Source organism: Hippocampus bargibanti, linkage group LG03 (genome assembly GCF_051943395.1).
Source record: "Hippocampus bargibanti isolate YZ-2025 linkage group LG03, ASM5194339v1, whole genome shotgun sequence".
NCBI classification, from domain to species: domain Eukaryota; kingdom Metazoa; phylum Chordata; class Actinopteri; order Syngnathiformes; family Syngnathidae; genus Hippocampus; species Hippocampus bargibanti.
In genome coordinates, this window is record NC_142736.1 from 101727 (window position 1) to 223578 (window position 121852).

At 44.7% G+C, this 121852-nt stretch overlaps 1 protein-coding gene and 1 long non-coding RNA gene across 14 annotated transcripts; one reads left to right on the top strand and one right to left on the bottom strand.

Moving 5' to 3' along the window:
• Positions 1-54688: 54688 nt before the first annotated feature.
• LOC148899885 (uncharacterized) lies at positions 54689-55356 on the bottom strand. The gene is made up of 3 exons (XR_016114374.1): positions 55134-55356; positions 54951-55034; positions 54689-54830 (listed from the first exon to the last, which is right to left on the bottom strand). It is a non-coding gene; the product is annotated as an uncharacterized LOC148899885 (long non-coding RNA).
• A 10142-nt stretch (positions 55357-65498) lies between these two features.
• On the top strand, positions 65499-119366 carry cbfa2t3 (CBFA2/RUNX1 partner transcriptional co-repressor 3). Of its 13 annotated transcripts, XM_088991370.1 has the most exons (13): positions 65499-66213; positions 97753-97908; positions 100911-101152; positions 101778-101867; positions 103021-103202; positions 105830-106104; positions 106709-106794; positions 108173-108308; positions 108384-108452; positions 109761-109829; positions 111042-111095; positions 113373-113563; positions 116319-119366. In XM_088991370.1, exons 1-13 carry the CDS (start codon positions 66045-66047, stop codon positions 116649-116651), a joined length of 2052 nt encoding a protein of 683 aa, XP_088847496.1. In that variant the 5' UTR covers positions 65499-66044; the 3' UTR covers positions 116652-119366. The 13 variants fall into 13 exon arrangements, with proteins under 13 accessions (XP_088847496.1, XP_088847490.1, XP_088847491.1 ...); XM_088991364.1 differs by having other exon boundaries at positions 108173-108452; XM_088991365.1 differs by having other exon boundaries at positions 106712-106794; positions 108173-108452.
• The last annotated feature ends 2486 nt before the right edge of the window (positions 119367-121852 follow it).

Genomic DNA, 121852 nt, shown 5'->3' on the forward strand with positions numbered 1-121852 from the left:
CGTTGGCCGACTACTTTGCATTTGAGGCCGAGATTTTGGTTACGCCGCTAAATCGCAGGATGGATTGTTAGACACGCGCGTTATGATGATTTATTTTATTTTATGTTATTTTTCCAGGGTCCTCGCGGCGTCTGTATGAATAATCCTCACGCTGCTGACTGGGCCGCAGCTTTATCGACTTTCTTTAAAATATGAAGAAGCTTTGCTGGAAGCGCCCGAGGTCATTAGCTGAAGAGTGGGCACAAATGCTTCGCCATGTTAAATGCGCTCTTAAAATATGCATCATCATACTCTTGCCTGCAACACTCCTACACCTAACACTCACACATTTTTTGCAGACAATGCTCCGGGGACAGAAGGAGATCAATATTAATATTTATTCCTGTCATGGTGTGCCCTTAATTAGCTGCGGTTCTTTTTAAGCCATGAAGTTTGCGGGAAGATTAACAGTATTTTAATTTAATGTTGTTTTTTTTCATTTGTTTGTTTTTTTTTTTCATTGCAAGTTTATTTTTATTGCTGTTTTTAGTTGTACTTTTTTGTTTTACTCTTTTTCTTTATTTTTGTTTTTGGTTTTAGTTTTATTGCTGTTTTTAGTTTTGTTTTATTTTTATTGCTGTTTTTAGTTTTTCTTTTAATTTTTTGTCTGCATTTGCATTTTTACTTTGACTTTTAATTTAATTAAAATTTTATTTTTAATTGTTTGTCTGTTATTTTTATATTATTTTTATTGATTTATTTTGATTTGTATTTTTTTCTTGCAACACCATAATATTTACTTCCGCTTCATCCCAGTAAATATAGATGAATTATGTGTGAATGGATCTTGAAAAAGGCAAATGTTGTTGTTTTTTTAATTAATAATTCATATTTTTTTTTTATTTTACCCTCCCTTTTGTACTTTCGTCATTTGTTCAGAGGATTAGCTATTATTATTACATCTGTCAATCGGCAGTACATTTGCACCTAAAAGCTAGCAACCACTCATTTGACGACAATGAGGTTAAAATCTTAGCGAAAGAACATAGATGGTTTGAAAGGGGGGTGAAAGAGGCGATTCTTATAAAACAACAAAATCCTTCATTAAACCGGTCTGGTGGTGTGAGGTTCAATTTGGATCGTTCATACAATAGCCTGCTCAGGCAAAACAGGTTAGGCAACTTTCGCAATGCTGATGAGGGTCGTTATGCTGATGAGGTGATACCGGGGGGAGTGGGTGTAATAGGCCAATCGTTAGTCAGGAATGTAGGAACAATCAGTGGGGCCACAGGGGGGGGGTCCCGCGCCCCCCCCCCCCAACCTGAGAGTAGGGACCTATCATAGCTGTGTCCGGCGCCACCAGGTCTGGACATTAGGGATATATAAATGGGGCCGATACGACCAGTCAGACTTTAGTTCGCTGACGAAGCCTCTTGGATAGGAGGCGAAACGTCCGAAACCTTCACTTTTGTACAGATGACGGCTGAAGAAACCTTCTCATCGATATTATTATTACAATAGGCATTTGTCCATTTGCACAAATATGATTTTCAATTCTTTCAATCAGCATTAAGTTCCTGATTTGATGATTCTGCGGTTTTTTACTGTATATTTGCGTGCTAAAATAAATATGTTCAACAATTGCATCCTTCAGCACAGTATATGTCAATTTAATAAGCGCACCTGTTGAATATACACATTCATCAATCACTTGTCACTTTTTTATTCAATAGCACGAGAAAATACACTTGCTTAGTTTTGGAAACGAGAAGAGGCTATGCTGTAACATACTCAAATGTCAATGCACTTTTACACCAAAGGAACTTAAAGGACAACCGACGCCTCAGAAAAATTTGTGTCAACTAGTATCAAATAGTAGTCTTGGTGCAAGACACGATTCACCATCGCGTTATTTTTGTGTTTTCCTTCTAATTTTGCCATCAACACGAAGTTTTCAGACCAAACAAATTACCGCAAAAGGCATTGCGTGTCCTTTCTCGGTTCAGGGGCGTTCCCTCCGTGACGTCACTTAGGGCATCGTCATCAACTGGAAAACAAGACTTCCTGAATATTCAGCGCGAGTCTCAAAACGTAAAATGGAGCTCTATGAGCTGGATTCTTTGTCAAACGCGCCGAGTAGAAGTCATTTGAAGCCATTTTACAAATGCTGGACGCAACTTTTCCGGAGGCGTCGGTTGTCCATGAAAGGATTTTGATTGACGATGAGTATTTTGAACGAAGGGGGCTATCGATCCACGCGTCGGTCTTTACAGGCTACGCTGCGGTTATCCAAGCCAGTAGGGAAAAACAAAACAAAATGTCTTCCTCGGAGCCCACCGTTAGCAATCCATTAAGCGTGCTTTGTTGAAACTGCGGTCACCCCCTTCCCCAACACGTCACGTAGCCATCGTCTACGGCCGCCAAGTGAATTATTCACGATGCAATTCAGTTATGAGCGGAATGTCAAACACCCGGATGGAGACGGATGTTTCGGTGGCTTTTTTTCCCGGCCGACCGCAGTGCATTACATCCATACATTACATTGAAAACGGGAGCCATGACAGCGAGCTCGGCGTGGTAATTACATGCTGTTTAAAAACATTAGGGGCGCAAAAGAACAGCGCGGATCTGAGTGTGTGTCTGGGAAAGAGACTGCTGTTTGGCCTGTTACACCCCCCACCCCATCACAGCCCCTCCTCGTCTCCTTTCTTCCTGTGGACTGTGAAATCGGAAATTAAACGCTTTGCAATTGTTGAAGCAAGTCGGCCCCGACACATCTTCCTCTCTTGTAATTGTTTGTTTATCTGAGGAATATGGAGGAATGGGGGCCTCCGGGCCATGTCAGGAAGGTCGAATGCTAATTTGGCCAGAAGGGGAAAGATGAGAAGAAATGTGTATGTGGAACTGTCGCGGCTTGGAATTGAAGCGGATTGACGTACGTGGGACAGGAGATGTGAGGCAATCTCTTTTCGTCAACGGATGCTACAGCTGCGTGTTTGCTTTCAACATTTAGCTTGTAGCAGACGTGCACGTTCCACCATGACAGCCCTGATCCACTAGTGAAAAGGAGGCTTTGATTCTCTCCTCTTTCATCCCGAACTTCTTCATACAAGATTTTTTTTTGTTGTTGTTTGGACTTCAAGATGGTGCCGCGAGAGTGGCTGATTTACATCAGGTCCTGTATTTTGTTTTTCTACTTCTTCCTTTCCTAACTGCTATCTCTCTCTCTATATATATATCCATCCATCCACTAGCTCGCTACCAATCTAGCTATGTATGTTGCTATCTATCTAGCTAGCTATCGAGTTATGTATCTAGCTATCTAGCTATCGAGCTATCTACAGTAAAGTCTCGTTATATCGATATTCAAGGGAGTCCGAAAAAATATCGATATAACCGGGACTATCGATATATCCGACCCTGTTTGCATGTAATTTTCTCCGTGCGTGCATAGAAATAGTATCGATATAACCGGGACTATCGATATATCCGATATCGATATAACGAGACTTTACTTTATTTTGTATTTTATTTTTGTACCATAGCTCATGATCGCAACCGAATGTATTTTCCGTGTAAAAGGGTCTCGCGCTGCCTACGGTGGGTGCATCACCACATGGATGTGCTGCATGGAATGCAATTTTAAGCCTCTCATCAATACATCCAGATAGCCAGATAGCCAGGTGACAGCTGCAGTGTTTGAGAGCAGGTGATGTGGGAGGGTATGGAGGAGACTAATTTAGCCATACACTTGTAGTGCTAACGAGACCTCTCCTCCACCGCACGCACACACAAGCGTGTGAATCATCTGTTGTGAACCCTGAGCACGTCCCTCCCTTTCCAGTGTGTGTCTTTTGTTGTATTATGTGTAGCCGCGCGACGGGTGTGCCATGCGGACTCACCTCGACACCTGTCAATTAACGGGGAGACAAGAATGACGTTGACGTCTGATGAATAATGCAACTTGAGTCGCAACTTGGGCCCAACTTTCCTTTGGAGGCCACAGAGTGTGATGTTCTTTTCTTCAGGGGGGATGATAGAGATGAGACAGAATAACAAGTTATCATATTTCAGAGTTTCATGCTGTTCGATGCTTCGTCAACACGTGTGACTGGAATACGCAATTGAAGGTTTTTGGCGGATGGACACCAAACCGTACAGTCGAACAGCGCCACGGTGGCTGGCGGACTAGTTTTCCACACCCCCTTCCTTTGAATGCAGACGTGGTTTGTTATCGAATGGAGTATTTTTGCTATTATGGCACCGAAAAAGACTCCACCACAGGCTAGTGTTCAGCCAAAGAGGACTGGAGGAGGAAAATTACGGTCGAAGAAGGAAATCATCGGGGTCAATCTGAGGTCAACAGACGCAGCACGTTAAACTCTCATCTTCATCGAGGAGATCTGGCCTTGGACAGAATTGAGGACTTGGGAAACTCCTTTAGTCAAACTTTTGTTCGAATCTGTTGGCTTTTATATATATATATATATATATATATATATATATATATATATATATATATATATATATATATATATATATATATATATATATATATATATATATATATATACATATATATATATATATATACGTATATGCAGGTAAATGTATTGCAATTGAGATATAATCTTTTTTTTTATTTTAATTACATCGTTTAGCATTACGTAGCTAGCTAGCTATTAGCCGGCTGGGTGTAGGCTGTATAGCTGGCGGCAATCTGCCTATCTATTAGCTATCCATTAGCTAGCTGCTGACTATCTGGCTATCTATTAGCTATTTGTTAGATAGCAATTAGCTGGCTATCTGGTTGGCTAGCTAGCTAGTTTTCTATCTATTTGAGTTACTTGCGGGTTGAGAGAACGCTGGCTGCTGGCTGTCGCTCTTATCCTGTGACTGTAGTGACCTTGAGAGATGTATTATTATTATTATTATTATTATTATTATTATTATTGGGCGGCCCGGTAGTCGAGTGGTTAGCACACCGGCTTCACAGTGCAGAGGTCGCCGGTTCGCGTCCCGGTCCGGCCTCCCTGTGTGGAGTTTGCATGTTCTCCCCGGACCCGCGTTGGTTTTCTCCGGGTCCTCCGGTTTCCTCCCACACTCCAAAAACATGCATGGCAGGCAGATTGACCACTCCAAATTGTCCCTAGGTGTGAGTGTGAGAGTGACTGTTGTATGTCTTCGTGTGCCCTGCGATTGGCTGGCAACCAATTCAGGGTGTCCCCCGCCTCGTGCCCGAAGACAGCTGAGATAGGCTCCAGCAATGCGGCGGCGGCAGCCAATGAGTGTCGGCGGAAAGGGCGAGGTAAGCGAGGACGACGCTTGTGCCATCTCCTGTGAGGAGTTTGCCTTGGTGAGCAGATGTCAGACCTCCCCCAGCCACCACCTGTTGGATCAAGGCCATCTGGTGGGCGGGCCCTTTCTGCCCGATTTTCACCCACAACTCCGAACCCATGAGAAATAATACGGAGCAGCCGTCGTGCCAACGTTGGGGTGATCCATGATCGATGTTTCTTCAGCCGTCATCTGGACTTCTTTCAAAGGTGTCGGACGTTTCGCTTCTTATCCAAGAAGCTTCGTCAGCAAACTAAAATCCCACTGGTAGTTTCGGCCCTATATATATCCCCACTGTCTAGACGTGGCGGTGCCGGACTCTGCTATGATTGGTTCCTGCTCTCAGGTTGGGGGGAGCAGAGGACTACTCCCTGCGGCTACATTGATTACTTCTATTGTCCTGACTGACGACTGGCCTGATTGCCCAATTTGCCCTGGTATCATCTCATCAGCATAACTAAGCCTGTGTTGCCTAAGCAGTCTATTGTACGAACGATCCAATCATAGCAGAGTCCGGCACCGCCACGTCTGGACAATAGGGATATATATATATATATATATATATATATATATATATATATATATATATATATATATATATATATATATATATATATATATATATATATATATATATATATATATATATATATATATGAGAAAACCTTTATTCGTCCCACAATGGGGAAATTTGCATATATATATATATATATATGTAGGCCCGAAACTACCAGGAAGATTTTAGTGTGTGGAAGTGTGTGTACTGTGTAAATATATCATTTTAGATATCGAGCTAGCAAAAAAAAAAGACTTAACATTTAGTACATACTACAGTACATACATACATCGAAGTAGCTAGCTTGCTAGCAAAAAAGAAAAGAATCCATTAATATTTAGCTGGCTATTGAACTAGCTATCTAGCTAGCTCAATGTCGCTGTGTGGTTTGGTTCGTCCGCCGAAAACTAGTTTGTGAGCGCAAGCGTTTGTAAGCCGAGGTATCAGTGTATGTGTGCGTGTGCATGTATACAGTCCATTCGTACGTGCACTGATGTCAAATCTTCAACAGTGCGTCTATTTTTACTGCTCTATTTTGGGGTCTCATTTGATCGATGCGGCCATTTGAGTGATGCGGCAAGAGCAAATTGACAGTTTGTCACAAAACGGGTCACGGGGCAGTGACGGCGGAGGCGGCCCTCCGTGCTCGCGTAACTGGCGATAATGAGGTGTTCATTAGCATATCACTCAATTACCAACAAGCATTCTGGCTCCTTTCTCTCAGGAATCTGCCCTTCTGGACACCAGCTTTGACCGAGGATGCACTTTTTTTTCCCCCGGCTGCAAGGAAGGAATTACGTTGGCCGGCCTCCTCCCGCCTGCTCCTTATTATGACTGCTAGTGCTAAAACAATAGCTTGGGTTTTGTGTTGTGTTGCCGCGGGCACCATCTGCGGTCACGTGGGGGGAGGCACAACACGACTCGTCCATATGGTGAAGGGCATCAGCGGCCAGCGAGATCCGCTCATCAAGTCCTGTCATTGTCATACGCGAGTCCGTGTTCATCTGTCACACGGGCGGATGCACCAAAAAAAAAAAAACGGGGGGACTGACACAGCAAGAACTAGTGAGCGATGAGCAGCTGTTTCGCCAGACAAAATGTTCATCTGAAATCGCGGGAATGCACACATATGGGTGTAAAAGAGACTTTTTGCATCTTGTGCATCTTTTGCTTGATTAGCCGTCATTTTTTTGCTTACAGGAAGACGTTGGAATGGTTATTTCAAGGACAAGCGACACCGCCGGACAAGTTGCGTCCATCATTTGTCAAATGACATCGACTGAGCGTATTTGATCAAGATTCCACCGCATAGAGCTAGATTGGACTTTTTAATGGTCCTTATAATTCTTCCGGCTGAAAGGAAGAGTCACGGTTGCGTTCTGGGTGGCGGGCTGAAGAAAGGCAGTTGGAAAGAACAACCTTTAAAGTTTCTATCTTGCAGCGGAAGAAGGTTGAAGGAGGCGGCGCGCTATACCGTCAGATAGCAAGAATGAGCATGTTAAATTGAAAGACGAGGCGGGGGCGAAGAACGCGGGAGAAACACATTACTTGCCAGAGATCTCAAATGATAGAAAGGCCGAGGTAGAGCGCGAGGAACGAGGGTAAAAGAAGGACAAAGCAGAAAGGCGCGCGGAAGCCCAGATAACTGCTTATCCGCCGTCATCTCAGCCCGTGTTTATCGCAGTGGCTTGACGTCCAATCGCCACCACCATCTCGCCGGCTCAACCGAATAATAGAAACCTTGAAACAAAGCTCGGCGTGGCTCCACGGGACTTTTAATTAGTCTCCCCAAGATATCATTAACATTGCCTTCGCACGCAGCTAGCATGCTCTACCAAATGTTATTTAGCATATCAAATTAGCGCATGGTAGGAGATGACAGTCGTTCCTCATTGGTAACGTCCGTCCATCCATTGCCTGATCCGTTTATCCTCAGAAGGGTGCAGGGGGTGTTGGAGCCCATCTCAGCTGGCTTCGGGCAGTAGGTAGGGGACACCCTGAACCGGTTGTCAGCCAATCGCAGGGCGCATCGAGACAGACTGGCATCCGCACTCATGGAGGGATGTAGAAATGACAGTTGCCCCTGGCGACGACGAGACTGACCCGAGGATGGAGTGTGTGAAACGATGGGCAGGCCGCATCAATCCATCCAATCACATCCACCCACCCACCCATCCTTCCAATCAGATCCAAATACCTCGCCCATCCACCCATCCATCATCCACTCATCCATACATCCAAATACCCCATCCATCAATTCATCCAGCCATCCAATCACATCCAAATACCCCACTCACCCATCCATCCACCCATATATCCACTCATCCACCCACCCATCAATCCATTCATCCATCCATCCATCCAATCACACAAAAATACCCCATCCATCCATCCACATCTAAATAAATCCATCCATACATCCATACATCCACTCATTCATCCATCCATCCAAATAAATCCATCCATACATCCACCCGTCCATTTTCCATCCATCTATCCATCCATCCAATCACATCAAAATACCCCATTCATCCATCCACTCATCTATTTATCCGTCCATCCAATCACATCCAAATACCCCATCCCTCCATCCATCCATCCATCCATCCATCCATGGGGGAGAGTAAGAGAGATCAAGAGAGAGAGAGAGAGCAATATGTAATGTGATATTTGGCATGCTAGCGATTTTTTCAAACCATTTCATATGACAGCGGAGGGCCCACGAAATATGATAAAGGCAGCGTTTCCGTCTTAAAACGTGCGCCGGTGAACTTTTCTTGGAGTCCAGCTGCGTTTTGAATGGAATTGTCTCACACATTATTTCCTTTTTTTATATATCACATTTCCTGAAAGGTATAATTATGTCGGCCCCCTTGAAATATGGTACCGGCGTGTTTGCTCGTGTTCATGCGGTGCTCAGCACATATAATTTAATTTGAATTCATTACTCCCCCCCCCCCCCCCCCCCTCCTGTCAGTTAATATATTCATGACTTCCAATTCCCTCAGAGCTGTCCCACCACCTGGAGTGTCCTCCCTCATCTGTGTCACTCCTCCCCCCTATACGTCCTCCTCCTCACCCGTCCTGGCCCTGCGGGATCCCTCGGGACCCATGAAGGGGTGTTAGGGCCAGGGTCATTGAGGCTGGGGGGGCGGGAGGGGTGGCCCCCGCTGTCATTAGGGTGCATGCAGTGGAATGTGTTAGCAGAGACCAGCTGGGACCGGCCCTCTTTTCGACTGGTGCTGCTGGTGCTCCGCGCACGTGTGTGTGTGTGTGTGTGTGTGTGTGTGTGTGTGTGTGTGTGTGTGTGTGTGTGTGTGTGTGTGTGTGTGTGTGTGTGTGTGTGTGCATATGAAGGTTACCAAGGTTATCCTTCTTAAAGGACAACCGACACCATTTTTTTGTTTCCTAACTGACATCGGAAAAACGTTTGAGAGCATCTAAAATAGCCAAAACACGCAGGCTGATATTTTAGTCCAATGCAAAACACCAAAAAAACACACAAGTGTCCAAAAACGACTTCAAAATGAAAGCGGAAATGGCCATTTCCAGAAGGCCCCGCCCCCATTTAGTGACGTCACGTCAGGAAACTCCTTCGCAAACTGCCCTGCTCCAGAATCAAAACAATGGCTTCAAGGAGTTCAGATTGGGAAAAAGATTCTTTCTTGTGACTCATGCAGTTATGAATATGATTCAAATAGTTTTGAAGAGGAAAGCATCCATGTTTGCAATCGATTCAAGAAGTCCTTCCGGATCAATTTGAGCCGTGTAAGCAAAGCGATGAAACTGGTGAAGGACACGTCATATGAAGCATATATGAAGCTCCGTGAATAAGCACTATAGCGTCAACTTCCGTGATGTGTGGCGTATAAGGACATGAATAACAAAGAATAAGCTACAAGATGTCAACATCAATGTCGATTGTTTCCTGGTTGTGCATGCAAAACGTTGTTTCAACTTTCAAGATGAAGAGTTACGAACTTACGTATGAATGACAGCGGTTATCCATCGCTAGCTCCCGTTAGCTCCTGGTTCCAGCAGCTGAATGTTTGTCCGCTAGGTTTGCTCCACTATTCTGACGATGGCTCTCTTTCACCGCTGGAAGCAACTTTTTAGCCATTGTCAGGCTGAGCGGTTACCCAAGCGGGGATTTGCGCATTCTGGGGAGCTCCTGGGCTGGCGCTGTAGCGCTCTGGTCCGTTGGAAATGCCGCATTGTTTTTCCGCTGGGAATTGTGTAATCGTACACCTTCTTTATGCATGGTACCGCAATTGGCTGCCGCACACAACTATCACGGGTTGCGGAGGCGGTTGTGGATCCCAAAGAAGCAGGCAGGTTGTGTTTGACAAAGTGTATTCAAATCAAGTCAGCAGGAACAAAATGTAAAACATCAAAATCATCTGAACAGAAAAATACAAAGTTATCAAGGAAAACCAAGAGTAAAAAATGGGCCAAGACGAAACGGCAAACACCAACACGCTACAGTGACCCGACACCAAATGGTTGTGCCGGGAGTCCTTTGAACCGCCACTGATGAAGACGACCAGCACCTGTGCAACTGAGGGCTGGGCCGACAGCACTACCTGTTGGTGGCCAACCTGAACGTGACAGTCTGCCGCTGATCGGAACGACCAGCACCTGAGCAGGTGCGGGCGGGGCCGACAGCGCCACCCGTTGGTCGCCAACCAGATCGTGACAACAACGATTCACCGTGGCGTTATTGATGTCGTTTTCCTTCTCATTTCGGTGTTTTCAGATGAAAAAAAGGACCCAAAATGCATTGTGTGTGGCTTTGTCGGTCAGGGGGGTTCCCTCCGTGACGTCACGAAGGGCATCGTCATCAACTGGAAAACAAGACTTCATGAATATTCAGCGCCGGTTTAAAAAGGTCCGATTTCTCATCGAGGACTGGCAACTTGGCTTCAAAATGTTCCTCTCCTCCTTTCATATTCTCTCCAACTTTCACGGAGTCGCACGCTCTCTCCATCCACAATGGCTCAACGCGTCCCTCGCGTGTGTTCAATATTTCATGGTGGGGAGCGGCTCAGAGTTTGATCTTTGCGGGGTGCCACTGTTGGAGTTCAAAGGAGATGCCGGTTGGCCTCTGACAGCCAGCGAGAAGGAGGAGGAGACGGGAAGAAAACACAAGAGGGAAGAGGCACCCGCTCATTTGAATTCAGCACCAGCAATCTCCGGACAGCTCCCTTGGTTTTCAACGAAACAGGAAGTTGATCATTCAAATCCATTTTTTTCAGCCCATGTAAAAATAAAATCGTCGCAATAAGACGACAATGGAGATAGACAAATTCCTCATGCGGGCCATGAGTTCTTGATGTGTGCAATGTGCCTCTCTACTCGTCTTTTTAGTGTAATTGTTCATGCACGCAGCGATTTGCATATTTCTGCCCGTGTGTTAGAGAAGGAAGAGGGAGGCTTCATTATTAATCAGTGCCCGAGCTTAATGACTGAAAATGAGCCGTAATTATGGGCTGTCACTCTAGCCCCGTGGCTCCCCTCTGCTCTTCATTCTCAGGGGTCGCCCTCCCTCCCCTCCCCAGCTTCACAACACCCAAGACCATCTATCTATCTATCTATCTATCTATCTATCTATCTATCTATCTATCTATCTATCTATCTATCTATCTATCTATCTATCTATCTATCTATCTATCTATCTATCTATCTATCTATCTATCTATCTATCTTTGCTACGCTAGTTTGAATCTAACCGCCAATATCTGAAGGTAAGCAGCTATCTAGCAACGTTTGTTTCTGTCAATCTTGTTCATTTTTCATTGCAGTGTCCTTGGGGGCTTTGAAAGGCACTTGTAAATCAAATGTATTATTATTATTATTATTATTATTATTATTATTATTATTATTATTATTATTATTATTATTGTTGTTGTTAATCAGTTACCTTACTTGGCTATCTATCTATCTATCTATCTATCTATCTATCTATCTATCTATCTATCTATCTATCTATCTATCTATCTATCTATCTATCTATCTATCTATCTATCTATCTATTTATCAAGCAAGCTAGCTAACTAGCTATATACAGACACTCCACAGTTTACGAACATTCGAGTTACGACAAAATGGCACATACGAACATTTTTTGCGGGGACGTATGCGCGCCCTTTCCGGCCGAGCTTGCTTGCAATTGGCTGCGTACTGTGTTTCACGCACGCACGCACGCACGCACGCACGCTCGCACGCACGCTCGCACGCACGCGCGCGCGCGCGCGCACATTGGAGGTTTTCGAAGGCTGCATGTTTACCAGACGGACAACAATGCCGACCAATCAGCGGGCGGCTTTGCAGAAGTGTCACCAACGAGTTCCGGCCCCGATCCGCTGAGCTCGCTTACGATTGGCTGCGAAGAGTATGTGGGCGGTACGGAAATCCTTCTTGCTCGTTGACGCTCCAGGAGCGCTCGATGCGTCACAGAAAGTCATGGCCGCACGTATGATTGAATGACGCGCCAGCAGCTTCAGTAATGGCTTACCGAAGACCCGAGGATATATGTCGTCGTACGACAGTAGGTGCGAATTTGTTGTACAACTGGTAGAGCGTGTTTTATACTTTTGACTTAAACATACATTTCAAATCAAAATATAGCACTGAACCAACTTACGAACAAATATTGGCAGTTAGATTCAAATTAGCTTAGCACAGATAGATACAGACGCTCCCACCTTACGAACGAGATTTCCTAGCGCTTGTTCGTAAGGTGTGGAGCGTCTGTATCTATGCAAAACTAATTTAAATCTAACTGCCAATATCTAGCTAAGTAACTCGCTAGCAACGTATGTTTCTGCCAATTTGATACCTAGCTGTCTTGGCTATCTATTGATCTACCTAGCGAGCTAGCTTACTATCTGTCATGGTTGTTGTTGAATAATTATGAATGTTGTCCCCTGAATTATTGAGTTGAATGTTAATTTTGATTGATCATAACAACTTCATGGAGTCACAATAATGATCACTATGGTATTAGATTCAAAATATTACAAGCTAATATTAGCGTTGACAGTTACATTTAATCTTTTAACAATTTTGAACGGAATTAAATATTTAGCTTATTGCGCAACGTTTTAACCTTACAATTGGCGTGTTTGCTGTGAGAGAGATGACCAAAAAGCAGGCAAGTTACTCACAGATGATTTATTCCAAACAATTTGATCTAATACAGAATTGTGGGTCTCAGCTCAGTAAGAGAGACCAAAGACGACGACTGAGACTGAAAGCCCAGATTCAAAGGACAACCGACACCATTTTTTTGTTTCCTAACTGACATCAGAAAAACGTTTTATAGCATCTAAAATACCACAAACGTGCAGAATGATATTCTTAGTCAAATGCAAAACATCAATAAAAATGACTACTTGAAAATGACCTCGGAGATGCTGAGCTGAAGAAGGTCCCGCCCCCTTGTTCGTGACGTCACGTCATGACGTCTTGCCTTGCTCCAGAATCAAAACAATGGCTTCAGATTGGGAGAAGATGCTTACTTGTTACTCATCCAGTTATGAATATGATTCAAATAGTTCTGAAGAGGAAAGCATACATGTTTGCAATCGATTAAAGAAGTCCTTCCGTATCATTTTGAGCCGTCTGGACTCCGACGTAGCGCCCAGAAGAAGCACAAGATGGCGCCCAAGCTGGGCTGATTTGTCTGCTGGGAATTTGTGTCAACTTACACCTCCTTTATGCGTGTTACCGCAATTGTAAGCGTGTTACCGCAAATAGTAGTCTTGGTGCAACACACAACGATTCACCATGGCGTTATTGATGTCGTTTTCCTTCTAATTTCGCCGTCAACACGGATCAACACGATGTTTTCAGACCAAACAAAGTACCCAAAATGCATTGTGTGTCGCTTTCTCGGTCAGGGGCGTTCCCTCCGTGACGTCACTTAGGGCATCGTCATCAACTGGAAAACAAGACTTCCGGAATATTCAGCGTGAGTCTTAAAAGGTAAAATCTAGCTCTATGCGCTGGAATCTTTGTCAAATGCGCTCAGTAGAAGTCATTTGAAGTCATTTGACAAATGATGGACGCAACTTGTCTTGTCCGGAGGCGTTGGTTGTCCTTTAAATGTGTGCCACATGCATAATCAAATTTGGCCCCCACAAAGAAATCAAGTTCCCCATTTGGTCCTTCTTGGGATCTGGTTTCACGTCGCTGTTCCCAAGTTGCGTCCTGCCGAGTCAGTGTTTGGTCACTTCCTTTCATCTGCGTTGTCCAGCGTTTGGCTACGTTGCCGTTTCACACTTCCTTTGTGTCTGCAACCAACAATTCCTCTTTGTTCTGTTATCTATCTAATTACAAACAAAGCAATACGTATTTGTCCCGATTAAACTTTTTATCTTGAGCAATGTTTATTATGGCTAAATAAATCTATTTATTGGCTTCAATGGTCACGATGGTAAAGCGGCACGCTGTCAGGAGCGTTCCGGAGATCCAGCGAACGTATCGCGACAACGTCGGCAAGAATGGAGGCCGTCCGTCTACGCAGACGCCGGCGTTATTGTACAGCGCTGGCATCCATCTTCAAAGACGCGGTAGACATTTTTTGTCGCTCTCACTGGATGTGAATGTTGATTTCACCTTTTGTTTTTGTCCCCATGGTTTCCTTGTCTCTTGCTTCCCCCTCACCCGCCCTTCCTGCTGCGCTGTGCACTTAAGCTCATCGTTATGCGGCGTGCGGGATTGTCAGCGCTGATGATGAATTTGTTTATGAGTGGAGAGAGCTGATTTCCCCTGAGTGGTCTTCATCTCTCTCTCTCTCTGTCTGTCTCTGTCTCTGTCTCTGTCTCTGTCTCTGTCTCTGTCTCTCTCTCTTTTTTTTTTGTATGCCCGGGGTTGACCTCTAAGCATGATTCTTTTTCTGTACTATGGCACGATAACTACAGTGATACCTGGGTTTTAGCTAACAAACGTTTCGCCTCACGAACATTAAATTCGCGGGAATATAATCTCGGCATACGAACTAGTTGACGGACGGGTTTTCGGCAGAAGAACACCAAACCGCACGGCTGAACAGCGCCACCGTGGCTGCCGGACTACTTTTCCACGCCCTTCTCTGAGTGCATACGAGTGCTTTTTTGGGACCTTTCTCAATGATGTCCATCTTTTCATGAAAAGTGTATGTCAGTGATATGGCAGTCAGACACTGTGGACGAAGTCTCGATCCCAGAAAGATTGTCCCTACTGCTGGCAGGAGACGCAGCCATTCATGACAGACGTCTGAATTCTGCAGCCCTCTGCCGAGCTATTTATTGAGAGTATATGCAAATTTAAGTGATACATTAGTAAAACATAGTTTTCTTGATTAGAATACCACGCCCCTGGAACATTCTGAGCCCCAACAGCTGCAAGCGATAAAACATTGTCTTTTCCATGAACTGATACATTTGTAAGCTGGCTAATGAGCTCTTCCTGTGCAGGATGTTCAAGTCGTAAACGACTTTGGTGATAAATATTATCATAATATTGCTGTGTCTGTTGACCTGATTGACCCCAGGTTGTCTGTGCTTCAATTGTCTATTCAGTCTCACATGTTGGCTAAGCGTATAACAGCATGAAGCTTTTAAATATGATCACTTCTTCTTCTGTCTAATCTATAAGTGTCATCTTGAAAATGGCTTTCACTGTAAATCCTCACGTAAATCCGTGTTTTTCTCCTCCTTCAGCCATTGTGGTTTGACAAAACTGCCATTAAATCAACACGATATATTTGCTTATGCAGCTCTCTACCGATACAGTGTGCTAGCTCTGGCCAGTGTGCGCTTATCACACTTACTGTGAAATGTAAATTTCTCCACTGTGAGACTAATAAAGGCATATCCAATCAATCACTCGCGGCTAGTGATGCTATGGTTGGCTAGTGACTAGTTAGCCTTAGGTTGCCAACTCGTAATCTAATTGATTAAAGCAACAGTTTCATCGCCATTGATTTGTATGCTCCAGGGCCCGCAGAACTGATTGTGAAGGCGCCCACGTCGATTTCTGACCCTGGTAACAAATGATGGCTGAAATGTGATTGGTTAAATGCTTAAATATGAAAACACACGTCTGGAAGCGGCGCAAAAGGGAAAAAAACTATGAAAGCAAGCTAAAAGACAATTTAAAATTACTCAATAAAAATTTATGGACAAAATATCATGAATCAGTCTGTGATTCAGATGTTTTTAGGCCAGCAGAGAAGGCCCGCCAGTGATCAAATATATCCTAGACTATGTTTAGCATTCTGTATGCATCGAACATGCCCCCCCCCCCCACCCCCGGCCCCTATATCCCGTTATCCTCTTGCCATCAAATCAGTAAGTCAGATGGCGTATTGTTGTGCTTTCACAGCAGAAGCAAGTAAATTCAAAGCAGCGGCTGCCAGCGAACCATATGTTGGCGCGCTCTGTGCGAGAGAAGAAGAAAAAAAATAACAACACTGCAAAGATTGATTGATTATCGCCGCCACTTCCACCACCACCGACAGGGATATTAGTGGGTGTTGGCATTTGTGCTGCTGTGCTTGCCTCTCGTGTCTGTAAAATGCGGGTGTGGGTGTGCGTGCAGAGTGCCGTCAGCCTTCAAAACAGCATGTTCATATTGAAAGGCCCGAGAGGGGGGGGGGACCTGTCAGACATGATGCTTTGTATTGTCTGCTGCGTCAAAATAGAACAGCAATAACACTTTCAAAACTGTTCAAAACATGCTCAAGACTTAAACAGGAAAGCTACGACTCATTGGCAAGCGCATTCAGACCACCGCCGCTGGATTCCATTGTTACCTGTGTGCCTGTTTTCTTCGGTCCTTTTGTCTACAGACCCAGGCTGCTCGGCTGCAGGAAACTGATTCAGATGACAAAATCGTTGGGACAGTGATACCTCAGCTTACGAACTTAATAGGTTCCCCAAAACTGTGTGTAAGGCCAAAAGTGTGTCTTCCAAACATTAATTTCCCATAGAAAACCAATAAAAATGAGAATAATGCGTTCCCAGGTCCCCATAAAACATACTTTTCTACTAAGTAATAAGCCGTAAAACTACACAAAATATATCTAGTTTACTGAATAATAATGTCGTTTTACTTAACGTTGTGATGGTCGTTGATGGCTTGATGGAATGGAATGGAGTGGGAGGAGGAGGGAGGGAATTGCTGTTTGGAAGGAGAGTCACCTTCCATAAGATAGCTAGCAAATTAACGTAATATATAGATATATATATATATAATATACAACTAATCTGACAGTAGTTTTGTCGTCATTTCGATAATTATTATAATAGCTATCTAGCTGTCTAATATCTAGATAGCTAGCTATTAGATAGCTAGCTAGATAGTTAGATAGATAGCTAGGTAGTTATTATAACAATCCAACAATAGCAATGCTTTTATTCATTGCGGTGTGTCAAATTCATCTTCGATCATAATCCGACCATCTAGCTAGCTATTAGCTGGCTTTCTATCGATTTGAGTTGCTTCCGGGTTGAGTGAACGCTGGCGCATGTGGCTGCCGCTGCTCACCCACAGAAAACCCCTATCCAGTGACTGTAAAGTGAACTCGGGTTTGGCTGTACTCAATGACTGTATGTATTTTCATGAAATTTGATGGAGCTAATTCCTAAAAGACAAAAATCGACATTACGCATGGAGGACATATTTTTCCAATGTTTTTTTGAATAGACGGCGGCTGCTGATTGAACGCCATTGAGGCGTTCATTTGGACTTCCGAAGGGTCACGCTGCCTCTGGCGCTTCTTTGCATGCCTGTCGATTGAGGCAGCATTGAAAGGACTGTAATTGGTTTTCCTTTCAAGTGAGCAACTTGCATGCGAGTGTCACGGTCAGCTCTTGTTTCATAGCAACACACAACTCGGGAGCTTTGCTAGCCGTGGCAAGAATGCAAATATGAAAAACCGCTTGGGTCTTGTGAAAATTTAGTCGGCCACAGTAATATGGGTGAGTGGACTTTTTAGCGCAAGTGTGTGCAGTCTAAATTGAATCGACTGGACGTTTTTTTGTGTACAGTGCAATTTGGGCGCCTTGTAACAATAACAACAACGATAACGACAACGATAACGACAACGACAACAATAAGAACAATAATAATAACTACAATAACATCAATAACAACAATAATAATAATAATTTTCATTTCTAAGCGCCATTCAAAACTCACAGAAATACGTTTTTCTGTGTGTGAGCAGCGGCAGCCACACGCACCAGCGTTCACTCAACCCAGAATAACTCAAATAAATAAAAAGCTAGCTAGCTAGCTATAAGATAGCTTATAGACAGCCAGCTAGCTATAATATAGCTTATAGATAGCCAGATAGCTAGATAGCTAATAGACAGCATATAGATAGCCAGCTAATAGGTAGCCAGCTAGCTGGATAGATAGCCAATAGATAGCCAGCCAGCCAGCTAGATAGCTAATAGACAGCCAGCTAGCTATAAGATCGCTTATAGATAGCCAGATAGCTAGCTAATAGACAGCCAATAGATAGCCAGCCAGCCAGCTAGATAGCTAATAGACAGCCAGCTAGCTATAAGATCGCTTATAGATAGCCAGATAGCTAGCTAATAGACAGCTTATAGATAGCCAGCTAACAAGCCAGCCAGCTAATAGGTAGCCAGCTAACTGGATGGATAGCCAATAGATAGCCAGCCAGCTAGATAGCTAATAGATAGCCAGCTAGCTGTAAGATCGCTTATAGATAGCCAGATAGCTCGCTCACAGACAGCTTATAGATAGCCAGCTAACCAGCCAGCCAGCTAATAGCTAGCTAATAGACAGCTTATAGATAGCTAGCCAGCTAACTGGATAGATAGCCAATAGATAGCCAGCCAGCCAGCTAGATGTCTAATAGATAGCCAGCCAACAAACTAGCCAATCGATATCTAATCGATAGCAAGCCAGCTGGATAGATAGCTAATAGATAGCCAGCTATCTAGCTAGATATCTAATAGATAGCAAATAGGTAGCCAGAGAGCTAATGTAAGCTGAAACTGCAGAAACAAAATATTTCATGATATAAATCTTAGTTTTATTGTGGTTTTTTTTTTTGAGGGGGGGGTCAAAAAAACTTAGTTGCGGTATGAGCGGTGATGTGGGTGTGAACACAACTTCCTGGCCAATGGTGGCGACTCCTCTTATTCCTTTCAAAATCAAATGTCAACGTCCATCATGCAAAATATTCAGTTTGTCAATCTAGTCCCGTCGTCCCCTAAGCGTTCAGACTTCGAGGGCAAGCACTGGCGACAACAACGCTGGTGACTGAGCGCGACAGCGGGGAGCCGCGGCCGCGTTGATGCCAGCCGGGATGACCGCTGAGTTGTGCTCAGGTGCGCAGCGATGAAGGCCAATCACGGCAGAGTTGCTCCCGACTAATGAAAGGATCGCCGTGATCCAGCATTGAGGACAGGACACCCTGACCCTCATCCGCTGCCGCTGCCGCTGCCCGCAACACGCTCGCGATATGGGGGGATTATAGCGGCGGTGGGATGAGTGGGGGAGGGGCCAGGCACTCTATCTCACCCTTACAAAATTACAGGTCGGATTCCACTCCTTTAACCTTACGGTAGAAAACAAAAAGATCTGTTTTCTTTTTTGGGGACCTTAACGGTCGACATTTATCATGAAAGGACAAGCGACACCACTCCGGACAAGTTGAGTCCGTCCGTCATTTGTCAAATGACTTCGACTGAGCGCATTTCACAAAGATTCCACCGCATATAGCTAGCCCTGACCGAGAAAGCCAACCACAATGCATTTTGGGTACTTTTTTCATCTGAAAACACCGTGTTGATGGCGAAATTACAAGGAAAACGACATCAATAACGCCACGGTGAATCGTGTTGCGGTAACACGCATAAAGAAGGTGGAAGTTGAAGAAAATTCCCAGCGGACATATCAGCCCATTTCCAATGGAGCTTGCGCGCCATCTTGTGCTTTTTCTGGTCGCTGCATTGTACTCCTGACGACTCGAATTGATAGGGAAGGACTTCTTGAATCGATTGCAAACATTTATGCTTTCCTCTTCAGAACTATTTGAATCATATTCGGAACTGGATGAGGAACAAGAAAGCATCTTTTTTTCCGAATCTGAACTCTCTGAAGCCATTGTTTTGATTCTGGAGCAAGGCAGTTTGTGAAGGAGTATCCTGACGTGACGTCACAAACAAGGAGGCGGGACGTTCTGAATCTGCCCTGTTCTGAACTCATTTTGTGGCAGATTTGGGACACTTTAAGTTATTTTTTAATTGGTGTTTTGCATCTTTATATATATATATATATATATATATATATATATATATATATATAGAGAGAGAGAGAGAGAGAGAGAGAGAGAGAGAGTTTACAACGATAATCCCAAAAGATAACCTTTGTCACAACAATATCAACAGCCAAAAGATGTTGAAAAGTCTGTCTTTTCGCCTGATGTTTTTGCCGAGTAAATATACTTGAGTGTGGGGGGTAGAAAAAGAAATGTTTCGAGTTGTACTTCAAATGAATGAAATCTCATCATTGGCAGCTTCCAGTTTACAAACACTGCAAACAAACTTCCATTAAAACTCACAGCCGTCAGACAAATTAATGAGATTCATGAAAGATACATTCAGCGCGGGGATGTTCTGTACGAGGTACAGAATGACTGACATGGCAGGATGCGAGAGAGAGAAAAAACGATTGGCAAAAGAGCTGGTGAATTTTGTTTTTCAATACAAATGTCAGCGACTTTCTAAGGCGGTGAAACCTTGAGCTGTTTCAGTGAAGGAAATGTAATTGTGCCATTCAAAAGGCCTTCGACCGTCACCTCTTCTTTTAACGCGGAAGATCTCGCCATTCGTCGGGGAAAATAACGACTTCTCACAAACATATGAAACGATCTCCACGTTGACGATGATACTGGAAAGTCGGTATCAGTATAAGTCGTTTTTTTGTTTAAATTCTCAATCTTATCTTCAACTCAATCGTATTTCTCGTGCACTTGAAAACAACCACCGTCGACGCAAAGGGCCGTGCATGGAGCGAATATCGTTGATACAAGCGCAAGCAGTCAAACCAAAAAAGGAATAAGAACAACGAGAGAAAGCACAAAAATAGCCGACATGAGGTTTACACGGCAGGATAGTATACGTCTGTCAATCTCTTGTTTTTAAGCAACGTTTTCTCATGAATACTATGAAATACCAAACTGTTTACCGTTCATTTATAAATTTGATAACAATTAGTTTCATTTTATATTGTGTATGATCAATTTTTATTACTGTTTAACTGTACCTGTAATGGATACAAAACTGTTTACTGTCCAGTTCATTTATATGTGTTATACTTACCTTTTAGTGTCGTTTTTATCATTTTATATTTCATATTAGCAATTTTTATGACTAATTTAAAGCAGATTCTTTACTTACAGACAGTGCAGGTGTTCAGATACCTGACATGTTTCAAGTAGACATTAAGTAGACAGCATGAACTTAGTACAACAATTTTTTATGACTGTATAACTACCTGTAATATATACAAAACTGTTTACTGTTCATTTATAAATTTCCGACTTAGCGTTTAGTGTCGGTTTACCATTTTATATTTCATATTAGCAATTTATATTTTATATTTCGATTTTATATAGTGGGTTAAAGAAAACGCTGATATGTCAAGAATACAGCTGTTGCAAAATCGCTCTCCCTGCTAAGGGTCAGAAGAGGAGTGTACAGTAAGTACCACAGGAGATGTTGCCGAGACGGTATCTGCACTATATAACAACTGTATTGAGTGTAGTCACGCAGTAGATTGATGTGCAAGTGTGTGACATGCTGGCTGGCCAAAATTGTAGTACGCGTTGCCGGCTGCTTGCGCGCTGCGGTGCCAGGCGTAGAATAAAAAACAAAAAAAAGATCAGGCGGTCGTGGTTGTAAATCGTGCCGGTCGTAACTTGGATCTTACCTGTATTTTAAATTGTGAGAAAATGTTGAGATATTACAAGCATTTGTTTTTACAAATATTTTGAACTGACGAACCAGATAGGGAGCCTCGGGTAAACCGTCTAAAACAAGCACAAATCAACAAAGAAAATAACTTTATCTGTAAAAAAACTATGTTTTGTCCGTTTTAAAATCAAGGACTTTGTGGGGATATTCTCCCGGTGCGCCTTACACACCGGAAAATACGGTAAATGTTAAATTCAATGGGATTGGTTGTTTTGGTCTTTGTCAAAATCTACAATGAAAACATCCTTTCAATCATGTCTCTTCACGAAACCATTGATCACTCGCTGCACATCACTGGCAACAACAAAAAAAAAAATCCAATAGAGGAAAACAAGATTTGAAAGGCTTTCCGGGAAAAGCTACCTTGTTCAAGGTCAAGGCAAAAGAAAAAAGAAAGAATGCGAAGGAAAAGAAAAGCTCAGTAATGTCACGCGTGTGAATACGAAGATTGTCGGCATGATCACGATTCTCTGGCGAGCTGACGGCGCTTCCGAATTGACCTGAATGGAATTAGCATATGCATTGGGAAAGCCAGCCCGTCACTCTTCAAATGGATGCTAGCGGTGAACGTCGCGTTGGCTCTCAGGAGCGTCAACTCTTCAACCGTGACAAGGCCGCCGTGAATTGTGCGCCGCCTTACTTTGCATTCAGCCTTGATGCTTGCGACCCCCCCTGGCCCGCTTCCACAACCTTGCCTCTCCACAATCTTCCCGTCTTCTCACGTCCGACCTTTGACTTGGATTCCTAGTTGACCAGTGGTGGGCTGTGGTCGGGGCCTGAAAAGCCTTCTCTGCTGGCCTAAAAATAGCTCTATCCCAGACTCATGTGAATTCTATTTTGTCCATGAATTGTTCGGAAATAATTCCAAATTTATATTTCATTACTTTTCAACTGCTGCGCTGCTTCCAGACATGCGTTTTCGTATTATAACCATTTAATCAATCACATTTCAGCCATTCAGTCTGGATCACAACCAACACCTCTGGACAAGTTGCGGCCATCATTTGTCAAATGACTTCAAATGACTTCATTTGACAAAGATTCTACGGCACATCGCTAGATTTGACCTTTTAAGACTTGCGCTGAGTATTCAGGAAGTCTTGTTTTCCACTTGATGACGATCCCCTAAGTGACATCGCAGAGGGAACGGCCCTGACCGAGAAAGCGAACCACAATGCATTTTGGGTACTTTTTTCATCTGAAAACACCGTGTTGATGGCGAAATTACAAGGAAAACGACATCAATAACGCCGCGGCGAATCGTGTTGCGGTGACACGCATAAAGAAGGTGGAAGTTGACACAAATTCCCAGTGGACAAATCAGCCCATTTCCAAGTGAGCCTGTGCGCCATCTTGTGCATTTTCTGGGCGCTACATTGGAGCCCAGACGGCTGGAATTGATACGGAAGGACTTTTTTCATCGATTGCAAACATTTATGCTTTCTTCTTATTTGAATCATATTCATAAGTGGATGAGTCACAAGAAAGGCAGTTTGTGGAGGAGTATCCTGGCGCGACGTCACGGACAAGGGGCGGGACTTTCTAAATCTGCCCAGTTCCGAGCTCATTTTGTGGCAGTTTTGGGACACTTGAAGTCTTTTTTTTTTGGTGTTTTGATATTTGCAGGCTGAAAAATATCAGCCTGCGTGTTTTGGCTATTTTAGATGCTATCAAACGTTTTTCTGATGTCAGTCAGGAAACAAAAAAATGGTGACGGTTGTCCTTTAACCAATCAGAGTATGAGTTGGCAAGTCGAGGCTTGCTCGAAGGCGCTGGCAGAGTTTTCACGTGACGAGCCAAACTATGTTTGGCTAGTCACTATCATAGTATCAGTATCCGCTAGTGATAAGCCTGAAGGCGAAAGGTTGGTTAGTTAAAGCGTTCGTATGGTACCGAGTGATACCGAGGTATCACTGTATTTACTCTATAAGTTTCACCCTCTAGTGGACGTGTAGTCATATCACACCTCACTTGCAGCTGAGTGATTCAGACATAGGACTATTGAAGGCCTAGTAGTGACATCCACGGCTATTTGACTCCTATGGAATAAAATGTTGCTGCGAGTATTGTGGTTGCACGTTGATGGATGAAAAAAAAAAATCACACTAAAACTCGGCATCTCAACAAAACATCTTCTCCGTAATGGGTCGGACTCATTTGAATGCAAATGTACGAGTGTGCAAACAAATGGCAGTCATTTTCATTTTGCGAAAACGCCGAAATACATCTCACTTTCAACGCTAACCCGGGAGACGCGGGAAGCGGGAGCTTATTTCGCTGCATTCATTGCCTCCTCTTTTTTTTTTCTTTTTTTGCTCAATCGACGCCGACCGCTCTTCAAATCAAATTAGCTAAACAAATCAAGCATATGATGCAGACTTGCTGATTGCTCCCGCAGCCTCCTTCCTCTCCCCCCACATTTTATTGCTGCAACCTCCTCCTCCCTCCTCCATGCTTCTTTTTTCTTCCTGAAGTTGCAGCTTTCTCGCCACAAGGGTCCCTGCGGACCGGACCAGATGTTCCAGGCAGCACGCTTCCCCACTCACTGCCTCATGGAATATTCATAGGCAACCAGGCGCCGCACAGCAGCGCACACCAGAACCTGCTCGCTTATTTCTTTCTTTATTTATTCATTTATTTAGACCGCTCTATTTATTTACATATTTACCTATGTATTTATTTATTTATTTATTCCATCGGCATGCTGCCTGGCAGCACAATGTATTAAAAGGGTTCAAACATATAAAATATTTTTTCTCACATTTCCCTCTATTTATTTATTTATTTATTTATTTATTTATTTATGTATTTATCTGTTGCTTTTTTTCTGTCTGTGTCAGTCTGTCTGTGTACTACTACTGCTACTACTACTACTAATAATAATAATACATTACATTTTAAGCGCCTTTCAAAGCTCTCAAGGATACTTTACAGTCACAGACAAGCATAGGTACTATAATAAATAAAATACAATCACAAATAGAATACAAGAAATAAAATACATTTATATTTATTCATTTATTTACTTTATTTATTCCATCAGCACAATGTATTAAAAGGGTTCAAGCGTATGAAATCTTTTTTCTTACATTTTCCTGTCTTTTAAATTTTGATTTATTTATTTATTTATTTATTTGTTCGCTTTCTATTATTTTATTGATTTATTGATTGATTGATTGATTCATTCATTTATCTGGTTCTTTTCATCTTTCTGTCTTTCTTTTTGTATGTATGTATTAGTTTGTCTATTTATTAATTTATTTATTCATTTATTTATCTTTTGTATGTATGTATGTATGTATTAGTTTGTCTATTTATTCATTTATTTTAGTTAGTTATAGATTTATTCATGTAGCTGTTTCTTTCTGTCTGTCTGTATTAGTTTGTCTATTTTTTATTAATAGTTTTATCAATTGTTTTATTTATTTATTATTTTATTTGTCTTTTGTATGTATGCATTAGTTTGTTACATATTATTATTAATAGTTATTAATAGTTAATTTTTTATGTACTTATTTGATGGTTTTTATGGATGGTTTTATTTATTTATTGTTTTATTTGATTTTATTCATCTTTTGTATGTTTATATTCGCTCTTCTATTTACTAGTCTGTCTATTTATTTGTTTTTACATGTATTTATTTGATTCTATTTATCTTTTGCTGGCATGGCACATCTTCACATTTTTCTTCGGGGGGAGGGGGGAGGGGTGCGTATTATCCCAAAAACATTGCCTTTCTTCTTTCAGTCGACACGTTATCGGACTTTGGGATTCTTCGGTCATCTTTATTTCCGTTTCGCGTTGTTTTGAGTCCTCAATTGCCCTGATGTTTTTTTACACCCCCCCCCCCCCCTATCGCTGTCTCTTATGCACTCATTTCATTTGGCAGATGTGAGAGGGATCTCAATGTTTTGCCCGCAAAGCCTAATGGTGGTGCTTAAATGCAATGGAGTTATTTACAACATCAGCCCCGGTGCAATGGGACACTTCAATTCTTTCTTTTGGCTTAATTGTCCCCCCGTAATGCATCTTGATGGTTTTCAAGTAGCATGTTTTTCTCTGCTATTGTTTTTGTTTTACAATGGACAGGCTTTTTTTGGCGGGGGGGTTGGTGAAGCGGAGAAATAAAGTCCATCTTAGATATCCTGACATTCATGCGTTGCTTGAGCGGGTCGGACAATTAATGACATGGCAAGTGCCAAAATGGCACCAAGAAAAGGGCACGGAAAGTCCTACTGGACCCTCCGCACTCTGCCCACCACCTTTTCCATCGACTCCCCTTAGGCAGGCGCTACCAGGCGATCCATGCGCACCAAATCCAGCGGATATTTAAACAGCTTCTTCCCCCGTCGCCATTGACTCTCTAAACAGTCACCCAAATAGAAATGTATAGTGCCTCTTTGCAATTCTGTACACCCCCCTGTGGAACAGCATCCCTTTATAGTATTGTAGCTCCAGCTCTGTAACTCACTTGAACCACTGTCTGCTTGATACTTTGCACATTGTCTCACAGTTGTTCCTGAGAGATACAGTCACTCCCCAATTTACGAACGAGATACGTTCTGAACAGTCGTTCATAAGTTGAATTCGTTCGTAAATTGCTTACCTGTATTGGTTTGTACTGAAAAAAAAACATTTAAGATATATGCTCTATAAAGATATGTACATGTACAACTGGAGAGACTACATATGTGTCCTTGTGGTGCTTTGAAAGGCACTTGTAAATTAAATGTATTATTATTATTATTATTATTTCAGCAGTACATTGGGGAGACTCAACAAATTCTCAAAAAAAGACTTTATCAACATCGCAGGGTTAATACGAGTGGGCCTCAATCTGCAGTACATTTGCACCTAAGAGCTAGCAACCACTCATTTGACGACAACGAGGTTAAAATCTTAGCGAAAGAACATAGATGGTTTGAAAGGGGAGTAAAAGAAGCAATTCTCATAAAACAACTAAATCCTTCATTAAACCGGTCTAGTGGGGTGAGGTTCAATTTGGATCGTTCGTACAATAGCCTGCTTAGGCAAAACAGGTTAGACGACATTCGTAATGCTGATGAGGTGATACCGGTGGGAGTGGGGGAAATGGGCCAGTCGTTAGTCAGGAATGTAGGAACAATCAGTGGGGCCACAGGGAGTGGTCCTCTGCTCCCTCCAACCTGAGAGTAGGGACCTATCATAGCTGTGTCCGGCGCCGCCATGTCTGGACATTAGGGATATATAAATAGGGCCGATACGACCAGTAAGACTTTAGTTCGCTGACGAAGCCTCTTGGATAGGAGGCGAAACGTCCGACACCTTCAAAAAAGTACAGATCACGGCTGAAGAAACCTTCTCATCTTATTATTATTATTATTATTATTATTATTATTATTATTAGTAGTAGTAGTAGTAGTATGTTACTATAAAAATCTTCGTATATACCGTTGTTCATAACTCAAATGTTCGTAAGTAGGGGGAGCGTCTGTACCATTTACCATAAAGTTTTTGATTAGATTAGCCTTTATTCGTGTCTTCCATAAACAGAAGCTCCCCTACTGTATTGGTTTGTACTGAAAAATAAACCGTTGTTTGTAACTCGAATGTTCGTAACTAGGGGAGCGTCTGTACCACTTACAATAAGGAATTCGATTAGATTAGATGAGCCTTTATTCGTGTCCTCCATAATCAGACGCTCCCCTACGGACATTCGAGTTACAAACAACGGTACATACCAACGTCTGTTTAGTAACATATGTAGTATTCTCTCCAGTTGTACATGTACATATCTTTATAGAGCATATATTATCTTAAATGTTTATTTTTCAGTCCAAAGCAATACAGGTTACTTGTACAACATACTTAGATAAACCTTAAACATATTCATATAAGCCTTAAACAAAAGATAGCACTGAAGCAACTTACGAACAAATTCACCTTACGAACGAATTAAACTTATGAACGATTGTTCGGAACGTATCTTGTTGGTAAATTGGGGAGTGTTTGTACTTATTTGGCATGTCCTGTGATGATACTAGTGCAGCGTGTTCTACCGGAGACAAATCCCTTGTGCGTTCTACATACTTGGCCAATCCAGATGATTCAGATTCTGAAATCATGGCCCGTTTGCGCGATCACATGTGAAAGGTGAACGATAACAACCCCCCCCCCCCCCCACCTGACATCCCTGCTCAACCCCGGTGGGGTCAACGGAGGACAGGGGCGCTGAGAGACGGAGTACATATTGGATGTATTGGGAAAAACAAATGAGCTTTGTGGGTACACGCGGAGGCACGTCGCCGGGCGTAGGCTACCTCTGCTCCACTTGACTGCGGTCCAAAATGACAGCTGACGGCTGGCGCAGACATCATGGACGAGCAGATGTGGAGGCAGCTTTCCAAGTGTAGCAACACTTCATCCCTCCGCTCTCCATTCCCTTCTTCTGCCGTGTCTATTTCTGGAGCAGATGCTCTTACAACCCCCCCCCCCCTCACCCACCCTGACTCCCATTTGTCAAATTCGTCTACCTCTGCTCTATGCAAGTCTCATTTACACGTCTAAGACTAATAATAATCATCATCATCTTCTTCTTTTTGTCATGATCTGGTTGGCGACCAACGGGGGGCGCTGTCGGCCCCGCCTACACCTGCACAGGTGCTGGTCGCCCCGATCAGATTGGCGACCAACGGGTAGCGACGTCAGCCCTGCCTGCATCCTCGCAGGTGCTGGTCGTTTAATCACTGACACTTAAAAGGACACCCGGCACGACCATCCGGTGTCGGTTTATTGTTTGCTGCTTGTTTGCTGCTTGTTTGCTGCATGCATTGTGTACGTTTTTGTTTAACCTTGGCGGACTTTTACTTTTGGTCTTCTGTTGCTACTTTGTATTTTTTCTATTCAGATGATTTTGATGTTTCACATTTTGTTCCTGCTGACTTTATTTGAATACAATTTGACAAACGACCTCCTGCTCCCTCCTGCCTGCTTTTTGGGATCCGCACCCGCCATCACCACCTCACAATCCGTGACACTTTTCCTCTCGGCTTTTCCCTCCATTTAATTTCTACGCGCCTTTCAAAACTCTCAAGGTCACTTTACAGTCACAGGATAGTTTTTTTTCTGTGGGGTGAGCAGCGGCAGCCACTTGCGCCAGTGTTCACTCAACCCGGAAGTAACTCAAATAGATATTAAGCTAGCCAGCTAGCTAACAGATAGCTAATCGATAGCCAGCTAGACAGTTATCTAATGGATAGATAGCAAATGGATAGCAAATAGATAGCCAGCTAGGTAGCTAGCCAATAGATAGCAAATATATTGCCAGCTAGGTAGCCAGCTAATAGATATAAAATGGATAGCAAAAGTATAGCCAGCTAGCTAGCTAGCTAATGAATAGCAAATGGATAGCAAAGAGATAGCTGGCTAGCTAGATAGCAAATGGGTAGCACATAGATAGCCAGCTAGGTAGCGTATAAATGAAATGTATTATTATAATCATTAGATAGACAGCAAGGTAGAGAGCTAGATAGCAAATAGATGGCAAATGTATAGCAAATAGATAGCCAGCTAGGTAGCTAGCTGCTATTTCTTTTTTTTTTCTTTTTTTGTCGCATTTTGGGAGCTGGCAACAAAAGAGCTTGTGTTTATAAAAAGACTGTTTCTGCTAGCAACCCCCCCACCGCCCCCTGCCACTCACCCTCCGGGGCAGCCCCCCGCCGCCACCGTCACCGCCCCCGCTCCTTCAGCCTCCCAGCATGCACCTGGGGTAAAAGAGCTCTCTCCCAGCTGAGGCACAGCTGACGACACTCTAGCCCGCATGAAATACTATTTCCACTTAAGCTAATCAAAATGCTTTCATCAGTTGCTCGTTAACTCATTCACTGCCATTCACAAATTTATTCGGGAATTTAAAATAGGACCTGGTTTGTTATGCAGTGGAGTAGTTTTGCCATTATGGGACCGAAAAAGTTGATTTGGATTCATGAAAAGCAGCTAGCAGGGGACAGTGCGTGAGGGGTATTATCGCTGAGAATGCACGGCAACTTCACTTGGATATCACCTACATCAACAACCATCACATAGGTAAATATAACCACTTTATTATATAGTACAGTTTATTTCTTTAATTACAATACAATAACACACTTATTATACACAAAACAAGGTACAGTGATACCTCGGTTCTCGACCATAATTCGTTCCAGGACCCTGTTCGAAAAGCGATTTTTTTTTTTTTTTTTTTTTTTTTTTTTTTTTTTTTTTTTTTTTTTTTTTTTTCCCCCGACCACCGAAACATGTCTTTGCTCCTGTCACTTGCGAGTTGACAGCGGGGGTGAGGGGGGGGGGGCTGCCTCTCCCGGCCGATCTCCACCTGAACGCTAGTGCAAAACACAGCACGTCCGCAAGCGGCAACAGTTGGTCACGGAGAGAGCGATACACCCATACGCCGCTCAGCACCCCACCCTCGCGAACGCACTCACGCGTCGTATCGGCGTTCGGTGTTTGAACGCCGAAGCAAGAATATCTCGAATATTTTGTTCGAACTCCGATTTGTTCGAACTGTGAGGCGTTCGAGAACCGAGGTACCACTGTATATTTTTGTGTCGTTTTAAGGCTTATTTCGTAGAAAATGATGTTTTATGGGGACCTGGGAACGGATCATTCTCATTTTTAATGGTTTCTTATGGGATATAAATGTTTGGCAGACGAACATTTCGCCTTACACACGCTTTCTGGGAACCAATTAAGTTCGTAAGCTGAGGTATTACTGTACTATGCTCTAATGAATCTATTTTGGTTTATTTCTATCAGTTTTGTATACTTTGGTATCTATTTAAATCGCGCCCTTCAATTTTAGAAATTGGCCCCCTTTTCAGACACTTTTTAAATTGAGCTGAGGTATCAAGGTATTCTATGGGTCCTGGAATTTAAGTGGCAATGACCAAAAACCCTGGCACTGGAATGGACACATCTTTGCACATGTCTGGCAGTGAACGAGTTAAACATTTGAAAACAAATAATAACATCTTGAAAAGAACTCCAAAAATGTATCTGGACCAACTGGCGACGACGCTTCATGGAGGATTGGCAGTGAATGAGTTAACAACTAATACAATTCTTCAATATGACTTTGACTAAACATCACAGTTCATGCATTTGCGGTGCTAGTGAGGGCAAGATGGCGGGGTTGGGGTACCTCAGGGTTACTATCCCCGCCCAATATGCTTTTACCCGCCCCCCTGAATGGTGATTATTTTTGTTTTGCCGACCCCGCTGAAGATAACCTTAGCCACTCTTTGTCCCCCCTCAACGCCCCCCCCCCCCTCCATCCGCCACTGTTTGAGCCTATCGGCATCGTGCATCTCCATCTTGGTCGACTTTGGACCAATCACTCAATGTGTACGGCCGCTGCATGGTCCAGAAGATAGTCACCCTCGGGGTCCTCAGTGGGCGGAGCTTATCGGGAGTGTAGGTCAACTAGGCCAGTCAATAATGCTGTTATCGCGCAGGCGAGGGGGGGGGGCATATACGCAGAGGGAAGTTGAATCAAGGGGTACAGAGGTACTAGTCAAATCACTTCAAATGACTTCTAATGAGCACATTTTAGAAAGATTCCAGCGCTTGTCGCTAGATTTGACCTTTGAAGACTCGCGCTGAATATTCAGGAAGTCTTGTTTTCCAGTTGATGACGATTCCCTAAGTGACATCACGGAGGGAATGCCCCTGACCGACAAAGCGACACACCATGCATTTTGGGTACTTTGTTTCATCTAAAAACACCGTGTTGTTGGCGAAATTAGATGGAAAACGACATCAATAACGCCATAGTGAATCGTTGTGTGTGGCAGCCAATTGCGGAAACACGCATAAAGAAGGTGGAAGTTGACACAAATTCCCAGCAGATGAATTTAGCCCATTTCCGACGGAGCTTGTGCACATTCGAGTCCAAACGGCTGGAATTGATACGGAAGGACTTCTCTACTCGATTGCAAACATGTATGCTTTCCTCTTCAGAACTATTTGAATCATATTCGGAACTGGATGAGGAACAAGAAAGCATCTTCTCCCAATCTGAAGCCATTGTTTTGATTCTGGAGCAGGGCAGTTTGTGAAGGAGTATCCTGGCGTGACATCACCAACAAGGGGGAGGGACTTTCTGAACCCGCCCCAGTTCCGAGCTCATTTTGTGGCAGTTTTGGGACACTTGAAGTCATTTTTTCTTGGTGTTTTGCATTTGACTAAAAATATCCGCTTGTGTGTTTTGGGTATATTAGATTCTATAAGACATTTTTCTGGTGACAGGAAACAACAAAAAAATGTTGTCGGTTGTCCTTTAAATGTACGTATTTCATTGAATGCAGCAGGTCACGTTCAACCTTGGTCTCATCCGTCAGCCGAAATAATATTTGCTTGGGCATTTTCCCGGATGTTTAAGCTAGCGCTTGAAATAAAATGTATTATTATTATTTTTATTATTTAAGTCTAAATAGAACACTTGAAGAAAACATTTCTTGTATGCGTGCCAGCGCATTAGTTTTTTTTTTTTACGCCGTGGAAAATAGATCTCAGCAGTTGGTAAGCAGAGGCAAAAAAAATGGCATCCCTCAAGGCGGGCGCCATTGTGGAGAGATAAAAGAAGTAACAAGGCTCGCGATCTCTGGTGTAAAAATGAAACAAAGACACGCACAAAATGGAGCTGATTTTTTGGGGGGCTTGTGGATTAGAACTAGGGTTGGGGGCAAGTAAGGGGGGGGGGGATAAAAGTGCTTCAAAAATGTTGTGTATATCTCCTCCCAGTGATCCCTCACATTGAGACAAACCTCATAAGATATGCGTGTATAGTGTTGAGAAAGAAGAAGGCATGCTCCGCAGAACAAATGCTGTTAATTTGCCGCGCCTCTCTGAAGCTGCACATTAGAGAGAAGCCTTTAGGGAGTGGGGGAGGCGAGCGGGGGAGGATGGGGGAGTCGGCGATGTGGGGTAGAGGGGGTAGAGTGTTGAAGGGGGGGGGGGGTTGGAGGTGCAGAGGACGGAGGGAGGAGGAGGCAGCAGCTGTGCTGGAATTAATGTCTGCATGCCAAATTAGAAACACCATGCATCTCCGTCAGAAAAAAGGGGGAGGGAAAGTGGAAGAAAAGGTGTCTTTATGATGGATAGAGAGAGAGAAACAGAGATAAAAGAGAGAGAGAGAGAGAGAGAGAGACACTTCTCTCTTACTGGCTGTGCTCGGTAGCTCACTAGCTACGTAGCGAGCTATCTAGATGAATAGACAGACATACAAATCAATGAATACATAAATAGAGGGTGGGGGGAAAGAGACAGACAGACAGACACTTTCTCTCTGACTGACTGGCTGTATGGTGTGCTCGAGTGCTTAGTAGCTAGCTAGCTAGCTATTTCGCTATTTAGCTATTTACTCAGTAGCTAGCTAGCTAGCTATAAAGATAAATAGACAGATGATTACAAATAAATAAATAGAGGGTGGGGAAAAGAGGGAGCGATAGATAGAGCTCTAGGTAGCTAGCTAAGTAACTAAAGATACATCGACAGATAAATACAAATAAAGAAAGAAAACAAATAAATAGAGGGTTGGGTTAGTCTCATTACAATAATAGCATGACAGTAATCAGATTACCAGTAGTCAGATTTCTTGTGAGAGATAGAGAGACTTTTTCCTCTGATTGACTGCTTGGATGGTGTGGTTGAGCACTAGGTAGCTAGCTAGCTAGCTCACTAACTATTTATCTAGTTATAAAGAGAGAGCGAGCGAGCGAGCGAGCGAGCGAGACGGGAATGCAGATGTTGTAGTGATGACTCTGACAGAAAATCCTTGCAGCTGGATAGGTAAGGGCCACCGACCGGTCCCAGTGGTGTCGCCCAAAGATGGAGCATCCGTTGCATTATCAGGCAGCGGATCAATAACGAGCGCGCAGGCTCTCTCTAATGATGGCCGCGGGGCCACAGGGCAGCGAGGCCTCAGGGCAGCGAGGCCTCACGACAGCCCTTATGAATACACCATCACACCGGGGCTTAGTGCGCTTAGTGCGTGCGTGTGTGTGTGTGTGTGTGTGTGTGTGTGTGTGTGTGTGTGTGTGTGTGTGTGTGTGTGCTCCGTCCGTCCGTCCGTCCGTCCTTCCGTCCGCATGGGTGAGAAGTATGTCAGATGAAGGACACACAGAGCAGATGGCAAGTTGGAAGCCTCTTTTTCTGACATCATTCAGCACTCCACTTTCCCCTCTGCTCTTCACTCCCTTCCTTCCTTCCTTCCTTCCTTCCAGTACACCTGCAAAAGTTTTCATTTGATTTACTGATGCATTTATTGATCTATTCATTTATTCGGTCAACTGTGTAGTTCTTTATCTCTTTATGTATTTATTCATTTATCATCCATTAATTAATTAATTACTTGTATTTGTAATGTATCAATGTATTTATATTTTCAATCAATTATTTTTTCCTTTATATATTTATTTCTTTATCGATTTATTTATTCGTTCAACTGTTTATTCATTCATTTATTTATTCATGATCCATTAATCAATTAATTATTCTTATTTGTAATTTATCAATGTATTTATTTCTTCAATCAGTTATTTATTCCTTTATTTATTTATGTACATATGTATTTCTTTATTTATTAGGGATTTATTAATTAACTAATGTATTTTTATTTAACCACTTATGTATTCATTCATTAATTTATTTATTCCTTTATCTATATCTGTCCCGGCAAATTGGCGTTTTCATGTTTATGTTTGTTAAGTCATTCTAAGTAGCTTGCATGCTTGGTTCGAGAGGACACTCATTTCATCTGTGCTGTATGTCATGCATATTAGCATATTTGACAAGAAAGCTGACTTTGACTTTGACTATATAGATGTATTTATTTAGGATCCGTTTATTAATTTATGTCCATATTTATTATCCATTAATTAATTACTTAATTATTGTTGATTTATTTATTATTCAATTATTTATTCATTTAACTATGTATTTACTTAGTTATTTAGGATATCCATGTATTCATTCATTCATTTTATTTATCTGGGTATTTATTAATTTATGTATGTATTTATTTATTTATGTATGTATTTTGAACTGGCAGGCGCGAGACGGACAGGAAGACCGAAGAGGATGTGGTCAAAGAGGACATGAAGGTAGCTGGTGTGAGAGAAGAGGATGCACAAAAGCGGGATAGATGGAGGACATTGATTCGCTGTGGCGACCCCTGAGGGGAAAAGCCCAAAGGAAAAGAAGAAAGAAGGCGATTTATGTATGTATGTATGTATTTCTTTATTTATTTACTTATGTATGTATTTATGCGTGTATTTGGAGCAGCGGCGTAGAAGGCGCAAAGAAATGATCCTGAGAGCAGCTCATCATATTTCCTTGAGCTCATTTGAAGGGGTCCGATCCACGAGCCCCCGTCCGCTGCGCTCAATATGAAAAGCCTCGCCATCAAAGGCGCAAGCCGCCTGCTTTTGGACTCCCGGTTAGCTTGCGCCAGCGGTCGTGATGACGGCACGGCGGCGTGTCACAAAAGGCGCACAAACGAGGCGCTCGTCAGCTGCTTTGATTTTCTCCTTCTGTGCCGTGCTAAATTAGCCGTCCAATTTCTCTTGTTTGTGCGTCCTCCGTTGAAACAAAGCCATATGCCCCCCCTCCCGCCCCCCTTCCATCCCATCCTGTCTGAGCGCCCCCAGCCCGTCTTCCAATCACCTCGTGGGAGGCGACATCTGCCAGGATGCGCCGGGCTACTTCCAGATGCACCGCCACCGTCGGCGACACCCCGCCACTCATTTCAATTCCGTCGGCCTTTGCCAATCATCTTGCCTCTCCCCAGTGCAACATTAACAAGCCTCTTTCATTTGAATACGTCATTAGCCGCCCGGGCACTAATTTTGAGACAAAGGGGGCGAGGGGGGGTTGGGCCAAAAACTGAAGGGAGCAAGTGGATGAGGGAAGTCACCATCCATCTTTCAAAAACAAAACAAAGGAAGAAAAACATCTGCATGATAATTGAGACTTGTTCTTTATCGGAACATTTTCCTCTGATTCCTCTGATTGTTTGGACGATACCGACAATCGCCTGAAAGTTGTTCAAAGCGCTCGCAAAAGGGTGTCGAAACTGCACGACGTCTGCGCGTGTGTGTGTGTGTGTGTGTGTGTGTGTGTGTGTGTGAGAGCATGTGCGTGGTGTTGGTGTGTATGTGAAAATGTCTAGATTTTTATGTGTGTATGCGTGAATGTGCGTGTGTTTGTTTATGTGAAATGTGTATTTGTGTGTGTGTGTGCGTGCGTATATATATGTGTGTGTGTGTGTGTGTGTGTGTGTGTGTGTGTGTGTGTGTGTATTTGTGCGTGTGCGTGAATGTGTATGTGTTTGTTTGTATGTGAATATGTCTATATTTGTGTGTGTGTGTGTGTGTGTGTGTATTTGTGTGGGGGGTTTGTCTGTGTATTTGAGTATGTGTATATTTGTGTGTATTTCTGTTTGTGTATGTGAAAATGTGTCTATTTGTGTGTGTGTATTTGTGTGTCTGTGTGTGGGGGTTGTATATGTCTGTGTGTGTATTTGTGTGTGTTTTTGTATGTGTGTGTGTTTGTGTGGGCGGGTGCGCGGGAGGGCGTCCTCTCGCATCCATCCTCCCCCTCGTGTCTCCCAAGCCAAAATAAAGGCCACTTAGCAGCGCCCCATAAATCTTTGTTCTCAATGAGCCCAAAGTCAGCTTGCGGAGACTCCTTGGAGCATTCCAACTAAATCATCCACGTTCATTTGCTCCTTCTTGCCCTCTGTGTCTCCACCATTTGACTTTGGTCGTCATTTCGGCCATTTTAATCATAATAATCATCATCATCATCATAATAATAATACATTTCATTTATAAGCACCTTTCAAAACTCAAGGTCACTTTACACTCACAGGATAGGTTTTTCTGTGGGTGAGCAGCGGCAGCCAAACGCGCCAGTGTTCACTCAACCCGGAAGTAACTCAAATAGATAGAAAGCTCGCTCGCTAATAGAAAGCCAATAGATAGCTAATATATAGACAGCTAACTAGTAACTAGATAGTCGTATAACTAATAGATAACCAGCTAGATGGCTAGCGAGCCAGCCAGATTGCTCATAGATAGTCAGCCAGGTAGTAATCATAATAACCATAATACTAATACTCACAATAGCCATAATAATAATAACAACAGTAATACAAGATGGTCCTTTCTCCTTCCTGTCCATCACGAGGTGGAATTTCACGAGACGATTTATTTGCATGCGGCGCGTCTCGTGACGGTGAAAAGAAGCGTCGGCGGCGGTGGCGGTGGATGAGATTGTCACTGTGTAGCGACGTAGCTCTCTCGCGTGTTGTCGTTTGTCTTCCTTGTTGGTAGCGTGCCAGGCTTGGCCTCCTGTCGGCCATTGGGGGAGCCAAATGACAGCTTTGATCCTATTAGGACGGGCGCCAAATCAACACTTTGCTCATTAAGGGCCCGCACGCGCCAGCTAACAGCGCGCCCTCCGACTCATTCTGCTTCCAGAGCGCCGTCGGCGCCCGCCGAGCTCACCTGTCGTCGCGCGCTAGCCGCTGACTCGGCGCCGCTTAGAAATGAAATGTATTAGTTGCACTAAGTTCATCCTGTCTACTTGATATCTAATTAAAAGCAGATTCTTTTCTTCCAGACAGTGTAGTGTATTGTAGGTGTTCAAATACCTGACGTGTTTCGGCGTATCCTCTGACGAAGGCGGAGGTTTTTCCATCATAAAAACGTAGTCATTTCCTCAGCTTTTTGGGTCTGGAGTTTACATTTTTTAAATGTATTTTTATTATTGTTATTAATATTTTTTATTATTTTTCATTTTTATTTTTTTCGTTTTTAATTTGAATTAAAAAAAAAATCTTTTTCTTCTGCTGTCTTCTGCTTTTTTAGGACTTGAAGTGTTACAGGACAAAAAGACAATGTGCAAAAAATGTGTCCACTCCAGTGCCATGCCAGGGTTTTTGTCATTTTCACTCAAATGGCAGGACCGACAGAATCTGGAGTTGTACAACGACATAAACATTCAATACAGCGTTAGAAACCTCAGACTCTCTTCTTTCATCAGAAAATAGTTAATGGTTAATTCCTAAGTTATATGGGTGTGGAGTTATCTGAGCTTGAAATGAGGGCAGGTGTACATGACATACATATGGATTTATAGAGCGCTTCAACAACAGCCGAAGCTGCAACAAAGGACAAAGCTGACATGGAAAAAAGGGAAATGCTGCCCCCTTGTGGAAAGGAAAAAAAAAAACATTCCCAGAGGTCTGCCCAGAGACAGCGCATGATATGAAGAAGCGGAGGACATCCTGAACCGGTTGACAAACCATTGTAGGCCATCCAAGACGCACAAAACAAAAACCCATTGGCGCCTAGCGACAATTTGGAGTGTTCAATCAGCCTGCCTTGCATGCTTTGGGAATGTGGGGGGAAACCGTAGTACCCGAACAAAACCCACCAATCTGAAGCGGGAATCGTACCCGCTACCTCTGCGCTGCTTGGAGGTCAACGCGCTAACGACAAGCAGTCCAAAACATTGCGCTGAAAGGGTTAAGTCCATCCGATGACACGATGTAGCCCTCATTTGCAGGGCGCCGGACGAGCTCAATTCAAAAGAACTTTTAATTTCTTCCAAGTAAATGAGTTTTGCGTGCGATGCGTGCAAATGTGGGAATGATGGCTGCTTTTTAATGAGCTGGCAAGCTGAGTGCACCCCATCAACCCAACAACTGGGGGAAAAGTGACGCCAGGGCTATCGCACCCCAACACTAGACGTCACCATTCTATCGCTCACGGCTGGCGGATCACAAATTGCACTTTTGTCGTCGTCATCATCATAAGAATCCATTTGATTTCTAAGCGCCTTTGAAAACTCTCAAGGTCACTTGAGAGTCACAGGATAAGCTTTTGTGTGGCCGAGCAGCCAGCTAGCTTACATTTCAAATAATGGACGGCGTACTACAACTTTTGTCGGGGAATTGTCGTCATTTGGACGAGCAGCTATTAGCCGAGGTTGACAGGTAGGAAACTTGGACTGGCGTCCTTTTCACCTTTTCTTGAGCCAAGTGGAACTCCTGGAAATGCTTGGGAGTATTCCTCAGCAAACGACGACTTTTGTCTCCCTTGGCCTTCCCGTATCCCTAATTCACCCTCACTTTCCCCCGCAAGCCCCTCCCGCGGGTGCTTTTTGTGCCTTTGCTGGCTGCAAACAGAAAGATTCCCGTTGTTGTAGGTAAACAATCGCGGCGGAGGTCTTTGGCGCAATGTGGCGGCCGCCCACGTAGACGAAAAACAGACGGGCGCTTTCGCCGACGCCACACACACACACACACACACACAAAAGCGTCAGGCGCTTCGGTTCAGGGGAGGCGATTGCGCAGAGTGGCTTTCCAGAGCGAGAGGAGGGAGAAGATGCATCGAAATGGCGGCGCGGCGCACCTACGCGTCCGCCAGCGGCGGGCCGACCGTTGACGCAACTTCCGGACGTACGTTCCCGCAAAGGCTTGATATGGAGTTGAGTGGGAACACAATGACAATTTCAAGCTTGGATTTCACATTGCTCGTTTTGCTTACAATAAACTGAAATCAAAAAAGGAAGGAAGGAAGGAAAGAACAAATGAAAGGATGGATGACAGAGAAAAAAAGGAAGGGAAGAAATCGGGAGAATGGAAAGTACAAGTCTACGAACGCTAATCGTGGGCATGGCAACATGGCAACGTTGGATGGAGCGCGGCAAACGCTGCCGGCGAGCTCCATCGCATCTGCGGCAAACGGGCGCCTTTTCCAAGGGCCTCGCGCCCACTTTTTCACTATGTGGCTTGTCAAATCCTTTGTTCAAAATCAGAATCAGAATCAGAAACAGAATCATCTTTATTGAAGTGTTTGCCTGACCGTCTCCATTGTGTGTTGTTCTTCTCCTCTGGCGTCTGTCTTCCTCCAATTGTCTCTGCGTCTCATGTGCATCCCGTCTCCGGGCCATCTCACCCTCTCTTCCTTTTCTCCAACCCTCTGCAGCCCTTCTCTTACTTTCTCCGTTGGGCTGCGCAGAGGCAGATTAGCGCGTTGCTATCTGTGAGGCGGGCGGAGGCGCCATCAGCTGCATGCTAAAACACAATCAGCTAATGTAGTTGATGAAGGAGGCGGAGTAAAGGACATCTGTTCACACACACACACACACAAACCCCAACTCATTTGAATCACAAGATGAAACCACTCACATCTGCTGAATTGGAAAAAAATATCTTTTCGGCCATTTTTGTTTTCATTTTGGGTCGAGACGCAGATGCCCCGCCTCGGATGCTGTCGTGTTGAGTGACAAGACCTCTCGCCATATTTATGTTTATCTCTTGACAGTCATACCTCACCTCATGAACATAATTGCTTCCCAGAAAGTGTGTATAAGGCAAAAAGTTTGTCTGCCAAACATGTATTTCTCATAGGAAACCATTAAAATGAGAAGAATCCGTTCCCAGGTCCCCATAAAACATCGTTTTGGACTAAATACGCCTTTTTTTCCGGCCCTGCTCTTTCTCACTCCTCAAAGTGACGGACATGTGTTGACTGATGAAAGCAAGGTCACGATACATTATGATGATTATTTTGACTGCCGCTCTGAAAACAGTGGTTTGGAACTGCAATCTTAGAGAAATTGCCAAACAAATTTGCATACTCGGCACGGCAGCCAATCAGAAGCCTGTTTCGTGCTTTGGACTATACCCTGACTGTAAAGTGTACGTGAAAGTTTTGAAAGGCGCTTAGAAAGAAGAGCCACGTGTCTTGTAGCAGACAAATTGGCGTTTTCATGTTTATTATGTTTGTTCGAGTCATTCTAAGTGCCTCGCATGCTGAGTCCGAGACAAAAGTCATTCCATCCGTGCTGTATGTCATGCATATTAGCATATTTCACAAGTAAGCTGACTTTGACCACGCAACGCAAACATTGCATTGTGCACCGTGACGACAAACGACAACTGGAGCAAAATCTTCAGCAAGGGATATTTACCATCAATTAAGCAAGGGAGCATTTGTGCTATAATTAATTAATTTTAAAAAAGCATTTCTATATATTTTTTTTCGATTAGTCGTCTTATTGTGTTTCAAGTTGTGAAAAATTGGGCAGGCGACTTTAGGGCCGGGCGGGCAACTTTTCAGAATTGTCTGCCCTGGTGTCCGCTAACTTTTTCTCATGAGTTTCAAATCGATTTTTGTGACTGTTCACAATTGTATCATTAGATTTTGAAAAGGTGCAATAGGTTTCTTTTTATTGCGATTTTTACTTCACGTCAATTTATTAGCGATATTGGGGGATCTGGGCTCTATTAGTCATCCTGACACTTTAAGAAGCAGTATGCGGAAATGCCATCTTGGAATTGCAGATTTTCTTCTTTTACCTTCAAGATGGCGCCGCGAGAGTGGCTGCCTTTCCAGCAGCTCCGGTATTAACTTGTTTGATTTCTTTTTTTCCTGTCATCTTTCTTTCATAACTTTGCTGCAGACTCATCAAGGTCAATCCAATCCAATCCAGATCAAACAAACGCATTTTGAATTGGAACAACGACAAAATTCTCCTCAAAATTCTCTCATGCCTACTCTACTCTTTTCTCTGATCGCTAGCTAGCTGCAAGCGGCGACCGCTAGCAATTTCCTGCGCTTGAAGTCACATGCTGTATTTTCTTTTTTATGTATTTGTATTTTTTTTCGTAGACTTGAGACCCCGTTCGGCTTCGACATAATAGTCGCGCTAAGCTAGCGGTAAGACTGAAACAAGCTAACGTTAGCTACGACTGCTACGTGGGTCGCTAGGATTGTTTTTGTATCATGTGTTTAGTCAAAAGATCAAATATCCGGCGTTTGTCCTTTTCCGATTTTCAGACCAAATTGTCCCGCGAGACTCTCCAAAACTTCTACTTTGACCTGCTATTAATCAGATTCATTTTTTTTTAACCATGCGCCGTTTATCAGTGCCTGAATAAGCTGGAGGCAGGCGAGCATATTTTTTTCTTTGTAGGCAACGATTAGCGCAGCTCTGCCAGTCACTATAATTTACATTAGATTTAAAATTAATTTCACACTTTTTATCCCCCCCCCCTCTGCAATTATGTCAACAGCTGCCGTAAAGCCAAGCCGCACGCATGAATATTAATTTCTTTGAAAATCAACTTTGAAGTGAAAAGCACAACGTGAAGGCAAAGAAAGAAAGAGAGAGCAAATAATCTCGCAAAGCTTCATATGCGCCTTTTGATGCTTTCATCTGCTTCTCAACGTCTTCCAATGACAAACCTTGTTTTTTTTCTTCTTTTGTGACATTGTGCTCCTTTATTGGGATACATAGTGTCTGGAGAACAACGGCGTCATCTTGCCCCACTTGTTTTTATCTTAAAGGACAACCGACGCCAAATTATGGACAGAATTTGTGTCCATAATTTGTCAAATGCCTTCTACTGAGCATATTTGACAAAGATTCCACGGCAGATTAAAGCTAGATTTGACCTTTTAAGACTCACGCTGAATATTCCGGAAGTCTTCTTTTCAAGTTGGTGACGATGCCCTAAGTGACGTCACGGAGGAAACGCCCCTGACCGACAAAGCGACACACAATGCATTTTGCGGTACTTTGTATGGCCTGAAAACTTTGTGTTGATGGCGAAATTAGAAGGAAAACACATCAATAACGCGATGGTGAATCGTTGTGTGTTGCACCAAGACTACTATTTGATACTAGTTGACACAAATTCCCAGCAGACAAATCAGCCCATTTCCAACAGTGCTTGGGCGCCATCTTGTGCATTTTCTGGGCGCTACATTGGAGTCCTGATGCCTAAAAATGACCCGGAAAGACTTCTTGAATCGATAGCAAACATGTACGCTTTCCTCTTCAGAACTATTTGAATCCTATTCATAACTGGATGAGGAACAAGAAAGCATCTTTTTTTTCCGAATCTGAACTCTCTGAAGCCATTGTTTTGATTCTGGAGCAAGGCAGTGTGTGACCAATAGTGACTTCACGAACAAGGGGGCGGGACTTTCTGAATCACCCCAGTTCCGAGCTCATTTTGTGGCAGTTTTGGGACACTTGAAGTCATTTTGATTGCTGTTTTGCATTTGACTAAAAATATCAGCCTGCGTGTTTTGGGTATTGTAGATGCTATAAAAGGTTTTTCTGATGTCAGTTAGGAAACAAAAAAAGTGATGTCGGTTGTCCTTTAGGTAGGTTTGACGCAGCATAAATAAAATTTTAAAATGGCCAGGCTTAAAAAAAGATTGTTCTCTTCATCTCCATATTGTGACTTTAACTCATTCACTGCCATTCCCGTATTTGTGCTGGTTTAGTTTTTTTTCCCGTGTGTGGGTGCCGATAAAGCACTGGCCAGACCTCTGGCAATGTTTACTAATGGGGTAGCATTTCCCATTTTTCCCATGTTCGTGCTTTGTTCCAGCTTCAGCTGCTGTTAAAGCGCTATATAAACCAATTTGGATGTCTCGCATTGTATTTTGGACAGCTGCCCTCATTTCAAGCTCATATAACTCCAGATCCATACAACTTGGGATTTAACTCTTTTTTTTCTGATGAAAGAAGAGTATCTAAGGTTTCTAACATTGTATTGAATATTTATGTCGTCCTAAAAGTCAATCTTCTGTGGGTCCTGGAATTCGAGTGACAATGACAAAAACCCTGGCACTGGAGTGAACACATTTTGGCAGTGAATGATATAAGATGGACCCCGCTGAGCAGTACCAGTGACAAATGTACTCATCTGCTCGCTGGCGGATTTTACGGGCCTTGTTTTGGGACGACGAGTGAGTGACGGAGAACCTAGTTAAGAGGCGACCGGGAGGAGAAGAAAGACAAAAAGGACACGATGAGAAGCAGGATGAGAAGGGGTCATGATTGAGCCAGTCAAGCTTTCATCTCCACTCAGCGGGGGGGCTTCGCCAGCGACAGCCCTGCAATTACATTGCCATTTAGGACAGACTCCAGAGGAAGGTCTCGACCCCTCACGGGGTCCTTAGCTGCGCGAGCAGCAAACACGCTGGAAACCCCAAACAAGAGAGAGCACATGTTGGATGGAAATGACTTTGATCTCATTGGAAATAAGGCTGGTAAAGCTCCAAACTCTTTTGTTTTGGGACCGCCGGCGACCTGACGCTAAGTTGGACATATTTGCAGCCTCCGCGAGGCGAGGCTCGGCTCGGCTCACACTCTGTTGAGGAAATGGAAAAAAAAGAGGAGGCTTCTGAATACGTGGCCCGATGTCATTTTTCGCAAGTTAAGGTTTCGCCAATTTTAATGAAAGGTCTCTGCCCGACGCGCTGAGGCACTGACGTCCTCATGTTTGCTGTGAAGCGGCCTGATGAAGACGGCCGTGGGTGGTTGACACGCGGCGTGGCTCTCCTCTTGCCGACTCAATCGGAACCAATCGCACCAACGATCTATTGACTGACGGGGTCAGAGAACCAAGTCTCCGCTGGTGAGTGGTGTGCACGGGAGCAATGGCCATGCAGGTGACGAGGACCGTGGCCTCCTCTGCCCTCCCTCCTGGTCGAGCTCCATCAACATCACTGGACTTTAACATCATTTGGAGTGCCTCCTGCAGCTTCGCACGCACGCACGCACACATACCATATGCTTGCTCGCATTAGCCTCCATCTTGACGTCTCTTGAAATTAGTCACACTCACTTTGACAGAAATGAAGTAGCAGCTCTTCCCTGACACCATCTTGCTCAAAAATCACACTGGCTGCTTTCTTACCACATCGTGGTGTGTGTGTGTGTGTGTGTGTGTGTGTGTTCCTCGGAAGTAACACAGCAGCAAAGTATAGAGAGAGATAGATAGATAGAGCGAGCTAGGTAGAGATAGAGAGATCGCTAGGAATTTCCCCATTGTGGGACGATGAAAGGTTTTCTGAGTCTGATAGAGATAGCTAGCTAGATAGAGAGATAGACAAGCAGAATTATTGACATTATTCGATTATTCCTATATAGGTATGGATTGACTTAGCTGTGCATTCATCATGTGTGCATCAGACTCTGGATCCCACTCATTGACCCACGTTGACATAGCCCGGTTGATTTTATATTCACATTTCATCGATGTAATCGGGACCTCCATCATATCGCCATTTATAGATCGGGAAGAACATTTTAAAATCCATTCAACGTAGCCGCCACTCTGACGCTGGTCTTGATTTTGTGATGGACGGTCCGTGTACCGTCACAATTGTGAGTTGTGTGTCTTCTGGCATACACACACAGCAAAAATGGCAGTCTATACATTCGCACCGTGATGTTTGTGAGGTTGAAATACCACTCCACCTCACCGGGGAGGCTGGTGACCTTTCGCAGAGCAACGGAACCTCTCCCTTTCCTCCCATCACTCGCCAGCTCTTTTGCTCTCCACCCTCTTCCCTGTTTTTTTTAGACCGTCCGTCATTCCTCTCTCATACACGGACACTTTATCATCCTCACTTATCTTTATCCCTCCCTTGAGAGCCCCCTCACCCCCTGCGCTAACACCAAAGCCACCCTCTTTTCCCCTTCACATGTCTTTTGTTACCTTGAACCTCTTTGACAGCCAGGGCAGCGTTTCATCTTTCCAGCCGTCATACATGTGACAGTCACTTTACACTGCTCAACTCTTGAGGACGCAGTGGATGGGGCGGGGGGCGTACTTTGAATGCGATCGGACTGGAGAGTTGTGCCCAAGGAGACTGACTGTATCTGCTCAATGGAATTCTTGGTGTTGAGTGGTGGACATCAGGTCGAATGAGGGCAGGTCATGTCGCGGCAAAGACTTTACCCACAAATACTGCAGATGAGACACTAACAGATATCCTTGAAGTACAATCGTCTCGGTTCTTGACTAATTCCGTTTTCGCCCCAAAAATTCTGGGTTTTTTTTCAGCCGAAAATCAGTTCTGGACGAAACTGAGCACACCTGAATGCACCGCTTGACTCCCCTGCGCTTGCTTATTTTGTCACTTCCTTGTGTCTTGTCTCATTGAGACTTCTCATTATCCTCGTGTGGCGTTGCATTGTTAGCAGCTAAGTTTGTCTTTCTCAATCACAATTAAAAAACAAATAGACATCGATTATAATGGGAAATGTTTTGGTTTTTAACCCAATTGGTTTTTGAACAGGTTTCTGGTACTGATCGTGGTCTGATTGCACATCAGGTCTGACCCAGTCCATCCATACATCCATCTTCTGCCGCTTATCCAGGGTCGGGACTCCAGTAGGGAAGCCCAGCCCAGACTTCCCTCTCCCCAGCCACTTCTTCCAGCTCTCTCTGGCAGATCCCGAGGCGTTCCCAGGCCAGCTGGGTGACATAGTCTCTCCAGCGTGTCCTAGGTCGTCCCCGGTGTCTTCTGCCAGTGAGTCATGCCCGGAACACCTCACCAAGGAGGCGTCCAGGACGCATCCTAATCAGATGCCCGAGCCACCTCATCTGGCTCCTCTCTATGTGGAGGAGAAGCGGCTTGACACTGAGCCCATCCGGAATGACCGAGCTTCTCACCTTACCGAGAAAACTCATTTTGTCGGCTAATGTCCGGGATCTCCTTCTTTGGAACGGGTCTCTGGAACAGGTTCTGGTCGAAAACCAAGGTTTGACTGTACATCAGGTGTGAAGAAGGTGACCCAGTCCCAAGAATCCCCTTCTAAAATATCCTCCTTGGAATGTCACCTTTCTCCTGGCGTGCATTTGGATCTCTATTCGCGATACCGAATAGACGTCGGTTTTAGGAAAAAGAGTCAATGGGAAGTTCGAAAGAGATGGCAACGACTCAGTCAGACAAGGTGCGAAAAAGGAAATGGCACGGAGGTAGTCGGGGTGGGGGGTGTGATTGGTTTGAGAGGAGGGGGTAGAGCACCACCTGGTATTCCTTTACAACCAAGGAAAATGCCTGGAGAAATGATAATAAAATAGTGAGAAGTCGCCCAGCCTTCTGTTGCTGACAGTAATTGTGTATGTGCCCCGCGAGAGGTAGCGCTTGTGTGTCCTGCGCATGTGTGTGTGTGTGTGTGTGTACGTGTGTGATGAATAATTCATAGCCCTTCATTAAGGAGCAAAAGCACGAGCGGGCGATTGTGTGCGGGCGTGTGCGCACTTGATTTCTCGGTGCCACGCCGCCTGCCTTGTGGCTGCCATCTGGCTTCACGCCATCAGAGTGCCACCCTCCACAGCTCTCGCTCCTGCAAACATGACAGGAGAGGAGAGGCGCTGAAGGGACGTGGGAAGGGGGTTGAGACCCATGTGGGTGTTGGGGAGCGGTTGAAGAAGGGCTAGACGATCGGGATTGAGCCTCGAGTTACCTTCTCAGTTTTCCTGATATCATGTGACGTCCACAGTCTGGTATTGAGATGCGTGAAGCTTGGTGACAGCCCGTCAAATGTGATGCAAAGTGATGCGTGTCATGTCAGTTTACTGCTACCTCTGTGACACTCTTCCTCTTCACTTCATTCGGAATAGGGGTCGGCTGGGGTGTGGATTGGAATATTAGAATATTAGAATTAGATATATTAGAATATTAGAATATTAGAATATTAGAATTAGAATATTTGCTTCGGGCGTCCAACTTTAGTTGTCCGTCGCTCAGAAAGGAAACCAAACGTCACCAAAAACACATTGGTCTGTGTAAGGGCGTACAGGAATGGTCCATCGATAAAAAGGATTCTCTAGCCGTCATCTGTACTTTTTTGAAGGTGTCGGACTTTTCGCTCCTCATACGAAAAGCTTCGACAGTGAACTAAAATTGTGCTGGTAACTCCAGCTTGATATATATTCCTAATGGACAGGTGTGGCAGTGCCAGACCTCTGCTTTGATGGCTCCCTGCTCAAGCTAATCTGATTACTTCTTTTGTCCTGACGGATTATGTTTTATGACTGCCTCTGATTGCCCCATTTGCTCTGGTATCACTTCATCGGTATGACGAAGCCTACGTGGTAACGATCTCAGAAGTCTATTGTAAGCACGATCGCAATTAAACCTCAAACCACCATGGCGATTAAGTGAAAGGTTTTGTAGTTTTACACAATTTACTTTCTTTACTCCCCTTTCAAATCGTCTATTTTCTTGAGCTAGGATTTTAACCTTACTGCCGTCAAAAACCCATTGGCTCACCGAACCTGCTGGATTTGATGCGATTAAATTTGAGGGGAATGACTCAACGTACCCTGATATTGAAGTTAAAAGTACTATTTTATTGTCAAATAGTACTCGACCGACGCTGATGAGTGGCGGTCGAGTACTTGGAACACCAACTGGGGGTTCTAAGGTCTAAGGTCACCCACCCAATCAGAATCAGAATAAGTTTTATTGGCCCAGTATGTACTGTTGGAATTTGTCTCTGGTAGAACCCGTTGCACTAGTATCAACATAAAAAAAATGCAAAGAGGCACCATACACTTCTATTTGGGTTACTGTTGAGAGAGTTAATGGCGACGGGGGAAGAAGCTGTTTAAATGTCTACTACGTTTGGTGCGCATGGATCGGTAGCGCTTGCCTGAGGAGAATAGCTGGAAAAGGTGGTGGGCAGGGTGCGGAGGGTCCAGTAGGATTTTCCGGGCCCAATGCTACCACGATTACTATACAAAACCGGTCGCAGACGTTGGCGGTATCAAACTTGGAGTTATTATAAAGTTCCAGTTCGAAAATTGCATGCAAGCTCATCAATGTATTGTATCTCACTGCCATTGCAATTCCAGGACTGTACTGTCCATTTTATTTTATTTTTTATCAGATCGGCAGTGGTTTGTTTTTACCAGCTGCAGAAGTCATTTTCATTTTTTTCCCCCTCCCACCTTTTGTTTTGACGTCATGTCGCTTATTTTGATCGTGCAAAGCTACTTGGAGCTTCAATTAGAAGTTGCAGGTGCATTTTCGCATGATCGCGTTGGATTCTTAAAAACAAGCACTTATCATTGACATAATGAGGTGCATCTGTGACTTTTCTATTTATTTATTGATTGATTTCTGTTTTTTAGGCTCTACCTCAAGAACCACCTGACGACATTTGCCTATATTCCGTCCATCCACCCATCTATCGATTGGAGTGCTTCAACCTCATTGGCGAACAGCAATTCCACCCTCGCTGACTTTAGACAAAAGGTGAGATTTGCCGTTGCCTGGTCACCATTCCATAACCGATTACGGATCAAAAAATATATACAGTGAGACCTTGGCTTAAAAACGCTTTAGCTAATGAACTTTTTGCCTTACGAACATTAAATTTGCGAAAATATAATCTTGGCATACGAACTAGTTTTCGGGAAACACACAGAGCGCCACAATAGCTGGCGGACTAGTTTTGGGCGGAAGAACACCAACCCACACGGCTGAACAGCGCCATCACGGCTGCTGGGCTACTTTTCCATACACCCTTTCTCTGAGTGCATACGTGGCATCCGTGGTTTGTTATTGAGTGTAGTATTTTTGCTTTTTTTGGGACTGAAAAAGACCCCACCACAGGCTAGTGTTCAGCCGAAGAGGACACAAAAGAAAATTACAGTCAAAAAGAAGAAGGAGATCATTGAAAACCATGAACGAGGTGTGCGTTTGTGGTACTCAGCGTCCCAGTACCAGTATGCTAAGTCTGGTTGCTACGTGTGGCTAAGGGTGTTTCTGTGTTGTCTAAGCAACGGTCTCAGGCAATAGAAGAGGTTGAAAGATGTCTGGTGATTTGGATTAACGAAAAGCAGCTAGCAGGGGACAGTGTGAGTGAGGGTATACTCGCCGAGAAAGCACGGCAACTTCACTCGGATATCATCAAGAGGCAACTACATCAACGACCATCACAAAGGTGTAAAAAAACGACTTTACTTTACAGTACAGTTTCTTTATTTCATTAGAATCCAGTAGCACGCTTATTATACGTAAAATAAGGTGTGTTTTGGGTAGTTTTAAGGCTTATTTAGTAGAAAATGATGTTTTATGGGGACCTGGAAACGGATGATTCTCATTTGTAATGGTTTCCTATGAGAAATTAATGTTTGGAAGACACACTTTTCACCTTACACACACTTTCTGGGAACCAGTTAAGTTCGTAAGCTGAGGTATCACTGCATGTGGAGGTGATTAAACATTGTAATGGCTTCCCCAAATGCATAACGGCCCCCGAGACGAAATCGTCACTACAATGTGGCCCGCGGCAAAAATAAATGAATTTCACACCCCTGGTGTAGATTATTGAAAATCCGTTGGTAAATGGCCATGCTTTTTTGGCGAAATTGCATCACGCTTCTTGTACGTAATTGTGTAATACCATTGAGAATGCTAATGCTATTAGTAAGTCATTTTCACAGAAAACACAATCAAATAGTCTTTTAATTTAGAGTCAATGTCATGGCGTAGGTAGAGTCCTTCCTATTTGTCGTGTGATTCCTCATCTCTAAGATGTTTTCATAGCGGCAATCAGAATAATGTATCGGTGACCTTGCTTTCATCAGCGAAAGCATGTTGATCACTTTGAGGAGTGAGAAAGAGCAGCGCCGGAAAAAAATGGACTGAGTGTGAGAGCAGAATGTCGGACAAGGAACAATTGGGATTGTGAATGGTCGGAGCAGAGACCACAGAGCCGGCCGGGACTGTTGGCCATTTTCCAGTGGGGATAGTGGACGTCCCTGTGCCAGCTGGCAGCTCGTCTCTCCCATTTGTGGAGCCTCGGAGAGTGTGCAGTCATCTCGACGAGACAGCGACTCAGCCCGGGACACATTTAAAGGACAACCCACACCAATTTTTTTTTTTTCTTTCCTAACATCAGAAAAACGTTTGATAGCATCTCAAATAGCCGAAACACGCAGGCGGATGTTTTGAGTCTACAAGAGTCAACAAGAATGACTTCAAGTGTCCCAAAAATGAGCTCGGAAGTGGGCGGATTGAGAAAGTCCCGCCCCCTTGTTGGTGACGTCACGCCAGGATACCTCTTCACAAACTGCCTTGCTCCACAATCCAAAATATGGCTTCACAGACTTCAGATTCTGGCACTGAAGTGGACACATTTTTGCACATTGTCTGGCAGTGAATGAGTCAACTATTATTATTATTATTATTATTATTATTATTATTTATTAAGTGGTGCTTATAATAGGGAGCACCTCACGCCAATCATCACCGGCTCGTCGTTTGTTCAAAGATACGTTTGATGTGAGACAAAATGTCAGTTCTTGCTGCAATCAGGCTTTAAGTTTGACAAGCTTTGGGCTCTTCTTTGCCGTCCTACAAAAGTCCTGAAGCTAATTTTGCTAGCTGCTCTGAGAGCAGCCCAGCTAAAGAAATAAAACAAGCGATCCAGCTGTGCTTGGATCTTGATTTATTTCACTTTGGGAATGTCGCAGATGGTGATCAAAGCGCAGCCCGCCTGGCGTATGTATGCAGCTTAAGGCCTGCAATACAAGATAGGAAGTAGCGGCAATCCGGAGAGGAATCTTATTTTTCATGGCGAACTTCATGCGGGGTAAGATAAATGTGGTGGTTTTTTTTTCTCCTCCTCCCTTCAACTTGAAAAAAAAATCATTTGGATCTTGACACCAAGTGAATGCAAACCCGGAGGCTTCGGGCGCTCCGTATGATTGGATTGGATTGGATTTGCCTTTATTAGTCTCGCAGTGGAGAAATGTACATTTCACAGCGGCAAATGATGATAATGTTGCGGTCAATTGGTACGCTTGGTCAATAGTTAAATGCAAAGCGCGGCATTTAGCTTGGTGTGTTGTTTACCTTGCAATGTATTTATAAACGTCTGAGGAACGAGCATATCGACTCGTGTCATGGAGAACATAATACGCAATCATTGAGAAGGTTTCTTCTGGACTTGTTTGTAGGTGTCAGACGTTTTGCTTCTCATCCGAAAAGCTTTGTCAGCCAACCAACTCATATTTGCTGGTAGCTCAGGCCCTAAATATATATCCCTCACGTCCAGAGGTGGCAGTGCCAGACCTCTGCTTTGATAGGTCCCTGCTCTAAGGTTGTGGGGGAGCAGTGGACCATTCCCTGAGCCTACACTGATTACTTGTTTTGTCCTGGCTGACTTTGATCCATGACTGTCCCTGATTGCCCCAAACGTACGACACCTACAAAGAAGTACAGATGACGGCTGAAGAAACCTTCTCATTAATGGACCGCTCCTGTACGAGAGAGAGTTTACACAGACAAAATAAACGATGAAAATAATCGGAGTTGACACCACGTGTTGGGGAAAAGGATTCGCTGGATGCTCACGAATAAGAGTCTGCATCAATCAAAGCCAGCGCGGTCGTCGGGATATCTAAAATACCCATCTTTCAATCTCTGTGACCATCTGGCATGCAGGCAAAACCCACGTGGCCTCATGAGAATCTGTATACACACACACACACACACACACACACACACACACACACATGCATCCTGCAGCAGTCGGAGGACTAAAAACAAAGCAATGCAAATCCTCCAGATGTGCGGGAAGATGGCCAAGATGAGGATGAGAGGATTGGGAGGAGGAGTGAAGTGCCTGGAATGAAGGGGTGGGGGGAGTCTGGTCGAGGCGTGAAGGGGTTGGGGGTAAGCGGGGCTGCGTATCTGCTACTGTTTAAAAGGCGGGCAGGCGGGCGGGCGCTTGTGTGCAGATTTATAAACAGCAGGTAATAGCAGAAGGACTCTCTATTTATTTTTTATCTTAAATGGTGCTTGTTTGTGGAGCCGGATGAATATTGACTGTGAAATTGGGATCAGGGGCGACACATGCCAGCGCTCTGCCTTATCTCGGGGATGCAGGCGGGCCCGGCGGCTATTATCATTGTGCCGCAGCGGCGTGCCGGCACTCCAGCGCCTCTCAAAGCCGCCGCCTTCCTTTTGTATCTGCCTGGGAGAAGCCTGTTTACCTTTCAGCGGCTTGATATTCCTGTTAGAGCCGCCGACTATTTACTCACTGCCTCCTCCCTTCTCTCTCTCTCTCTCTCTCTCTCTCTCTTCGGCCGCCGCCGGCCGGCCGGGCGAGCGAGCGCCTTGTCTCTCGTCGCTCCCTCCCTCTTTCTGTTTCTTCTCTCCAACAATGGTTCTCTCTACCCATTTCTCACTTGGAATTATCTCTTTTGTCCCGCGCCGGTCTCTGACCTTCAGCGTTCGGCAAAAAGTCAGCAAAGACCAAAAGGGGTGACTGCTTTCCCGACGGTGGCTAGCTTGACGCGGTGAACGACCATCTGGAATGGCCCGGTCGCTCATTTTGACCTCGAAAGGTGAAGCTATTTCACTGAGGAGCTCGCGCTTGACGGCGATGGACAATTGGTGCTTTCAAGCCAGTGCAGTGATACCTCGGTTTACGAACCCCTTGGCTTACGAACGTTATATTTATGACCATTTTACCTTGCCATACAAACTATTTTTCGGGATACACGCGGAGCTGCCACAATGAGTGATGTGTCGTTCGCGAACGAGCCCGTTCTCCTTACAAGAAACTGGCAGCCGGCTTGTTTTGGTCTTCTATTCCCTGCCCCCGGCCGTCGTTTAAAGCCACGTGATTGGTCAAGAACGCAGCAGTGGGGGGGGGGGAGGGTTACAGACAGAGAGAGAGTGAAGCCATTCTCCCAAAAAGAAAATAGCCGCCAACATCTTTTTTGTCCTCTATTCCCCGCCCTCTGTCTTCATTTAAAGCCACGTGATTGGTCAAGATCGCAGCAGTGAGGGGAGGTGCTTTAAATATTAAAGAGACAGGCAGACGACAGAGGATGACAAAATGGATAGAAAACAGTGACATTTGCACTTGTTTCAACTTTGATAGTTCAAAAGCAGAGTGTAGGTACTGGAAGGTTAAAATATCCCATCAATCAGGCTCCACAAACAGCCATCTGTAGACTGGATGCAAAAAGCTAAACAGAACACATTTGATGAGGAAACAGGTAAAATGATCGCATAGAAAGCACCTCCGAGGGATCATTCCTCAAGATGGTGAAAGAAGACGGCTACGTTCCTCATCAAGTGTTTCATGCTGAGGAAAGCGGACACTCCATTCCATCAAGCCATCAACGACCATCGCAAAGGTCAATAAAACCACTTTATGATACAGTACAGTTTATTTCTTTAATTATAATACCATAGCACATTTATCATACGTAAAATAAGGTATATTTTGTGTAGTTTTAAGGCTTAGCAAATTAGAAAGTAGAAAATGATGTTTTATGCGGACCTGGGAACGGATTATTCTCATTTTAATGGTTTCCGATGGGAAATGAATTTTTGGGATACACACTTTTCGCCTTACACACTGTGTCTGGGAAGCAATTAAGTTCGTAAGCCAAGGTATCACTGTATTTCCGATCGTTCCAACCTTGTGGGGGTTGAAAGGGAGGAGGCCGTGGAGTTTTCCATCAAGACTTGACAAGTCTCTATTTCCATCCCAAAAAAGGCATCATCTGACAGATCTGGGTTCCTGTTTTCGTATTGGCCCTGCCTCCGGGAATCTGGAGAGAAAACATCAAGCACCTCCTTTCAAGAAGCTTCAAAAAAGTCCGAGCGAAGCGCAAAGACAAGCGTGGTCTAATTATGACAATCAGAAACAAAGTTTTTTATCCTGACAAGCAGACAAGAAAATAAATAAACAAAACGAGCCAAACAAATAAATAAATAAATGGAGCCAAACAAATAAATAAATGGACAAATACATAAATAAATAAATAGAAACAAATAAATAAAAATGGAACCGAATGAATAACACACACATACATACATACATGCATGCAGGGATTTTTTGGGACAATATATAGTCATATGTCAAAAATTCATCCCATTTTTCCCAGAAGAACCCCCCCCCCCCCCGACCCCCAACGCACCCCTTTAAGACCTTGAATATGTGCCTAGACGTTTTGTCGTCTAATCATTTCAATTTTGAAAGAGCCCCGAACCAAATGGCCGGCCGGGCTCTCCTCAGGGCTTCGGCTGCCTCGACACTCAGAAACAGTTTGCAGACACCTGTCGTAGGATACAGACGGACGGGATCATTGAAAAGAAATTACAAAATAAGTTGACCCCCCCCAAAAAAAAAAAAAAATCTGTAATTGTCTGCCAGAAGGCACCAGATGTGTTGCATACCCAAACGAGCATCCATCAATCCATCCATCCTGGCAAGTATCTTAGCGGGCAGCTGTTTCCATCAGACTTTGACTGCATCATTACCTGCGGGCAAGTAGCAGTAAATCAGCAAAGGAACAGGTGACGCTACCCGAGGAAAGAATAGCAGTCACATCGCCCAACGACTAAGCTTGCCAGTCCCACATTCAAGAGTCCGTGGTACTGATTTCCTCTCCTGAGGGAAGGACGCGCAGATTCCTTCTGTGATGGCTCATCTTGAGTGCCGAGTTTGTTTGATCTCGAGCGTCCATGCGGGGTACGCTGAGGCGCTTGCGTGCCGCGTGCCACGAGGTGGGACAAGAAGCAAACAAACATGCGAGGCAGCGCTCGGTGACCCTGATCGCAGTGTCTGCCGGGCTCCTGATAAGCTGACAGGCAGGAGAGGGTGCAAAGAGGTGGCGGGCGGGGGGCTTCCGTGCCAGTGGTGGGCACGCAAGTGGTTGGACCAGCGCATTCTTTGCCTTTTCTCAGCTCCGATATCATGACAACGGGATCTTCTCTTCTTGGTAGAAGCCCGGCAATTCAAATGCCAATGGAACGCGGACGAGTCAAAACGCTGACAACTTTCAATCTGAAATGTGCACTGCTTCTCTGACCATCAAGGACACCAGACAAAATAGTGACAAGTGTGATTATGAATTTATTTACTTTAGCTCATTGAGGCTGTTGGATGATGATTTTACAAGTCACAAACATTTTTAGCCTAGTTTTCCTGTTTGACCTTGGGAGCTATCTATCTAGCTAGCTAGCTATCGAGCTAACTATCTAGCTATCTATCGAGCTAGCTAACTATCTACAGAGCTATCTATCTATCTATCTATGGAGCTATCAAGCTATATATATATATATATATATATATATATATATATATTATTATATATATATATACTTTGCTGCTGTGAAATGTAAATTTCTCCACTGTGAGACTAATAAAGGCATATCCAATCCAATCCAATATATACACATACAGTAAAGTCTCGTTATATCGATAGTACTGCTTATTACGATACTATGAACGCAAGGAGAAAATTTACATGCCGCCGGATCGGATATATCGATAGTCCGGTTATATCGATATTCTTTCCGACTCCCGAGACTACCAATTATCTGATGATCAGATAAATCAACATGGGTAAATGATTTGTTGATGGCTGCTACCTTCTCCTAAAAAAGACCCTGTAGTAACTCAAGACACAAGTTGGAATTGAGCAGGTGTGTGGACAAAATTAGCCAAAGTGCATTTTCAAAGCGTCATCTAACGATGTGATCATCCGCCGAGCTTTTCATCGTCGGTCAGTCCATCTGTCGGCTGATTAGAGCACATCTGTCAACGCTTGCTTCCACCTGAATAACATATACGATAAATACACGATGGATGGATGAATGAAGCGACCGTGGGAAAAAAAAATATGTCACACTCTCTTGTGGCAGGCTTTAATTAGATTTTTTTTTTATCTTAAAATCATTATTTTCATGATTTGTGTCCGATTTCAATATTCAAGCTTGACGTTCAGCTCGCCTGTCAATCCAAGGCGTTTTGTTGCCAGTCATTTTTGCACTCATTAAAATTCCGCAGGAATGACAATCATGTGTGGAATAGTTTTGTTTTTTTTTCACGCTAAAGATAAATCTAATTGTAGGCTTTCCTTTTTAAAAAGTTGGAATATTTATTGCTTGTGGGAGAGAAAAGATCCTACCAATGTTTCTCAGTGACCAAATAACAATAACACTAATAATAATCTGTAATAATCCATTTCATTTCCAAGCGCCTTTCAAAACTCTCAACGTCACTTTAGAGTCACAGGATGAAGTTTTTCTGTGGGTGAGCAGTGGCAGCCACACGCACCACCATTCACTCAACCTGAAAGTAACTCAAATAGATAGAGAGCTAGCTAATATATAGGTAATAGCTAACCAGCTAGATAGCTAGCCTGACAGATAGCTAATAGCTAACTGGATAGCTAATATATAGCCAGCTAGACAGATAGCAAATGGATAGCTAGCTAGGTAGCCAGCAAATCGCTCATGCTCAGTTTGCATTGTCCCATTTCTTCTGGGACGTGTTTCAAAATGAAAATAAAAGGTGACTTCCCGTATTGACATTGACCTTCCTCATCAAGTGTTTAATGCCGATGACACCGGCCTTTTTTGGTAAAAGAGCTGCCGAACCGGACTTTCATGACACAGGAAGAGATGTCCGTGCCTAAACGACTTTGTTATACCGTACGATTTATTTCTTTAATTACAATCAAATAGCAAATTTATTAAACATAAAATATGGTATATGTTGTGTAGTTTTAAAGGACAACCGACACCTCCGGACAAGGTGCGTCCATAATTTGTCAAATCACTTCAAATGAGCATATTTGACAAAGATTCCACCGCATATTAAAGCTAGATTTGACCTTTTAAGACTCACAATGAATATTCATGAAGTCTTGTTTTCGAGTTGATGCCGATGCCCTTCGTGACGTCACGGAGGGAACGCCCCTGACCGAGAAAGTCACACACAATGCATTTTTGGGTCCTTTTTTTCATCTGACAACACCAAAATTAGAAGGAAAACGACATCAATAACGCCATGTGGCAGCCAATTGCGGTAACGCGCATAAAGACGGTGTAAGTTGACACAAATTCCCAGCGGACAAAACAGCCCATTTGCAACAGACCGGAGGCGAAGGACAGCAAGGAGCTAACCGGAGGCTGATCATCCAGCTCGGAAATTATTTTGTTGAATGTATATGAGTAAAATGGAGCTCTTCCAAGTCAAAGATGATTGCAGCAAGGCAGTTTGTGAAGGAGTATCAAACAAGGGGGCGGGACTTTCTGAATCTGCCCACTTCCGAGCTCATTTTGTGGCACTTTTGGTCATTTTGTCATTTTGATTGCTGTTTTGCATTTGACTGTTTTGCAATCAGCCTGCGTGTTTTGGCTATTTTTGATGCTATCAAACGGTTTTCTGATGTATTTTTCCGCCTCTCTGGTTAGTCTTGCGTCGACGATGGCACCGACCTGTACTTCTCGTCGCGTAAAGCGGCTGCGTCTATAGATCACTGAACCTTAATTGGAGCCGTCAGCCCGCGGTCCCGCTCATCCATTTCAAGGCGGAGACAATAACAGCGTTAGCTTGTTCAATAGCTCATATCTCCAAGCCGCCTCTTCTGCGTGCAAATCAATGGAGTGAGGTGGCCTTTTGGCTTCATTTTTCATCTTTCATATTGACTTCTGTTCTCCTCGGAGCGTACTGTCAGTCCAATTACGGAGAATTTAATTGATTTTTCCTCACGAGCGGAGCGGGGGCGGTTAGATTGGATCGGTTTATGCAAAGCAGATCAAACAGAAGTAATGCCCGGACGGACGCGTCGCTATGTGTAAAAATACAGCTCTAATGAGCAGATGCATTCTGACATTTTCACTTTCTTCATAACCGCGTGTCGTCTTAGCGGTAGGAAAATTGTCAGAAGTGCACGTAATTGCACACATAAAAATAAAAAAAAAGTTTCAAAAAATAACATCTGAATTTTAACTAATTCACTGCCAGAAATGTGCAAAAATGTGTCCACTGCAGTGCCAGGGTTTTTGTCATTGTCACTCGAAATCCAGGACCCACAGAATACAGTGATTCCTTGGCTTTCGAACTTCATTGGTTCCCAGACAGAGTGTGTAAGGTGCAAAGTGTGTATTCCAAACATTAATTTTCCATAGGAAGCCATTAAAATGAGAATAATCCGTTCCCAGGGCCCCATAAAACATCATTTTTTATTAAATAAGCCTTAAACTACACAAAATATACCTTATTTTATCTATAATAAATCTCGAGTCACATACTAGCAAAAATCAAACCCAAACAATGTTCAGATGTTTCAACATTGTGTCAAGTAACAGCTCTTGAAACAATATACTATATCACTGTGAATTATGCTATCTTAGTTAAGTAACGTAGGTCTAGAGAGACTCCCCAGCGCAATGTGGCTAACCCACAAATTATGGCGACGCGAGTTTGTTCGACTTTAGTTTTCCGGAAATCAAGTAACGACCTGACACTATTTGCTTCAATTTTCCTAGCGACTCAACATGATTTTTGCGACGGTAACTTGGCGCTTGAAGGTCTGGACTCTGTAAATGTGTCTACTACAACTACTGCAACTACAAACGTTTTTGAAATCCGCTAAATTCCGAGAAGTACAAGTTACGGTATTCTAGATCATGATCGATGAGACGACCAATGAATCCCACCAATCCATTCGTCCATCCATTTTCTAGGCGCTTCTCCCTCATTAGGGTTACGAGGGCCGCTGGAGCCTAACCCAGCCGTCTTCGGGCACGAGGCGGAGGACACCCTGAATTGGTTGCCAGTCATTTGCCAGTCAAACAACCAGTCACTCACACTTACACCTCGAGTCAATTTAAAGTGTTCAATCAGCCGACCATGCATTTCTATGGAATGTGGGAGGAAACCGGAGGACATGGAGAAACCCAACGGCTGGGATAGGCTCCAGCGTCCCCCACAACCCTAATGAGGATAAAGTGGTCTGGAAACTGGATGGATTGATGGGGTTTATTGTTCCTCTAATCGTGATATAGAGTGCCGTAACCTGTTTTTTTTTTCTTCTTCTCAGAATTAAGTGGACTTCAAAAAAGGTTTGTGTTCGCAGTAGGCCACATTTACACAGTAGACCTTCAATTGCCAAGTTACCGTGGCAAAAATCAAGTTGAGTCACCACGAAAATGAAAGCAAATAGTGTCAGGTTGTTATTTGGTTTCCGGAAAACCAAAGTCAACAAACTCAACTGGGCGTTATTCGGACGTTGCGCTCAGGAAGCTGTCTGGACCTACCGTACTTAGATAAGCTAGCATCATTCATAGTGATATAGTTTATTGGTTCAATAGCTGTTACTTGACACAATCTGGAAACGTCAGAACATTGTTTGGCCGGGAAGAACATCAGAATCAGGATCATCTTTATTGCCAAGTATGTAGAACACACACAAGGAATTTGTTTCCGGTAGGACACGCTGCACTAGTATCATCGTCCAAAAAATTGCAAAGAGGCACAATATAGTTCTATTTGGGTTACTGTTTAAAGAGTTAATGGCTTGGGGCAAGAAGCTGTTTGAATGTCTACTGCATTTGGAGTCGCTGAAAAAGGTGGTGGGCAGGGTGCGGAGGGTCCAGTAGGATTTTCCGCGCCCTTGTTTGGATTCTTGGAGTGTTGGAGTCCTCCAGAGTGGCTCGGGCAGTGTTTCTTGGTTCGGTAGGTGTTACTTCACACAATCTGGAAACATCAGAACATTGTTTGGCCGGGAAGAACATGCGAACTCCACACAGGGACGCTGGATCTCACCACTTCTGCACTGTGAAGTCGTCATGCTAACCACTGGACGACCAAATCGCCCTCATCCCTTCAAGTACTTGGTATTTTCTTCAAGCGTGTGTATGTTTGAACACACGTGTCAACAAAGTGTATTCCTTCCTGAACCTGCCCTCCGCGTCCGTATGCGTTTCAGTCTGAAAGCAGCCTGAATTTAGCAGGTGCGCGTTGACGGTCGTTGAACCAGTGCCAAGTCTGCTGTGAGAAAGGAGGAGGAGGCCAGGCGTTCAGCGTGCATCTGCGTGCAACTCGGCTGCGACAGATGGGGACGCTTTCACTTTTGGAGTTCTGTTCGGATCGGGAGGTTTTCTGAATGCAGTCTGTGCCAAACAGGTGCGTCTTCTAAAAACACCCGAGAGGGAGAAAGGTGAACAAGTCCTCTCCGACTCCTTTGCCTTGTTTTCGCTACAGAGATAACAAATAGGCTGTTGATTAGTTTGCTTTAGAGCTTTTAGCTGCTTGACCAAAAGCACCCAGCTGGAAGAACGTTTACCTTTAAAAAATGACAACTCGGACTCACAAAATCAACTTCTGCTATACGTTTAGCATTTAACTAGCGGATCGCAAACAATTTCCGATTTATTGTTGTTTGTTTTTTTTTTTTTTTTTCCCGGCAAAAAAATGCTTTCTTGTTACAAAAAAAGAACAATTCAACATTATCTTAATGGTCAATAGAGTACACATATATTGCTTTTGATCCATCCCAGGGCTTGCCAAGTGCAGTACTTGGATCACAAGGACCTGATATGTTGTCCAAATTGCTTTCTCGATCCTCATATAAAACTAGGGTTAGCGTTAGGCGCAAATGCATTTAAATCCATTGATTATCTGGGTCTGGAGTTATATGAGCTTGAAATGAGGGCATCTGTCCAAAATACAATGCAGTACATACATATTGGTTGATATAGTCCTTTAACACCAGCTGAAGCTGGAACAAAGCGTTAAAACGGACAAAAGGGAAATGCTGCCCCCTGGTGCTAAGGAAAAAAACATTGCCAGAGGCCCTGGCCAGCGCATTGTCGGCACCCAAACAAGAAAATAAAAACAAAACCCGAACAAATTTGGGAATAGTGCTCGACGTCATATTTTCAATTCCCCAATAAATTCATGAATAGCTGTTAATGAGTTCATAAGAATTCATATAATTAACATAGGTCCGTGATTCAGATATTGTTAGGCCAGCAGAGTAGGCTTTGCAGGCCTGAACGGTCCGCCACTGCCATCCAAATGTCAACGGCATAGGACAATCGCCTCTTAATTGAACCTAATACAGTGATACCGCAGCTTACAAACTTAATTGGTTCTCAGAAAGTGTTTGTCTTCCAAACATTATTTCCCATAAGAAACCATTAAAATGAGAATAATCTGTTCCCAGGTCCCCATAAAACATAATATTTAACTAAATAAGCCTTAAATCTAATAAAGTCGTTTTATTTAGCTTTGTGATGTAGTTGTCAATGGTATTTCTCGGCGATAATACCCTCACTCACACTGTCCCCTGCTAGCTGCTTTTCGTTCATCCGAGTCAACAGAAGTGTTTCAACCTCTTCTATTGCCTGAGACCGTTGCTTAGACAACACACAAACACCCTGAGCAACACGTAGCAATGGTCGACTTAGCATACTGGTAGTGGGAGGCTAAGTCACACACGCACCTCGTTCGTGCTTCGCGATGATTTCCTTCTTCCGCTCGACCGTCATTTTCTTTTGTGTCGTTTGAGGCTTAACACTAGCCTGCGGCGGGGTCTTTTTCTGCCCCATAATAGCAAAAGTACCCCACTCGATAACAAACCATGTCTGCATCCAAAGAAAACGGGTGTGGAAAACTTCACCGGCAGCCACCGTGCTGCTGTTTGACCGAAAACAGGTCCGCCAGCCAGCGTGGCGCTCCGTGTGGTTTGGTTTGTCTGCCAAGATTATATTCTCGCAAATTTAATGTCCGTAATGGTCGAAAAGTTGGTGAGCTGAAGCGTTCGTAAGCTGAGGTATCACTGTATTTGCAAAATACAATGAGTAGCGCCCCCCGTTCTCCCAGACAGTACTTGCCGAATGTGGATGGTGTTCAGGGGGTAGAAGGTGCTCATCCAATCCACAAGTGGCAACATTTGATCATCTGGATCTCCAGAGGAGATCTTCGCGCAATTCCTTTGCAATCTACTTTGTAATTTTGCCTTTTTATGAACCTCACCTGATCACACCCTGATCCAAAGCAATTTTTATACATGTCACCTATGATGGGCGCCTTTGCCCTTTTGGCGTCATTCCGCTTCTCCAGATGTCGGCAGCTTTAAAATGAGCTTTGTGTGGGGAGAGAGATAATAGTTGTGCCATAATCACTGGCAGACAGCTCCGACTCTGGCAGGTGCTATCGGAGCAGCGACCCAGTGGTGCCTTTTCTCCTCAGATAAGGTCACGGGGGGTGCAGGATGGAGGATGGGTGGAAAGGAGGAGCAATGGAGGGGGAATAGGGCAGAGGTGGGGGGCGGCAAAGCGTGCATTACAGGCGATCGGCTCGCCAGGCCTTATCTCCCCCCGGCGGCTGCTGCCGGCGGCTTCCAGATGCGACCGTCTCGCAACGATCCCTCTATCAGCGCCGCGCAGACACTCAGTGCCAAACACCAACCCAGAAAGACGACAGCCCATTTACTTCTTTTACAACTCCATCGCTGAGGAGATGCCAAAGTGAAAGGGGGGTGGGGGTGGGGGGGTTGCCTTTTGGGGACACCCAACTTGGTTGCTGTTAAAAATCTTTAACACTGTTGCTGTTTGTCGACGCGTTTAAAGGACAACCGACACCTCTGGACAAGTTGCGCTCAGAATTTGTCAAATGACTTCTACTCAGCGCATTTGACAAAGATTCCAGCGCGTATAACTAGATTTTACGTTTTAAGACTTGCGCTGAATATTCAGGAAGTCTTGTTTTTGAGTTGATGACGATGCCCTAAGTGACGTCACGGAGGGAACGCCCCTGACCGAGAAAGCGACACGCAATGCATTTCGGGTACTTTTTGCGTCTGAAAACTATATGTTACATTATGTATATGTTGATGGCGAAATTATAAGGAATACTATATAAATAACGAAATGGTGAATCGTTGTGTGTCGCAGCCAATTGCGGTAACACGCATAAAGAAGGTATAAGTTGACACAAATTCCCAGTGGACAAATCAGCCCATTTCCAACGGAGCTTGTGCGCCATCTTGTGCATTTTCTGGGTTCTACATGGGAGTCCAGACAGCTCGAATTGATACGGATCATCGATGGCAAACATTTGTGCTTTCCTCTTCAGAACTACAGTAAAGTCTCGTTATATCGATAGCACTGCTTATTACAATACTATTTCTATGAACGCAAGGAGAAAATTTACATGCCGCAGGATCGGATATATTGATAGTCCGGTTATATCGATATTTTTTCCGACTCCCGAGAATATCGATATAACGAGACTTTACTGTATTTGAATCATATTCATAACTGGATGAGGAACAAGAAAGCATCTTCTCCCAATCTGAAGCCATTGTTTTGATTCTGGAGCAAGGCAGTATGTGAAGGAATATCCTGGCGTGACGTCACAAAGGGGCGGGACTTTCTGAATCTCGCCAGTTCCGAGCTCATTTGTGGCAGTTTTGGGACACTTGAAGTCATTTTGATTGGTGTTTTGCATTTGACTCAAAATATCAGCCTGGGCGTTATAAATAAATAAACAAATGGGATCGAATAAATACATAAAGTAATTAATATAACTAAATAAATGAATAAATAAATAAATAAATGCATACATAACAAAGTAAAAATCAAATAACGAAATCCAAATAACTAAATAAATAAGTCGGCGTCAAAGCGGCTGTGGTGTCATGTTGAAGCTCCGCAGCTATCGGTCTTTGAACCTCTGACCTCATAGGACTCATTCGACCCTCAGTTCTACTGTGAGACACACATGCGCACACACGCGCACACACACACACACACGCAGGAAGCTTCTGTTGGAGGTAGTTGTGTGCTGATGAGAGAAGTGAGAGAGGATGTGAGCACATGATGTGCCAAATGCCTGCTTGAAACCAGATGGTCATCAGCGGAGAGGAAGTGAAAGAAAAGTGCTGTGAGAGGAGAGAGAAAGAGAGAGACACAGAGAGCAAAAACCCTCTTCTCAGACATACGGTACATGTGGGATTTCCCACAGTTACAACTGCCGTGCAATTCGAGTGGTCGGCCCACTTTGAGTCAATCAATAATTGACTAACAGATGCCAAATCAAAATCCAAGCTCGCCGGATGTCACTTTCGAGCCGACCCTCATTTGCTAAACATCCTAATTTGGATCGTTCGTACAACAGACTTTTTAGGCTTACTTAGGCTGATGAGGTGATACCGGATCAAATGGTCCAAGACCCCATACTCAGTCAGGACAATAGAAGTAATCAATGTAGCCGCAGGGAGTAGTCCTCTGCTCCCCCCAACCTGAGAGCAGGGACCAATCATAGCAGAATCCGGCACCGCCACGTCTGGACAGTAGGGACACATATAGGGCCGAAACTACCAGTAAAAGATTTCAGTTCGCTGACGAAGCCTCTTGGATAAGAAGCGAAACGTCCGACACCTTCAAAGAAGTACAGATGACGGCTGAAGAAACCTTTTCATCGATGGACCACTCCTGTACCACTGAGAGTTTACACAGACGTAAACGTCCAAAGTCACAAAGATAGTAGAAAGCACCAGCTAGTGACACCAAGTCCGAATCATGCAATGATTGAGTCCAATGCCAAAGGGTCCACGTCTTCCCAAAACCGATCATTGCAGGTGTAGGAAGGGTGCGCCGGCGCAAACGGTGCTGTGGATGGAGGGCAACAGCAAAAAAATTAAATTACAAAAATGTGTGCGTGTTGTGATGCTTCTGGCCGCAGTCACAGCTGGTTGCTACAGAGAAAGCCCAGATGGAGGGTTCAGGTCCCGCCGCTTGCCGCTGTCTGCTACCATCGCCGAAAGCCGGCCTCGCCGCCTGACCTCCCCCAGGGGTTCGGGGCTCTCCGTGACACACTAACGCATACTTCTCATTTGCGCCACACAGCCAGTCAGAGCGAGGAGGAGGGTGCGCACCAGAGCACGGCCCCCTTCGATAGAGCCCTGACACTATCTGACCTGATGCTGACACTCACACAGACGTACCACGTTGCGTTACGGGACCTCCTGCGCCTTCCACGCGTCTGAAGAACCCAAGGAACCGTACGAGACATTTTCGGGAACGTACCGCGTACTCTTAAGTTCATCCCAGAGAGTATTTGGGGGTGAAATCGGACAGATGCTCGACATCAAAGCTAGCACCTAACGGATACGTTGAAAGGAAAAATATCAAAGGGGAAACCGGGAAGAAGACCGCCCAAGATCCAAATTGGCAAAGACAATGAAAGGATGAAGACGAGGCCATTTTGTTTGTCTTCGTTTTGGTAACACCGGATCTTAAGTACCCCGTCAAGGTAGAATTTAGCGGTTCGTTCTGGAGAAAGGTGGACATTTATGAGCAGATGGGTGGCAAACGTTCTCATTGTTAAAATCTGGTCAATTCAAAGGCTTTCTAGAGTGCCTTGTAGTTTTTGCTTCGTGGAGTTTGCCTTCCCCAATTGAAACCGGACAAGTGTTCAGATGACCGGCGGACAAATTAGTCATTGTAAAACAGAAAAACGTTGGGAAAATGTCTGCTGAGATCCATAGAGACTACAAGAAGGTGAAGCCAAAATTCGGAACCCTGGAACTCGTCCCCACCGTGACGCTGGTCAGCCACAGAGAGCTAAGGACCAAAGACTTTCAGCGGCACCGAGGCCTCCATTCAAAGCTGGAACCAAGTTTCCGATCTGTGGAAGGTAGGAAGCCCGTCTTTTATGCCGACGCGTCTCCGCGATGAGGTGTCTGCTAGCTGTCGGATCGGCTCGTGAAGCAAGAATGATTGATGGGGAACGGATTGTGTGGATTTCACACGCCACCTACTCAAAGGACAACGTGACGTTTATGGGTCTTGTTAGGAGGTTCTGTTATTTGTGTTAGCTGAAAGGAGTAGCGGACGTTAGCAGGCAACGAAATGCCGTCGGTTTTAACGATGCACTTGAGAATGTGACCTTATTTTAGGAATGAGAGAGACTAACGCTATGCTGAAACCATTTGATTCCAACTGTGTCTGCAGATTGTCATTGTTGTTATCAAGCTCACAAAAAAAAAACTTTCAATAGTCCAAAGTTGCTAGCATGACCGTACAGTCGTTTCTCGTCAGATGGGAAAGTCTGCCTCCGACGTGTCATGCCCCTGAGGATAAATATTGTGTTGAAGACAGGGATGGAACCATACTTGAGTTTCACATGAATGCGAACCTTGTGATATCATTATTATCGCGATACTGTGGGGTGATATCGCACGATATCACCATATTGCCATTGTTGTTGCATCTCAATTGGAAAATGGATGGATGTCTTTGGTCATTTGGGTCATTTCACTTTGACTTTTCTCAACACCGGCTGCCATTTTGAGTGACTGCTAATGTCACGCATTCTAATTACATTAGATTAGATGCGCTTCGATTAGATTAGATCAAATAGTCTGACGATGGACACCATTCAAACACGAAATATTGACTATTGCAGAATCAGCAATCAGAGTCATCTTTATTGCTAATTATGTAGAACACACAAGGAATTACAAAGAATACAGATAGATAGCTTGTTAGCCAGCTAGAAAGCTTGCGAGCCAGTCAGCTAGATAGCTAGCGAGCCAGACATCTAGCTAACTAGCCAACTAATAAATAGCAAATAGATAGCAAATAGCGAGCTAGCTTTTGATCCTTTTCATCCAAACGTCAAGTAGACTTGTAAATCCCGATGAAACCGAGGACTTGATTGGTCCGCGGCTACACTCGCGACTGTCATTCAGAAACGGCGCTCGAGACTCTCGAATGGACTTCAACGACTCTCGAGATTGACACGGGAGACGAGAGGTGCTTGACATCCGTCCGTCGTGGCGCTCGGTGAAGACGATTTCATATTCAAAACACGCCAAACGATGTTTAAGAATGTTTCAAATGCAAAATGAACACCCTTTGCTTTGTCAGTCTTTTCCTCAAGCTCTTCCTCCTCCTTCTCCTCTTCCTCATTTTCTTGTTCTTCTGCTTGCTTTGCCCTGATTGGCCGTTTGACTCTTGTTGTAAAAATGTACCATCATTGTTTCAAGGAGGCCCTACCTGTAACTGTGCGTGTGCGTGTGTGTGTGTGTGTCAACGCGAGGCGTTATGAGGCTTCCTGTGAGGGAGCAGATGTCGCCGAGCTCAGGCACAGCTGCGACGGCCGATAACCGCGGTGGTAAGAATATGTCGGCACGCTGGCTCTTCTCCCTGGGCCTTATCAGCCTCAAACAGCATACTGACACACACACACACACACACACACACACACACACACACACACACACACACACACACACACACACACACACTCAGTCTTCCACAAAAAGGAACTGCCATCCAGCACTCGTGCTACACCCCCCCCCCACCTCCAGTAGTTCCAGGTAGAGGAAGGAAGGCAATGAAAAAAAGACAAACGAAATAAAGCGTCTTTAAAGCACAACCAACAGCATTTTTTTGTTTCCTAACTGACATCAGAAAAACGTTTGATAGCATCTAAAATAGCCAAAACACGCAAGTCAAATGCAAAACACCAATAAAAATGTCTTCAAGTGTCCCAAAACTGCCATCAAATGAGCTCGGAACTGGGCAGATTCAGAAAGTCCCGCCCCCTTGTCGATGACGTCACTATTGGTCACAGACTGCCTTGCTCCAGAATCAAAACAATGGCTTCAGAGAGTTCAGATTCGGAAAAAAAGATGCTTTCTTGTTCCTCATCCAGTTATGAATCTGATTCAAATTGTTCTGAAGAGGAAAGCATACATGTTTGCAAGAAGTCCTTCCGTATCAATTGGAGCCGTCTGGACTCCAATGTAGCGCCCAGAAAATGCACAAGATGGCGCCCAAGCTTCGTTGGAAATGGGCTGATTTGTCCGCTGGGAATTTGTGTCGACTTGGATTGGATTGATTGGATTTGCCTTTATTAGTCTCGCAGTGGAGAAATTTACATTTGACTTTCACCTTCTTTATGCGTGTTACGGCAATTGGCTGCGACACATAACGAACGATTCACCGTGGCGTTATTGATGATGTTTTCTTTCTAATTTCGCCATCAACACGGTGTTTTCAGATGCAAGAAAGTACCCAAAATGCATTGTGTGTCACTTTCTCGGTCAGGGGCGTTCCCTCCGTGATGTCACTTCGGGCATCGTCATAAACTCAAACACAACCCCCCCCCCCCCCCCCCAAATAAGTCATTTTTCAAAAGGTCCTCTCACTGATTCATCCTTTTTTAGGATCAATTATGTTTTTAATTATATTGGTGGTTGGTGGAGGGGCTTGTTGGGGTCATTTTAGTGGGAATAACTGAACTGATTCACTGCCATTCCCAAATTTATTCGGGAATTGACAATATAACGTACAGCGCCATTCCCGATTTTGTTCGGGTATTGGTTTTTCTTGCTTGGGTGCCGACAAGGCGCTGGCCAGACCTCCGGCAGTTTTTTTTCCTTCCACAAGGGGGCAGAATTTCCCTTTTTTCCATATTAACGCTTTGTTCCAGTTTCAGCTCTTGGTAAAGCGCTATTTCAACCAACATGTATATATTGCATTGTATTTTGGACAGCTGCCCCCATTTCAAGCTTATATAACTCCAGAACATATAACTTAGGATTTAATTCTTTTCTTTTTTTGATGACACAAGAAACTTTCTTAAGCTGCATTGAACAGTAGCCAAAATGGAATTGTATAGTGCCACTTAGCAGTTTTTTTTTTTGACGACGATACTAGTGCAGCGTGTTCTACCGGAAACAAATTCCTTGTGTGTAGTACATACTTGGCAATAAAGATCATTCTGATTCTGATTCTGATTCTGATTCTGATTGAATGTTTAATTAGTCCTAAAACTCAATATTGTGTGGTTCCTGCAATTTGAATGAAAATGACAAAAACCCTGGCACTGGAGTGGACACATTTTTGCACATCGTCTGACAGGGAATGACTTCAAATGGTTTTCATTATTCCTGAGCAAGCAAGTTTTTGGCTTCAACTTCATTTGCTGATTTTAACCTTTCAGTTGGGGTGGAAAAGTGAGGTTGGGGGGCCGCCAATTATTTCTTTCTTTGTTGTGAAGTGGACAAGCGACAATTTTCACAGCAGCAATTTTAAACAATTGGGATAATGGTGGCAGAGTGGGAGAGTGGAGGGTGTATATGGTGGTGGTGGTGGGGTTGCGTAAAAGTAAAGGTGAGGTGTGTGTGAAGACAGAATAGTTATCCATTTATTCTCATTTTCTCCGCACCAGCTTTGTAGTTTGTGTGGCAAACAGATGTTCACAAGTTGATACACTGCCTCATCACCCACCCAATTTCGCTATCTCGTGCGCCAACACCAGCAACTGTCTGCGCGCAAGCTAGCGGGCGGCAGCACCTCACCTAAAAACATTGCGCTTCTTTCAATATGCTCTCTGACGTACGCGGGGACAGGAGACAATCTCTTTTCGTCACAGCTTCATGTTTGCTGTCAACATTTAGCTTGTACCAGCATTTCACCATGATGTCCCTGATCCACTGGTGAAAAGGATGCTTTGATGCTCTTCTATTTCTGCTTCTGAAAGAACACAGTGCGTTTTTTTGTTGTTGTGACGCATGATTTATTTATTTTGTTGCTGTTGTTGTTGTTGACTTCAAGATGGCCGCCGCGAGAGTGGCTGCCTTTCCGGCAGCGCCTGTATTGAGTTTTTCCACTTCTTCCTTTCCTTTCCTCTTCCTCTCACCACTTTGCTGCTGTGAAATGTCAATGTATCCACTGTGAGACGACGAGCGATGAAAACGCATGAAAAGTCAAGGCGTCTGTCGGTTTTCAAATATCCTTTGGATGCTTTCTTGGAATGAAACAAAGCTCCGTGGCTTCTTTGTGCGGCGGAATTTCAAAATCAACCATTGATTGGTCGATCGGCGGGGACTAAGATGCGTAGGCTTTACGACTCCATTTTGTCTGTAAATAGACGTGAGAAAGATTCTCTTTGAAGCGATCGGAGAGGCTGTGCGTTTGTTTTCCGTCGTTTCTCTTCTGTTTCTTGACACTATTATGCACCAAAGAGTAAACGACTTGTATTGTCTGATTTAATTTCACTTGAAAAGAAAAATGATTGACATGCGAGGCAACAATGGGACTTAGCGCCACAAAGTGAGCAACTGTTTGCCGATGTGTTCTGTTTGTGTTCACTTTTGAACTCGGACTGCCAATGCAAGCGACGTCATCGCTTTGAACTCGTTTCTTGGGTGGCAAGTGCCAGAAAGGCAATTTTTACAACAGCAAAAGAAAGAAAGAAATACAGAGCTAGATAAATATACAAACACATAAATAAAAACATAAATAATTGCATAATAGATAATTAAAGAAATTTAAAAAATGAAAACAATAAATACATTCCTATCTAAATAAATAAAGCAATACACAATAAATAGATAATTTAAGAAATTAAAAAATAAAATAAATACAAAAATAACTACATGAATAAAAACTAAATATGCAATAAATAACTACACAATAAAGAAATAAACACACAAATAAATACATTAATAAAGTAATAAATGAATATATTAATAAATTGGTAAATTAACTAATAATACATACATTAATTAATACATACATCCATCCATACATATGTACGTACGTACAGACAGACGTACATACATACAGTACAGACACACATACACACGAACATGATAATAAAGAAAAAAATATGGATGAAGAACGGCAATCTTAAATGCGAAAAAGTGATTCCACGAGGAATGCGGATGACTCCCGTGGAAATTCCTTCACACAAATCCAATTCTTGCTGCACCCTTTCGATCAAGTGGGTTGCTTTAAAAACATATATATTATTTTTATATATATTATATTTTTTTGTATCCTACGCTGGAGCTCACCTGCGCATTGGTATCTCGAATGGGCGCTCGGTGAGAGTGCAGAGCATGCTGAAAGCGGATGAGAGCAGAGGATACGATGGGGGGGGGGGGTGGCGTACGTGAGAGCAGCGCGGGAATACAATGCTTCCAAGGTTCCCTTTCAGTCAGTTTCAGGGTCTTATCTCCTTTCAACACTCTTGCCTATGACCGCCATTCCAAGCAAGGATTTACAATGTGTGAGCGCTGCAAACTTTGCTTTTACACACACTTGCTATTACCGTAGCTACGACACAAAGCCCGTACGCTAACGTTAGCATATCAGAAAGCGCTCAAGCATCCAGGAGATGCCGTCAATACAGAATAGAGACACAACAGAATAGAGCGCCTCCATTTGCGGCGTCAGATAGGGCGAGACAAAGCAGATTTCACCCCCACCCCCCTTCCCAGTTTTGCTATTAGCGCCCTCAAAAGAGACTTGCAGCCGCCGTGTGATGTCCCCGAGTTCATGGAGATCCGCGTGCGTTTCATTGTGCCGTTTATCACAGCGACCACATGGAGTGGCGGCGCTTAGCCAGTGACCGCTCAACAAAAGGCCAAATTAAGAGGAATGAGAGGCTGTCGGGGGAGGCTGGCTGACAGGCTGACTGACGTCCTTCCACCAGGAGAATAGCTTCCTGTCTGTCTCGGAGCTGTCACCTTGACAGCGATTCTTTTCTCTCGATGCAACCCCCCCCAATCGCCGACCTTTGTGTCACTCACGACCACACAGACACCTTACGCCTTTTTCCGTAGCCTATCAGAAAACAAAATCCGGATAGCAGCAAACAAAACACGGCTGACCACCGCTAGCAACTTTGCGCGGAATGATGAGGAGACGGAATTTAAAAGACAACCGACAAGTTGCATCCATAATTTGTCAAATGACTTCTACTGAGCATATTTGACAAAGATTTGACCTTTGAAGACTCACGCTGAATATTCAGGAAGTCTTGTTTTTGAGTTGTTGACGATGCCCTCCGTGACGTCACGGAGGGAACGCCCCTGACCGACAGAGCCACACGCAATGCATTTTGGCTACTTTGTTTCCTCTGAAAACACTGTGTTAATGGCAAAATTAGATGGAAAACGACATCAATAACACCATGGTGAATCGTTGTGTGTCGCAGCCAATTGCAGTAACACGCATAAAGAAGGTGAAAGTTGACACAAATTCCTAGCGGACAAATCAGCCCATTTCCAACCGAGCTTGTGCGCCATTTTGTGCATTTTCTGGGCGCTACATCGGAGTCCAGACGGCTCCAATTGATATTGAAGGACTTCTTGAATCGATTGCAAATATTGATGCTTTCCTCTTCAAAACGACGCATGTGAATCATATTTATAACTGGATGAGTCACAAGAAAGCCTCTTCTCCCAATCTGAAGCCATTGTTTTGGCAGTTTGTGAAGGAGTATCCTGGCGTGACGTCACCAACAAGGAGGCGGGACTTTGGGAATCTGCCCACTTCCGGGTTCAATTTGAAGTAGTTTTTCGACACTTGAAGTCATTTGTGTTGGTGACCAAAAATATCAGGCTGCATGTGTTTGCCTATTTTAGGTGCTATCAAACATTTGTCTGATGTCAGTTCGCAAACAAAAAATAATGGTGTCGGTTGTCTTTTAAATGAGTTTGGGTGCGCCCATGAGAGGAATTTATGAGTGACAAATGACCCCTCCCCCTGTCCCCCACAAAAAAAGGTTGATCAATTCCATGAAGATAACGTACATAAAATATATACGTACATAAATATATATATATATATAATTTGGCACGGCAAGCCTTCCTGTTTTTGTTGTATGCTATTGACATCTGGGTTTCCCATGGAAATATCCGTTTGTCAAGGCAAGATGGCGAGCGTCTTCCTCTCGCATTGTGCTTCTGGTCGCCGGACTTCAAGTCATCCAAAATGAACGTGGTCCATTGAGCTCCAGGTGGAAGCGACGCTTTTGGTCAGAGCGGCCAGAGTGGCACATTTGCGTGGCTGGCCGCGTCGTCGTCGTCGTCTGCTGAGACTCGAGTTGGGCCACTGCAGCTGTCTGTGTGTGCACTTTACAAGCTGCTTCGTTTTGTTGTGTAGACGCACGCAAGGGAGGGGTCACCAGCGTGTCAGCATTGTCGACTGTCCCCCGTCATCACACTTTGTGTGGGCCAACGCGGGTGCGTCTCAAGCGGACAGGTGGAGGATTCTCACTGCGGGATGGAGCAGCTATGGCTATCGTCTGAAATGATACATTGCCACTGAAACTTCATACAGTCATACCTTGGCTTACCAACTTCATTGGTTCCCAGACACAGTGTGGAAGTGTCTATCCCAAAAAATCTTTTCCCATAGGAAACCATTCCAATGAGAATAATCCGTTCCCAGGTCCCCATAAAACATTGTTTTCTACGTTCTAATTTTCTAAGGCTTAAAACTACACAAAATATACCTTATTTTATGTGTAATAAATGTGCGATGGTATTATGAACTGTACTGTATATTTCACCATCTTGAGCAAAGATCCCTTGTAGGTGCTTTCTCTGCGATCATTTTACCTTGTTCCTCATCAATTGTAAACACATTCTTTTCTTGTTGGTGGTCAATTAGCTGACATGTTTGGGCGTATCACAGTGTCACGGATGTTGTTGTGGCTGAAAAAGGCGCGTCACAACAACATCCGTAACACTCTGACCAAGGCGCAAGTATACGCCCAAACATGTCAGGAATCTGAAACACCTACAATACGCTGTCTGTAAGGAAAGAAATTAGATATCAAGTTGAAAGGATGAACTTAATACATTGTGTATTAAGTTCAGGATGTATTCTGTTTAGCTGGGTTGATAGCTTTTTGCTTCAAGTGTACAGATGGCTTGTGCGGGTTATTTGCGGAGCCTGATTGATGGCAATTTTAACCTTGCAGTCTCCACTCTGCCTTTGAACTCTCAAAGTTTTCTGAAACGAGTCCAAATGTCACTGTTTTCTCTCCATATTCTCACTCTGTCGTTTGCCTGTCTCTTTAATGATGATAGCACCTCCCCTCACTACTGCGTTCTTGACCAATCACATGGCTTTAACCGAAGACTGGGGGCGGGCAATAGAGGACCAAAACAAGCCGGCTGGCATTTTCTTGTTAGGAGAACAGGCTAGTTCGCAAACGACGCATCACTCATTGTGGCAGCTCCGTCCGTGTTTATCACGAAAAATAGTTTGTATGCCAAGGTAAAAATGTTACGTTGGTAAACCGAAAAGTTCGTAAGCCAAGGGGTTCGTAAACCCAGCTATCACTGTATTTTGTTTTCTGATAGGCTACGGAAAAAGGCGTAACGTGTAACTTCATACATGGTGACATGGACGGGAAATAACGCGTCCTGGCTTATGCGTTTTTCTGATGTCAGTGAGGAAACAAAAAATGGTGTCGGTTGTCCTTTAAATGAAATCATCTCAATGCTAAAAGAAAATACCTACGATGCTCCTTCATTTAGCAATCGTGACAGAACGAAGATTGTTATCCTGACGCGGCGCCGTGTGGTTCGTGACTGCTAATTGACGTGAACATCCAGCGAGTGCTTTTCGAGTTACGACTCCCTTGTAGCGCTTGATTGCCAAAGCATCCGAGATAAGAAAACAAAGGACTGGAGAGCAACGTCGGCGCAGATGCGGCTGCTTTTCAAATTGAAGGTTAAGCAGTAAATTCAAAGAAAGAGAAAAAAAACAACACAATAATAAATAGACAGCGGTGGTGTAAAGACAACCTAAAGAGAAAATAGATTGTGAGATATTATTGGGCGCTAATTAAAGCGGGCAACAAAGACGGCCAATAAAGAGTAACAATAAAATGGAAAATGGATGCGAGCATAAAAGCTTCGATGGAATAAAGGAGGAGCCAGCGTTTAATAATCTCTTCTACGTCCATTTATCTGATAGAGCAACTCCAAAAAAACATACAACAATACATTACTTTGAATAATAATAATAATAATAATAATAATAATAATAATACATTTCATTTATAAGCACCTTTCAAAACTCTCAAGGTCACTTTACAGTCCCAGGATAGGTTTTTCTGAGGGTGAGCAGCGGCAGCCACACGCGCCACTGTTTACTCAACCCGAAAGTAACTCAAATAGATAGAAAGCTAGCCAATAGATAACCAATAGCTAGCTAGCCAGCCAGCTAGATACCCATATAGCTAATAGATAGCCGGCCAGGGAGCTAGATAGCAAACGGATAGCGAATAGCTAGCTAGTGAGATAGCCTGCCAGATAGCTGGATAGCTAGATGAATAAATCAATAACTACTCATACTAAATGCTAAATTGATACCATCGCCCTCCTGAATTATTCGTCTTCCGGATACATCCACTCATGCACAAAATCCCTGAAAAAAAGACATGCAATTTTTCATGTGCCTGGAATATCTCCATTAAATCAAGGATGTATAATAAATAAACAGATCAATTTAAAAAAAAAAACAGATAAGAAAATAAACACTAAATAAACACTAAATGAGTTGGCGGATGGCTTTGCTCTTGGTATAGAGTCACAACTTGGGAAAAATGAATATCCAATTCTATATTTCATTGTATATTTTATTTTTTTCGTTTCATTTGGGACGTCAAATCGAGGAAAACACGCGTTTGAATGAAATGCGTCTAAATGAGCCGCTAGCTTAGCACCCTCCTTGGTCGTCTTGATGTGGGGAAACAGCGGCACGTACTGGCCGGCGAGGGAACTGACAAAACATTCACCAAGTCGCTGGTCACTTTACAATTGGAAGAAGAAGGAAACAAGGACACGGGCCGCAATGGCATTTTTAAATGCGGCTGTCTTACAATTAAACGTCTTTTTTGACAGCGATTGTCACCTCGTCAGTTACATTGGTGGGTGTGTGCGTGTGTGTGTGTGTGTGTACGTGTGTGTGTGTGTGTGCGTGCGTGCGTGCGCGCGTGCGCGTGAGAGAGAGAGAGAGATTGAGAGAGAGCGAGAGAGAGAGAGAGAGCTCCAGATGGTGTTTAAATCCATACAGAAGGCTACAGAGAAGCAGAGAGAGAGAGACAGAGAGAGGAGGAGAGAGAGAGAGGGTAAAGGGGAGAGATAGAGATATAGAGGGACAGCGAGAGAGAAGAGAGACACTGGGATAGAGAGAAAGACAGAGAGAGGGAGCTCGAGAAGGGGAGAGACAGAGAAAGAGGGAGAGAGACGTGACAGACAGAGAGGTGGAAGAGAGAGAGCTCGAGAGCCGGAGGGTGGGGGAGATCCAGAGAAAGAGAGAGAGAGAAAAAAGAGCAAGCGAGGCGGAGGACGAGGCGAGGGAGCCGCGGTTGGTGGGTGCGCGCAGTGGGCTCGCCAGCTTCCATTCATGACGGAGGACAAACGAGAAACACCAAGGAGCTTTTGGCTCTCTTTTTTTGGGGGGGCTTTGGGGAGGGCGGCGAGCCTTGAGCAAGCTTGATTTCCGCACCCAAGAAAGCAGCACGTGTTCCCAAAGTCAAGCCTCAAAGCCTTGTTGACAGTCCAGTCGGCGGAGGTGGACAACAACAACAAGAAGAAGAAGAAGAAGAAGAAGAAGAAGGTGGAGCGCGTTATGATTTCCTTTCTTCACATGATACAACAACGCACACAAACCCATCAAGCAGTCCAAAAAACCTGAGGAATTATTCTTCCCGCTCGTTTTTGGGACTCAAACACGCGCGCGGGAAGCAAAGGAGAGGAAGCTTTTTAAAGTCACGCAAGGATACCGACGGACGGACGGACGGACGGACGCGGACGCTGCAGACTCGAGGATCCGCATCTTGTTGTTTTTGCACTTTGGACGTGGCGGTCACCGGGATTGGACAACTTTACCGGATGACTTTGCTTTGTTTTGTTTTGTAGTCAAAATTGCCTTTTTTTTTAAATTTAAATTTAAACCTCCATCTGATTCTGATTCTGATTCATCTTTCCAAATAGTGACCATCGGCAAGAAAGCGGATTTAAATGGCCATTTTGTGACATTTCACATGTGACTAAACCAAAGACCATTTTCTCTGTATCTATTTTTGTTGAGTTGATTTTTGTGGCTGGTGTCATCCAGAGACGAAATACCTCAAGTTGGAATCCCAAGAGTCCATTCCGAAGCCCCCGCCGACCCCACCCCAAAGGAAAAGTTGATGTTTAAACCTCTTGAAGATTGTCCCCGTTCTATCTGCAGTGGCCGTATGCCCCCCGGGACCGCCCCGGGACCCCGACCCCGACCCCCTCCGTCCCGCGTACCCTTGAAAGAATGAGGATTGAGGCGATATAAAAGCTCTTCTCCAAAACTGGATTATCGCCTCTTCGCCAACCTCCATTTGACCTCCACCTTCAGTGAGTAAATCGACGTTGACCCCCCCCAGCATGTATCAAGTGACATCTTGCAAAGCCAACAAAAACAAAACAAAACATTTGTGTGCGAGTGAAAGATTGAAAGTTGTCTTATTTGTGCTTGTTATTTATTTATGTACTTTTATTTTTTATTTATTTATTTTATTTGTTTTTTATTTGTGTGTTATTTATGTATTGTTTTTTTATGTTTATTTGTGTTGCATTTATTTATTTGCTTTTTATTTGTTTATTTATTTCTTTATTTGTTTATGAATTTTTATTTATTTTTATTTGTGTTGTGTTTATTTATTTATTGTTTTTTGTTTTTCTGTGCTTTTTTAAGTAATTTATTTATTTGTTTTATTTAATTATTCATGTATTTATTTATTCATATAAGTGTCCCTTTATTTATACGCATTTATTTATATTTGTGGTTTATTTATTTATGTATTTATTTTTATTTGTGTCTTATTTATCTATTCATTTATTCATTTGTCTTTTTGTGTTTATTTTTGGTGTATTTATTAATTTATTCGCTTTTTATTTATATATTTTTTATTGTTTTTGTAATTATTTGTTTTGTTTATTTATTCGCTTTTTATTTATTTATTCATATACGTATTTATTTATATTTGTGTTTTATTTTTGTGTGTGTGTTTATTTAAGTATTTATTCGTTTATTTATTTATTTATTTTTATTTTTTTTTTTTGTTGTATTTATTTATTTATTTGTTTGTTTGTTTGTTCCATCAAAGAAGGGCTAACTCACCCTGCTGGAATTGCTCAATTTGCACACTCCATATTCATCATTCATCATTGTTCAACTTTGTGTACTAGAGGCAACAACCCGAGTGACCTGTGTGTGTGTGTGTGTGTGTGTGTGTGTGTGTGTGTGTGTGTGTGTGTGTGTGTGTGTGTGTGTGTGTGTGTGTGTGTGTGTGTGCGTGTGCGCGTGCGTGTGTGTCTGTCTGTGGTGTGGTTTTTCAATGTCAACATGATTTGATCCCAAGTCAACTATTATATCTCGTTAGATAACGTGAGATAACGCATGTCCAGATACGTCTTGGAAGGAAAACTAACCAATGTGGGGGTGCGCTGCATGAAGGCTGTGGCGGGGTCTTAATAGTATCATGAGCTGCCGACATGCTTTACACTTGTTTTAATGTATTTATGAGCTCGTGAACTTCTGTTGGAGTTTACATTTATTGCAGGGAATAAAAGTGGGCATGACAGGGAAAGAGGGAGACTGAGAGAGAGAGAGAGAGAGAGAGAGAGAGAGAGAGAGAGAGAGAGAGAGAGAGAGAGAGAGAGAGAGAGAGAGAGAGAGAGAGAGAGAGAGAGAGAGCGAGCAAATGGGAGAGGGAGAGAGAGAGAGAGAACATGTGTGAGAGAGAGCATGTGAGAAAGAGAGAGAGAGAAATGGGGAGAGAGAGAGAGAGAGAGAGAGAGAGAGAGAGAGAGAGAGAGAGAGAGAGAGAGAGAGAGAGAGAGAGAGAGAGAGAGAGAAAGAAAAACAGTGAGAATGAGAAAGAATGAGAGAGAACAAGAGCGAGAGAAAGAAAAAGAGAGAGAGAACGAGAGAAAAAGGGGAAAAAAGCAAGCAAGAGAGAGAACAAGCGAGCAAATGGGAGAGGGAGAGAGAGAGAGAACGAGAGAGAGAGTCTGCACTTGAACATGAAAGTGATGCTGAAACAAAGTGATGACCCCAACTGGTGATGGAGGTGATGGCTGGATAAATGGCGACATTGTTGGCGTAGTGAAGCGTGTGGACGCGCGTGACACCTCCCGCGCACTTATTTGTCCTCTTTTGTCCCGCTTGGCCTCAAAATGGAGGAGACGAGCGCTTTCCATCACGCCGCCGAAGCTCTTTTCCGAAGAGACGCTGACGATCGCACGTCAGCCAAAGTTCTTGAACACCCTCACAGCGCTCCCTTCCGCCGCTGAGTGCAACGCTAAAGCAACAAGGAGATTTTTTTTTTCCCTTCCGTAAATATCATCTGAATAATTGAACAGCCCATAATAGACTCCAACAATGGATTTGAGGTTACAGCAGGCAGGGTTGAAACCGCAGTGCGGACGCCCTGCTCCGCCGCGGAGGGTAAGTCCATCAGCGAGCAGGAAAGCGGACCGTCCCTCGGGAGACGGATGTCCCCCCCGTCGTCATGAAGTCATGAAGTAGCGCTTTTAAAAGGCCCGCCGCCGTTCGTTAGCATCCCGGCGTGAGTGGTTATTCGCCGCCCGTTTACCGCACGCTTGCCGATAACTCCGGCAGGGGACGTCGGCTGATGTTTTACGACACGGGAGTCAAAGTCAACGAAGGCCCGAGGGCCAAATCCGGCCCGCCAAATCCTTTTTTTCGGCCCGCGAAAGCAAATTGAACTTGTGAAATTCCATGATGCTTGCTAAAGTCCGAACCAAAATGTCAACTTGTCGTACGTAAACAACAATAACGGGCATTATTCTTGACTTCAGATTTGAAAACTAGTTATTCCTTCATTTCTTGTGCGCTCTAGATGTAACATGGTGTCAAAGTCAAGGTCCGGGGGCCAAATCTGGCCCGACACATCATTTTCGTTCGGCCCGCGAGAGCAAATCAAGTCTGCAAAGTGACGTGATGCTTGCTAATGTCCGAAGCGAAATTTTCAAAGTGTCCAAACTAAAACGCAACAAAAGTCATTGTTCTTGACTTCAAATTTGAAAACTAGCTTTTCATTCATTTGTTGTGCGCTCTCGATGTAATATGTGGAGGGGATGAAACATTCTAATGGCTTCCCCAAATTCATAACGGCCCTCGAGAGGAAAGACAGAATTACAATGTGGCCCGCGGCAAAAATTGACTTTGACACCCCCGTTTTACAAGACACATTTGTCCTCACCGTCGGTCATTCGCCGCAGTCAAATCAAACTGGGATTTCTGGTACCCGCGCGTGGGGTGGCGAAAGTGTGCCGTGCGCTAATTATTGTGATTAAAATGCGGGCAGTGCAGGTGAAGCCGCCTGCCTCCTAATTAATGAGCTGAGCAGATGGCCTCAGGTGGGCGTGCGCTCCCGACGTGCTCGCCGCGAGTCGCTCACGTGGTCAACGCAACAAAAGACACCTGGGCCGCCACAGACGAGACGAGATAAACAAGCCAAAGACATCCGGCTCGTGTCCGTGCTTTGAGCTTTTGAGCCATCCCTGACCTCACAAACGTACCCCTGAATGCCTCTCTGGGGTAAATATCACCTAAACCTAAAACGGTTTCTTCAGCCGTCATCTGTACTTCTTTGAAGGTGTCGGACGTTTCGCTCCCCATCCACGTCTGCAATCAAAGGAAGGGGGTGTGCAAAACTAGTCCGCCAGCCACCCTGGCGCTGTGTGGTTTGGTCCCTCCGCCGAAAACTAGTTCGTGTGTCAAGACTATATGCTTGCGAATTTAATGTTCGTGAGGCGAAAAGTTTGCGATCTAAAGCGTTTGTAAGCCGAGGCGTCACTGTACTTGAAATATACGCTGCTATTATTATTCCAAAGGGCAGTGCCTTTGTCACCCGGAGAAGCTATCGCAAATCACCTGCAGGTCTCCGCCGTGAAAATGAAAGAAATAAACAACTTCTTGCCGCGGCGAGCTCTCGAGCACGTATTGTGCATACAATAAGAGTCGTCGTGAAGGAAGAATAAAAGAAAAGAGGATACGTGAAAGCGCAGTACTCTCTCAGTCAAGAAGCGTACATTCTGGTAAACATCAGAAACGGAAACTGATAAGTTGGAAGGCATTTGGGGTTTCTTCAACTTTGCATTCCTGTCGGACAGCTGCAAACACAGCCGCTACGTTTATTTGGAGCTTGTGTTAGCTAAAAACAACAACACACCCTGCGCCGTCGACAAAGGCTTATCCAGTTTGGCTATCATGAAGTATAAGATATCGTCGCGCAGTAAATATTGAAACTCAGAGAGAAAGTCTCATGACACCCGCAGAGTCATTGCCTTTGTTTCTGGAGGTGTCCCCTGAATATAAGCATTCATCCAGTGCGGATGGAAATGATTGTAATATTTTGCATTTGGACAAACTGTCATTACTTTGTCACCCTCTCCTCAAACTGAGGTTAGGGTTTAGGGTTTAGGGTTAGGGTCAGTGTTAGGGTTTATGGTTAGGGAATCCAACATCAATCTTGGTGGGGACGCGTTAGGTTTTTTCAAATTCACACTGATTGAATCCAACATCGAGCTTTGTGGGGACGCGTTACTTCTTCTTTTCCTTTGGGCTTTTCCCTTCAGGGGTCGCCACAGCGAATCAATGTCCTCCATCGATCCCAGTTTTGTGCATCCTCTTCTCTCACACCAGCTATCATGTCCTCTTTAACAACATCCATAAACCTCCTCTTGGGTCTTCCTCTCGCTCTCCTGCCTGGCAGTTCAAGGCTCAGCATCCTTCTCCAGATATAGTAGATATAACTCTCTTGGCGACTCTAATATGAGTTGTCTGGCCCGTTGTCTAATATGTACTCATTCCTGATCCTATCCAACCTGGTCACTCCCAAAGAAAAGCTCAACATCTTCATCTCTGCTACCTCCAGCTCTGCTTCCTGTCTTTTCTTCAGTGGCTTCAGTGGCACTGTCTCCAGACCAAACGTCACGGCTGGTCTCACCACCTTTCCTTTCATCCTAGCTGAAAGCCTGACATCACACATCACACCTGACATTTTTCTGCAGCCCTTCCTGCCTGTCTGGACACGCTTCTTCACCTCTTTTCCACACTCTCCATTGCTCTGGACAGTTGACCCCACGTACTTAAAATCTTCCACCTTCTTTATCTCTTCTCCCTGTAGCATCACTTTTGATTTTGGATCCCTCTCATTCACAGAAATATATTCCGTCTTGCTGCGACTGATCTGTCATCTGCAAACATCATGGACCAAGGAGATTCTAGTCTAACATCGTCTGTCGGCCTGTCCATCACCATTGCGAATAAGAAGGGGCTCAGAGCTGACCCCGGTGGAGTCCCACCTCCACCTTGAAATACCTCCGTCACACCGACAGCACAACTCACGACTGTCTTACAGTCATGATACATGTCTTGCGCCGACCGCTCTGTCATACTTTTCTGTCACTCCAGGCTTCCTGATGCAATAGCACGGCTCTTCTCTGGGCACCCTGTCGTACGCTTTCTCCAGACCCACGTTACGTTTTTTGAAATTCACACTGATTGAATCAAACATGGAGCTTTGTGGGGACGCGTCACTTTCGCTGTGGTTTGCCAGCGGGAGCCGTTCCGACATGGCAGACACTCGGAGACGGCAGGCGATTCTCAGCAACTCTCCTCCTAACCTCCGTCGCCGCTTGCTCGGTTCTATCCGAAGCACGTCTGCGCTCCACATGTGTTTGACATTAGTGCGACAAGGCTGGCCATCCTCTCTCGGGAGCTGGGGAATGTCAAAGAATAGAGCGGAGAACTTGAACTGCTTCCCGACATCTGACGGAATGAGAAACGCACTCTGCGGACAGCTGGCCCCGCTGACGCCACGGCGTGGGAGCAGAGCTAGAAGGGCGGAGGCCAAGTGAAACCCCAAATGGGCCTGTGTGTAAAATAGCACTTTTTCTCCATTCGCCACCCTTCCTTCCAAGTAAACCGTGATACCTCGGCTTATGAACGCTTTAGCTAATGAACTTTTCGCCTTATGAACATAAAATTCATAGAGAATATAATCTTGGCATACAAACTAGTGTTCGGCAAGGGAACCAAACCACACGGAGCGCCACGGTGACTGGCGCACCAGTTTTCGGCGGATGAACACCAAACCACACGGTCGAACAGCGCCACGGTGGCTGGCGGACTCGTTTTTCTCAGCCCTTTGAGTGCAGACGTGGTTTGTTATTGAGCTACTGAGTACTTTTGCTCTTATGACACCTAAAAAGACCCCACCACAGGCTAGTGCAGTGGTTCTTAACCTGAGTTTGATCGAACCCTAAGGGTTCGTTGAGTCGCTCTCAGGGGTTCGGTGGATCCTCCGCCACAGAGGTCCATCCCTCAGTCTAGACTGCAGTAGGGACAGTCATTGGAAGATAAATGACTTTATTATATAGTACAGTTTATTTCTTTAACGACAATCCGATAGCACATTTATTATCCATAAAAGAAGGTCTATTTTGTGTAGTTTTAAGGCTTATTTGGTTGAAAATGATGTTTTGTGGGGACCTGGGAAGGGATTCTTCTCATTTTTAATGGTTTCTTATGGGAAATAAATGTTTGGCAGACAAACTTTTCGCCTTCATACACACTTTCTGGGAACCAGTTAAGTTCGTAAGCTGAGGTATCACTCACTGTACTTGCTGAGATCCCGAGCAAAAACATCCGACACTCCGGACCCATTTCACAACACTGTTTTACATCCACTGCAATTAGAAGGTGCCTCATTTTGAGTTTCCGTGCGTGCTGAGAAGGTGAAACCCTCTAATTACCATGCGGGAAAAACCTCTTGTGATTATTTCTTGGATTGCCGTTTGATCCCCCCCCTCCCCCAGGAATTACCCCGACACGAGCCACGTGGTGAAATTGCACTTTGAAAAACAAGATCACGTTTCCAGCCGAGGCATAAATAGAGCTCATATAAATGAAATTGCGGTCTGAATTGAAGGCAAAACATTTCCGCCTCCTCCCTTCCTTGTCTTGTGCCCCCTCTGCTTCCCGGCTTTCCCTCTTCACCTTGGACTTCCCGGCGTGGACAGAAACCTTTGACCTCCTGGCGACCCTCTTCGGCGTCCCCCGTCGTCTGGCCGCCCCTGCCCGCCGCCTATCTGCGACGCTTCGTGGGAGCGCACGGCTGGAAGTGCGCTCAGATCAGAGTTGGACACAGGAAACAGCCGGGCTAATCGACGCTAGCCCTCTTTTAATCCAGCCAGATGAACGGCGTGGCGACGTTCATATCAGCGTGCCGCCACGTCTCCATATGAGGCTAGCCCTCCCCTTCCTCGTGGCCTTCGTCTCCGACGGCGAGTAAACACGCGGGAAAGAACCCGGGCCCGGATGATCAAAGGACCACCGACGCCTACGGACGTATTAATTTCGAGCCGTCTGGACTCCAATGTCGCGCCCAGAAAATGCACAAGATGGCGCACAAGCTCGGTTGGAAATGGGCGCATTTGTCCGCTGGGGATTTGTGTCAACTTGCACCTTCTTTATGCGTGTTAGCGCAATTGGCTGCGACACACGACGATTCGCCATGGCGTTATTGATGTCGTTTTGCTTCAAATTTCGCCATCAACACGGTGTTTTCAGATGAAAAAAAGTACCCAAAATGCATTGTGTGTGGTTTTCTCGGTCAGGGGCGTTCCCTCCGTGACGTCACGGAGGCCATCGTTATCACCTCGAAAACAAGACGAGCCGAGCTGCTGAATGGCGTTTGTGTTAGCGGCGAGGAGACCTTAATCTCGGCTCCAGCCTTCCTTCCTCTGACTCTCACGCCTCTCCTCGCACGCTTTGAATACCGTACACCTCTTGAGGTGTATGTATGGCAAGAGGACCCCCCGCACTCTCAGGGTGATAGGTCCCTATTCTCAGGTTGGGGGGAGCAGAGGACTACTCCCTGCCACTCCACTGATTACTTCTATTGTCCTGACTAACGACTGGCCTGATTGCCCTATTTGCACTGGTATCACCTCATCAGCATGACTAATCCTATGATGCCTGAGCAGGCTGTTGTACGAACGATCCAAATTGCACCTCACACCACCATATCGGTATAGTGAAGGATTTAGCTGTTTTATGAAAATCGCTTCTTTTGCTCCCCTTTCAAACCATCTATGTTCTTTTGCTAAGATTTTAACCTCATTGTCGTCAAATGAGTGGTGGCTAGCTTTTAGGTGCATCTGTACTGCCGATTGAGGCCCATTAGTATTATCCCTGCCATGTTGATAAAGTACAGATGACGGCTGAAGAAACCTTTTCATCGATTATTATTATTATTATTACAAGAGTCTTCGTTTAGAGTGTGGCAATAATAGAGAGAAACCTAAATAGCCAGCTATTAGATAGCCAACAGATAGCCACCTAGATAGCTCCATAACTAATAGATAGCCAGCTAGATAGCTAATACACTGAATGTCACTATTAACTACACAGAGAGCTGGCTAGCCAGCTAGTAGATAGCTAATAAATAGCCAATAGAGAGCTTGTCAGATAGCTAGCCACCCAGACAGCTCTATAGCTAATAGCTAGCTAGCCAGATAGTCAGTTAGTTAACGCCGTCAGACGGGCGTGGCGGAATTCCACCAATCTGTTTTTCTGTTTTTTTTTTTTTGTTTTTTGACCGTCAAAGTATTTTTCGATCTGATATTTGGATCATTATTCATTGTACTCGATAAATCGGCAGGCGGCCATTAGGACGTCAGGGCAAACAGTGTCGCGCTCGGTTGCAGCTGGCTGGAAAGAGAAGGAGCAGGAGAGAGGGATGGAGAGCTAGCGAGACCAGGAGGGGGAGAAAGGGCAGGATAGCAGCTGTCGGGCGTCCATCGCGCACCTGTCACACAGGAAGTGAGCACCGGCCACTGTTTCCTGGATACACCTCCTCAAACAATGCTCCTGGAAGAAATTGAGGGAGAACATCTGATCGGAGTGGCGAAAGACAGACGACCTAGCCACTCCGCGCACTAAAATATGTAGCATGTCGTATGTAGCGGGAGATTAGAGTCTGGGAAAATCAAACTGTTTCTCATGTGAGCTGCCACGTGGTCTCGGATGTGTGTGTTTTGGGGCTTGGGCGGTCGGTTGCGCGGTTAAAGGACAACCGACACCGTTTTGTTTCCTAACTGACATCAGAAAAACGTTTTATAGTATATTTTTAGTCAGATCATAGTTTGCACAAACTATGATTGGCTAGTCACATGATTGGCTCATCACGAGCCAATCTTAGCATCACTAGCCGCTGATAAGAGCATACTGGCCAGGGCTAGCGCACTGTATCTGCAGCGATATATTGTGTTGATTTAATAGCGTTTTTGGCTGGAGGAGAAGAAATGTATTTGGTTGCAGATTTACTGTTAAAGCCATTTTCAAGAAGAGATGGATATCATTTGGGTTGTACAGCTCGAAGCTAGCAAAATAATATTGAAATTTTGCAATGAGGTTAGCATGAATCCACACGTTGATAGTAAAAATTCCGTTTAATGACAGTATTTCTCAAGTTTTACCCTCTAGTGGACGTGTAGTAAGATCACAGCAGACTGATTGATTCAGACATAGCACGACTGAAGGCCTAGGAGTGACATGCAGGGCCCGCCACGGCATCATACACAGGACACGCGTGTGCGTGCGTAGCGTTTAGCATCTCCTCATGCTGTATTCTCAGCCTTCAGTTGTCACTCGTCAAGATGTCAAGTGACGCATTTGATGCTGCTGGTGGGACCAAAAAAAAATCTGCTTTGTCACATTTGTCAAGACGGGTCCTCACGAGAACCCTCTGCCCCATTCCCAGGTTGCCCTTCACGCTGCCCGTATGCAATTAGCCGAGTAATTAAAAGCTTGATGAGCTAATTGGTGCTGGGCCAAGCTGCATTTGGCTGATGGAAATTCTTTTGGTTGGGCCAGATGAGCTGCAATATGCTTTTTGATCGCGATTGATTCGGTTTGTAGTCAATCAAATTGGCTAATTTGGTTTTTGGTTTTCTTTCCAAATTTCCCTCTCATTTTTCAACCCTGATTTTCATGCTGAATTTACTCTGTCATGACCTCTGAACTGGTTGTTTCGTACAAAGGTGATTCAGTGTCGAAATTGGATGAAAAGGTTTCTTCAGCCGTCATCTGTACTTCTTTGAAGGTGTCGGACGTTTCGCTCCTCATCCGACAAGCTTCGTCAGCGAACTAAAATTGTCTGATTATGTACTATGACTGGCCCTGATTGCCTCATTGGCCCCTGGTTTCATCTCATCAGCATGACTAAGCCTATGTGACAATGATCTAAGAAGTTTCTTGCAAGCACGAGTTGAGGTTTAATTTAGATTGCTGGTAGCAGGGCTACCAGCAAGACTTTAGTTCGCTGACGATGCTTTTCGGATGAGGAGCCAAACGTCCGACACCTTTAAAGAAGTACAGATGACGGCTGAAGAAACCGTTTCATCGATGGACCAATCCTGTACGATTGAGAGAAAATGCGAAATGACAAACTAAATTACATTTGAAATCTGCTGGAAAATAAATGATTTTGGTTTGTTTGGGATGAATGAACTCCCACTGTAGATAAAATCGACATCAAAAAATGTACCTGGATCCAGATCGTTTTATAATCATAGTCATAATAATAATAATACATTTCATTTCTTGGCGCCTTTCAAAACTCTCAACGTCACTTTACAATCACAGGATGAGTATTTCTGTGGGTGAGCAGCGGCAGCCACACACACCAGCGTTCACTCAATCCAGAATAACTCAAATGGATAGAAAGCTAGCTAGCCATCTAATATATAGCTAATAGATAGCCAGCCAGATAGCTAGCTAGCTAGATAACTAGTCAGCTAATAGATAGATAGCTCGATAGGCTAGATAGGCAGCCAGCTAGCTAGACAGCTAATAGGTAGTTAGCTAGCCATTTACTAACCACTTGATAAAATCAAATGTAACCAAATTTTTGGGGTCTTTTGTGCTATGCTATAACTCCAGCACAGCAATCATCCACTCCTTTTTGTCCACAGTTTTTTCCTTTGTTGGCATTTTGACTTCAGTCAACACCTTTTGTGATTTTTATTTTATTTATCGTGAATCAATAATAACCCGTCAATGTGTGTGAGGTTGAGGCTGTCAAGGAGGAAGGAGCTAACCTGACATTGCCTAGAGCCTACATCGCTAATAGATGGCCTCTGTAATCACTTCAAATCTGCGTGACAGTGGTCTAGGATAGTGTTTTGGATTTCCCTGGTGGCTCCGGTTTAGCTCAGGTGCGGAACTCCCTCCATGCTCGTCTCGGTAGCCCCGGACGGATATTGAGAGGAATGATGTCATGTCTGATGGTGAATGCTAACGGAGGTCATCGGATAGAGCAAGTCTGAGCCACCGTTGGAGCGTGGCAGCCAGAGGCGAAGCTCGCAACTGACAAGGAGAGGCACCGCTGAGCGGAACCTCCTTCGACGTCATTCCCGTCTCATCGCTTCTGCCCCCCCCCCCGTCCCAGATGTACAAGTCCAATCACCTTCTTCAATGCGGTATCTGTTCAACCGTGGACTCTTAACTCCTCCCCCAACCACTTCCCACGGGCTCTCGGTGGCAGCTGTGCTGGTGATGGCAGCGTGCCCACGGTACAAGCTGGCTGTGGGGGTCCCAGGTGGCCCTCGTGACAGTTATTGATGTTCAGGTGTTCCACTCCTCTCACGCAGAGACCCCCGGAGCCACACACAAACACAAACGCCGCACGCCAAAATCGTTTCTGAACATTTGACACGAAGCGAATGCGTGTCGTGTGCAAATTGTCGTCCCAACACAGGTCCCTGGATTTGGTGCCTGCGCAGTTTACGCCGCATGCAGAACACTAAATCCCAATGGGTGAACGGTCCGTTAGCTTTCGCAGGATCTGCATGCAACATTGTGACCTTCTTCTTTTCCTTTGGGCTTTTCCCTTCAGGGGTCGCCACAGCGAATCAATGTCCTCCATCGATCCCGGTTTTTGTGCATCCTCTTCTCTCATGCCATTCATGTCCTCATTGACCACATCCATAAACCTCCTCTTCGGTCTTCCTCTCCTGCCTGACAGTTGAAGGCTCAGCATCCTTCTCCCGATATAGTCCCTCTCTCTCCTCTGGACATGTCCAAACCTTCTCAGTCTGGCCTCTCTGACTTTCTCTCCAAAGCCTCTAATACAGTGGTTCTTAATGTTGTTCCTTCCTCCAATGACTGTGGCTACTAACTGCAGTCTAGACTGAGGGGTGGACCTCTGTGGCGGAGGATCCACCGAACCCCTGAGACCGACTCACCGAACAAACCCCTAGGTTTCGATCGAACCCAGGTAAGAACCAATGCCTCTAATATGAGTTGTCCCTCGAATGCACTCACTCCTGATCCTATCCACCCTGGTCACTCCCAAAGAGAACCTCAACATCTTCATCCCTGCTACCTCCGGCTCTGCTTCCTGTCTTTTCTTCAGTGGCACTGTCTCCAGTCCAAACATCATGGCTGGTCTCACCACAATTTTACAGACCTTTTCCTTTCATCCTAGCTGAAAGCCTTCTATCACACATCACACCTGACATTTTTCTCCAGCCGCTCCAGCCTGCTTGGACACGCTTGTTCACCTCTTTTCCACACTCTCCATTGCTCTGGACAGTTGACTTAAAATCCTCCACCTTCTTTATCTCTTCTCCCTGTAGCATCACCCGTACTTGGATCCTTCTCATTCACACACACCCTGAACAAAACTTTCTATGGTCCAGATGGGAGACTTTTTTTTTCCTCTCCCATGCTGGGCTGGAAGAGACACATTTGGTACGACTTGCCACTCCTAACACACTCCAGATGTGCCTGGCTCGCCAAGAAGTTGTTCTTGGCCCAGGCTACCTTCACTAAATGTCGCAAATACTTTCCTTTATTTAGAAATGACTCGGGCGTAGTGGCCGATGGATCCTTGAGGGGAGGTCTGAAATGAGAAGGGGGCAAGAAGATAAAAGACCTGAAATAAATGATTAGTACAGACGCGGGGGCGGGGCTAAATGAAGGGATGGGGAATGATACGAGAAGTGGAGGAGGAGAAAGGAGAGGTGAGGGAGTCAGCGCAAGTCGCACATCTGGATTTTATTAGCAGCCGTTGGGAAAATCTGAAAAGGAAGTTTTTTTCTTCTCTTTTTTTTTTCTCTCCGCGAGCACGTCGGCAGCAGTGATGTGCTTGCACGTCACCACTTCAGTGCCGACAGGAGCCAGACCTTCCCGACGGAGAACAGATGCTCGCTAGAACTTCAATACAATTACATCAATAACAACTTTCACAGATAGGAGCTGTGGGTGACAAGATACCTGCAGCTCCCACAGACAGAAATATAACACGTCTACCCTTAACCCAGAATTCATTTCCTTTCATACGCACGCACACACACACGCACGCACACACACACACACACACACAAGCCGTAAGGAAGGAGGCCGGGGAATAGTGAGTGTGAGACCCACTGTCCAGGATGAAACATCCGAGCTCAATGAATACATCAAAGAGAAGGCTCCAACGGATGATGTACTCAGAGAATGTCTCAGACAATGGGGAACAGAGGATGAGGTGCTGGAAGAGGGACAATCATGGGAGGAAAAGCCCCTCCACGGGATGTACCATCGAACCATAGCAGAAGTGGCTGATCTCAAGAAGTCCTATCAGTGGCTAGAGAGGGCTGGCCTAAAGGACAGCACAGAGGCACTCATCCTGGCTGGTCAAGAGCAGGCCCTGAACACCAGAGCCATAGAGGCAGGGATATACCACACCAGACAAGACCCAAGGTGTCGGTTGTGCAAAGAGGCACCTGAGACAATCCAACACATAACTGCAGGGTGTAAGATGCTGGCAGGGAAAGCCTACATGGAGCGCCATCACCAGGTGGCTGGCATAGTCTACCGAAACATCTGTGCGGAGTATGGACTGGAAACCCCAAGGTCAAAATGGGAAACACCTCCCAAGGTAGTAGAGAATGACCGAGCAAAGATCCTGTGGGACTTCCAGATACGGACTGACAAGATGGTAATGGTCAACCAACCAGATATCGTGGTCCTAGGTAAAGGGCAAAGGAAAGCCGTTGTCGTAGATGTAGCGGTCCCGAGTGATGGAAACATCAGAAAGAAGGAACATGAGAAAATGGAGAAATACCAAGGGCTCAGAGAGGAGCTGGAGAGAGCCTGGAAGGTAAAGGTGACAGTCGTGCCTGTGGTGGTCGGAGCACTTGGGGCAGTGACCCCCAAACTCGACGAGTGGTTGCAACAGATCCCGGGAACAACATCGGATATCTCGGTCCAGAAAAGCGCAGTGCTGGGAACAGCACGGATACTGCGCAGAACCCTCAAGCTTCCTGGCCTCTGGTAGAGGACCCAAGCTAAAAAAATGGGGGAAGACTCCTCCCATGGTGGGTGAGACGAGGATTTTTTTTATATGTAAGTGCTTTTAAGCACAAACCACCTCCCTATAGTGGCTTTCTGTCAGGCTTGTTTGTTCAGTTAGCATTACAACCCCCCCCCCCGACCCCTCCTCCACCCCATCATGTTTGCAGCTTGAGCACATCACATCTGCCGACATATGTCATACGCATTTGTGTGTGTGTGTGTGTGTGTGTGTGTGTGTGTGTGTGTGCATGCGCGTGCGTGGTTGTGTGTGTGTGTGTGTGTGTGTGTGTGTGTGTGTGTGTGTGTGTGTGTGTGTGTGTGTGTGTGTGTGTGTGTGTGTGTGTGTGTGTGTGTGTGTGTGTGTGTGTGTGTGTGCAACCTCGCCACACAGGCTGTCATTAGTGTGGACTCCAAAGCCTCTGAACTCCAAATCAGATCAAGATGAAGCCGAGTCCGCAAGGGTTCGCATGGGTCCGAAGGCACCCGATTGGTGCTGACACAAATAAACAAATCTTAGGCCACCGTGATTAGCCATCCTGAGAGAACATCTGCTCTTTCTATAGCTTGCTGTTCTTCCTCAGGAGATGAGCTTACGCGCCACTGCGCCTCAGCATTTTTCTTTTTTTTTACTCTTCTAAATAGAAATGTGTCTGTTTTTAGCGCGCGGGGTGTGAGAGAAGATGTATGTGTGAATTTAAGGTCCACGGCCCAGGGCTGCAAGCCCCGTGTTTTGATACCGAGGCCCGGTGCGGGGGATGCGGGCCAAAGGCTCAGGATCTGTTTGTGCGGACTCCTCAGCGGCTTCATCGGGAACAGATGTGGGAAGGCAGGCGGCCGGGCAGCCAGCCAGAGCAGCTGGGAGAAATTAAAAACAACAGCATTCCTGGAGACTGGGCCAATTACAGCGGGGGGGATGGCGACGGAGTAAGGGGGGGGGGGCTAAGCGACAGACCGAGAGAGAGTTTTTGGACTATGTGGTCACTGACAAGAGTCTCGGTGGCCATTGAAGAGGCAAAAACGACTGCGGTGGTTTCAATTTGGATTAGATTTATTAGTCTCGCGATGGAGAAATGGACATTTCACAGCAGCAAAGTGATGAAAAGAATGAAAGCAGAAAAACAAAATTCAGGATCTGCTGTAAAGGCAGCCACTCTCGCGGTGCCGTTTTGACGTCAAAAGAACAGAAAAAACGCAATACCAAATAACATGACGACACAAAGACACAGAGAGTCATTCATTCGTCAGCACTCTCTGTACTCTCTTTGTGACACGAAGCAGTTCCAGATGAAATTATTATTATAATAAATGATATGGGTCTGGAGTTATCTGAGCTTTAAATGAGGGCGGCTGTCCAAAATACAATGCCATACATACATATTGTTTTATTTAGTGCTTTAACAACAGCTGGAGCTACAACAAAGCGCTAAAATGGACAAAAGAAAAATGCTGCCCCTTGTGGAAGGGACAAAAACATAGCCAGAGGTCTGACCAGCGCTTTAGCGGGGTTGAATGAACGCTGGCGCATGTGGCTGCCGCTGCTCACCCACAGAAAAACGCATGCTGTGACTGTAAAGTGACCTTGAGAGGCGCTTAGAAAGGAAATGGATTATTATTATTATTATTATTATTGTTATTATTATTAAGCATGAAAAAGCAAAACACAGAGAAAATCGAGAATGGCGCTCTCTGTCACGCTTTTCAATTCCCGAATAAATTTGGGAATGGCAGTGAATGAGTTAATGGTCAATGACAGCGGCACATCTGCTTCCTCTTGATGGGGGGTCCAGAACTGGATCGAAACCACCTCACCCTACCTGATATTGTCTTTTTCGTCTCCCTTCTGCTTTCTCGGCAAGTGTTTCGTCCTTCAGCGCAGATGGCCGCAGATGGCGGTGGTGTTGGGGGGGGGTCGGTGGTGTTGCAGACTTCCTAATGTATTAAAAAGTGAAATCCCTGGCCTGGTGTGTTATGTGTGAGCTCCGTCCCTGTAGCTGTTCAGATTATACAGCTGTCTGTAATCCCAAAAGAGGGAGTAAACAGACTCGGCGGCCTCCGCTATCCTCATCTTCCTTCCTTTCTTTCAGCCGTCCGTCCCAATGAGCATCATAAGAATCATAATAAAAATATTAGCCAGCGTGTTTTTGGCATCTGGGAATCCACACATTTTGTTTTCAGCCCATCGCATACTTTCCCTTTAAAAGGGAGATCCTAGCTTAGTGCTAACAAACAACGCTAAACATGATGATCGATACATAGTTGAAAATTATGTTTTATGGGGACCTGGGAACGGATTATTATTATTTTAATGGTTTCCTATGAGAAATTAATGTTTGGAATACACACTTTTCGCCTGACACACACTTTCTGGCAACCAATTAAATTCGTAAGCCAAGGTATCACTGTATTTCATTTATAGTGGGTTTTGTTTGTTGCTTGCCTTAAACTGCTGTTATCAATATTCATTTTTTGTTATCAAAGTTTATCTAATAATAATAATGCATTTCATTTATAAACACCTTTCAAAACTCTCAAGGTCACTTTACAGTCACAGGATAAGTTCTTTACTGTGGGTCAGCAGCGGCAGCCACACGCATCAGCGTTCACTCAACCCAGAATAACTCAGATAAAAATCTAGCTAGCTAGCTAATAGATAGTTAGCTAGATAGCAAATGGCTAGCTATCTAGATAGTCTGCTAGGCAGCCAGATAGCTAATAGACAGTAAATAGATATCAAATAGCTAATGTGTCGCTTTGTCGGTCAGGGGCGTTCCCTCTGTGACGTCACTTAGGGGGTCGTCATCAACTGGACTGGAAAACAAGACTTCCTGAATATTCAGCGCGAGTCTTAGAAGGTCAAATGTAGCTCGATGCGCTGGAATCTTTGTCAAATGCGCTCAGTAGAAGTCATTTGACAAATGATGGACGCAACTTGTCCGCAGGTGTCGGTTGTCCTTTCATCAAAAAGACGTTTGTTTACGAGGCCATACGGCGGATTCCCCGCGGGAAACTTTGTTAGCACAGGGTGGCTTGTTGATGTGGTTGGACTTCTTTTTCAACGTGTCTATTTATACCAGTCGCTATCTCCGACACTCGCGTGTTTATGTCGCGAGTGTCTAGCGGGGTTGGGGGGGCCCTCATGCTTTTGAGGATCATCATGTCGATGACCCTCATACGGCACAACGGCGCGGTGACACTCTTTAAATAAGGAAGGCAACTGCTGCAAGCTTCTCTGTCGTAAAAAAAGGGGATGAGGAATACTTGGGGCAAGAGTTTTTGCAGATGAAATCAATGCTATTTTATTTATTTCAATCAATGATGATGGTTTTGAGATGAAAAAGTGTTTTATCATTTGTCGAGTAGAAGTGTCGAGTAACAGTTTCTTCCATTATGTTGGATGAGGAGCGAAACTTCCAAAAAGTACAGATGACGGCTAAAGAAACCTTTTCCTCGATGGACCGCACCTGTACGACCGAGAGCCTAGAGCTCACAAGTCCTGTGTGGCATATTTGAATGATTTGTATCCGTTTGTAGATGTCAGACATGTTCGGTCGGACGCTGTGGACAAAGACTCGAACGCGGGAAGATTGTCTTCTACTGCCGGCAGGGGACGCGGTCATTCACGACAGACGCCCAAATACTGCAGCCCTCTGCCAAGCTATTTATTGAGAGTATATGCGAATGAAAGGAATACATGAGTCAAACATAGTTTTCTTGATTAGAATACCACGCCCGTGGACGTTCTAAGCACCAACAGCCGTAAGCGATAAAACATGGCTGTTTGAATTGGTTGTCTTTTCCGTGAACCGATCCATTTGTAACCTGGCCAATGAGCGCTTCCTGTGAGGGGGTTTCAAGTCCTCAATTACTCCTGTGACGGAGGAGTTTTCTGCCCAAGTCCAGATCTCCGAGATGAAGACGACGACTGAACAGGCAGATTGAGCCCAGGCCATCGATTAATAGTTCGCTTGGCCAGCTCAGCGTGGGACTTATGAGGCATTTTTGGGGGGCAAAAAGGACATTATGCTAAACTGCCATCCTTGACCGGATTTTTCGGTGTATAAGGCGCACACCCGATGAATGGTGTATTTTTTCCAAATAGAGGCGCAAGGTCATCTTTTGAAGAAAATCAAGGCTTTAGGGTCCGCCCTATACATATATCATCAAGTATATTATTAGTGAGTGAGTTTCTTGTTGAACAATGTTATAGGTTAGTAGTTACATCGATGAAACCACATCAAAGTTGCCATCTTGGTTTTTAGTTATCTAGCTATACAGCTGTTTATCTAGCTAGCTAGCTATCTGAGTAGCTAGCTACCTAACTAGCTATCTGGCTATCTAGATGGCTACCTGACTATCTAGCTGGCTATCTATTAGCTATGTAGCTATCTATCTATTAGCTAGTTAGCTAACTTTCTATCTATTTGACTTGCTTGCGGGGTTGGCGCGTGTGGCTGCCGCTACTCACCCACCGAAAACGTATCATGTGACTGTAAAGTGACCTTGAGAGTTTTGAAAGGGGCTTATAAATCAAATGATGATTATTATTATTATTATTAAGTGGTGCTTCTAATAGGGAGCACCTCACGCCAATCATCACCGGCTCGTCGTTTGTTCTAAGATACGTTTGATGTGAGACGAAATGTCAGTTCTTGCTGCAATCAGGCTTTCAGTTGAAATATGAGAACTTCTTCTTCTCCTCCATGAGTAGACGAAAGGCATTTAAAAACACCCCCCCCAAAACACTTTTCCTCTCCGCCGTCCATTTGCTCCCCGCGATCCAGTCTTGCTCTTGCTCTTGCCTTGTTTGGTCCTGGCAGAGCAGAGTGGAGCCTCCGCTAGCGGGACGGACGTCTCCTGAAAGTCAGTGGGACGGATGATGGACAGCAGCAGATCCGGCTGCACTTGTCACGGGCCGTCAAGTCCGAGAAGGGACAGCCGCGCCAGCGCGCGACTTTGTCAGTCGGTGAGATTGGTCGGGGGCACCGATTGGGATGTCGGAGCTGCGCAGGAGACTCAAGGCTTAGTTAGTTAGTGGTGCTCTCAGTCAGCGGCAGCGGCGGCAGCTGAGTGGCTGAGCAGGTCTTACTGGATGGTCTCCCAGCCTTGCCTTTGGAAAACCAACTGAGACACAATACACATTTCAGGCCACTTCCACCCTGCGCATTGAATTGCTTTGCTTGTTTTATAATAATTATAATAATAATAATAATAATACAGTTCATTTGTAAGTGCCTTTCAAGGTCACTTTTAGCTTGCTATCTGTTAGCTATCGGGCTGGCTGTCTATTAGCTATCTATCCAGTTAGCTGGCTATCTATTGGATGTCTGTGGGCTTGCTAGTTTGCTGGCTATCTATTAGCTATGTATTGGCTAGCTGGCTATTTGTTAGTTATCTATCAGGGTAGCTAGCTATATATAAGCTGGGATATCTATTGGCTATTTGTTAGCTATCCAGCTGGCTGGCTGGTTATCTCTATCCTCTTCCTCCCTCCACCTACGTGTGCCACCCCCCCTGCCCGTCTCAGCACGATGGGGGACAGAGTTTTCAGCTGCTCTGCCCCCAAACTTATTGTATTCTATTTTGTGATTGTATTTTATTTATGATAGTACCTATGCTTGTCTGTGACTGTAAAGTGTCCTTGAGAGCTTTGAACGGCGCTTAAAATAAAATGTATTATTATTATTATTAATATAAAATGATAAACATGACAGTAAAAGTTATAACATTTATAAATGACCTATAAACAATTTGGTATACAATAGTATTGACTAGAAAACGTTGCTTAAAAAAACAGATTGACATCGTATACTACTCTGTCGTGTAAAGGTCACGTCAGCCATTTTGAATGGATTTCAACTTGCGACCGTTTGACTTGCGACCGTTTTGTCGGAACGGAACCCGGTGGATTTTTATTTTGATGTTTTGTATTTGTCTTTTCTTCACGCTAATGCTCCACATTAACGTTTACTCTCTCCCTGTCTTGATTTGTCGCTAGGTAGCAGAGTGCAGAAGGTTGGAACAATGCCAGATTCACCTGCGGATGTGAAAAGCCAGCCCAGGTCCACCCCGCCAACCATGCCTCCTCCACCGCCGGCGGTTAACCAAGCAACCGCTCGAAATGCTTCTTTCACCCCCGCCACCAGTAAATCAAGTAAAAAAACAAATGCACAACTTCTCTACTTTTGGAAATATCACTTGAATTATCATATGATACAATTTATTTCTAAGCACCTTTCAAAACTCTCAAGGTCACTTTACAGTCACTGGATAAGTTTTTTTTTCCTGTGGGTGAGCAGCGGCAGCCACACGCGCCAGCATTCACTCAACCCTGAAGTAACTCAAATAGATAGCACGCTAGCTAGCTAGCTAGCGAATAGATAGCTAATAGCTAGCAAATACATAGCTAATAGCTCGCGAATAGATAGCTAATAGCTAGTGAATAGATAGCTAATAGATAGCGAATAGATAGCTATCAGCTAGCGAACAGATAGCTATTAACTAGCGAATAGACAGCCAATAGCTAGCAAATAGATAGCTAATAGCTCGCAAATAGTTAGCGAATAGCTAGTAAATAGATAGCTAATAATACATTTAATTTCGAAGCGCCTTTCAAAACTCTCAAGGACACTTCTATAAATATTCATGATACTATATTATATTAAATATAATGCTGCAATTAATATATTTTGATTCATTTCAATAAGTTTTGTATACTCTGGCAATCTTGTTTGATTGAGTGCATAAGAAGAAATGTTTAATTGTCAATAAAAAAAATCATACGTACATGCCAATTTTTTTTTATTTTTTTTTTCAACCTTGCTTTTTTACTGGTAGTTTTATTACTTAAAATTCTTACCTTTACTTTTTTTTTTGTATTTAGCCGTTTTTGTTGAGGGCCATTTTGTTTCTTATGGATAGCAATGTCCATTTCAGGACAGAAAATGATGATGACCTTTGCTATTATAATTGTGGGTAAATGAAATGTATTATTGTTATTGTTATTATTTCATAAAGACTTTTTGATACTAAAAATGGTGGTTTAAAATTTGAATCCAAGGACTTTTTGTAGACACCCAATTTGGATGTCTTCTATTTAATATCAAGTTTCCGATGCGAAGAGATGAAGTAAAAAGTCCCGTCTGGACAAAATATCATGAATCAGCTATTTTAGGCCAGCAGAGAAGGCCTTGCAGGCCCTGTCGGCCCGCTGAAGCGGAACAGTTCTGGCGCCCGGGTGCCTTTGCTACTTGAGCGTGGAGTGTGCTCCTCGGTGGCTAAATGCCCTTGCTGTTGACAAGAGTGCGCGTGCGAGGCCGGCTGGCGGCAGTGGCGCGCGAGTGGCTGCCTTGCCCACCAGCTGGTGGAAAGGCGGCGGGGCAGAGGCCGCCATTTCCGCGCCAGGAGACTTGCTTTAGCCATCGTGCTTAATTTTGACGCACGCTGCCAAGTGCGTCAAAATAGGCCACTCATACATATTAAGTTAGTTAGTTATCTAGCTAGCTATCTGGCTATCTATCCAGGCTAATGGCTGGCTATCTAGGAGGCTGGCTTCTATTAGCTAGCTGGCTGGCTATCTATCCAGCTGGCAAGCTATCTATTGGCTGGCTATCTGTTGGCCATCTATTAGCTATCAGGCCAGCGGGCTGGCTATCTGTTAGCTCTCTAGTAGCTAGCGAGCTAGTTTTTTTATCTATTCGAGTTACTTGCGGGTCGAGTGATTGCTGGCGCTGCTCACCCACAGAAGAACTGATCCGGTGACTGTAAAGTGACCTTGAGAGTTTTGACAGGAGCTTAGAAATCAAATGATATAATGATGATTATTATTTTCATCCGCGGATAGCAACGGCAGGCTACGTTAGCCGCGGAGCGCCATAAAAACAGAAGGCGATTTTTGCCTGTTTGGAAGACGTTTGCTGACTTGAAGCGTGGCACTTGTCAACGTCAAACTCAAAGCTGCAAATCTGTTTTCAGACGATGGACATGTGCGCCGCCGTATTTAGCCACACACCTGCCACTGGAATAAAAGCAACGCGGGCCCCGCGACTATTTTTGGCACCTCATTTACAAGTTCCTCTTATAGTTGTGTCCTAGTGAGCGAGTCGACGGGTGCGGGCGGAGGCATTAGAGGAACGGGGCTGACGTGAGAGCAGGTGGCGGGAGATGGCACTGGAGTGCTAGCACTTGTCAGGCAGCTGAAGTTTGCATGAAAACACACAAGACCACCGCAATAAATATGAAGGCGGCGCCGACAACCGACACCAATTTTTTTCTTTCCTAACTGACAACACGTGGCCTGATATTTTGAGTCAAATGCAAAACACCAATCAAAATGACTTCAAGTGTCCCCAAACAGAAACATTCAGAAAGTCCCGCCCCCTTGTTCGCGACATCACGCCAGGATACTCCTTCACTAACTACCTTGCTCCACAATCAAAACAATGGCTTCAGATTGGGAGAAGATGCTTTCTTGTTACTCATCCAGTTGCGAATAAGATTCAAATAGTTCTGAAGAGGAAAGCATACATGTTTGCCATCGATGAAAGAAGTCCTTCCGTATCAATTCCAGCCGTCTGGACTCCAATGTGGCGCCTAGAAAAAGCCCCAGAAAAGATGGTCCACAAGCTCCGTCGGAAATGGGCTAAATTTGTCCGCTGGGAATTTGTGTCAACTTCCACCTTCTCTATGCGTGTTTCCGCAATTGGCTGCGACACACGACGATTCACCATGGCGTTATTGATGTCGTTTTCTTTGTAATTTCGCCATCAACACGCTGTTTTCAGATGGAAAAAAGTAGCCAAAATGCATTGTGTGTGTCACTTTGTCGGTCAGGGGCGTTCCCTCCGTGACGTCACTTAGGGGATCGGCATCAACTGGAAAACTTCCTGAATATTCAGCGGCAGTCTTCAAAGGTCAAATCTAGCGACATGCGCTGGAGTCTTTGTCAAATGCGCTCAGTCGACGTCATTTGAAGTGATTTGACAAATGGTGGACGCAACTTGTCGGGAAGTGTCGCATGTCCTTTCAGTTAGCGGGATGCGGTGTAAGCGCGTCGTCCTCACATCTCGCCGGCGGATGCGTGCGGGGTGTCGCCGCCGAGCCAGTTGACCTGTTCTCTCCCCATTTGTGTCCTTCCGTCCGTCCGTCCGTCCACAGTGCTAAACGGGAGCAGCCACTCTCCCACCTCGCTGAACGGCGCCCCGTCCACCCCCAACGGCTTCAGCAACGGGCCGGCCATGTCGTCGACGTCTTCGTTGTCCAACCAACAGCTGCCGCCGGCGTGCGGCGCCCGGCAGCTCTGCAAGCTGAAGCGCTTCCTGACCACCTTGCAGCAGTTTGGCAACGACATCTCGCCCGAGATTGGAGAGCGAGTGCGGAGCCTCGTGCTGGGGCTGGTGGTAAGTCGACGGGCTGGCTCCATTTCACAAATGGCTGCGGGACGCCCAAACATATGGGACGCCTACATCGGCAAACGCTTTGCTGCTGTCACCATAAGGCGCATCGCGTTACGGTGCGCACTTGCAATGAATGACAGAAACGACCAAATAGCTTCCATCAATACGGCGCACTGGATTATATCCAACGCATGGTTAGGATCCGCCTTCCAGTCTGGAAAATAGGTCAGATGACGCGTCTGATGTGTCAAAGTTAGTACGAGGGAATAAAAAAATGTCATGACCACTGTTTACTTCTCCAATTACAGGTAACATCCCATTTATGACCAGCTCGACTTACGGCCACCCGTACTTACGACCCTAGTTTTAAAAATGTTAATACCACGCCTGGCACCGCAACGCGTAGGACAATTTTGGCCAGCCTCTCACTCGCGCACAGCAATCGACCGTGTGAAGGCACCAGAGGGATGCGTATCATTTAGCCTCCGAGTCTCTATTGAACATTTTGAATGGATTTCGATTTACAATCATTTCGACTTCCGAGCGTTTGGTCGTAAGTGGGATGTTACCTGTATTTTCCCACTGTGATTGTATCCCTTCCTGGAATCTTTGCTCTCATCTTCCACAGAATTCCACCCTCACCATTGAAGAATTTCATTCCAAACTTCACGAAGCTACCAACTTTCCTCTGAGGCCTTTCGTCATTCCTTTCCTGAAGGTAAATTTAGCCGTACGGACTGGCGACCGTTTCCGACCGAAGCAATATATTAAAGTCTGCCCTTAGCGTATCGCACTTACGCCTACGTCTCCACGAAAGAGAGACGTCACATACTGACGCGACTTTCAAATCGAGCAAAATGATAGCAAACGTTGACTTAGCTTGATGGATAAAAGCAGCTCGCAAAAGGATTTGGGCCCGATTGACACATCGGCAGAATAGATTTCAGTCTGACAACCTATTTGGGTGGCGACTCTATTTGGGTGAACCTGATCGGGGGGGGGGTTATCCGTACTCCACACGACAGCGTAGACCATTTAGTCGAACGTCCAGACAAAAAGTATGCTTGTGGGCGGCCATCCATTGCAGCAGTCTGTGTTTGATCAAGCAGACAGGTCTGCTTTGAGACTTATTTGACAGCACTTGTACACGATCCACGTGGCGGAGGAATGTGTCAAGAGATCTGTCTTATCTCACCGTGTCTCTTCAGCCATCACTCCCTCTTATTTCACTTTTGCACGCTCTTATCAAGAATTTAGTCCCTTTTCACGTTTCGGTTTCAGGCTTAGATCTCCTTTCGGCACTTGTTATGTTTTGGGGGTTCCTCCCACTCAAATGATGGATTTCTTTTATTTATTTATTTATGTGTGTATTTATGTATGTGATTATTTATTTATTCATTTTTATGAGTTTGTTTATGTGCGTATTTATATATCTATCTATGTATTTTTTTGGTTATGTATTTTTTAAGTATTTATTTGTTTATGTATTTACTAATTACTTTATTTATTTGTGGATGTATTTATTTTTGTGTATGTGTTTATTTATGTACGTATATATGTTTGTTTGTTTGTTTATTTTTACATTTGTGTTTATTTATATTTTTGTGTTTATGTATTTTTATCTTTGTGTTTATTTAGTTGCTTTTTTATGTATTTTATGTATTTGTTTATTTGTGTGTTTATTTATGAGTATATTTTTGTGTGTTTATTGGATTTGGATTGGATTTGCCTTTATCAGTGGAGAAATTGACATTCCACAGCAGCAAAGTTATGAAAGGAAAAGGAAAGTAGAAAAACAAAACGCACCCATCTTCTTTGTTTCTTCGTGTCTTTATTTATTTGGGTTGATTTATTTGCTTGTCCATTTTTAGGCCAACCTGCCCCTGCTCCAGAGAGAGTTGCTGCACTGCGCCAGGCTGGCCAAACAAAGTCCAGCCCAATACTTGGCCCAACACGAGCAGCTTCTCCTGGACGCCAATGCCAGCTCACCTCTCGATTCGTCCGAAATCATGTTGGAGATGAACGAGCACGGCAAGAGGAGGACCCCTGACAGGTAAAAGCGCTCCTTCCCATTTCATGCAATGTATTATTATTATGTATTGCATTGTATTTTAGACAGCTGCCCACATTTCAAGCTCATATAACTCTAGACCCATATAATGTAGGAATTAACTCTTTTTTTTCCTGATGAAAGAAGAGAGTCTAAAATTTCTTCTGCTGGATTAAATGTTTGTTTTGTCCTAAAAGTCAATATTGTGCGGGTCCTGGAATTTTGAGTGACAATGACAAAAACCCTGGCACCGGAGTGGACACATGTTTGCACATTGTCTGGCAGTGAATGAGTTAATAGAAACGAGCAGGACATGAACCGATGGTTGAATGTTGTTTTGTTGACTCCCTGGAGAATGTCAATTGAGTGATATTCTAAAATACCGCCCCCGCCCCCACCCCCGCCTCGTTCATCAGTCTCTTGACTCCGTATCTCATTTTCCCCGACTTATTCCATCTCCTTTACCGCTCTAACTGCATGACCCGCAGGCTCCCGGCAGCCGGCCATATGTCAGGGACGTGTCCAGATGGTGATGTGCTGACCGTAACACTGAAGGCATCCTCCGTCGGGTGATGAGGGGGAGGCGCTTTGGTTGGACGGGACTGTAATCGGCACACCTCCGGCCTCACCACCTCTTGCCTTGTGCACAGCAGGCCTGGCTCGGTGGAGTCGGGGTGGGGGTACTGTAGGTGGGGTGTTCAGGCAATGGGCAGGGCCTTTCGTCCTGCCGACTCTTCGCTGCGGATGTGTACCAGTACTGCATTGCCGGCATGCTCAAAATACACTCGGATTAACCAGGTCACCGATCGTAATACGACATTTTTGCGGGTACAGTGATACCTTGGCTTACCAACTTAATTGGTTCCCGGACAGAGTGTGTAAGGCGAAAAGTGTGTATCCCCAAAATTAATTTCACATAGTAAACCATTAAAATGAGAATAATCAGTTCCCTGGTCCCCATAAAACGACCTCACTTTACATATGACACTACCTCACATGCGTCGTCTGATGTCAAATCAAATGTCTGTCTTTTTTAGCCGCATTTTAAGTGCCTTGCACGCTGGGTCCGTGAGGCAGTTCAAGGCTCGGCATCCTTTTCCTGATACAGTCACTTTCTCTCCTCTGGACGTGTCCAAACCATCTCAGTCTGACTTTGTCTCCAAAGCCTCTAATATGAGTTGTCCCTCTAATGTACTCATTCCTGATCCGATCCAACCTGGTCACTCCCAAAGAAAACCTCGACATCTTCAGCTCTGCTACCTCCAGCTCTGCTTCCTGTCTTTTCTTCAGTGGCACTGTCTCCAGTCCAAACATCACGGCTGCTCTCACCACCTTTCCTTCATCCTAGCTGAAAGCCTGACATCACACATCACGCCTGACATTTTTCTCCAGCCGCTCCTGGCTGCCTGGACACGCTTCTTCACCTCTTTTCCACACTCTCCATTGCTCTGGACAGTTGACCCCAAGTACTTCAAATCCTCCACCTCTTTTATCTCTTCCCCCTGTAGCATCACTCTTCGTCTGCCATCGTCTGTCAGCCTGTCCATCACCATTGCGAATAAGAAGGGGCTCAGAGCTGACCCCTGGTGGAGTCCCACCTCCACCTTGAATTCCTCCGTCACACCGACAGCACACCTCACGACTGTCTTTCAGTCATGATAGATGTCTTGCGCCGACCGCTCTGTCATACTTTTCTGTCACTGCAGGCTTCCTCGTGCAATAGCACAGCTCTTCTCTGGGCACCATGTCATACGCTTTCTCCAGATCTACAAAGACACTATCCCTAGTACCATTGAGCTAAAAAGATTAATCTCAACACTCCCCTTTAAACTGACCAGATGGCTTGAAAACATCCACGCTCACGCATACGCTTCCACACATGCACGCGTACACACACTTCCACAGTGCCTGGAAACATCTGCCCCCTCACACACACACACTATATTTGGTCCATAATATGGCCCAAGCTGAAGCGAGGCGGGAGCATGAGGAATGGTTGCAATCTTCGGGGCAGGCCGAGGGATATTCAGATTAAACGCTTGAGACGCAGGATGGACGTTCTGATTTGGCTTTGTTGGAGACACATGGCAGACAGCTGCGCTCAAACTCCAGAGCGGCGCTCGCCTCGCCTCGCCGTAACTGAACAACAAGCCGCTCTCCGCGGGAAAACACGCCCGTGTTTCTCTGAGCCACGTGTGAGTTGTCGAAATTGACAGAATTGGCGTTTGCCGAAACCCCCGGCAAGGAACGCTAAGCGTAAATGGCGGAGAAATAACACGGCTTGTCGCAGTCGCAATGTGGTCACCGTGAGGATGACCTTGAAAGCCCGCGAGACGTCAGCGTGAGCGCTCCATCAATTCTTTCTCGCTCGGCTAAAGCTGACCTTCATTCATTTTGATCCGCGGCAGATCAGATTTGATATTGGCTACGTTTTTTGTTGATCTTGTGAACAGCTCGTCTTTCGGTTAGCGTCATTTCGAAAAATGATCTTCACAATCTAATGATACTTTAAAAAAAAAACAAAAAGACGTCTATAGGAGAGACATTAATTGAAGACAAAATGTCTTTTTGTCTTCATATGTCTATCTATCTGTACACCCAGTTGACCGTTTCCATGCTTCCCTCCCCAGGACCAAAGACTCATCAGAGCGAGACGGTTTGCACCCCGAGCACCTTTCCAAAAGGCCCTGCACCATCAGCCCCAGCCAGCGCTTCAGCCCCAGCACGGGCCTCCCTGCTCACCCGCCTCCCAACGGGCTCCCGACGCACCCGCCCAACGGCCTGCCTCACCCGCAGAACCCTCAAATGGGCCCTCAGCACTACCGCTTGGAAGACATGGCGCTGGCGCACCAATACCGAGACGCTTACAGGCATAACGAGCACAGAGACAGACACCGACAGACAGGTAGAGCGCCTTCGGCGATGACCCCTTGACCCCCACGTTTATCCGCGGGTGAAAACGCGGGTGCGCGCTCGAAACCACGAGCAGTTGTCGGTCCGTCGGGTTAATCCGTAGGGCTATATAAAGCCCGCGGCCTTACATACCCATGCGCTGCTACAACTGTGGCAACTATTTATGCCGTCCGACTGTTTCGCGGCAAAAGAAAGATTTGCATTCTCAGCCAAACTGTCCTCCGGATTAGTTTCGGGCGTGCCGATACGGAGGCAAAGTGGCAAAAGGGGGACCCAGACCTCTGCCCTGAACCACATTTCATCAGCTGTTAAAAGGACAACCGTCACCATGTTTTTGTTTCCTGACTGACATCAGAAAAACGTTTGATAGCATCTCAAATAGCCAAAAGTGACAATCTTGCAAACATCATTTTTCCCCCTTCATCGGCCCTCATCCTCTTCCATAGATTTTGCAATTAGATGCACGATCTCAAATGATCTGAATCCAGATTTTTCTTTCTTCACAAAAATGGACCTGGATCAAGATGCTTGAATGATGATTTTTTTTGACCATTTCATTTGAGTCAATTGAACAAGCCGTTTTGTTTACTTGACAGCAGTGCACGGATCCCGCCAGGAGGAAGTAATCGACCACCGTCTAACAGATCGAGAATGGGCAGAAGAATGGAAGCACCTTGATAACGTAGGCATCGATGCGCTTTTTCATTTCTTTTTATTTCTTTTCCTGGGTTTTGACAACACTTTGGCTTCAGGAAAGGGAATTTTTTGCACACTCATGCAAAGAAATCGGGCCCCAGATGGAGCTCGGGACCCAGCAGAGAGCAGCTCCAGCTGGGCCGAACAGCTGAGACTAGAGCTGCCGCCACGGAGAGAACCGGCCAGGCTTGGACCTCTGCCAAATTAGCAACACTTTGCTGATATAAATAGAGCTTAGTGGGGGTGGGGGAGGGGGCGACGAACGGCGCCGTCCAACGAGCAAGACCAACCACGGAGAACTTGCATGGCGAACGTCGCTTGGTTGCGCGACGCTGGCGGAGCTCACAGAAAAATCTGGCCAGTTGGCGGCGAATGGAGCACAAGGGCGGAAGGAATCAGTTCAACCTTCTCATCTGTAGCCCAGCTGTTGTTGCCTTATTGGATTGGTCATACCTCGGTTTACCAAGGCCTTCTTGGCTTGCCAACTTTTCGGTTGACGAACGTTACATTGATGAAAATTTTACCTTGGCATACGAGCTATTTTTCAGGACGCACACGGAGCGCCACAATGAATGATGTGTCATGCGCGCGAACGAGCCCGTTCGCCTAACAAGAAAATGGCCGCTGACCGTTTTGCTCCTCTATTCCCCGCCCCCAGTCGTCGGTTAAAGCCACGTGATTGGTCAAGAAGGCAGCAGTGAGGGGAGGTGGTTTAAACATTAAAGAGACAGGCAGACGACAGAGAGAGAGTGACAAAATGGAGAGAAAACAGTGACATTTGGACTCGTTTCAACTTTGATCGTTCAAAGGCAGAGTGTAGACTGCAAGGTTAAAATATCCCATCAATCAGACTCCAAAAAGAAGAAGGAGAAGGCTACGTTCCTCATCAAGTGTTTAATGCTGATTAAACCGGCCACTCCATTCCATCAACGACCATCGCAAAGATGAATAAAACCACTTTATTATACAGTACAGTTTATTTCTTTAATTATAATACCATAGCATATTTATTATACATAAAATAAGGTCTGTTGTGTGTCGTTCTAAGGCTTATTTAGTTGAAAATGATGTTTTATGGGAAGCTGGGAACGGATTATTCTCATTTGAATGGTTTCCTCTGGGAAATGAATGTTTGGAATACCGACTTTTCGCCTTACACACACTTTTTGGGAACCATTTGAGTTGTATCACTGTATAAGGCGCAGCGAAAAGCCTTGCTTTTCTTCAACGGGAACAGGACATTGCAAGTTGAGCACTTGGGAGCTTTCACTCTGCATCGATTAGATTTGAAAATAACAATCTCCAAATTCATGACGGTTCAACATGAGCGTGGTTTCAAGTCCCAATTTGTCCGCCCCCATCAGCTGCTCAACTGCATCATGGACATGGTGGAGAAGACGCGACGCTCCCTGACGGTGCTGCGACGTTGCCAAGAGGCGGATCGCGAGGAGATGAACCATTGGATACGGCGCTACAGCCACGCGGAGGAGATGAAAAAAGGTGGGAGCGACGGACAGCGCCTCCTTCCTCCTCCTCCTCCTCCTGCTCATCATCACAACTCCTCCTCCAACGCAGCTAGCGGCAGTGAGGCACTTCCCAAAGGAGCTTCTTCCGCTGCTGACAGGCAGACAGGAAGACAGACAGGTAGACAAACACACACGACGGCTAAAACACCAGTAGCAAGATGGGGCTCGTTTCATGACGAGGGCAAGGGATTGACTGGAAGCATCAGGAGACTTTGACTGACTCTCTTGGGCTACATGTCAGGATTGGGATGCGATGACAACAAAATGAGGGGCAGGGGGGGCTTTAAGTTCATAATAATAATAAATAATAATAAGCGCCTTTCAAAACTCTCAAGGTCACTTTACACTCACAGGATCAGTTTTTCTTTGGCTGAGCAGCGGCAGCCACACGCACCGGCGTTCACTCAACCTGGAACTCAAACATAAGAAAGAAAACTAGCTAGCTCAGCTAATAAATAGCTAATAGATAGCCAAACTGTCGTCAACAGCCAGCCACCCAGACAGCTAACAGCCACATAGACAGCTAATAGCCAGTCAGCTCGCTAATGGATTGCCGGATAGCCAACAGCTAGTCAGATAACAAAAGAAGAGGTTGAAAAACTTCTGTTGATTTGGATTAATGAAAAGCAACTAGCAGGGGACAGTGTGAGTGAGGGTATCATTGCCGAGAAAGCACGACAAATTCACTCGGATATCATCAAGAGGCAACGACATCTCCGACCGTCACAGAGCTCAATAAAACCACTTGATGATACAGTACCGTTTATTTCTTTCATTACAATCCAATAGCACATTTATTAGACATAAAAGAAGGTCTATTTTGTGTAGTTTTAAGGCTTATTTAGTCGAACATTATGTTTTATAGGGACCTGTCAACGGATTATTCTCATTTTACTGGTTTCCTATGGGAAATAAATGTTTGGAAGATGAACCTTTTGCCTTACACACACTTTCTGGGAACCAATTAAGTTTGTTAAGATGAGGTATCACTGTTGTTGTGCCCACGTGGGTTTTCTGCGGGTACTGCGGTTAATTTCCACATTCCAAAAACACGCAGAGGCAGGTTAATGAAACACGGGAAATTAATTGACAATGCGGATGGTTGATTGTCTATGTGCGCCTTAAGATTGGCTGGCAACCAGTTCAGGTTGTCCTCACCAACAAAAGTTAAGATTTTTAGACAGTTAAACATACTTTTCTAAAACTGTGAGGCGAAAAACATCTTTTGAGAAGCAAAAAAAAAAAAAGTGTTGATTTACAGTCTTCACTTTGGGACTTGTCACCCCAGTTGGAATTTCTAAATGGTCTAAATCGTCCACCCACGTAGCGGTCATGAAGTGGACTTTAGGAGCGCACGGGCCGTACGTCACAGTTTCAACGTATACAGACATGCACATTGTCGATTGGGTGCCTTTGCGTCTTGCAGAGATCCACAGAGACTTTCTACACAGACCTCCGTCGGGATACCTGCCGGAGGAAATCTGGAGAAAAGCCGGTAAGAACTTTTCTCCTGTCACGTCGCGCTAACAAATGCCTTGCGCAAACTCACAAAATGGACATTTTGCAAAAAGAAAATTCTCACTTCATCCTTTCCTTACGCAAATCGTCGTTACCACCCAATTGTATGTTTTGGATTGGAGCTTGACAAAGCGACATTTGGAGCACGACTCTTATAAGTCGCCAAGATAAAAATCAATCAAGAAATAACTACATAAATACATACATAAATAAATTCAACACTTAATTAAATAATTCAAGAAAAAAAACTATATATATATATATATATATATATACATACACAGAGAGAGAGAAAGAGATGGCTTATAAATAAATAAATACACCGAAGAAAAGGAATATATATATTTTTAAACGAAATATATTTTTTTCACTAAATGTATATATTACTTCCTTTTTTTGCCAACTTAGAACTGTAGTCTTAAGAACAATTAATTGTATTTATATAATATCCTTTTTTTTCAAACTTCTCACTGTACCACTAAGGAAAAAAAACAAATAATAATATTAAATAATAATAATAATAATAATAAATTGTACACATATATGTTGATTTATTTATTTGTGTATGTTTCTTCATATATTTATTTGAGCGACTTACAACTGTAGTGCTAAGAAAATAAGAAAATAAATGATAAATAACACCTATATGGTACCATTAAGACATTAAGACAAAAAAGACAGAGGCCTTTCAGTCGTCGGAGGTCAAAGGATTGAAAAGAGACACGATTGAAAGGCATTTATAAATGAAATGTATTATTATTATTATTATTATTGTTGTTATGATGATGCCAAAATGTGTCCAAACATCCATTCCATCCTCCATCTGTAACCGCTATGAAAGGCCACTGCAGTTAAGCTGCAGTGAAAATGCAGTCCCCCCCCCAAAAAAAAAATGGCCCCTGGGCCTGCCACAGCAGCACAGAACAATCATTCTGTTGTCCAACTACAATCTCACGTTCCTTCTCACCCCTATATTACCCCCCACCCACCCCAAAAATATATATATAACATTGAAAATCACTTCAAAAATGGACACATTGATTTTCAATTGAATCCGCCCTGGATTAGGCGACCAATCATATATTAATTAATATATTAACCATGCTGCTGCTGTTGGCAATATATTGCACTGCATTTTCACCAGCAGATGAAAAAAAAACCATTTTAACTGCAGTTGTTTTTCATACAGGTACGACAAGCATCCCACTTTCGCCAGCACTAAAGCACCTCCAAAACAAGCAGGGTGAGTAACGTACCTCACTCACGGCATCTTTAAAGGACAACCGACACCCCCGGACAAGCTGCGTCCATCATTTGTCAAATAACTTGAAATGACGTCGACTGAGCGCATTTGACAAAGATTCCAGCGCATGTCGCTAGATTTCACCTTTTAAGATTTGCACTGAATATTCCGGAAGTCTTGTTTTCCAGTTGATGCCGATGCCCTTTGTGACGTCACGGAGGGAACGCCCGTGCTCGAGAAAGCGACACACAATGCATTTTGGGTACTTTTTTTCATCTGAAAACACCGCGTTGATGGCAAAATTACAAGGAAAACGACATCAATAATGCCATGGTGAAGCATTGTGCGTGGCAGCCAATGGCGGTAACACGCATAAAGAAGGTGTAAGTTGACACACATTCCCAGCAGACAAATCAGCCCATTTCCAACGTAGCTTGGGCGCCATCTTGTGCATTTTCTGGGCGCTACATTGGAGTCCAGACTTCTTGAATCGATGGCAAACATGTATGCTTTCCTCTTCAGAACTATTTGAAACCTATTCGTAACTGGATGAGAAACAAGAAAGCATCTTCTCCGAATCTGAAGCCATATTTTTGATTCTGGAGCAAGGCAGTTTGTGAAGGAGTATCCTGGCGTGACATCACGAATAAGGGGGCGGGACCTTCTGAATCTGCCCAGTTCCGAGCTTGTTTTGTGGCAGTTTTGGGAGACTTGGAATCATTTTATTGGTGTTTTGCATTTGACTCAAAATATCAGCCTGCGTGTTTTGGCTATTTGAGATGCTATCAAACGTTTTTCTGATGTCAGTTAGGAAACCCCCCCAAAAAAATGGTGTCGGTTGTCCTTTAAGCTGCTTTTTTTGTTGCATCTCGGCCGACAGATGCACAGCATCCAAGATTTAAAAGTTGATGCCAGAAAAGGCAAATATCCAGACAGTCAGTGATGAATTCCAACACAATCTGGACTGGGAGTGGAGAACAGCAGATGCTTCCAAGGTTTTGTCACCAGCTTGGCTGTTCAGCCGTCATCATGGGATTCCCTTTCTGTCTGATTGTTCGTATGTCACTTGAATGGTTCAGGAACAAAATCTCGGTCGCGGGGTGTTTTTGCTACGTTGCTCCTCAAGTATACCGTAGATCGATTGTGGGGTCGGTTTTGGTGCACTTGCAGGTGGTGGAGTACTTTGCCGCCGTTCACTACGATCGAGGGGAAAAGCAATCGCACTCTTTGCCTTTGGTGTCGCCGTTATAGTTTCATCTTCAATTATTGGGTTTCTCCAAAGAAAGATATAAAAGCCGTTGGTGGTATATGCAAATGGACTGCGAAATATATATTTCATTATCAATGAAAAGCTTTCTTCAGCCGTCGTCTTTGAAGGTGTCGGACGTTTGGCTTCATATCCAAGAAGCTTTGGCAGCAAACCAAAGTCTTATTGGTAGTTTCGGCCCTATCTCTACATCAAATGAAAAACAAAGTAACGTCGTTTATTCAATACATTGTAAAAAGCAATACACTGGGGAGACTCAACAAATTCTCAACAAAAAAGACCATCAACATGGCAGGGATAATACTCGTGGGCCTCAATGGGCAGTACATATGCACCTAAAAGCTAGCAAGCACTCATTTGAAGACAGTGAGGTTAAAATCTTAGCCAAAGAAAATCGACGCTTTGAAAGGGGGGTCAAAGAAGCGATTCTTTTAAAACAACTAAATCCTTCATTAAACCGGTTTGGTGGGGTGACGTTCAATTTGGATCGTTCATACAACAAACTTCTTAGGCAACATAGTTATGCTGATGAGGTTATACCAAATGGGGCAATCTGGCCAGTCGTCAGTCAGGACAATAGATGTAATCAGTGGAGCCGCAGGGATTAGTCCTTTGCTCCCCCCAACCTGAGAGCAAGGACCAATCATAGCAGAGTCCGGCACCGCCACGTCTGGACAGTAGGCATATATATTTCATTAATTAATTCATAGGCAAATCTGGTCTGTGAAGACGAGATATGAATTCCTTCATCACATATTTCAGTGATGAGAGATTCCAACTTGGCCATCTGTGGCGCTTAAAAAGGTCAAATCTAGCTACATGCGCTGGAATCTTGGAATCTGTCAAATGCGCTCAGTAGAAGTCATTTGACAAATGATGGACGCAACTTGTCCGCAGGTGTCGGTTGTCCTTTAAAGAGCTTCAATAAAAGATGGCGGAGCAGGCGGGCGGAAGCTGTAACGCATCAAAACTCTTTTCTTCCTCCCATTGTTTCTCCCCCGCCGTGGCAGAGGAAGCCGTCAACGAAGTAAAGCGACAGGCGATGTCGGAGCTGCAGAAGGCCGTTTCGGACGCCGAGAGGAAAGCTCACGAGCTGATTTCGGCAGAACGCTCCAAAATGGAGAGGGCCCTGGCTGAGGCCAAGAGGCAAGCTTCCGAGGACGCACTCACGGTCATCAACCAGCAGGAGGACTCCAGTGAAGTGAGTATCACAGACAACAACAGCTTCCATCGACCGCGTTTCCAAATACAAAGAGAAAAGACACCATTGACTACTTGTATCGGGAGACGATACAAGTAGCTACCTCAAAGCTAGCAACCACTCATTTGACGACAGGCATGTTAAAATCTTTGTGGAAAAAAATGCTTTGAAAGGGGAGTAAAAGAAGCTATTCTTATAAGACAGCAAGACCCTTCACTAAATCGCCATGGCGGGGTGAGGTTTAATTTGGGTCGTGCTTACAACAGACTTCTTAGATCCTTACCACATAGGCTTAGTCAGGCTGATCAAGAAATATTCACATTGAATGCTGATTTCATACCATCGCCCTCCTGATTGTGGCAAGGATTTTGTTGATTATAAAAAATGGGAAAAAAAGAAGCGTTTTTATTTTGTTTGATTCATATTGTGTATTTTCTTGCCTCAAAAGCAAAGCTAAATTCACTGATTGCGTCAACCCTAAAAGTCAAAAACAACCATACCAAAAACATCATAAAACTTGAACTAATATTAAGATGATAGGGCACAACCTCTGGCTAATATAACACCGTCAACAGAACTTATTTTGTTTCCGGTTCTGGACCTTTTTTTTGTTCCTCCAGAGTCTCGACGTTGACTAAATTGCCTGCTGTCTTGCGGTTCAAAATTGGATGCTCTCCACTGAAACGTGCTTCCAGCCAGACGTCTGTGAAAAGTGGACTCCGCCATATTATTCTTGCTTATTCAAACACGTCACATTTTCACAAAGAAACAATAACCATCAACGATTAAAAGGCCATGCTAATCGCGACGCTAAAGTTAGCTTTGCGATTAGCTAAGATTAGCTTTGCGCTCAGCGTGGCGTTTCCATCGTTCATTATTAGCATTGTCTCTCTGTTACTTGTTTATTCACAGCAGTCGCAAGCTTTTTGCTAGCTCTGCGCCATAAATGGGTCCAATTTAACATCCAGACGTCGAGCTCAGTGAAATCTTTTGGGTCTGCCTTAGCAGTTGCCTCTCCATGAGTGTTTTAACGGCCGGCAAAATACACATTTTATCTCGCTAACTGCTATGCGAAACCACCAGTTTCGAGCCTTGTTTGGATTGGATTGGATTTGCCTTTACTAGTCTTGACAGATGTAATATTACTAATAATACATTTTATTTATAAGCGCCTTTCAAAACTCTCAAGGTCACTTTTCAGTCACAGGAGATTTTTTTTCTGTGGGTGAGCAAGGGCAGCCACATGCGCCAGCGTCCACTCAACCCGGAAGAAAATAGATAGAAAGCTAGCTAACATATAGTTAGCTAGATAGCTAATCGCTAGCTAGCTAAATTCAGCTAGCCAGCCAGATAGCTAACAGACAGCAAATAGTAGTAGTAGTTATCGTATAGTCATAGTAGTTAGCTCAGTCACAGTCCAGATGAAATTTACAAGGCCATGGTACCACTGTACGTTTTGTTTTTTTTAAAGCTGACTTCTTTTTGTTCTTATATCATCATCATCTGGAAACGGGCGAGAGTCCGGCTCCCCAGTGTTCTTAAACGCTACATCATCACCACCGGCGTTTTATCAGCTCGCCGACATTCAGCTAACAGCTTTTGGCTGCGAGTTACTCGCACCGCCAGCCACGGCGCCGTCATGGCTGCAGAAGCAGCCCAGTTGTTTGGATAAAGATGGCAGACAGAGCCAGATGGTACGGACGAGGTGGCAGACTGAGTCCATTCCTGAGCAGATGATGGTGACTCAAACCGGAGCAGACCTCAAAATGGTTCCACCACGCGCAGCGATACCTCGGTTTACCAATCCCTCGCCTTACCAACTATTCGGCTCACCAACGTTCAATTTATGACCATTTTACCTTGGCATACCAACTATTTTTCGGGATAAACACGGAGCTGCCACAATGGCTGATGTGTCGTTTGCGAACGAGCCTGTTCTCCTACCAAGAAAATGGCAGCCGGCTCGTACGGAAGCCATTCTCCCAAAAAGAAAACGGCTGCTGACATTTTTTCTCCTCTATTCCCCGCCCCCAGTCTTCGGTTAACGCCGCATGTGATTGGTCAAGAACGCAGCAGTGAGGGGAGGTGCTTTAAACATGCAAGAGACAGGCAGACGACAGAGAGAGAGTGACAAAACGGTGACATTTGGACTCGTTTCAACTTTGATAGCAGAGTGTAGACTGCAAGGTTAAACTATCCCATCCACAAATTACCCGCACAAGCCATCCGTACACTTGATGCAAAAAGCGATCAACCCAGCTAAACAGAACACAATGGATGAGGAACAAGGTAAAATGATGGCAGAGAAAGCACCTGCAAGGGATCATTCCTCAAGATGGTGAAAGAAGAAGGCTACGTTCCTCGTCAAGTGTTTTATGCTGATGAAATTAAGCCATCACAAAGGTCAATAAAACCACTGTATGACACAGTACAGTTTATGTCTTGAATCATAATACCATAGCACATTTCTTATACATAAAATGAGGTATATTTTGTGTCGTTTCATGGCTTATTTAGTAGAAGATGATGTTTTATGGGGAGCTGGGAACGGATTATTCTCCTTTTAATGGTTTGCTAAGGGAAATGAATTTTTGGGGTCCACACTTTTGGCCTTCCACACTGTGTGGGAAGCAATGAAGTTTGTAAGCCAAAGGAAGCCGTAAATCAAGTTCCCAGCAGCCCGCGTGTGCGCATGTGTCATGTCTCGGAGACAAAAAGAGACGTATTTTTTTTGGTCTTGCCACTGTCTCACCAGAGTTGCTGGAACTGCGGCAGGAAAGCCAGCGAAACGTGCAGCGGCTGCAACGCCGCTCGCTACTGCGGCTCCTTCTGCCAACACAAAGACTGGGAGAGGCACCACCACGTCTGCGGCCGAGGCTCACAAGGGCTGCCGGGGGACGGCGGCGTTCCTCTCGGCACCCCTTCGCCGCCCTCGGCGTCCGGCGCTCCGCCCGCCCATCCGGAGAGCGCTCGGTCGGCGGGCGGCGGGGGAAGCGTGTCGGCCAGCCCGAAGGAAAGCGCTTCCAGTAGCGCCTCTCGCTCCACCACGCCGGCCGCGCCGGCGCTACTGGACGCCGCGTCCCGCTGACCTCTTTTGACAAGTTTGCCAGTTTACCCGCGCCAAAACCAAACTGAGGAATCTTCGTCCGGCACGTGGTGACCCCCCCGGGGGTCCGTCCTCCTCCCGTTATCCATTCCTTTTTTGAGGCGATATGGCGGCCTTTGGCATTCGGCGCCGTCGACGAGCGCAAACGGATGAGTGACGCGCTTGCTGGCAACCGGCGCTCCGTTAAGACTTGTTCAAGGGGATGACGAGCTCTGTTGGCACTTCAATTTCATCCTCGTTTAGCCCCGCCCGCTTTTTGATAGGCAGCGACGGTCCTTGAACTTGTTCACGTGTCTGGATGCTAACGAGCTAACGCTATTGTTGTTGCCGTTCCTCGGAAAACACAACTTTGCATTTATCAAATGTTTCTTTCTGGCTTTAAAATGGGGGGAAACAAAGAACAGTCCAAATATTCTTCACGGGAGAGAGGAAATTAAAAAAAAAAAGACGTTTTTCACTGCTAACTACCTTGCTAGCGAGCCAAGAAAGAAAGAAAAGCTCACCTCTCCAAACCATTGTGAACCCAAATGAATTCAAAGATGAAGAAAAGCAACCCGATCCAAACCTTTGTATTACACTGCCAAAGTGCGAAAGCGAAAACAGAGAAGCGCTCCTAACCAAACGCAAAGCGACGTCACCTCTTTCGTAGAAAAAGGCGGGGCTAAGGGGCACGAGTCGGCGTGGGGGGCGGGGTCCGATACGTCGCTGCCGACGTCGCGGACGACGCTTCAGAGACTCGTATGGACGATGAGCGAGCGACGCCTCACCCCGATGACTTTTGCTACCGCAGACTTGGATGGAGATCAAGTCACATCCACAACAATGCGGCGACCAAAAATCTCCATCCCCTCGGAGCCGATCGCATGTCAGCGTTGTTTGTGGATGCTTTTGTTTCATCGCCCGGGGTGGCCTGATATTTACGGAAGAGCATTAGGGCCAGGTTCAAATGGATTGTTTTTTACAGATGGGCTATTACTCGGAGAAAAAAAAAGGCGCACATTTGCCGCTCTCAAACGCGCAAATTTGCTAAATTTAGACTTTAAATCGAGCAAATTTGCGAGTTTTTTTCTCAGAATAATAATAAGATATATATATATATATATATATATATATATCTCAACATGGCCCTAATGCTCTTCCGTAGATATTGACCTTAGCATCCAACCCCCCCTCTTTTTTTCGATAAACACAGTCAAGACAAGGGCGGTGCAGACTCTTCTCTTTTTTTTCTACCTCCCTTGGCCCTGATGACTCGACTCTAGCCCCCATCCACCAACCCCCCCAACCACCTCCAAGCCTGCTTTGGAATTCATATCAGAGGAAAAGAGCACGGGACAAAGGAATCGAAACTGCTTGTAGATATTGTTCCCTTTTGCATTATGATTATTATAATTATTTTTTTTTTGAGGGGGGGGGGGTCAAAAATCTGTTGTCACTCACATACGCACGACTTTGCGTGACATCCCAAGAAATGTTGTTTTGTTTACCTTTCCTTTTTTCCTTATCACCTGGAACGGACAGTGGAAGAGGAAGCCCCCCCCCCCCCCCCCTGCCCCTCATTGTTTGATTCTTTGTATGATTTGACCCCCTCCCCTCCCCCACTTGCAGACTATTTTGTATGTGTCGCATTGTAAGACAGTGAGAGGACGGAGGTGCAATATGAAGAGAATTCAGCTACTGAATGGAACCTCAGCAACTGCCCGTAGGGTGTCATAGAATATAGATGCATATAAATATATTTAAAAGTACACATCGGTAACTTAAATGTGAATGTACATAGTATTTAAACAGGTCCAAAAAAATGTGTTTGCCAAATAACAGAAACCTTTAAAAGTTTAATGTCCAGAAATATGATTATTATTTTTTTTATCACAGTACAATGACTCCTTTTTATTTGATTATTATTTTTTTGTTTTGTTTTGTTTTCATCGATAATTCAAATGCATTTTTTTCTGCGGAGTAGATGTAAGTGGGGGCTTGGGATAGGGGGGGGGGCATTCTGACAGACCAAGCGTCCGCCAAACACCAATTTTGGCTTTAATGAACCAACCCAAGTTCAAATCCGTCAAAGGGGCGTGTCAAGTGTTGATTTTTGTCAAATACAAAGGCCATATTTTCTCTGTGAGGCGTTTCCTCGACACCTGCGTGTGCCCCGTCGCACGGACGGGTGAGCTCAAGTGGTGGCCTTCAAACCTAATTGACGTCCATTTTTTGGCTCAAATGAATCCTGTGGAAATGAGGATCATTTCCTCTGTCGCCATTTCCCGTTGTCGATCTTCCCGTATGTTTGTGGGAATCAGAATCAGAATACCTTTATTCGTCCCACAATGGGGAAAATAGCGGTGAATGAGTTGATTGGTTTATAACGGTGGTGTCAAGGTCCGCCATATCATTTTATTCGACCCACGAAAGCAAATCGAGCATGTCGAGTTCCATGATGCTCGCTAAACTCCGAACCAAAATGCCAAATTGTTGTATGTAAACCACAATAACGGGTATTAATCTTTACTTCAGATTTGAAAACTGGTTATTCATTCATTTGTTGTACGCTCTAGATGCAATCGGTGTCAAAGTCAAAGTTCGGGGGCCAAATCTGGCCCGCCACTTCATTTTATTCGGCCCACGAGAGCAAATCAAGTCTGCAAAGTGCTTGCTAAAGTCCCAACCAAAATGCCAAATTGTCGTATGTAAACAACATACGACATTGGCATTATTCTCCATGGGGGGGAGGGGTTGAGGTCCAGACGGGCAAATTTGGTTCTCAACAAGAACAAGAAAGCATCTTCTCCCAATCTGAAGCCATTGTTTTGATTCTCGAGCAAGGCAAGACGTCTTGGCGTGACGTCACGAACGAGGGGGCGGGACCTTCTGAAACTGGCCACTTTCGTCTTCAATTTGTCATTTTGATTGGTGTTTTGCATCTGACTCAAAATATCAGCCTGCGTGTTTTGGGTATTTGAGATGCTCTCAAACATTTTTCTGATGTCAGTTAGGAAACCCAAAAAATGGTGTCGGTTGTCCTTTAAAGACGATCCGGTGTTTCCGAAGGCGTGTAGCGTGTTGGCCTCTTCACTTGCTACCTCCCCAAGACCACACAGCTAACCAACCGCCAGGAACGCTTGACCTGGACTTGTGAAAAAACGATGGGCTAAGTGCAGACATGGGAGTACACACACACACACACCTAAACGCCGTTCGGGTATCGTAAGGCCTTTGCCACTGCTACCGACGTCTCGGAAAAACAAGAAGCAAAGCTATCACGCAACACGTCTTGCCATTTGTCATCGGCAAACCAATAAAAGCGCAGACCAAAGTATTCCCACATTGCCATAAGCGGCTCGGACCCCGCCGAAGTCGACGGGAGAAGGTTCCGGCTTGGCCGCAGTCAACCAAAGTGTCGCACGGTCGGAGCCGAGAGTGAATGAACCATTGGAAAAACATCGGACGGAAACGTTGGGAATGTTGTTACCGCGGCCATTTCAAGCGTCTCCTCTTGGGGAAAGCCGAGCCTTTGTCCACCCGCCGCCTTGCAAACATGAACGTTCATGAATGGTGAGCGTTACTTTTTCTCCTCGTCTTTGTACTTGAAACCCTCCGAGCTTTAATAAAATACCGCCGGCGGACGACTGGCAGAGAGTCGCGATACGTAGCGACGCTGTCCGTGTCCGGATGAGCATTACCGGCGGCGACACCTTTCCGAATGCCGTCCTTTGTTGTGTGGGCGCGCGTCCGTGATCTGCATCCGAGCCCTCCAAGAAACAAACCAAACCCCAGCAAAGGCTACTTACAAATGACCAAAATACAAGCCAAAAAAGCATCCATTGGACTGGCGGAAATGTTTTTCATTCCGCTATGGGTTGGAGGCGGATGCGGGACGGGGAACTTTGTCCGTGAGGGACCGGCGTGTCCGCTACGTTTGTGTCCAGCCGTTGTCATCCTCTTGTCGCTGCTGCAGTCTGCTGTTGCAAATACCTCCAAAGGCTCTCCGTTTCACATCGCTCACTAACTGCGGATTTCATCTAGCCAAATAGCATGTTTAAATAATAATAATACAGTAAAGTCTCGTTATATCGATATTCAAGGGAGTCCGAAAAAATATCGATATAACCAGGACTATCGATATATCCGAGACTTTACTGTAATAATAATAATAATACACTGGAACACTCTGACGAAGGCGGAAGTAGACGGCGAAACATGTCAGGTATTTAAACACCGACAATACACTGTCTGTAAGATAAGAATCTGTTTTGAATACATAATAATACACATTTTATATGCTGTTCAATTCCCGTTCCGGCCTCCCCGTGTGGAATTTGCATGTTCTCCCCGCCGGGCCTGCGTGGGTTTTCACTGGGTGCTCCAATTTCCTCCCACATACCAAAAACGTGCCCGGAAAGGTGATTAAACACTCCAAATTGACCCGAGGTGTGAGCGCGAATGGTGATTTGGGATGTCTATGCCCTGCGATTGGCTAGCAATCAGTTCAGGGTGTCCCCCGACGACTGCCCGAAGACACTGCCCGGCACCATAGTGAGGATTTCGCGCTTCTGAGAAAATAAATGAATGAATGACAAAAATGTGATTAAACCCTGGTACAGCATTTGTGTACACCCCCCCCCCTCAAAAAAAAAGAAGAAAAAAAGAAATGTGGCTCAGGATGATCCCCATTTTTACCTTTACATACAATGCGAGGGTGTCTGGCAGCATTCTATACTGTACTGTGCAATACACTATGACATGGAGAAAAAAAAAACGAAAATGAAAAAAAAAACAATTCTGAAAATCTTCTTTGTTTTAATTCTTTCTCTTCGGGTTCCTGTTGCCATTTTTTTTTTTTACGACAAAGTAAACTTTGCCAGGGGAATTAAATTCTGATTTGTATTTATTTCTTGCATGCTTTCCTCCCTGTTGCTAATACCGCTCTTTAACTGTTCACTCTGTTGGGTGTGTGACGCTGTAAAACATTCTAATTCAGGTTATTGTCTGTGTTGAACAATGTAACTGTGTCATTAAAATATCAAATGAAAGTCAGTGATGCAGTTTATTTTTTTACACTCCTGAATAGATGGATGGATAGCTAGCTAGCTATAGCGAGATGGATGGATGGATGGATGGATAGATAGATAGATAGATAGATAGATAGATAGATAGATAGATAGATAGATAGATAGATAGATAGA

Excerpts from the sequence above, each read along its gene's own strand:
- cbfa2t3 (XM_088991364.1), top strand. The coding sequence starts at position 66,045 with ATGTCTGCTGAGATCCATAGAGACTACAAGAAGGTGAAGCCAAAATTC. Across the intron at positions 66,214-97,752 it reads AAGTTTCCGATCTGTGGAAG|GTAGCAGAGTGCAGAAGGTT; the intron begins GTAGGAAGCCCG and ends ATTTGTCGCTAG. Across the intron at positions 106,795-108,172 it reads AATGGAAGCACCTTGATAAC|CTGCTCAACTGCATCATGGA; the intron begins GTAGGCATCGAT and ends CGCCCCCATCAG.